Below are 144,179 nucleotides of genomic sequence, written 5' to 3' on the forward strand. Positions count from 1 at the left end.
CTATCGCCACCTTCATCCCTTTACATTGTCTTTTTTGGCCTTTTCACTCTGTGTATACATTTGCCTATTTATGGTCATAGTTAGATATATACTGTTCTTTTAGTTATATTTTCTTTACTTTGTATTAGTTAATATTTCTTTCTATATTTCTTTATTCTTCATCCACTTGGTTTCTCTTCTGCATATACTTACATTGAAGCCTTTTGAGTAATATAGCTCTCCATTAGGGCAGCAAGGTGAAACAATGGATAGAGTGTTGGAACTGGAGTCAGAAAGACTAAGACACTTACTAGATATATTACTGTAGGCAAGTCACTTAACTCTATTTGCCTCAGTTTCCTCATCTGTAAAATAGGTTATAGTATCTTTGCCAAGAAAACCCCAAATTGGGTCATAAAGCATCAGATATGACTGAAAATAACTAAACACAAAGTTCCCAATTAGGAGGCTCTGAAGTATTCTAGGGCTTGATGTAATCATCATAATATATCCATAAATAAGACCATTCTGGAGAATCTCAACATCTACAGGGAATCCTTCTTCCACTTGTATTTTGATAGCCTTAATGATGGCAGCAACCTTTTTTGTTGAACATGTCTCTCTGTTTCATGTCTCATTTCATATGAATAAGAGAGCAAAGAACTAGAAACAAAATAGGTGTATATCAATTGGAAAATGGATGCACAAGTCATAGCATATGAATGTAATTCGATTTTAGTGATTTGAGAAATATGATGGATTAAAAGAAATATGGAACTAGAATATATTTAACATGTATAAGACTGCTTGCCGTCTAGGGGAGAGGGTGGAGGGAGAGAAGGGAAAAGTCAGAACAGAAGTGAGTGCAAGGGATAATGTTGTAAAAAATTACCCAGGCATATGTTCTGTCAATAAAAAGTTATGATAAAAAATAATAATAATAAAAGAAATATGGAAAAACTTGTAGGAACTGATGCAGAGTACAATGAGCAGAAAAAGAACAATTTATGTGATGAATATGATAAAAATATAAGGAGAGATAACTCTGAAAGACCTCTGACCTTTGAATACTGACCTCAGACAAAGATCTCAGAGCTCTGCCCCAAGCAACAGTTAACTATGACTTCATTAGCAGCTAACTATGATTTCAAAAGAATAATGATAAAACACTTTCCATTCCTTGGCAGGGAGGTGATAGACTTAGATTATAGAACCAGACTTTGATTCTCAGACATGGACAAAATTTGTTTTGCCTGACTATTCATATTTGTTATAAGGGAAAACTTCTTTTCAGATGATAAGGCGAGAATTTAGTTGGTAGGTAATAAAAAAAAAAATGATAGGAAAAGCGGGAGGTTATGATTCTTTATTCTTTGAAATTAATTTAGCTATAAATAATAAACAAGTTTAGTGGTTATACTAATATTCAGTGTTAAATTTGTAATAAAAATTTAAATAGTTAAAAATCAAATGTCATCAAAGTTATTTTTGTTATAACATCTTTTAAGGAATCTTATATGATATTGACATATGCATGGGAGACACCTGGTGTCCAGTCTATGATTTGCAGTTGTACAAATACTCAGAACTAGTCTATACATACATATATCTTAAACAGCACTTCTGATAAGACAATGAACTGTTTCAGAATTAAAAAGGAGGACCAAACGGGTCAGATTATTTTGGAAAACTATATAGTGCCTTTAATGACTCAACATCCTTTCTGACAAAAAAAAAAAAAAATATTCAAATCACATCGGTATTCTGGTAATTCTGTGTCTGTAACTCATGAATTAGCACAGTTTCAGAAAAATAAGAGCTAATAGCAAAAGAAACAATAGGAATGTTGCCTAGAGTCATTCTACTAATAAGTATCTAAGGAAGTATTTCAACTCTACTGTACTACCTACTTTGGAAATTCTAAGTAAATTGGGTGGTTTTTAAAAATTATTATATGAATCCAAGTTACTTTTAGTATCTAACTCCAAAAAGGAATAGCTTCCAAGGGGTGGTATCTAAGCCAAAAGTATATTAAACCAAAGTTACAAATAGGTTCTTGGGGAATAGCAGGAAAATCATCCTAGGGAAAACTTCCCCCACACCCCTGCTACAATAGAATTTTCTTGATGAGTTAACATAGGGGGAAAAAAATTATCATCTTATAGCCAACATGATAATGGGCCTCTTAGAACTTGTAAGATTGATTTTGCCACTAAACATACCATTCATTACTGAATTCATGCTAGAATAACCCAGCAGAACATACATTCTGGTGGCAAAATCTTTTTCAAAATGGTGAAATGATAAGGTGGCAGGATAAGATTTCCATGGAAGGGCCTGCAACATTGTTCTCTGAAAAAAATGCATACCATTTCTGATGAAACTGTGAATTACAGTGAATTTACTTTAACAATTAGTATCACCCTGCCCCTAAATATAGTTTAGGCAATGTTTAGTTTACTATGGCACAGAAGGTATCCTGGTTCTCAATTTCTCTGCCAATGAAATATAAGCTCTGTCTAGCTCTATCATTTTGAAAAGACTTCTGGTATAATCCAAGTGACAGACTGATACTTAAGGATCAACCTGAGAATGGAGAGCTTCATCAGCAGAATGCCAAAAAGATGATGAATTTTAAGCTTAGAAAAAGACATAAAAACAAAGGTCTTTGGGATACCAAAACAAAGCAAAAAATAGTGCCTGCCCTCAAGTTTACATTCTAGTTCTCCACTGGAGTACTAGCATGGTAGAAATTAGGCACAAGGTCTGCTACTCAATTGCAAATTTAAAATAAAGAATATAAAACTATTGTAGTTTGTTTTTCTTATTTTTTTCTCCTAAAAAAGTCCTGGACTATATTCATAGCTTCACTTTTATTTAATTTTTTAATGATATTTTCACCATATTGCAAGTCTTCCTATTTTTCCCCATACTAAAATTACATGTCATTGTATTCAACTCTTTGATTTTCATGATAGTTAAAGCATAAACATTCCTATTTACAGTTGCTCATCCATTGAGAAATTACATTGAAAAGTGTATAGAGTCTATAGAGGTATTAGATGAAATATCCCCTTTCAAATTCTTATGTGTGGGGCTCATTACTTTTTTATAATAGGGAGGGAGAAAATATCACCAAAAATAAAAATGTCAACTAACTTTATGGTTTGGAAGTTGGAAATGAAATGTATGAGTCAATAAAGGCAATATCCATTAACAAATAAAAGTTGATAACATTATTTGTCATCCATATCAATATGTTTTTAATATACATTTACTTACTTGTTTTAAATCGATATATCATTCAGTTCTTTAGGAAGAATATTGATTAGATGGAGAGTGTACAGAAGAGGGTGACAAGATTGGAGGACCTTGAAATCATATAAGTATTGAACTGAAATAGTGTAGGGTTATCATCAGAGAAATGTATGAATAACTGAAAAAACAGACAAGTCACTTATAAAGAACAAAGGATAGCCAATGAGCAGCCTGTCTTGTAATAGGAAGAGACTGGGAAGCGTATTGGGTAGCCCCCTGTGGAAAACTCAGGGCAGAGTATGGACTAAATTTAGACAGTATGGAAAGGCAAAGATGAGTTATGACTTGAACTCTTACAGAGAGTAATCTCATAAAGTCTCATGTTCATCAAAATATCTTCATTTGGAAGTATTGAAAAAGAGAATAATTACTAATCATTCCATATATATTGATATGTATTTTGGGGATATATGTTGATATATATATCAAGTTTAATTGGAAAGCCAAAATTAACATGTGAAACAATGGCAGACAACACAATATTGTATGATATTATGTGTGAACTTCTACCGTATATGGATAAATTCAATAAAGTCCAGAGGAGATGGAACTATTGAGGGCATAAATACCCAGGGACAGAACAATGAAAAAACATTGCAGTTGAGTCAGGAGCCTTGAGTTTGAATCCTGTTTTAGGATACTTACAACTATAATGATAGCAAGTTACTGAATTCTTCAGTTTCCTCATATTGATATACAAATAAGAATTATAGTTTTTGTTGTTATTGAAGTAGAGCTTGATCCATGCCTTAAAGGATTGGACAGGTAAAAGAAAAACATTCTAGAGCAGAAGAAATAAAGTGAATAAAGGCAAAGTGGTGAGAATGAATATTAGGATATTTATGGAACAATGAGAAGACTAGTCTGACTAAAACTATCAAGAAGTTTAAAATCTAGTTAAGGGAGAGAGAATGTATTCACCTGAAAAGAATAGCATGAGACAGTTAAGTTTGAAATAAATTGTAATTGCCACATGGGATAGGAAAGGAGAGGTCATTTATAGTGAGATTGTGGAGGTGGGGGTTCAGGAAAGACTAGTACCTTTGGTGTGAGGGCTTATGGAGCACTTTTCAGTGCTCATTCACTTTTGATGTCCAGCTGGCACTCAACTCTCACCTGTGGCTCCAGGAAGTTGCATGCAGGGGTCACACCTCTGTAAAACCACGTCAGCAGAAGGGCTAAACCAGCATGAGGGTAACAGACAGTCCTCAAAGTTGTCGGTGAGTTAGGGAATGTCTGTCCCAAGTATGTGAAGATTTCCCCACCAGGACAGGAGGATGTGAACAATTTGTTTCAACGTGTCATGGAGATGATGATGGAAGCAGTCATTGTGGAATGCCTAGAGTTTGGTTAGACATCAAAGACATACATAATCCACTGCATCCCAAGCTAGTGTCAGTCATTTTGACTGCCATTTTACCACTTAATGACTCTGGAAGAGATTTTGTGCAGCTGTACCTCACTTAAATTCAACTAACACACAATTCAAGACACATCCCAAGAAGTCATTGGTCCTCTGAAAACTAAGGACAAACAAATGATCGATAGTAGGAATGGAAGACGATTACTTTGAAGAAGAGGAGATTTATAGGGGAACACAATAACTGTCTTCTGTTTAGAGTTACAGGACAAAAGGAAGAGGAGTCAGGTTGCAAAGAGACAGATTCAGGTGAGATGTCAAAAAAAACTTCCTAACAATTAGTTGTACAAAACTGGAATGGATTACCTCATGAAGAGGTAGATTTCCTTTCATTGGAGATCTTCAAGCAAAAGCTGGATGCTGGGTGAGTATTCAAGGGGATTCTTTTTCAAGAATAGGTTGGACCACATTGCCCCTAAAGTCTGAAATTCTATGATTCTGCAAGGGCGGGCAAAGGACCTACCATAACTTAGATAAAAATAGTTATTTTCTGTCCTCCCACTTATTTCTGTCCCTGAGCCATATCCCCATTGGTGGGTAGGGAAATGATCACCATAATTTATTAAGCATATACCATGTGTAAGGCATTGCATTAGTTGCTAGAGATGAAGATTTTTTTTTAAGTCCCTAGCTTACATTCATGTTTACAGGTAGGTAAATGCAAAGTAATGATGATGAGAACAAAGGGAAGAACAAATAAAGTATTTTAGGAAAAAATGAAATCCAATAAAGCACTTTTTGCTCTGTGGATCAAGGAAGCCTGAGATATTCAGGAGGAATTTAAAACATGAGATTGAAATGTAATAATCATGTTAAAGAGAGAGATAATTGTTGAATATATGGATTAAGGAGTTATTAAACCCAAATGGAAAGATGGGATCTTTAAAGTAAAGAGTAGAAAAAGAAAAGAGGAAATAGCCCAGTAAAGTATAAGGAAAAAATAAGGGTAAAAGGGAAGAATGGATAAAATGCCCATTCCAAGAATGTATTAGCAACTCTAAGAATTGGTAGGATGGGTTCAGATCCTTAAACAAAATGGCATACCATATCCTTCTTTCTAATTCAAGCTTCATTTCTGTAAAGCCCTACACAGATACCCAGAATAAAGACCTTTAAAATTCTAGCTTTTATGATGTGTAAACTACAACAGACAATTCAAAAGTAAGTGGGACATAGGATTTAAAGCAGAAAGGACTAAAAAACAGTGGCCATATTACAAAAGAGGATATTGAGAGAGAGAGAGAGAGAGAGAGAGAGAGAGAGAGAGAGAGAGGGGTTAAATTTTGATTAACCCTGAATCACAATAGTGTGCGATTTGAATTGTCAGAATTTGAACCCAGGTTCTCTCACCCCAATCTAAGGCACTGTCTACAACATTTAGCTGACTCTAATATCATTCATCCCAACTCTTGTGGAAATAATTTACTGACCTCCCACCCTGTTTCATTGCCTATGACCTTGACCTTGACTTTGGCCCCTATTTTAGCTTAACTTCTAAATTTACTTTTCTTTCTTCCTAATAATTTGCTATTTCCTGACTAGATATCAGACTTCTAGACTGGCATTTATATTAAGTCCATCTGCCTAGTATCCTCCCTGATTCCCAGAAATTCCTTTCTTAATACATGTCACAGTGTGTTGGACTGGCAGATTTACCCTGACTCTCCTTCCTACACAATACTTACACTTATTCCAATTGGGAATAAGCCTAAATCCATTCCTTCATTTTGGTTTCTTCTACTCCAAGAGATAGTCCATGTTACATGGATTAGCTCTTCTACATCTGTTCTTCAGTCTCAGTTACCCTCAGCAGCCACCTGAAGCTTTGCTTATAATCTGCTTTTTAACCCTTTGTATACTGGCAGCAGCTGTCCAGAGGTGACTATAGCTCTAACTATTCCTTACCATATAAACTGCCATTTAAATGCTTTTACTTAGTGGAAATGCTAAGTTCATTTTAAGGATGATATCTTTTTTTTTTTTCTTTTTTACCTAATGTTTTTATCTTTCCTTCTAATTTCAGGCACCTTAAAAAGGAGTAATATCTGACCTCCTACCCCCCCCATAATAAATGACAAATAAATTAAATAAACAAATTAATAGATAGCTAGATAAAGAAGTTGACAGATGAATGAATCAATAGATAGATAATGAAATACTATAAATTAATCACTCAGGCTAAATTCTTTACTCAGTTCATTTGGTTCTGGTAAGGGAATTCATTTATAATTGTGAGTTTTTTGATAATTGAAGCTATCTCTGAGTTAAAGGCACTTCAATGAGACTAAACAAAAAGAATAAATGTGAACTAGATCCACTTTGAGGGTGACTTGAAGATACTTCAATGAGACAAAACAAAATGAACAAATGTGAACCAGATCCACTTTGGGGGTGAGTTGAAGAAACAGAGTTGAGACTATAAGGTTTAGTTTCACCAGCCACTTACACCTAGGGAAAAGAGTGGCCCTTTGCCTATACTTAATCCATGGTTAAAGGATGATATTGGTGTCTGAAAGATATGAGGTTAGATGAAGGCTCATAGAATAGCAGATCTAGATATGAAAGAGGCTTTAGAAGTCAAGTGCAACCTTAAAAGGGGGAAAAGATTAAGTGACTTGCCTACAGGCACAGAGATAAAGTGTCTGAGGAAGGATTCTAGTGCAAAGTTCTATGCACTGTCCCAGGGGTGTCAAATTCACTGCCTAATGGGGCTGCAAAACTCCCAAGTAGCACAAGAACTAGATTAGAACATATCTGAGAAATGTTTAACAAAATGAATAACAATACAATGCAACATGGATAATGTTAATTTGTGGTTTTCTAAGTCAGTTTAGGCCTTCAGGTCTATTTGAATCACCTTTGAACACCATTAACTGCACAGTCTCTAAAGTTTACTTTCCTAATCTGCAAATTAGAGACAAAGATAATTGCAGTAAGAACCATGCAGGGTGATTGTGAACTTAAATGTGTTTATGTATTTAAATGTTTTGCAAATTTTAAAGCACTACATAATGTCAGTTGTCAGAAATATAAAAAATAAGCAGTTTCCAAAGCTGACACTGGTATGGTACAAAGGCTAATTAGGCAGCACGAGGCTGAGATCAAAGGAGCTCCTTTTAAAGCTTTTAAAAAATGAAAAATGTAGGAATATTTAAAAATAAGTAGGTGGATAGGTAGATAGATGATAGATAGATGATAGATAAATGATAGATAGATAGATTGATTGATTGATTGCTGGTCTGGGAAACCATGTCCATTTAAACAGTAGATATATGTCAAGTATGTCTGATGTGCACTCAGTGAGTAGTGTTCTCTTTTGGCAAGTTTTAGCAAAATGGTTATGGACCACTCGGTGGATTAATCTGTTCATAATGGGGCACTTTATTAAAGAAGTCATTAAAATTTGAAATATCATTCCATTTTCTGAAACTCCATTTAAAAATCTTCAAACTAAATGTATCAAGCCAACCAAATGTGCAAGCAGCATATGTTTTTAAGGATCTAACAGCTGTCTCCTAGAAACTATAGAGAACTCTAGTTCTGCCAACATACTTCTTGCCTCCAAAGGAAGGGGCTGAACAGACCTGTTTGACCCTTATCTCTGCTCTTAAAATTCAAGAACAAAGAACATACTTTCCTTTGCATTTAGAGAGCACTTTTTGTGGGCAAAGGACTTCCTAATCATTTCTGTTCATCACTGGCCCCAACAGACTTGTAAATTTCCCCTTTGAACAATTGAGAAAATGAAGGAACCCAGAAACAAAGAAACTACTAAAGATCTCATATCAGGCTGAGGGCCAATGAGTTCCAAGATGACAAGATATAGGGAAGTTTAAGATGTGTACAGAGAGTTGTTAATCACCTTTTTCCTGCCTGAAGTGAATTTATCTTCACTGAGCTGTTATAGTATGATCTTTTTTACCATTAGGAATATGGATGGAATAGAGCTGGGCTTATTCACCTTTTTTCCTAAAGTACTTAAGGAGTTTTTCAGGTAATAACTCAAGAATTACCCTAACATCCCTATGAAATATGAATGCAGAGGGTACCATTATCCTCATCTAAGAGATGAGGAAGAAATTGAAGTACCACGTTATCCAGCTATAGGTGACATCTCCGATTTTCACTAGGCAGATACTCTCAAAGGGAATTCACATATATATTATCTAGGCAGACATGTTGATCTAGGCTCAAGTGTAAATTATAAGGTGCTAGAAGTGTTTTAAGTAAGGGACTAACAACATTAGAGATGTTTGTTGAAAGATATATAAACTGGAGGAAATTAACAGCCCCATGTAGTGTTCCTGAAGTGGCAGCTTCATTCAGAATAGCCAGTCCCTGAACTCTGGGATAATGATGGTTGTGATCAGCATACTTCTTTATAGGCTGGATACCCTCCACAAGCTGAGTACAGTCCCTCTTAAAGAAGAAGTTTTTATACTCCAAAGAATGACTTACATAGAAAAATATTGGCATCTGCTGGGTGAGCAGGGAGATGATAGAAACTTGTTACATAAGGAAAATGACATTTCTAGGAGAAGTATGTATGAACTGAGACAAAGCAATGGCAAAAATTAATATATATAGCAATGTACTAGGCAATGTACTAGTCTACATACACACACACACACACACACACACACACACACACATTCTTTTTTAATGGAAAAAAGTTTGAATCAGAGTCAATAAAAGCAGGACTACAAATTTGTTCGAAAACACAGTAAATTAAAAACAGTAAGTATTTGATACTATATACAATAATGTCAAACGAGTCAATGTATATTGAATTCTTTTAAATTTTTTTAAATTTTTAACAAACATTTATTTTCTTTCCCTCCCACCCACCTCATAAAAAAGAAAAAACGTAACAAATATGGATAGTCAAATAAAATAAAACCTCATATTGCCCATATCTAAAGATGTATGTACCATTCTACATTTTGAATCTATCATTTCTCTGTAAGAGGCAGTATGCTTCATCCTCTGGAATCATGGCAGGTTATTGCATTGATAAGAGTTCTTTAAATCTTTCAAAATCGTATCTTTATAATGTTATTATCGTATAATTTGTTTTCTATGTTCTGCTGACTTCACCTGGCATAAATTCATATAAATCTTTCCATGTTTATCTGAAACCATCCACTTCATCATTTTTTACAGTATAACAATCCATTACATTAATATACCATGATTTGTTTAGCCATTCTCCTATGAATGAGTTTTTTGCCATTATAAAAAAAGATATTATAAATATTTCTGTACACATGAATTTTTCCCCCTTATTATGATCTCTTTGTAGGCATAAACAAGCAGTTGTATTACTGTGCAAAAGGAATACACACAGTTTAATAATTTTGAAGGCATAATTCCAAGTTGCTTTCTAGAATGACTGGACCAGTCCATATTCTCACCACCAATCCACTTAATGTATCTGTTTCCCAATAACCCTACGATTATCATTTTCCACTTTTGTCAATTTTGTCAATTTGATAGGTGTGAGACAGCAGCAAGAATTGCTTTATTTAACATTTCTCTAATTATTAATGATTTGGAACACTTTTTTATATATAGCTATTTGTAGTTTAAATTTCTTCCTCTGAAAACTGACTACTCATATACTTTGACCATTTGTCAAATGAGGAATAGCTCTTATTCTTACACTGAATCTGTTCCTTACATAAGAAATGAGATCTTTTATCAGGAAAATATGCTGTTAAATGTTCCTAGCTAAATGCTTCCCTTCTAATTTTGTATGCATTTATTTGTACAAAATTTTTTAAATTTTATATAATCAAAACTGTCCATTTTATTTTTTGTTTCCTGCTAACCTTTGTTTAATAAAGAAGTCTTTCTATATCCATAGATTTGCAAACAAATAATGTTTTCCCTGTTCTTCTGATATTTTTAAGACTGCCTTTTTATATCTAAGTCATACAACTCTTTGAAGCTTATCTTGCCATACATTATAAGATATTGTTCTATACCTAGTTTCTAACAGATTGTTTTCCAGTTTACTTAACAGTTTTTGTTGAATTTTGAGTTCATACCTCAGAAATTGAGATCTTTAGGTTTATCAAAAACTAGGTGACTATGCTCATTTGCTTCTGTATTTTATGCATAAAGTTTTTCCACATGTTATAAGAACAATTAATTTGATTTTTTAAAGTCCATTAGTCCATAAAAGGCCCTTTGCAAAATTAGTGCAACAATAATCTGGGGGGTAGAGCATAATGCTCTATTGAGCTTTATTTATTAAGGGAAAAAAATGTTTGGTTTTCTCATACCAAACACAACAATGTCGGGGTAGAGCATAACACTCTATTGAACTCTATTTATTGAGAGGAAAAAACTGTTTGGTTTTCTCAGTTTCCAAAGGACTTTGAAAATTATTCAAGTTAAAAAGAAAAAAATTTTCAGTGAATACCCAAATCGTCAGCAATAATAAAAAAGATGAAATAAATTCATTTTATAACAGAAATTTCTCCTAGAATTTATAATCAAAAAATTCTTCTTAAAACTCTTCCTATGAATTTTTCTTATGATAGCATTATGATATTATATCATAGCCATATATGAATAAAGAGTTTCATGCCTTATGAAAGAAATAGATACAAATTTTACTCCCATTTGCAACAGCCTATTTGTGTGAAATGAGGTTTTCTTCTATAGCTATTATAAAAGGAAAAATTGATCTCAATTAGAGGTTGAAAAAGTTGTGAGAAACAATATTTTCAATGACCCACATTTTGAGAAGCAGGCCAAAAATTAAACTCATGCATTATATTAACATATTGTTCCTGTGGTTATTATTTTCTGTTATAAAGGTAAAAACTGTAGAGGATTTAATCAAATATCTGTATATTATTTTGTGATCTCAAATTGTGTTTTTCAAAAATTAAAACAAATTTTTAATTTCATTTGAAAAAATACTAGCTAAGAAAATTAATTACAAAGATTGTTTTTTACAAAGTACCTAGGGACACAAAATTTTTTTGTAAAAAAAGTTTGACATTACATAAAGCCACTGCCCCAAAATTGCTATTGTGACTGTGATTATTGTTTCTTACATTTTTAAAAGCCAGAGAGAAAAGCTCTCTTCTAATAATAAACAGGGGGGGAAATCTAACTAAATAAATTCATTGGTATCAGAGTATTTATTAAGATGATAAATCAGATATTTGTCTGCATCAGAGATAGTTTAATATCTAAATTTAAATAGCCTCCAAAATTAATTTGATTTGTATATTATCTTAATTACACATTCCTTTCAGATTAATGGTTGACTTCCTATTTTCTCCATCTATTTTTCACTCTTTAATAATGCTATGCTTGAACAATTGTTTATCTGAATGCCAATAAATTCTGATAATACTACAACTCAATACAGAATCACACATGGAATCATGGTTAAAATTTTCACACTCAGTGTTAATTTATTAAATGTTTAGCAAGGCACTTTTAGCCTGCCAACTCTTAATATCTTTCATTTAATTGCATGCATATATCATAAGGACATATAAGCAGGGGGCTGAGCTTCATGGGGAGAATCTGAGCAGATACTTTTGACAGAATGAAAAAAATGTCTTGTTTTAGTCAAGAACAACTGTAATTCCTAGCCATTATTGCTAGAATGCTAGGAAACTCAGAAATATTTGCAATGTGCTATCTTTCCCTACTTTTTCAAGCTATTTATTTACTTAGGACATAGAATTTTAGAATTTAGAGATCACTTAGTTCAATCAGCTAATTTATAAATGAGGAAACTAAGGGCCCTAATGATTCTCATAGGAGTTCATAAAATTCAGAACAAAGAGGTACTTTCTAGTCCAAGGTCTTCAGTTGGAGAAACTAAGGCCCAGGGACGTTAAGTTCAAGAGTTACTAGGATTCAGAGTAATAGAAAATATTCTAGAACATTTAAACCAACAGTCCTCATTTTACAGATAAGAAAATACATGCCTTTCCTGTGACTTACACAGAGCATACAAGAGACTCAAAGTAAGGTCAGCCGAATGGAGAACAAGCACTTTTTTTACTACTGTACTCTGTGGGACACTATTTGTCCCATAGCCACATACCTGGTGAATGGGAGAGTTCTAAATAGAGTCAAAGTCTTCTCATTCTAAGATGAGAGGGTTTAAAGAATGGTACAGTTTTGTTCCACTAGGACTCATACTTTGCAAAATTTATCAGCTGAAATAAGAATAAATTCTACTCTTTCTTTCCTTCTTCTACTTGTACAATAAGGAAAGTGTATCAGATTTTTGGTGGGTTTTTTTGTTTGTTTTTACACAGATCTACTTATCAAAGACCCAGGGGCCCATTTGAAAATTTCAATTTTCCAGACTATTTGGCCAAAAATCAAGAGATGATTCAATTCAATAATCATGTATTTAAGCAACTACTAAGGCCATAGTACTGTAGTTGATGTATGGACAGAAAAAGATTAAATAAGATATAGTCCCATTCTTACAATCCAGTAAAGGAATGTGATAAATACATAAATGATGACAATTGAGAAGTATGTAGAAATACCAGATGAGCTTCAAAATAGCTGCATCATAAGAAAGGCAATTCTTATTGCAATTAAGATGAAGTTGAAAAGAGTTTCTGAGGTTGACCTTAAGTACACAGGTTAACCTAGATAAATGACTCAAGCCTGATGGTCACTTAGGGTACTGGAGGAGGATTTCCTCCCAGTTATGGAGGAATATGTCTGTAATTCTCTGTCTGCTATTAGGGAGACTGAAACTGGTATATCTGTTGAGTTCTGACTTGTATTGGGCTATGCCATTCAGGTACCCAAATTTAATGTGGTACCAACATGGTAAGCTCCTAGTAAAGGGGCTACACATTGTATAAGGAAAGGTGAGAAATGAAGCCAGTCGGAATTCCAATCTCAATGATGAGTATAGTCTTTGGGAAAAATGCAGGCATTCCTGCACAGATTGATTAAGGAGTTGGAGTGTTCAATGGAGTGATCCACTCCAAATCTAAAGCTCTGCAATTCTAACCTTTCAGTTCAGTGCTGTGACCAGACAATTTAGGGGAAACAGTGGGTTGACTGATGTTATTCTGGCCTCATTTTAGGCTGCTGTGACAGGATCATTCAGTTGTAGGTCCACTGAGTGGTCACCAAGTTCAGATTCATTCAACTTGAAATCTTCAAAACAGCCTCTTCACTTCCACTCTATACATTATCTTATTCCCATGGGGAGGAGCTCCATTCTTCTTCCAGGAATCTAAATAGTACACAGACAAGAATTATACAATGGAATCCAGATAAGGAATAAAAAATTATGAAGAGCAAAAAATACAGACATATACCAAATTTAAAAACATCCCAGCAGATGTTCTTCTCAATATGAGACAATATAATCTACTGCTCCTAGGCCTTCTCTGATATGATTCAAATCAGTCCCAGTTAGGCTAAAGATCCAACTACCACTGTATTCATTTTCAAATCCCATTTTTTCCAGAAACAAGATGTTTTTCAAACTCAACTAGTGTTGTAGTAATACTTTTTCTTTGCCAGAGAAAAATCAGCATTGTTCTGCATTACAATTGCTGTCACTCAAAATTAATTAAGTACTTGATTGCATATAAAATATTATGTAAGAACTTGTTTTAAAAAGAAGATTCTGTCCCCAAGGAAATTATGGAAACATATATGAGGATTCCTGATGAATGAAATGTTAAAGCAAAAATCTGATAGGTTGGGTTAACAAATGAAAAAATTTAGAAACAGAGGAAACAGACAACAATTTCCAATAATCTAAGTCAATTTCAAGTTAATATTTTTGAGTACCAATACCTAATATTTCTGTACCAGTTCATAGTTCATAAAATGCTTTATATATGTTATCACATTGAATAATTTTGAAATTCCTGTGCTTTCTTGATGTTAGTAAGCTGAGGAAGAAATTCCCTTGCAGTTAGAGGTTTAACATTCAGAGTTTTAGTAATATAAAACTCAGAGATTCAGGTCTGGAGTTTATGGAAGAAGGGGTAATAGCTATGCTACATTAGTAAATTATATGCTACATAAGCTAAGACTTAGTCTTAGTCCATCAAGAACAGAAGCTTTTGGAATACTATTGTTTTATAAGAAATGAGTAGGGAGGTAGAGCCAAGATGGTGGAGAGGAGACACATCTTTATCTGAGTTCTCCCTGATGTCCCTCAAATCAACACAAGATCAAGCCTCTGAACTGGTTTGTGGAGTAACAGACCCCACAATATTTGGAGTGTAACAAATTTCCAGAAGAAGATATTTTGGAAGAACTTCAGAAAAAGTTATATTGCAATTGGGCATGGAGGGAGGGGCTGAGCACAGGCCAGAGCAGGAATCCAGGGTGGGTGTGGGTCCCTGTGCACAGGGGAATATAAGAAGAGCAATCTAAAGTAGTGTTGGCTACTCTGTCCCTCTTACAAGCCAGCAGTTCAGCAGATTAGCTATAAGACATCCAACACAAATACAAAAGCAAATATTGAGCCCCTAAACCCCCAGAATTTCAGGACCTGGTCACACCCACCCAGCACGGGAAGTCATTCATCACCAACCCAGTGCAGCCACTGTCCCTTGTAGCATAATCTTGGACAATCTCCCCTTTGCACTAAAAACAAAACTCAACCTTTAAAAGAAAATAAGCAAAAAAGCAAAAAGAACTCTGACCATAGATAGTTTTTATAAAGAAAGAGAACAGATTTCAAATCCTGAGGACACTAAAAGCAGATCCTCTCCAGATGAAGCCCCAAAGGGTAATATGAATTGGTCCCCATCACACAAGGCTCTTTTAGAAGAATTCAAAAAGGATCTTAAAAGAGAGTTAGAAGAAAAATGGAGAAAAGAAATGAGAACTTTGCAAAAGGATTTGGAAAAGGAAACACAGAAATTATCTGAAGAAAACTCCTTAAAAATAGATTTAGCAAATAACTCCTTACAAAATAGACTTGACGAAATGGGAAAAGCATATAACTCCTTACAAAATAGATTTGACAAAATGGAAAAAGAAAACAACCCTTTGAAAAACAAAATTTGTGAAATGGGAAAAAAATCTATTGAATAAAACAACTCATTTAAAACTTCAATTGGCCAAATACAAAAGGAGCTAAAAAAGGTAACTGAAGAAATTAATTCACTAAAAAGTAGAAATGAACAAATGGAAATGAATGACTCAACAAGACATCAAGAATCAGTCAAAAAACAAAAGAAAAAAATAGAAGAAAATGTAAAATACCTCACTGGAAAAATAATTGACCCCAAAATGAAAACTCCAAGGAATATTGTGGCTAAATTTCAGAATTATTGGACAAAGGAAAAAATATTGCAAACAGTCAGAAAGAAACAATTCAAATATTGAGGAGCCACATCAGGATTACCCAGGACCTAGCAGCTTCCACTTTAAAGGATCAAAAGGCCTGCAATCTGATATTCCAAAAGAAATGATGAATAGGTTGATTTTAGAATAACCTGGAAAGACTGACATGAACTGATATTGAGTGAAGGGAGTAGAACAAAGAGAACATTGTACACAGTAACAGCAACATTGTAAGGATGATTAACTTTGATAAACTTTGCTCAGCAATACAATGATCTAAGACAATTCTAAAAAACTCATGGTGGGAAAAATACTATCCACATCCAGAAAAAGAACTATGGATTTTGAATATACATCAAAGCATACTATATCCACTTTTTAATTGTTATTTTCTTTTTCATGATTTTTTCCTGTTGTTCTGATGCTTCTTTCACAACATGATTAATGTAGAAATACGTTTGTGATCGTGCATGCAATAAATAAATAAATAAATGTCAAACAGGAAAAAAAAAATATCCAGAAGCTCTTTTCTTTCATCACCAAGGAAGGAAATGTGAATAAGAATGTTAAAATTAGTTACAGTCAAGACCAACCATTTCCATATATTGCTTGTATAATTAAGGAGCAAAGTATTTAGCATTGTAAAGTGGAAACCTTTACTATGGAGATGCTACTACTCAATATAAAGCCATATCATTATAATCCTTCCCATTAAGAAACATAATTTCTCCTTCCAGCATATCCTGATGGATAGAAAGCTGGCCTTAAAAACAGGAATATTTGGATTCAGTTCTGCCTCTGATTAGTACTGGCTGTGAGATACTGGACAAGTTATTTAACCTTCAATTTGCTCAAGGCAGCTCTCTAAAACAATATTTTGTGGGAAAGATGCTGCCCTGAACTGGCTAAGAGTTTCAACATCTGGGAGTATCTTGTAAAAATAAAATCACAGATCTTATTCTTATTCTTCTCTATTCTTTATCAATTTGTCATGAATCAGATTTCAGTCATCAACATATACATGAATATTTTGGATTTTTTTTTCATTTTTAAAAAAAAAAGTATCTCACAGAGTATATTGTTTTGCCTTCATTCTGAGTATTTTAGACCTTGTATGGATAATATCTCTGGGAGGTAATAAATACATGGTATATACCAAATATCTCAAAAGTATTCATTTCACCATTGTGTTGGCTGCATTAGCACCTGGATACCTTAGAATGAGCCGGAGTCAGGATAAGCAAAAATCCTTGGGCTTTATTCTTGGTCTTTAGAGGTAGAAGTAAATTGGATGGACACAAAATCTCCATGATGTCCTTCTTCCTTGTCTATTGCCAAAGTGATCCTGGCTAGTCTTACTCCATCCCCTCGTCCATCCTACAATTCTCTGTATACACCAATTATTGAGCCAGCACAGGATAGTGGGAAGGGCTATTTTCCAAGCATATGCTTATAGAGTATTGTCCAATCAGTAATTAGCCTTAAGTGCTCGATTGTCTGACCTCAGTGCATCAACTCAAGAGTTTCAGCCCTTTACATACCATGGTTGCCCATCTCACTTCCCTACCTTACCTCTATGATTGATGACGTTGGGTTAAGATTAAAACAAACTTCAGAGATACCTAAATGGTTGTAGAGTCAGAAATCTAACCAAAATAATAAAAATTCTACTTTAAAAACATTAGGGAGAGGTAGAATTGCATCTCTCCTGACTTGGGCTGAAAGGACAACTTAAAGTATTATAGCAATAACATATCTTTATACTACAACTACCATTAGTAGTATGTGACCTGAAGACAGGAAGATTTCATCTTCATGAGTTCAAACCTAGTTTCCCATACTTAGTAGCTGTGTTATCTTGGGCAAGGCACTTAATCCAGTTCAGTTTCCTCATTGGTAAAATGAGGAAATGGCAAACCACTCTGGGGTCTCTGTCAAGAACATTCCAAATGGGTTCATGAAGAGACAGGCAATATTGAACAAGTTTCAAGATACTTGCTATATACCTTTAGCAGAGCTCCTTAAGGATGAGGGCTTTCAGTTTTAATTTCTATATCCCCAGTGCCTTATTCCCATTAAGTGCTTAAGAAATATTTTTTTTAAAAAAAGATATTTATTGAAATAAATTGAATTGAATTGAACTGATCTGAATTGAAAACAAAACTGAATGCCTCCCTCAAGTTGAATAAATGTAAATCCTTACCCTAAATTTTGGAATTCTGGAATAAGGAGATATAGAAATTGCAGCAAGTTTGTATATGCAGAAAGTTCATCTTTCTTTATTCCATAAAACCTTGCATATAAGTGTGGCAATACAGTGTGACAGAAAGAGTACCTAATTTTGATGCCCAAGTTTGGCCTTGCAGAAGAGATGAAAAACGCCCCTACTTTCCTTGAAGAGGTAGGGAACTCCAACTTTCTAGAGACATGAATAGATGTTCTTTTAGTCTGATATTGAGGATTGTAATTGTAAGAAGGGGACAGACCACTACAAATTATGAGAGCACAGTAAAATTTGTGGGATGCCTCAAATGATTTATTTTTTTAAACTATCCTAAACATACTCATAAAGTTCAGTATAAATCATGACTCTCTTGTCCCCAAGCAAGAGGCATTAGTCACTGACATGATAAAGAGATAACACAATCTCATCTATTTTGTCTTTGCATCCCCTGGGTCTAGTATACAGTAAGTTGTTCTCTGTGTGTGTGTGTCTCTGTCTCTGTCTTTCTCTCTCTCTCTGTGTCTCTCTTCTTTTTCTCTTCTTTCTCTTCTATTTCTCTCTCCTCTTTCTCTCTCTCTTTCACTCTTTCTCTCCTTTCTCTTCTCTTTCTCTATCTCCTTTCTCTCTCTTTCTCTCTATCTCTCTCTGTCGCTGGTTCTATGTGTGTGTGTATTTTCCTGTCTCTCTCTGTCTGTGTCTTTGTCTCTGTCTCTTTCTGTTGTGTATGTGTGTCTGTGTCTGTGTGTGTGTGCCTCTTTCTCCTCTTTCTCTCTTTCCCTCTCTCTCTCTCTCTCTCTCTCGCTCTCGCTCTCGCTCTCTTGCTCTCGCTCTCTCTCGCTCTTTCTGGCTCTGTGTGTGTGTGTATTTATTTCCCTGCCTCTCTGTCTCTGTCTCTATCTTTCTATCTGTGTGTGTCTATCTGTCTCTCTGGGTTACTCTGTCTCTGTGTCTGTTTCTCTCTTCTGTTCCTCTCTGTCTCTGTCTCTCTGTTTCTGTTTCTGTCTCTGTCTCTCTCGTCCCTGTCTCTTGTCTGTCTGTGTCTTTTGCATTCTCTTTTCTCCTCCTCTCTCTCAAATGCCTTCCAAAGAAACTTGCCTTTAATGTTAGATGATTGTGGCCTACTTATCTCTACAAATTAGCACCAAAAAAAATCACAGAAAGTTATAGCTGACAGGTTGTGCATTTTTCATTCCTGAGTTCTGCTATCTAAAAACCTTATAATCTGTGTTTCCATGCACATATTGGAAAAATCTTCATGAACCAAGAAGAGCTTCTAGCTCTCTGAAATTACAGGTAATAATGAAACTTGAAAGTCCAATTTCTCTCCCAGGCTGGTTTCTGGGGAATGCATTTCAGCAAAGATTAAGCCTCACTGTGTGAAGCAGACATAAACTGGGAGGCAATGAATGAAGCCCAGACAACAAAGTAGTACTGGGTCGAGGAGACAGGGACTGAGCTTTTTATAAAGTGAAAGGCTATCATCAGAGCAGGACTACTTATGTCAGGAGGAGCTGAGAGAGAGAAAGCTCTGAGAGAGAGATGAAGACAGAGCATAAGCCTTCATTTCCAAAACTGACAGTGTGGATCCCCCCTTAGTGAGAAAATGGCCAAGGGGTCATGGTTCACCTGCTGTCTGATCTCCAGAAAGCACACAGCGACTGTGTCCTTTGCTTAGCCACTGTCGTTGAATGTAGTGTCCAACCTCCTGATGGCCGTCCTTGCACAACCCACATACTGATTCCTCAATATGAGCCTGCCCATTCTCAACAACCCTAAATACACATGCTGTTGCACCAACCACTTCCCAGAATCTCAATGGTTCTGCTGCATTTTATCATGGATTTGGGACAATGTTTAAAGTGAAAAACCACATTACTAATATTTATATAGCAGTTACTGTGATGCCAGGGATTTGCTAAGAACCTTATAATTATTCCTCATTTGATCATCACAACAGCCCTGGAAGGGAAGTGCTATTATAATCCCCATTTTACAGATGAGGAAACTGAGGCAGACATTTAATGTGCCCAAGGTCACACAGCTACTTAAGTATTAGGGTCAGATTTGAAATCAGGTCTTCCTGACTCCAGGTCCTCCAGGTCCTATCTAGTAGATAGGCATATCTACTATATCACTTAGGTAGCAAAAAAAAATAAATAAAGGGAAGGGGGGGATTCCATGATTCAGTAAATAAGTATGCATTGGGCACTTAGTCTATCCAAAGCACTGTACTTCAAGTTGAGGGGAGGGGAGAAGCAAAAGGAAAAATAGTCTTTGCCCTCAAGGATCTTCTACTTTATTGGGGGATACATTTTATGCTTTGTGTTTGAGGTCCTTCTTTCTCTTCTATCCTGTGTTCTTGTCTCAGTTTCCCAGTAATACAGCACAAAGAATATTCTCAATTATACAAATGTTATTCTTGGACATCTTTGAAAATGATCTGATGATCAAAGCTTGACCCCAGTGATGAGGTGATTAAATGCATCTCCCCTCCCTTTCCTTTCATGGATGGTCTGGGGCTGACCATAGGTGCCTAGTGTTATTTTATTAGATGTAATCAATATCTTGCTGGTTTTTGCTAAACTTTCATTTTTGCTTTCATTGTCATTGCACAAACATTGGGATGTTAAAAAAAAAAAAAAGTTTGTAGACATCATTTGACCAGAGTTTCACAGGAATTTTGCCACCCTGATTCTTCTAGCTGTTCCAGAGTCAACAGTAGAAAGAGGGGGCCTTCTATATTCCCTTCATTCCTCTTACCAAAAGTTCTACTTACTAGTCTTGTAACATCTGAGATGAAGATGCAGAAAGATGTCCATCATCTTTTTTAGCCCTAGGTTATACAATATTATTTCAACTCTGTTCTATACAATTATAGGACATAATTCTGTCTTTCACAATGTAATATTTATTTATTTGTTTGTTTGTTTCCTGAGACAATTGGGGTTAAATGACTTGCCCAGGTTCACACAGCTAGGAAGTGTTAAGTGTCTGAAGCTAGATTTGAACTCAGGTCCTCCTGACTTCAGGGCTGGTGCTCTATCCACTGCACTAACTAGCTGCCCCCACCATGTAATACTGATCCTTTCTTCTCCATGTCATGATGATTTGGCAAATGCAATGAGCTCTTGGGGAAGGGGAGGAAAGAATAAGTATCTGTTAGATGATTACTATGTGTCAGGCCCTGGACTAAGTACTTTACAAATATTTTCTCACTTAATCCTCACAACAACCCTGGGAGGTAAGTGCCTAATCACATGCCCAAGGTCACCCACCAGAGAGACAACCTGGGCAGTCTTTGTACTAATGACTACAAAGCATACAGAGACATTCTGTAACTGGTTCTGGTGAACTAACCCTGTGTGGAAGAGAGGCTCTTTGATTAGCTTGAGACCAGGCCAGCTGGGAGAGTTTCAAAAGGAAGAGAGAGTGATCCTCAGGAACCTGGGAGTCAGAGCCAGGTTTCATGACCAATGCTGTTTCAATGTCCTAAAGAACAAGGAGAAATCTTTGGGGATGACCTTTAGGTCTCTGGCCCAGTGGCTCACCCAGCAGTTGTGCCACATCTAGACACAGACTTATTGGGACCAGTGCTATGTAGGAACTTGGCTAAATTTTGAACCTTCTCTCCCATAAACTGAAGTGGGTGTTATTGGGGAGAGTAAACTCCCGAAGTGTTGGGGTGGTAGAAAAGTTTGAATGTTTGTTCTAATTAAATCTTGGCTATAAATATTCCTTTGTTAAAACTAATCAATGTTAAGAGGTTAGATGGAACTAGATAAGTTCCTAACAATTGGGGGACCCCAGCTGTGGAAGTTCAAGCCCATGGCAACAGAAATTAGATTACCCCTAAAGCTCTGAGGAAAGATGTACAGATATGGCCAGCATGGTTCTGGAAAAGAGTCAGAATAAACTTTGTGCTACAACCATGTTTCAGTAACTGATACTCCTAGGCTTTCTATGCTTTATCTTTGTACCTCTGTCTCCAATGTAGGCTAAGACTTTCAACTTTGTAATCGACTTAATTCTTTGATTACTTTCCTGAACCAATAGGAAGGTTTAGAGAGCTGCTATATTGTCATCTCGGAGGATCTTGAGGATTTCTTCTGATGTCTTCACCTTCCTTGGGAGATTTTGACTCAGTTTCTCTTTTTTGTTTGTATTTTTGTCTTTTGAACTTGTTCTCTTCTTCAAATTTTGATCCATTTCTTCTCAGTCAGCCTTTGCCTGTCTTTATCAATCACTATGCTGATTTTTCCATTGGTATACTTCTTGAAAGATCCTTTCCCTTCTGAGGAACTGCTCTATTGTGCCTGTCCCCCAGTCCTCTGCTATCTAAGACCACCAGGTTATTGAGGAGATCTATCTACTTTTTTCAGAGACTGAAGGTGACCATTTGGGACACTGCTATCAGGAAACACTAGTCAAAGTAGTCGGACCTTTTCTCTGCCTTTAGCATTCTGTTCTGGATTTCTACTACTATACTACTAGGTACCTAAGATGGGAAGAATAATGAGCCTAAAGTCAGAAAGACCTGAGTTGAAATATGACCTTACTTACTTAGTAACTATGTGACCTTGAGCAAATAACTTAATCTAATTTCAGTCTGCCTCAGTTTCCCCAGTGTAAAATGGGGCTCATAAAAGCAGGTTGTTGTGAAGATAAAATAAAATATGAATTGTAAATCACTCAGCATAATTTCTGACATAATAAGTACTATATAAATGTTTATTATTATTTTATTATCTGTAAAGTGCTTAGCACAGTATCTGGCATATAATATGCAATATATAAATACAAGCTATTATTATTATCTCAATCCCATCCCTAGCCATCCCACCCCCCACCTTTCATTCTGCCCTTCTCAGAATTGCTTTCCATAAATTTATTTCATGAGTGACTTTATTCAGTTCCCTAGGTTAGTCCCTAGGGACTGATCTTGAAAGAATGCGGGAAGGTGTTCCATTATTCTGCTAGGAGACAGCACTCCTTGAAACCCTAGAAATTAGTTCTGTTCTTTTTCTTCTCCACTTTTCTCTTTTTTATAGCTGCTGATTGCCTCTTCACCTCATTTGAACGTCATTCCTAGTGCTTGGGCCTAGGAAGGCCAGAAGGGCTTCCACTTGCCCAGATAGTGACACTAATCCTAGGACACTAAAAAGGGCTGAATAGCAAGGTCCTTGTTGCAGCTTCAGGGGTGTTTCAGGATTCCCCACAGCTATCTGAGCAGTGGTCTGGGAGAGGTTTGGGGCCAAAGGCAGGAATGCTGGCAGATGAATCTTTGGCTATTAAGTGATTGGGTAATTAAGAATTACCGTGTAGGGACTTCCTTCCCTTTTCATCAATCAGTCATCATTGAGTTTGGGTTACGCAACTTGGTGCTATTTGATGTGAGGGTGGGATGAACATAGCAGAGCTGAATCCCAGTCACCTCTGACTCTTCTCTCCTCCCAGATTTCCTTTCCACAAGTTTGTCTCAAGAAGCATTTCTAAATTCTTGTAGTGGACTGAGAATTGGTCCCACAAATGCCATCTAGCCAAATGTCTAAAAATTGGGGAAATGCAGGCATCAATTCATTAATATTCCCTATTTAAATCTTACTGAAAAGTGACCTCAGACTTTCAAATAAAGTGATTTCTCCCTCTAGTGGTTGTTACAGAAAGGAAGAGTCAATGATAGTCAGTCACTTCCTCAAATGCTTAGAGAACAGAAAAGCAAGCAGGGACGACAATTAGGAGACAGAGCTGGGGAGGTATAAAAATAGCATGAATTAGAGTTGTGACAGTAAGCATGGTAAAAAAAAAAAAAGGGTACAGATGAAAAAATGGAAGTACTGATAAGATATGACAATTTCTTAGCTATGGGAAGGAGTTATGAATGGATGGCTAGTTCCCCAACTGATAAGTAGTCAAAGGTTATGAATAGGTTGTTTTCTAAGGAACAAAGCCAAGCTATTGATCACCATATAAGTCACTCCAAATCACGAATAATAAGAGAAATGTAAAACAACTTCTCTGTTCTATCTCACCCATCAAATTGGCAAAGTTGACAAAAAAGGAAAATGACACATTAGAAGAGCTGCAAGGAAACACATTTATTAACGCCTTATTGGTAGAGCTATGAATTAGTCCAGCAGCAATTTAGAAATATACTCCAATATTTCCTAAAGTGTACATATTCTTTGATTAGTAATACTATTATTAGGCCTAGAAAAGAGAATAAGAGAGAGACAGAGGAACACAGATAGAGACAGAGAGAGATACAGAGACAAAGAGAGACAGAGAGAGAAAGAGAGAGAGAGAGAGAGAGAGAGAAAGAGAGAGAGAGAGAGAGAGGAGAAAGAGAATGACAGAGACAGAGAGACAGAAAGAGAGAAGAGGAAGGGAAGGAGGGAGAAAGAGAGAGAGAGAAAGAGAGCCTATAAACACACACACACACACACACATACACTTATAATAGTTCCTTTTGTGGAAACCAATTGGGAATTGGATCAATAAATTATAGGAGATGTAATGGAATATATTAATTGCACTAATAAGAAATGGTGAAAAGGGTGGTTTTGGAGAAACCCAGGATGACTTATATAAACTACTACAAAGAAAAATGAGCAGAACCAGGAGTTTGTTTTGCTTTAGGAATTTGCTTTGCTTGACTATCTATATTTGGTTTTTTGCTTTTGTTTCCTGAAAAAATAAAGTAAAATTTACTTTGAAAACTTTAAACAACTAAAAGGTTGACTGGGCAAATGAAAATTCCATTAATAGAAATAAAGAAAAAGAGAGAAAAATTGAATTATGGGTGGACATGTAGAGTTTGAGGAGGGATAAAATCATGGGACAACTACTGATGGAGGTGCTCTATTTGAATTCATGCATTAAGAGATTTAGAGAAAAGTCCTAAGCATGCTAGTGGATCCTCTGTAAGAACTTTATACTAAAGAACTTTAGAAGATAGAAAAGATAGAAAAACATGATTGGATAGAAATGAACACTGATAGAAAAGTACCTCCATTTAAAAGATTACAGACTTATCAAAGTCCTGAAGAGTTTGAACAGAACAACCAGATGGAAATGTCTAACAAGAAATTATAATTAGACTGGAACTTGGGAGAAAGGTTGAGATGAGAGAGTTATATACATAAAAATCATACCCATGGAATCAACAATCATTGCTATGTAGAGATAATTGGATTTGTTTATTAGATTTATGTTTCTGAGAATGAAAAAAAAAAAAGCAAAGGACCAAGATATTGAGATTTCATTATCGGGAATTAATGAACCCGTGGCTATTTGCCTATACTGATGTTGACTGATTTTAATACTAAGAGAAAGAGTCAAAAGCTCAAGGCTGGAACCAAGTTATTAGTAAAGATACTAACGTTATCTCAGATGACTCCAATGATCTGTTCACCCCTTTGTTGGACTGTTCTTTACTTCTTAATAATAGCCCCTTTTCTCCTTTCTTGGAATGAATTGATTTTTCAGTTCAAGTCTTGTCCTTTCAAAAAAGAACATGAAAATTCTTGTCACCAGAAGATGAAAGATCTTGAAGAGAATGTGGAATGTATTACAGATCCATTTTTAAATGTGGTATCTTTTCTAAAAAATCAACAGGGCTAAAGAAATAAAAGTTCCTGGAAATATATCCAGCAATTGTAAATTAACAGAAAAAAATTTAAGATATATTTATTAAAATGGAAAACAAACTGCTAACAGTGAAAGCCTTTTCTACTTAGAATGAATCACCAACTCTAACATTTTACTTTACAGAGAAATATATTGGGGCCCAGAGAAGTGGGATAACTTTCTCATGATCACACAGCAAATTAGCAAGTTGAGGTTGGAGTCCAAGTCTCCTGATTCCCTAATTCTTTCCATTATTCCACACTGAGACACCAGCTCAGATATGTCCTATTTTCCAACAATCCTTTAAGAAAGAAATTCCTTGAGGTGTAAAACAAAAGGTTTACTCCATAGAGAACATCTTTTCCATATTTCTCTGCATTGTATAAATAATTGAGGTAAGCAGTTACCTGCCCATCATTTCTACCAGAATTTTAGAATGCCAAAGAATAAAAACGCTGTTGCTATATGAGTGCTTGTTAGGGGTGCGCATCTAAGTCATGTCACAACATGTACCAGTCAAAGGAGAACAGCTGTGAAGACAGATAAAGTATTGCCTCTCTGAATTTAATCAACTATTTCTTTCATCTGAGGAGAATAGAGATAATAGCCTTATGTGTATACCACAAGGTACTATAACAAAGACACTGCCCCTGCCCTCCAGGAGCTTATAGTCCAAGGTACTTTAAGGGAAGATTTGACATTAATGAATAACTGTGAATAACATGAATAACTAATAATACATATACATGAATAACTATGAAATAAATTAGAATAGAATCAATATCCCAATATTTATTGACTACCTATTATGTTGTGTTACATTTTATGGCAGATACTAACAGGAAGAAGACCCAACCCCTACTTTCATATTATATCCACAGGCACAATATAAGTCTCAAGGACAGGGATGGTTTCATTTTTGTCTTTGTTTTCCCATTGCCTAGCAAAGTACTGATCACTTAATGTTATTGTTTGTTCTTTATTTTTGAAGACAACCAATGACATCATCAGGAGATGTCTTGTCGTGTGAGTGGATTGGATTTAAGTGAGGCAGAGTTGCACAAAGTCATCAACCTCACTCTCTCTTCCAGAGTCATCAAAATCTGGTGGCCAAAAAAAATAAATCAAGACAACCTAGACAACCAGGCAGCAGTCCAGGATTTGGTGGGTGACCTTGGCTGTCTTCCGTGCCTGACCAATCTAAGTACTCCACATTGCCTGCTTCAGCCACCTTTATGGCCATTGGAATACAACGTCTTCAATCACCTACTGCAATGGGAAAGTCTTCACAGGCTTGGGATAGACATCCCCTTAACTCACCAACAAGTCTATTATTTTCAACCTAGTCTGCCATCTGCCCAGACATTTCCTGGAGTTTGGCTGGCGCACATGCTACAGAGCTTCTTGGAGCCACAGGTGAGAGCTGGGTGAAGGTGGAGAACCCGGAACAGGGTCTGACAAGCTCACATACTGGGGTCTTACTCTTCTCAGAAAAAAAAAAAAACAGAAAAAACCTGCATACTTGACACTTAGTAGGTCCTTAATAAATGCTTGTTTGAATAACTGATAGAGAAGATGAGGTACATACATACACAAATAACCACAGGGTAAGGAAAGTCAAAATGTCTGATAAGACACCTACAAAGTCTATGACAGTTCAGAATAGGTAGATAATTAAGCTAGAAACTTCCACATCTCTTTTCTACTCCCCCAAATTTTTTCTCCAATGAAATACCTAATTTCTTTTGCTTTAGCTCTAAACAAACATCAGTTGACAAACCAGCTAATAAGTGTAAAGGTCCATTAGAGAGGTCTGGCAGGCACAATTGGGATGTAAGTAGGCCAATGGTCTTGAGGTCCCCGGATGTGATTGGAGTTGAGTACATAGGGACTTCCTTCATGGGTGGGACCTCCAGCCTTGGCGGGAATCCTAAACACTCTGAAATCGTGTCAGGATCAGGATGTAATCTCCATCATCAATTGGCTTGTGCCTATGACCTCATAGACCCTATATAAGCTCAGAGGAGGAGGGACTTGATCTCTTTTCCACCTTTTTCCTTTTCACCTTCTTCACCTGGAGCTCAGCCTTGGGGAGAGATACTAAGAGATACAGGAGGTCATTGAGTGAAGTGTAAACCATGTGAATAAAGTCTAAGCTTGTCTGTGGAAACTCTAGAGTGCTCTGTTGTGCTCAAACTCTGTCTATGTGAAATAGCGGCCAGAGGATTCTGGAGACCTCAAAGCAAAGGTAAGATTTTTAATATTTGACAGAGTTTCTCTGATTAGACCTAGGAATCAGGATAGATTAGTGGTAGCTGAGTGCGAAAATAGCACTTAACAAATAGGAAGCTTTCACACCATTCAATACATCAATAAAAATTTATTATGCTATTACTATATGCCAGGCACTGTATGTCAAGCACTAGGGGTACAAAAAAGGTCAAAAACAGTTCCTGACTTCAAGGAGCTTACATTCTAATGGAGGACACAACCTGTAAATAAAGAGGTACATAATAGATATGTGCATAGTATGTATAGAAGGTAATCTGAGAGAAGGCACTAGCAGCTCAAGGGATTAGGAAAGGCTTTCTGCAAAAGGATTTTAAGAGGTGGAGGGGAGGAGGGAGAACAGAAGCTGGAATCTCAGAAGAACAAATAAACCAATGTTTTGAGCCCCTGCATAGACTGTACCTAGAATTTCTACAGTTTCATGTTTCACTTTTATTAACTATACTCCCAAGAACCCTGGAAGGTAGATGAGGTTCATGACTTCCATTTTGAAGATAATGAAGAAATTGACACTGAGAGATAAAATATTGAGTTTGTGGCCAAATACCATTAAATGTCAGATCATTGTCCCAATCTTTGGTTTATCCTGTTAAACCACACAGCTCTCAATTTTTATTCCATTCCTATTCTGTATATTCATTTCTATTGGATTATTCAACCAAAATAAAGTGAGTCTCTATGGTAGTTTTACAGAACTGTTTCATCTCAAAAGCTAATCATTTATCCTCATCAACTTTCTTTATCATCTTTTCAATTTCTATGAGAATCCTGAGTGATTGAAAAATAAATTCTAAAAGAAAGTTTAGCATTAAAAAAAGATGAAGAAAAAATTTTATTTGTCTGAAACATTAGCTTCTTCCAGAAGATCAGTGTTTCGGAATGGCTTTTTTTTAATGTGTGTATACCTAATTCTGCGGTTGGTTTCCTTGACTGTACATGTACGAAGAAATGGTGACATAGGTAATAATTGGAAATATTCATATTCAAAAGGATGATTATCTAATTACTTTTATACTTTTCCTGAGCAATTAATCAGCAGAAGTAATTTCTGATAAATTTAATATGTTATCATGTTTAAAATTAAAAATTTTAAATATACACCCAAAACTATTATTATAAATTATGAATTTGAATATCCTTGATTGATAAGGACTTAAAGTATTCCTTTGATTGTTAGCCCTTTATGAACCACCAAATACTTGTGCCACATAAAGAGTTCCCATTGATCTAATAGGCAATAGACAAATTGGACCCATTAAATCTAACTTGCTAAGCACAATTACAAGCAACAATAAACAATAGGAAGTAGCCAGTAACTCACTTTACAAGGACAATGAAAAATGTGATTTCTTTTTGGCACTTTTTACCTCCCCTTTTGGGCTTTCTGTATACCATTTTCAATTATTTTAATTCTAAAGACAATAAGTAAGGCAATAGTGATATAATATGGCATGGCATAGTGGACAGATATCTAGCTGGAAGTCAAGAAAACCTGGATTTGAATATTATCTTTAACACACACTAGTGTTATGACCATAGCTAAGTGACAACTTCCCAGGCAGTTTTCTCTGAGAGAAGTTCCTTCCTAATCATGAATAATGTGGAAAGATTTCAGTGGATTTATGAACATGGATTGGAGAGGGGGGAAAAAACGATAGTTATTTTCACTAACTTCTAGTTAAAATTTAATATTTCCTTCAGTTATTTAAAAACATTATCCTAAGAAGGTGTCCAATTCATCACCAGACTGTCAAAGGGGTCAATATCAAAAAAAAAAAGAGGTTTTTAAAAATTTTGCTCTGAAACAATAACAGAGGAAGGGCTTCCTCAGCAGAAGTTTCCTATGTCAATGAAATCACAGATCTGAAGGGAGGGGCAAATAAAGCTTATTTCAAACAATTTTAAAAGACATTTTTTCATTATTTATAGGACCTTAGTTTCTTGCAAAGACTTTTAAAAAAACTGTTAATGTTCACATGGCCTGAGGATAGGGTATTTTGTTTTAATTCTATTTCCAAAGTATAAAAGCTCTAAGGGGACAAGGCTTTTTAAGGTATCTTTCACAGACCCTTAGACAGAGTTGTTTCTTCATAAATGAATAAATCAATAACTGAATAAGTTGTCTAGGTATTTATTCCACCCTTTACAAAAGCAATAAATTTGTTTTCTTTACTTTTTAATTTGATCCAAACAACTGCCTTTCCTTTAAATCCATCTGCTCCTCATTCAAATTTGTAAAATAAATGTCCTCCAGTTAACTCACAAAAAAAGGAAGATTTCTCTTTTTCAGTAGATTATTGTATTATAAATCAGAGCATCACTTCAATGTCACCTTTTTAATTTTTATTTTATGTACAAAGGTAAGGATGAGCCCATTATAGTTGTCTTTTATTTACTTGAACTTTTCCTTTGACTCTACTAATCATTTCTATTTAAGAGAAGAAATTTTTCAGATTGCTGAACTTTCAGAAATCCTGATTGGGTTTATTAGCTTTGACAATAAAATGTGGAGCATAGGTGAAATTCGTGGAATAAAAGAGAAATTGTGGCAAATATTCTAGACAACAAAGGCTTTATATGGCCTTGCCTGTAGCATTATCCCATTATAATTTTCTCATTCGTGGTGGAATGCTAGATTCTCCTCCTGAAGTTAGCCATTTGAAAAATTCTTATTTAATATGTAATGTGGGCACTATTATTCTTTCCTTTCCGTGGAAATGTTTTACAATGATAATTAAATACATTTGCTTTCTGCTACAATTTGAAAGAATGTAAGGGCATTAAAACTATAGAGTGCAACAATAGTTTAAAGAATTTCAATTCATTCTCTTGCTCTGCCATTAACAAACTCAAAAATGTTAGCTCCTATTAATATTTATGGAGCTTAGTTCAAGGAAAATGTATAAAGGTCACAATAAAATTAAAGTATTATAACACATGGGAAGAATGCCAAAACTGTTATAAAACTGGTGGAAAAAAAAGTCGTTCCAACATGGATTCCATTAGTATTTTTAGCCAAAGTGTCCTCATAGCTGTCAAATCCATTTTACTTCACAATGAATGAAAATACAAGAATGAATAATCATAGCAATTTTGTTTAATAGAGAATAAATTAATCAATCAATTGCATCAACCTGTGTGTCTCATTTTCTGTGACAGTATTAGATGAAACAATAGTTTGGAAGGGGCAGCTAGATGGTACAATGGATAGTACCAAGCCTGAAGTCAGGAAGACTCATCTTCCTGAGTTTGAATATAATCTCAGACTAGCTGTGTGACACTGGCAAGTCACTTAATTGTTTGCCTCCAATTCTTCATCTGTAAAATTATATGGAAAAAGAAATGGCAAATCACTCCAGTATCTTTGCCAAGAAAATCCCAAATAAAGTTAAAAAGGGTTGGACATAACTAAAATGACTAAACAACAACAAATATTTATTGACTGATAGTTCTGACTGCCAGACTGATACTGATGTTTTCTGCAAAATATCTGGCATCACCTCGATCATTTACCTTCTTTCATTTTATGCATAAGTACACCATCTCTAAACTCCAAATAATTTCACTGAATGTTCCTTGTGCATGGAACAGTATCCCTCCTGGCTTTCCCTCAAAGCTTAGCAAAGTAACCTTTCCCAGTCCCCCATAATTCTAATAGCATTCCTCTATTGATTATCTTCAGTTCATCTTATATATGTCTGGTTTGTCCATAGTTGTTTGCATATTGTCTTTCCCAGTAGACAATAAGCATCTTAAGAATAGAGACTTTTATTTTTCTTTGTATCCCAGAGCTTATTTAGGTAGGTGCTTAATAAATGTTTACTGACTTACTGACTAATCTGGAGACCTTTAACCTTAGCTCCAGGGCTTTTCTATACCATCCTAGAGCTACAGCTCCTAGCTAGATACTCAGAACATATATACATATATATATATTAAAATTTATTTTATTTATATTTATATATTAAATAAAAAATATTAAAAAATTTTTTTCAAAATTTTGAGTTCAGAATTCTCTAGCTCTCTCCTTTCCCTATCCCTTCTTTGAGAAGACAAATAATTTTATATAAGCTGTGTTTGTACAATCATGCAAAACATTTCCATATTAGCCATGTTGCAAAAGAAAACAGATATCTCCCTCCCCCCCAAAAAACAAAAAAAATAAAGAAAAAAGTATTATTTGATCTGCATTCAGATTTTATCAGTTATTTCTATGGAGATAGATGGCATTTTTCATCATAAATTGTCCAGAATTGTCTTGGATCATTGTATTGCTGAGAAGAGCTCAGTCATTCACAATTAATCATACAAAATTGCTGTAACTATGTACAATATTCTCCTCGTTCTGCTCACTTCACTTGGTATCAGCCCATATGAGCATTACTAGGTTTTTCTGAAATCATCTTGCACATCATTTTTTATAACGGAATAGTATTCCATCACAATCATATGCCACAACTTGTTCAGTCATTTCCCAATTGGTGAGCACACCCTCAATTTCCAATTCTTTCTCATCACAAAAAAGAGCTAATATAATTACATATGTATGTGTGTGTACATGTGTCTGTCCTTTTCCTTTTTTTTTTTTTTTTTTTTTTTTTTTTACTCTTTGGGATATGGACATAGTAGTAGAACTATAGGGTCAAAGTGTATGCACAGTGTTGTAGTCCTTTAGGCATAATTCCAAATTGCTTTTCAGAAGGTTACACTAGTTCACAAATCCAACAGTGTCTCAATTTTTCCACATCCCCTCAAACATTTGTCATTTTCCTTTTCTGTCATATTAGCCAATCTGATAAGTGTGAGGGAATACCTCAGAGTTACTTTCACTTCCATTTCTCTAATCAGTAATGCTTTATAACATTTTTTCACATAATTATAGCTTTGATTTCTTCTGAAAGCTGCCTACTCAAATTTTTTGATCATTTATCAATTGGGGAATAACTAATATTCTTATTTGATTCAGTTCTCTATTTGAAAAATTAGGCTTTTAACAGAGAAACCTGGTGTAAAAATATTTTCCCAGTTTTCTGCTTTCCTTATAATCTTGACTGCATTGATTTTGTTTGTGCAAAAACTTAAAATTCAATGCAATCAATATTATTATGGATGACTTTGGGCTAACATCATCCAGCTCTGAAACATGGCAAACTCTCCTAAAACAGGACCTATAATTACTCAAAAGAGTTAGGCTTAATTATTCACACAGGAAAAAAGAAATGAATAAACATTGCCTCTTGTCTAGATCATGTTATATAGTTAGATAAGCAATCCATTAAGCTGATTCTTCAGTACATATATCTTGACAGATGCTGACGGTGAGCAATGAACTAGTCCCAGAATTGAACAGAATGATAAGAGTAGACTTGGCTGAATCAGGAAAATTGCTTTTAATGAATCTAAGCTTCTCCCTAAAATAAAGACCAATCTTTTCAACAATAATATTCAAAAAGAAAAAACAAAACAATATTCAATCAGCAAACTTTATATGCTTCTAGTTGTGATATCTGCCTGCAAATCATTTAGTTTACAAAGTATTAAAAGTTTCAGGTTATCAAAAGAGCAATACATGGGCACATGATAGGCGAGAATCTATTAAAAGAAGGAAAAGTGACATGATGGATATCACCAGAGATATGTGACTAGAAAAGGAGGTATACCATTCAGGTGCTAAAAAAAAAGAAATAAAGTGATCATGAACAGAGAACAACCTGATTGCTGCATTGTGTGGATATCATACAGTGTAAAGAGATTGATGTCTGAGGAAGTATGCCATAAAACACTGGACTTGAAGTCAGAAAGACCCAAGTTACATTTTATCTCATCTACTTCCTTACTTCATGACCAGTGGCAAATGGCTTAACCTTTCTTGGTCTGTTTCCTTATCTGTAAAATGGAAATAACTATCATCTAACACCGGGATTGTTTTAAGGATTAAATGAGAGAATTTTTATAAAGCACTTAGTACACAGTAAGCATATATAAATGTTAGCTCTTCTTAATATAATTATTACTAATGAGACAATGTAAATTTTTAAGTACTGTATAAATGTTCGCTATTATCATCTCATGGGAGGGTCTCAGCATTTTGGGTGAATCCTTGTGAAGAATCTATAGGTGAATCCCAAAAAGATCAAAGAAACAAGAAAAAAAAAACCCATGTATACAAAAATATTTATAGCAGTTATTTTTGTAGTACCAAAAAAAACTGGAAACTCGGGAATTTTCCTTCTATTAGAGATAGCTAAACAAATTGTAGCATATTCATGTAACAATGAAATATAATTGTGTCCCAGAAATGGTGAAATGGACAGTTTTAGAGGAAAGATTTGTGTGAACTGGTCTACAGTAAAGATCTGAATGAGAACATTGTATACAATAATAACATTATAAAAAAACAAGTTTGAAAGACTTGAGAATCTTAGCAATATAATGAAAAACCATGATTACAGAGGATTTTGGATGAAGCATGCTATATACTTCCTGACAGAGAGACAATGGGCTCAAGATGCAAAATGAGATTTTTTGACATGGTCAGTGTGAGGAAAATTGCTTTATTTAACTATTCATATTTATTACAAAGATTTTTTTTTCTCAAGTGGGAGAGAACTCTGGGTAAGAGAGAAAATAAGTGCTTTTTAATTTTAAAATTACAATTATTTTTAATTGTAATTCTCTATAGGAAAATGTGAACAATAGTCACACAGTATAAGAAGGCATATATTGCTGTCTGCATGAGGAAAAGAATAGATATATCAATGAGATCACTGAGCCATCATAGTATAAAAATAATACACCAAAGTAAGATCATTAAAAGCCTACATAGCCTAACTGAGAAATGTTTAGCTTGTTTTTAAAGAAGGCTTTCTTGACAGAGAGACCAGATTTATTAGTTTCAGATGAGGGATGATAGGGAAACTGAGGCAAACAGGGTCAAATGCCTTGTTCAGGATCCCACTGCTGGTAAGAGTCTAAAACTAGATTTGAATTCATGAAGATGAGTCATCCTTACTCCAGAGCTGGCACTCCATTCTCCATTACCTAGCCGCCCTATCCCAAAGCACAGGTAAGGCTCAGCAGAAGGAAGCATGACTTCACTCCTTTATCTTTAATTGTTCACCCTTCATCTTTAAAGAGAACTAAGATGTCCCAAGTAATCCCAAATGCTCTTCCTTTCTGTAGAAAGGGAGAAAATGCCTCAATAACCAAAGTATTACAAATCTGGAACCAAATTATAAGTCTCTGGAAAGATGGGGCTTTCTTATGGGAGAGAAATTAACATTCTATTGACCCAAACTGATTTCCCCTTAAGGAGAAGGGAGGCTTAACTCCACAGCAGTTCTGAGGAAGGGAAGTAAAGCTTTTTGGCTATTAAAGAGCTAAATTTATGAGTCTTTTGTTCTTTGAATTTACTGTCAGATGAAATAAAGCCTGTCCTATAATTAATATATCATTAGTATGAGTACTTTCATGAAAGCTGGAAGTCCTTTGTAGAGACCAAGATATGAGCCAAATTCTGATATTCCCAGGGAAGACCTTGGGTAGATATATGCATTTAAAAGACACATTTTACTGAGAAGCTTCCCAAATGAATCTGAAGAGTTGGAGCTACACAAATGAAAAAATAGTTCACAATTCACATGGGGCTTGTGCAAGCCAACTTTTATTGAAGTTTAAGAAACAAGATATGCCAAATGTCTCTACACACAGAAAAACTACATAGTTATTTAGTATATTGTGGTGTCCCCATTCTCCCTTTAATCCCGTTCAAATAGGAAAAAAATGTATTACGGTTCTAACAAGATTTTTTTTCAGCTACTGATGTTGAAGCAGGTTATGGTCCCTTTAAGAAATTATGTCCTTTTGATCTGTGATCCCTTTCAGATTCTCAGCCCCTCCTGGGGAATATATCCTCCCCAGGTTTTTCCAGGATGCCAGGGCCTTTGATTCAATTAGAAATCCTGGTCAAAAAGCACCCCCTTTGAAGTGTTAATTCCAATCGGAGATCCTGGCTGATAAGAATCTAAGCCTGGGAACCTCAGCTGTCCCACCCCCACCAAAACGCCCAATATAATAGCTTTCCTCAACCAAAGTCTTTGCAGACGGACCTAGGTAGCTCACTAAGCTGCCAGGATCTTCTGTCCACTGAGAAAGCATTCTCTCAGTGCAAAACTCCATTTTCCAATAGATCTGCCACTATAGAAGTCAGTCTCTTGGTAAACTGATTTCTAACAATAAACTTTCACTTTGCAACTAATCATTCAGGAATGAGTGAATTCTTTCACTCTAAACCTGTGGCCAATTTAAAGGGGATTCCTAACAACTCTCTTATTGCCACTAACCTCTAGACTACCAGGGATTGAGACCACTCAAACTGCATCAACTGCATCAACGTGACTTTAGCTCTTAGAATTACAACCAAGAATTCCTACATCAGTATATAGTCATTGATTAATGAATATTCTGAATCTTTTTTCAAATAAAACATACCATTAAGAGTCCACATACATGGACAGTACTGAATCTAGGCTTTCTGGCAGGAAGAATGAGGCTATTGGCTCTGGAATTCAAATATCACCTCTGATGCTTACCTACCTGTATGAACTTGGCCAAATCATTTAACTTCCCCGAATTTTCTCATATTCATTTTAAAGTTGACAAGGTTGGATGGCCCTCCAAGTCCTTTTCATATCAAGATCTATGATCATATGATCTACTTAAATGATAACTATGAAAGGTCCCTATAAATATGAGAACCATAATTTTATCCAGAATTTTACTGTGAATAACAATGATTTTGGTGATACCATGAATGTTTTTTTAATCCATTTAAATTTTCCAAGCTATGTTATAGTAAGTTTTTTTGAGGTCTGAAGTTATGTCTTACACATAGTAGGTGCTCAAGAAAGAAAGAAATTTTGCTAAAATAGAATTCGAAAACAGAGTGAAGAATAATGCCATCTTTTGGAGAATTTAATATTATTGATCAGCATTTGGGCAATACAGAATTATAAAAGCAATATTCAACTTTTCTTTCCTATGTATCTTGGGATGTAGCATTGGTCTGGTGTATGTACGTATATCAGCATATATATGTATGTGTGTTTGTATGTATGTACATACATGTGTTTGCATACACACATGCATGTACTGTATGGTGCATGTACATATATATATTAAAATTAGACAAGCCTGCAATCTAATTTGGACTGTAAATTCTAAAATTAAAACTTTCACTTCACAGCACCCTTTTAAAAAATAACAATAGTAACAACAAATCAGTCAACACCCTACTTATTAAAAAAAAATCCATTGATCAAAATTAACAGTGCATTTACATATATGACTAATATATTTTATACATATGACTATCATAGCAAAAATTATGATATTAACTCTAAAAGCAAATTCACAAATGATAACAAAACATTTCCAGGAAATATGAATGAGAGATCAATTATATCACTAAAATAAGAGGAAAAAAAAAAAAAAGAAAGAAATTCCAGAAAAGAAAGCAAACATGGTTGTAGGATACTTCTAATCTTTGCTGGCTCAAAAGGCAGGTAGCTAAGTAGTTGATTTGATCAGTTAATGGTAGTCCATTGTCAGAAAGTAAGTGATTAATTTCTCCTGGAAAGCCCACATCATGTGTTATTTTCTTGCTTAAGTGAGAAATAAATTACCCTCCAAGTTAGGGTAGCAATTGTTGCTAGTTTTAAAAATATATTTAAGTTGCTTTTTAATTGAATATATTTTAATGCTTTTAATAAAATATTTAACAAAAAATTGGCTGATTATCATGTTTCATAACATGCTTCCAATGGAAAAAATAATGAAAAGTCTATATTATGAAGTGATACAGTTGATGGACTAGAGACTTAAAATGAATATTAATGACATCATTCTGATACATACTCACAGACATGCGCACACACACACACACAGAGAAAGAGAGTTGTCAGCATTTTAAAGGCAATGTGGCTTACTGAGGACAGCATTGTACTAAGCAAGAAGACACTTGGGTTCTACTTATAGCTCTGTTACTATGGAACCTCAGACAAATAACTTTTTTATTTCTCTGGATTTCAATTTCCTTACCGTAAAATGAAGAGATTTGAGTAGATCATCTCTTAAGTTTTCCCAGGCTCTTTGTTGTATTTCCCAACTACAGAAGCCATGCTTGAAGATTTTAATGCTTTCAAAGTCCCAGGCTGAAACATCCAGAGCATCCCAAGGACCACAACAAGATTTCTTCCATGAAAAGTTAGGCAAATGAAAGAATGCATAGAAAATGCCAAGTGGCAAAATAAAATAAGAATGAACCTAAATTTCAAAATTTAACAGGATCTTTATGTTATTACCAACTATCAAATGAATTTGCATTCATATGTATTCAAATTGATCCTATTAGCCCCCATTCCCTCTAAATTTCTTTCCCCAGAGCAGTCAGTAAATGTATATATTATAGTTGATAATAAAATTTTAAAAAATGTTTGGAGGGGATGTGATTTATTTAATATAGAAACTTTAAAATAAAATTAGGAAAATACACTAGCATCAAACCCTACCAATACTCATGTACTGTTATGGGCCAGAACTCTGTAACTTGAAACAAGGATTCTTACAAGATGTTAAATCAGTGGAATTAAAATGGTTATCTAGTTTAGCATAGTGACTAATAGTTCTCTAGTTCAGTACATGTACTTAGTATTGAATATAGTTCCACAAGATTCACACCTATGATAAATCTAATTCTAATAAAGTATGTATCAGCCAGCAAGGACTGGATGAGATTCATTACATCTGGTGAGAAGGACAGGGTGGGGAAACAAGACCCAAAACCTCATGCAATAAGGGCTTCCACTGGGCCTCAGAAGGCAGATTGAAGGGAAATGGGAGGTGGGGCCCAGCTCCAAGACCTCAAACAAAAAACAGGTGGGGCATGATGGCAGCCAAGTTTACACCCAGAGAGTCTTTAGAAGTTCAATACTCTGATGTGATCCATCAGCCAAAAAGCAATCATATAGCAGAAAGGTATTACATGATCAGTGAGCCAAAAAGCAATCAGATGGTAGAAAGAGATGATAATTAGGGAGAATACAGGCTTTTTAACCCGACAGAAGGGCAGTGTCCGGTGGGAGCAGGTCCAATGTAATTGCCAGGTGATGTGGAAAAATCCAGAAAGTGGTGAATGGAAGGGACTGGATAGGCTAACTACTTGGGAGAAAGGGTTTGCCTGTCTCTCTACAGATGAAGAAGGAATCAGATGGGTGCCAACAAGTACCTTGAGAAAGAAAAAGAAAGGAACTTTGAAACAAAGAAGAAGAAACATCTGACACTGAAAGAGCCTGGCTGATAATGAGACTGATGCAGGACTTTAAAACAAGCAGGAATCATTGGATTCCCTAAGATGAAAAATTGTTTATAAGATTGTTGCAGAACTTCAAAACCAGGAGAAATCATTGCATTCTCTGAGACATGATAAGACTAATACAGGATTTCAAAATCTGCATGAATCAGGGGATTCCCTGCATGAGACTTTCCCAAGATGAGACTATTACAGGACTTCAAAACTTGCAGGAATTATTGGATTCTCTGACACAGGAAGTAATGGGCAATGGATTATTTCTAGGACTTATGGACATGTATAATTCCTCATTTTGATTCATGTTGTTTGTTATGTAATACCTCCCATAATGATGGATTTATGTATATCTGTTTCAAGTGAGACCCTTTGGAAACCCACTAATCTGGTTTGATCCCCCATTTTCCTTTGGTTTTCATCTCCCTTCCTGAGACATCAGGGAGGGCATCACACCTCCCTTTTGGAGTTCTCACCTCCCTGACAAGTCAGGGAGGGCATGACAACCTATATTCTAAAACAAAAGAAAGTGGGAGATGTTATGGACCTGAACTCTGAAACAAGGATTCTTACAAGGTATTAAGTCAGTGGAATTACAATGATTATCTAGTTTAGCATGATGACTAATAGTTCTCTAGTTCAGTACATGTACTTAGTACCTAATATAGTACTACCAGATTCATAGCCAAACAAACTGGGACAAACTCAGCCAAAGTCAGAGCCAGAGAAGACAAGCACACCGGAGGCAGAATCAAACTCTAGAAGCCAAAGAGAGATAGATTCATTCCATCACCCACCTTTGTGGTAACTGGAGGCTGAAGCACTAGCCTGGGGACTCAGAGCCAGATTCATTCATCCCATCTCACACCACCATGGTGGCTGGCCTGTCCTCTTGCATTTTCTTCACTGAAACCAAGTCCCCTCTGAAGGCCACAAGAAAGCTAGCTGAGCACCAGGTGAAGGAGACAATGAAGACTTTTGGACTTTAACACCTGGCTATTCTTGTAATTAGATGGCTGAAACGAAGGCTGCTCCAAGACCTCCAGAAAATCAAACAAGAACATTACAATTTACCCTAATAAATTTCCCCACCCCCTTCCAGATAGATTTAAGTCTATTTCTCCTGCTGCCTCTTTGCATTGTGGTCCAGGAAGTTAAACTAGGAACAAATAATCATCTTTTTTTCTCCAGCATGGCATAAAAGGTAGCAATAATTCAGCCACTCATGGAAAATGATGAAAAATTTTGTATCTGCTCATGACATATATTGATTTGTTAGAATTGACATTTCCCTGACACAACTTCTTTCCTCCCATCCACAACAAGGGAGGATTTGCCTGGAAGTCACCAGAGCCTGGCTGGTTCCATCTTTCCTAATAAGGTTTTCTGGTCTGGGAGCATAGTCTGCACCTCTCAGACTTGTGAGTACCTGAGACCAAGTAAGCTGCCAACCCTAATGACTTTCTAACCAGAGCCATTTCAAGATGAAGGCATCCAGAGAAAGTAAGAGCCACTGAATTCTTGTTTCATATTTTTAACTGGGCATGACTCAGGTCAGTCCCTTCATAGTTTGGGTCCAATATTAACAAAATGGAGAAAACAAATGTATACTCAGAGATTATTCAACAATTGACAAAAGGAGATTTACTTAGCTATTGCTTCAACAAAACAAGGCACTGAAGATACCTCAAGTTGATTCAGCTGCCTGAAGCTCCCTTGAATCAACCATGATCTATTGACTGAACATCAAAAAGAGATGGTCTAGAACTGTGTTGTTGTTTTGTGTACAGGGGATGAGGAAATGATGGCAGGAGCCTGACCCTTTAGTCCTCCAAGCAAACCAAGCTTAGAAGACACAATAGTTTTTAAGGAAAAAAATTGCCAACTTGCATGAAAGCAGGGGTTAGGATGCTGGTCCTAACCTTCTTGCCTACACTAAGATAAACTCAACCAAAGGAACCCTACTTCTGCTCATCCAGAGGATATTACACCACTTTCTGATATATGTTCCCCTTTTTAAGATGCAGAAAAATTCCTAAGAGCACAGATAACACATCTAATTGTCTTCAAACTCCAGGGAGGCTCCTTTTCCAAAAAACCTAGTTTTAGAATGTTCAGAACTGAACTTCACCTTACCTAGCCACCAAGAACTCAACAGCTCCATGCATACAGCCTTACCATTTCTATCCTGCCTAATCCCACTACCCGGACACATCTTTGACTTGTGTCCTTCTAGATTGTCTCCACTCATTCTGAATTCAATATCAACATGATTTGATCAAATAGAAAGCACATTTTCTTTTAATGTTATTGTTTTTTTTTCTTCTCTTCTTCTAAATTGTCCTTCAGTTCTGCATATTTGCATTCCCATTCAGTTGTTCTTTCTCTCTTTAGTTTCTTAGGTAAGACTGACATTGCAGATTCAAGTTTATTTGTTTGTTTGTTTTTTAATTCTGGCAATTATTTCTGCTGTGCAGGCCATAAATTCTGCTCTCACAATTCTCATATCTATTTTAAACTATTCAGGTACAGTGTTTTATTGTCTCATGTTCTCAGATTCCACAGGATCCTTCTGTCTCATCAAGAGCTGAGTCATCTTCTTTTGTAGCATTTATTCATAGATGCCTGAAATCTTTTATTAGATCTGGAGACTATATTATCAACTACTATTAATTATTTTCCCTGTTGATTTATCTACTTATGCTCACAGTTTTCAGGTTTTCTTCCTCCTGAAATTCAGTCTTTTTTCCTTCATTTTCCTTTTGCTCATTTTCTCACTCCTTCCTTATCCAATGGTGGCTTAAATGATCTCAAAGCTTCTCAGCTTGCTCCCATGCAGTGCAATTCTTATTTCCCTAACCTAGATATCTTTCCCAAATGACTTCTGGGAAAACTGATCCCAGCTTGATAATCAACTTCTTCCTTTAGGCCTTTTCTACTATTCTCCGTACATGTCCCATTCTCTCTGTTCCTTAGTTCTCTGACCTGGGTGCTATGTCAGTGCTGTTGCAACCTCAGATGATTTCTGTCATTTGGAGTTTGAAACACTGAGGCTCTGAAAACAGGAGAGGAGGAATGTCATGGTATGAAGTTGTGCCCTATAACAAGCTTATACACATGTTCTTACTCCTACTTTGTTTCTCTGCTCTCCCGCAGAGATCTTTTGAACTATAAAATGTTGCTATGGCACAGGCTATTAAGGTCTGAGCCTTAATTCCTATAGTGTGGGGTTTATATCTCCACAGCACTGAAAAAAGGAGAATAGGATGTGAGAGCGCATTTTGGACTTGCAAGTCCATGGATCAGGTCAGCTAGTCTAGTCTTGCTGTCAGGAGTGGGATAGGCAGTGGAGACAGGAGTGCTGACTTGAGTTCAAGTTAGGAATAATTTCATGAAGATTTTTATCAGCTTTTGAGTTCTTAGAATTTCAAATTTAAATGGTACCACTAATCCATACATAAAGATCTCTGTGGGCTGCATTCAGGAGCATTGTGTCATTGCATGTGGCCTATAGACCATATTATATGACATTCTGTCCTAAACCATGGAAACAGCTGAAGTTGTTTTATCTTTGGTGCAAAATTTCTGTTTTAGAGGTACTTGAGTAGTTGTGAGGACAAAAAAAAAAAAATGAGTCCTCCATCTTATTGATCTTGTGACCTAGAAGTCATAGGATTTACTACATCTCTTAGAACTCCTGTCTTCTAAATTGAGACAACATGACTGCATAACATGCTACTGATTACTCTAACCCCTGTCTGGTTGGCTCCTTAACAAGGAGCACTATCTCATCTGACCAGACTGCTAAAGCCCCAGTTGATTTAAGGAGCCTTCATATCAGCCCTTATTACTAATCTTGACTATGTAGTAGCTATAAAGTGAAAGATGTATTCTGCATTACTAGGGGATGATAGAACAATCTGGCAATAGCAGAGGATTCATGTAGGGGGAAAATAGATGACAAGATTAAAAAAGTTAGAGTTGGGGGTGTCCTGATTTTTTGGAGGATTTTTACCCTTTTGGACATTAGAGAAGTAGAGTGAAGCTAGAACTTTACTATTAACCTAACAGTGGTTGTAAGTGTGGATTAGGGAAGACAATAGCAAAGGAGAGATGTAGGGCAGCAGCAGGCACATCATAAAGGAAGAATTAGCCAGATTTAATTACTTGGTATAAGAAAGTCAAATGAGGCAAACGTGGCTGAATTTTTGAACCTGAGTAATTGAGAAATTTTATGGCATCACTGACAGAAACAGGGGAGTCAAGAAAGAAATGATTTGAAAGGTAAAAAGGGGTAAACTTAATCTTGGATGTGTTGAGTTTGAAGTGATTGTGGATCCCAGGAACGTACAATAAACTGTTAGAAATAATCTATATGAAGATAAAAAGAAAAGTCAGGATTAGAGATAGGGATTTGTGTATCATGAATAGAAGTGGTGGTAAAGAATTTGTGGAGTTAAAAATAAACTTGATGACTCTAATAGAAGAGAAAAAATAAATTGAAAAAGGATATGCAAATTTTAATCTGTAAAATAGGGTCCATGAAAGAAATTTTTTTTTATTCAAGAAGCAATTGCCCAATTTTAGTTAGAAGAGTTATTACAAGCTCACCAAATGAAGTAACAACTTCTTGGCTTGGTAGTCAAGGCCTGGTACAATTTAGATCCCATTTCCTTTTTACCTATCTCACTCTACTCCTCATAACACACTCTGGATTCCAGACAAAGTAGACTTTTCTCCATTCTCTGATTCTTTTCCTGACCTTTCTTGTCCCTTAAACTTTATTCACACCATGCCCACTGACTGAAATGGATTTCCTTATAAGTCATTACCTGTTGAAATTCCTTCTGTCTTTCAAGGCTTATCTCAGATGCTATCTCCCTCCAAAAAGCTATCTTTCTCCTAGCATTCTTCACAAGAACTCTTTCCATTTTGGAATTTCTCAGAACACTTTTAGGGCTAGTTTTTACACATAACATATTTCAATTTGTATTGTATTTTTTGCATATATTTTTTATTTTCCTCTACTAGATTGTTAGGTTCTTGGAGTCCTAATCATTTTTTATAATTCCAGCACTTTTAATTCTTTGTCTTGTAGTTTTAAAATGTTGAATGAAACTGAGTGGCAGTGGGAGTGTATATACACAGTAGATATCAACAGTGTTTAATAGGGCAGAAAAAAATGGTACTTGTAAGCATTCAGACATTATAAAATGAAGCAAAAACTTAACATATGGAAAACTCCTAGATATATATGATGTTTTACAAATCTGTTCCAGTATTTTTTCACAAGTCCCTGGTGCTATTTCCTATCACAACTCAACCTTCTCAAACCAAAAAAAAAGTAAGTTTTTATAGCGAGAGCACAATCAGGAAATCAGAAGATGTAAACTGTTCTAGTCTGGATGTTCCATTCATTACTTCTGTGAACTGAGCCAAATTAATGAATTCTTAGGGCTCTAAGAACAGCTATCTGCCACATAAAAATAAAAATTTTCATCCCTTTGCTATCCACTTGGGATATTAAAAAATTGAAGTAATTACATATATACATATGTATATATAATAAGGATACATATTTGTATATGTATACCATTTAAGATCTTTGGGAGAAATAAGCGATATAACTTCAAGGTGTTCATTACCACATGGTTAGAAAATGCAGTATCAGGGAAGTGATATGCAATAATAATATACAATAATAAATCCTATAAAATTCCAAAAAAAGAGAATTTATCTACAAACATTTGTTCATTGGAAAATGAAAAATATTACTGGTTGAAAAAAGGCTATTAAGCAAGAGAAATTTTATTTGGAAAAGCAAGTTTATTGAAAAAATATCTTAATCCTGCAGAGCCAAAATACATTTATTCTTCCTCTCAATAAGCTGCTGAAGGATGTAGCAGAGTTAGGGGTTAGAAGGAGGATCATTCTATGAGGAAGGTAGTTTCCTTTTTTTAAAAAAAATTCACTGTTTAAGACAAATTTCTTCAAGAGGTAGATTTGAAATATGTACTAGTTATTAATCTCTCAAAATAATTCCATTCTGTACTAGAATAGCTATGACTTGTGTTGGTCAATGTGGATATTATGTTTTTATGGCTATAACTATTAATGGCTAATTTAAAGTTGAATACTTGATCAGGAAAATAAAACATTCTCAAAGCGTTAAAACTGAAAACTTTAGTTATTTTTCATTGTGATGGAGACCATAGGGAATAACAAAAAGTTGCTTTATTATATAGTAATAGTATTCTAGTTCGGGTCTGTCAGCATTTCTATTATAGACTTTGGTTTTCAGGGTTTCATAACTCATCCATAAAATTCACTCTGCTGAAACTTGGCATACAAAATCTCCCAGGGAATTATTCCCTTTAAAGACAAATTTTAAAAATTAATTGGAAGTTGGACAGCTCAAATGGCACACAGGGCCTATGTTCCTTATAGGAAATCACTGGTTCCAATCTTGAGCCAGATTGCTCATTTTCTTAAAAGTCATTTCACTTTCAGGAGTATCCAATGCCCCAGGTAACATAAATGCATCACCTCAGTTCAATTTCTGGTAGATAGCTGTCCATACTGGAAAAATAACTGACTAAAACTACAGTGATTATACCAATAGCAAGGTCAAGAAAAGTTTCTTTGCTAGCTACCCCCTCCAGAATAGAGATGGAGAAAGCCATTGATGACCACAAAGGCATGAATAGCAGAAAAGGAAGGACCAAGAATGTATTCACTGCTAATCAAAAAATACAAAGCTTCTTTAGGATCCAATAGTTAGATGCTTAAAGGCTGGATGACAACTTATCAGAAATGTTATTGTGAATATTAATTTTCCCGTATAAGTTAGACTAGTCTTCTGAGATCATATTCTAATTTTAAAATTCTGCATTTCTATGATTCTATGAAAACATATTTCATACACCTTGTTAGCCATTAATATCATCTTATTAAACATATTCAAATAATTTAATAAACAGAAAAGCAATCCTGTAACTTATATTAGGTTCTACCCAGATGCCTTTCCTTACTTATGTCTTCTAGATTTTCAAATACAAATGCGTATATGTATGTATGCATGCATACATGCATGTATTTATGTATACACATAAATATGCCCATATGTGTATACACACACACACACACACACACACACACACATATATAGAAGCTAACATTTCTATAATGTTTCCTACATGCCAGGCACTATATAGAAGTAGTCACTATTATTACCATCTCCATTTTATGGTGAAAAAAAAAACTGAGGCAAATAAATATTAAATGATTTACTTAGGGTCAACTGCTAGAAAATGTCTAATGCCAGATCTTCCTGATTCCAAATCTGGCACCCTAGCCAAACCTCTCATGTTTGTAGATACACACACATTACACTATGGAATGTTGTTTGTTCCAACTAACAGCAATCTTGGGCCTTAACTCTATTAGATTTGATGAATATATAATGCGCTGTGGTTTCCCCTGGCAAGATATCTCATAGACTGGCAAGTCCACAAGTATTTGATGGCACAATGGGGCCAGGCTGACAATTTCTTCTGTAGGTTCACTGCCTTTCTGTAGCTCTCTCTTAACAATAAGAAGATTTTTATGGAGAAAGTCAAAGTAAGAAGTCACTGTGAGCTGGAAAAATGCCAGCAGTTAGTCCAGGACACAAAATATAAAGACCAGGTCAGAAACTATATAACTAGGATAGCCAAGAAATTGAAAGGAAGATTCCAAGGGCAAAGTTTAGACAATCTCAGAGTTATTTTCCCATTTCTATTTAAAGACAATTGAGGATTTCCAGTTCACATGGCTAACAAGATGGAAGACAAGATATTTTTTTACTCCTAATAATCTCTCAAACCTCTTCAAAATAGAAATTGTGTTCAAAGATAAGGCAATTTCACTTCTCTCCACATAGACACTAAGAACCCTAACAAGGAAAAAAAAAAATCCAGCGAACTATGAGCAGAGGTTAATCCCTAACCCCTAAAGCCTGCATTTAGTAACCTCTCCCCTACTATTATTCATCACACTCTGGCATCGCTGCACAGACCACAATTTTACTACGCTCTCCAAGTGCTGAAAAAATAAAAGGCAGAAGAAAATTCTATCTGAAGCTGCATACAACCTGTGCTATAACAGTTCTCAGAGAGAGCTCTATGGAAGGACTCCAAAATGTGCATGGACCTAGGCCTGCTTAAAGTAAAGGAACTAGCTAGACCCAGTTCTGTTCCCTCCATCCCAAAAGTCACTTGGAGCATAAGTTGAGACTGGTGAAATGTAAACTGACCAGTATAGAAAGAGGCACAAATGGCTTGAAGATCTAGTCCGAAAAGAAACCAAAGTCAAAGAATAAGGAGTCAGAAAGTAAGCAATGAGGGAATATGAGAAGGATAAAACTTACTGAAAATCTCTGGAGAATTAAAATTCTTGAGCAAATAAATTAACAGGGAGGAGATTAATAATACAGTGAAATATAATCTCAAGATCAGCTAAGTGAGACCAAACATTTATGAATAAATATTCTAAAACAAAGGAAAATGAATCAACAATTGATGAGTTGGAGGGCACTGTGGATTTCCAAAAGAACACATTACCACAGCAGGATGTTCTTTAAGAGTTTAAAGAAGAAATAAGAATTATCAAAGCAGAATTTAGGCCTTCACAAAAGAAACAGAAAAACTTGAATTTATGTGAGGGAGGGAGGGAGGAATGTTACATTTTGGCAATTTCATATTTCAAGCTGTTTATTATTACATCTATTATGATGATCTATGATTGTGCTCTTTGATGTTACTATTGTAATTATTTCAGGATACTATAAATCACATCTATTTAAGACGGCCAATTTAATAAATGTTAAGTGTGCTGACTTTTCCACCAACTGACAGTTTCCCAAATCTTGCTATCTCCCCAGACCTCTCTATTCCTTGAGGCACAACAATATTAAAATTAGAACAATTAATAACTCCACAATGGATTCCATTGAAGTGAAAGGAAGAGTCAAACCATGAGGCAACCCCAACCTTCTGCAACCACCACCTTGATGAGCCAGCAATCAACACTAAAGCAAGACTCTTCACCAACAAAAGGATTATAACTCACTGAAGGCTCATATGTTTGCCTTTTATATTTTTTTTAGCAATAAACTATTTTTATTAATGTCTGTTTTTTAGATGTAATGCTATCGCACACTTAATAGACTATAATATAATGTAAACTTAACTTTTATATACATTGGAAAATCAAAAAATGTATGACCTGCTTTATTGCAATATTCATTTTTTTGTAATAATCTGAAACATAACCCAAAATATCTTCATGGTGTGCCTGTATATCCAAATGGAACAAATACTTAACAAGTGCTTCAAAGTAAGGTGTGAAGATGGTCTGACCTCCACAAAACACTACATGTCAATATAACAGGAGCACATCCAAAAAAGAGAATTCCATGTCCTTGGGACCCTGATTGATAGAGGTTCCTGAGACTTCAGTTACTATGTGACTAAATGCTTGAAATATGGAGTAATTATACCAGGACTGACAGATAAAAAGAGAAGGAAACAAAATGTACCACAGAGTGGAGACAGATGCAGTCCTGAGTCCTGCCGCCAACACAGAACATAACCCTGGATGGGCTAGAAGAACAAGCTGCCAGATGAACTACAATAAGCATGTGAACCAATATAGCTTCAGAAACTTTGGGGATCTTATGACATCATGTAGAAAGTTGCAATTAGCATCATAATGACAACCAGTAATGGTGGGTAAGCAAAAAATAGACAATTGTTTAGATTATCAATCATTAGAAATCAGCCTAGCCAACGTAACATTGCTACTGTGAATTAGTACAACCATTCTGGGAAAAAATAGGGAATTTGGCCAATAAAGCAGATTAAATGTCCAGATTGACTCCAAGACTACATTAGTAGGTATATCCCAGGAGGTAAAGTGACTACTTTGCAATTCATAATCTTAGAAAAATGCTTAGGCAGTTGCCAACTACCCAATCCTGAGTCACAGATCCAGAAAGGAATGAAGATCCCTATATCCAGTGGCCCCAAATGATAGCTTCTCCCAAGCAGGGAAGCCCTGGGTAGAATACCAAAAAAAAAAAAAAAAAAAAAAATATTCAGGATATTCAGAAGTCAGCAGTAGTGTGGCTTAAACCTCAAGATCTCACTTTCGGTACTTAGCTCGGCATGCAGAGAAATAAACAGGCAAGAAACCTAAACCAAAGGGGAACCTCCAATTTTATGATTCTGAACCAACAGAACTTTCCCATTGGTTAATAGGGACAGAGTCTTAATAGCAGTCTACTCTTGCACAGACTCAAACCTAGGTCAAGAATTTGCAGAGCTCAGACTAAATGGGAAGTGATCAGAATTTGTACTGAATCAGACTCCTGTGGAAGCCCTGCTCTCTAACTCCAGTCCCCCATTACCATTAGCCTTTTAGAAATCCCAAAGTAGATGCCCCATGAGCATCTCAAACTCAGTATGCCCAAAAGAGAGTTCATGTTTTCCTCTTAAACTTTCCCTAACTTCCCTATTACTGTTAAGGATATCACTATCTTCCCAGTCTTCAAGGCTCACAATCTTGGTGTCTTCCTCACTCATGCCAAATATATCATCTATTACTAAGTCTTGTTTATATCTTCCCAGTATCTCTAGCAGACCTATCCTTCTCTTCACTCCTACAGCCACAACACAACTTCAGGCTCTCATAAGACTATTGGAATAGCCTTCTAACTGGTCTCCCTGCCTCCTTGCCTCAAGTACCTCCCCACTCCAATCTATCTTCTACTTAGCTGCCAAAGTGGTTTTTCTAGTTGTTCTGAATGAACTCAATGAACTCATTGGTTATTACTTCTAGATATATCAAATATATATGGGCAGCTTGGTGATGCAGTATATAGAGTGCCAAGCCTAAAATCATAAAGATCTTATTAAGTTCAAATCTGGCCTTTAACCATGTGAACCTAGGCAAACCACTTAACCCTGTTTGCCTCAGTTTCCTCATCTGTAAGGAAATATCAAACCACTCCAGCATCCTTACCAAGACAACCCCAAATAGGACACAACTGATACAATTCAGAAACAATAACAAACACCAAAAACAAACCTCCCCACCACTATCATACCTTTGGCATTTCTTCACTGGTTTTTGTCCTTTGTTCTCAAAGAGGACCAAAATGACATCACTATGTTAGAATCAAGTTATAATAGTAAATCAAACTATGGCTGATCAAACCAATATGAGTTCAACATGTTCTACCACAGGTCAGGCACAAATAATCCATATGAACATTTGGGGTGGATTCTCCAATTTTGCACACCTCACAGTTCTTTCCAAGCTACTTCCATTCTGCTTTGCTCATAGAGCACAGATGATGCTATGCTGAGTGGTCTTGTGCCAGTGTCTCATATATAGTCAATTCTGAACTTTTAAAGAGAGACTTTGAGAGTATCTTTGTATCACTTTTTCAGACCTCCATGTGAGCATTTGCCTTGTGTGAGACCCAGTAAAATCGTCTTTTTGGCAAGTGTACATTTGGCATTCAAACAATGTGGCCAGCCCAAGGGAGTTGCACTCTCTGCAATAGAGTTGGAATACTTGACAGCTAAGTTTGAGAAAGGACCTGTGTACCTATTCCTGCCAAGTGATCTCCAGAATCTTCCTAAGGCAATTCAAAGGGAAGCAGTTGAGTTTCCTGCATGGTGCCGGTATACGTCCAGATTTCACAGGCACACAACAATGAGGTCAACAGAACATTTCCATAAGCCTTCAGTTTGGTAAGAGTCGAATATCTCTCCTCTCCCCTTCTTTCCTTTTGAACCTCTCAAACAGATCTGGCAATGCATGCATCAATCTCATTATCAAAATATACATCAAAGTATGGTTCAAGGTGAGTGAACTTATCCAAAGCATTCACAGCTTCTTCATTTGCTATAACTGATGTGATAACCACAAAAGGATGATTATGGTGCTGGCTAATGGAGCATCTGAGCTTTCTTGGTGTTAATTGTTAACAGCAAACAGCAGAGAATCAATCCCATACTTTGTTGCTTCCCAGTTTCAGAGGTTGCAAGGAGTGCACAATCATCTGCAAATAAAAACCGTGTACCAGCGCTCTCTCACTTCCAGTTTGGCTTGCAGTCTTTTCAAGTTGAAGATTTACCACAAGTGCAATAACTGATCTTGATGACATACATGTTCATCCTCATTGAAGGCATTTGACAATATGGCTGAAAACATTATGCCAAACAGCCTGGAAGCAGGCTTGTTTCACTCCACTGGTGCCTGAGAAAGCTCGATTGTACAGAATCCATTGAACAGAACCAAAGAAAGTATGCCATCATGAAACTGACATACAATACTGATTAAATTCCTCTGGACAATCAAATTTTGACTTAATTTTCCATAAGCCCTCATGACTGACAGTACTAAAGGTCTTGGTCAGATTTATAAATGTTTTCAGACTTCTGTTTTGCTCCTGGCATTTCTCCAGGAGCTGTTGGGCAGCAAACACCATTATCGACTATTCCTCAGCCCCTTCTATAATCATTGAAAGATTTTCATGACATGGCCTTCCCATATTTCCAGTTTTTTTACATTTTGTTTTCCTCTATGTACCCCATATTCTAGCTACACCAGCTTACTAGTATTTCCTAGAACATGACACTCTCAGTCCCTCTAATCTAAGGTCAGTGACTATTATTCTCATGCCTAGAAGGTTACACCCCCTCATCTGTCCCTCTTAGCTTTCCTGAATTCCTTCAAGACTTTGCTCAAAGTAAATCTACTCAGATCTTTTCAGGTCCCCCAAAGTTGCTAAAACCTCCATCTCTGATAGTGTCTTTGCTTATATTATGCATATATGATGTCAGCATATTTACATACATATATATTATATCACATATATCATATGTGCCAAAATATTTCTCTCTCCCACCATAAAATAAGCTCTTTGAAAACAGACTATATTTTTGCCCTTTGTATTTACAATGCTTTATCAGAATGCTTGTCAAATAATGATTAATACTTATTTTAATTTGCTTTTCCTCTTCCAATTCTTTATAATAAAACTATTCCTAGATTTATTGAGTATATCCTACCTAATTTTATTAACTCAATCCCATTTTTCAGATAATATGCAACCTTATATACACATCTTAAAATCCTAGTATTATATCTGTAGTTCTTCATAAATTTTGATTGTATCACCCATCTAGCCCATCTTATAATAGAATGTAACTTTTTTCTCCTCTTCCCTCATTTTTCATCTGTTCCTAATCAAAGTATTCACTGTCCTCTGCTTACCTTTTTATGCTTTTAAAGAAGTTAATATTTACATGCTTTTTACTTTTTATTTATCCCAACTCTCTCACTCATCTGAGGAACCAAGCCTCTTTGTATTAGTACTTCCTAATCAAAACTATACCATTGCTGTTATGTTCTTCTCCCTGTGAAGTTTATGATGATTACATTGATATGATTGCATCAATCATTTTAACACTCCTATTACCTTATTTTTCTCCCTTCTGCCTAAGGATAGGCGTACTTTAAGGTGATCACAACAATATTATTGTTGTTTTGCCAGTCTTGTCTAGCACTTAAGTAGGCAAAGCTTAATTTTAAAGTTCATTCTCTACCTTGATGAAGTTTTTCTCCAAGATTAGTTCATATATCAAAGGCCCTATTCAACCTTAGCTAGGAATCCTTTAGATTCTTGTGGGGTTTAAATAAGCATCCTTTGTTTTAGAAAAGCAAATTCATTCTAGCTAAGTTTTAAGATAAAGCCAAATTTTCTCCAATTTTCAGAATATATTTCACTATATCTTTTCTTATCTCAGTAAAAAAGCCTGTGATATTTGGATCAACTTTTTTTTGTAAGAGATGTATTTCTTCTTGGTCATCTGCAAAATCATCTTTCTGATCAGAGTTTAAGAATTTGACAACAATATGTTTAGGTAGGTTGATCTGGATTTGTCTCCACTGGCATCTGATATTGTCAATCTTTTAATTTATCCTTTGATTTCAATAATTCAGGAAAATTATTCTTGGTTCTTGGCTAAAATATGCTGGTAAGCATCTTCCTTCACATTTGGCAGGGGATGCATAATAATTCTCATTCTTTATCAAAAATATTTTTTAATGTTCCTTTTTTAAGAATTATGATCTAGTTCTAACTTTTACATAATGTTATCTTCTTCTTTTCCATATACATTGATTTTTTTAGTTTTAATGGTTGTTCCTAATGCTTCAGTAATTTTATCACCAAAAAAAATGTCCATTTCTTGGCAACTCTGTACTCTGTAAAACTATCTATGGACAATTTCAAGTAACTGAGTTCAATTATTATCTTGTTTCTTTTTGAATGATATTCTTTCCTTATTGATATCTGATCTCCCTTAGGTTCCTTTACTGAGCATATTTTCCACAATAAATTTTGTGATAGTTTTACCTTCATTTGTTATTGTCATTCTTTCTTCCTTCAAATGTCTTTTCTATTTTCTTTTAATCCATAGTATTTATTAATCTTGCTGAAAGTTTTTCTTTTTTCCCTACTTGCTCATTTCTGTGACCAAAGCTAGTCCCACATCCACCACACTAGCCATCTTTCTGCCAAACTACTGCTACTACTCTTCCCTTCCTCTAATCCAACTCCTTCCCAGGAGCTGCTCCTGATTGGGAAGAGATCACCCTATCTAGCCAGCTTCAGATATACACAGGCCATTTTCCAAAACACCCCACTTCTGATTCTTCTTTTCCACCTCCAGCTGAAAAGAGTAATCAAATAAAATTCCTAAAAATAACACTTCATTTGTTTTATGACTCCAATCAGCATCTCAATGACTTCCCAAACCAAAATACCTCTCCTCTTGATCATTCCCCTATATTTGTTGCTAACAGCTACAAAAATTTTAGCTCTTGAGAATAGGAACAGTCTTGCTTTTTATATCTGAATCCTTAGCACTTAACACATAAGTGATTAATAATATTTTTCATTCATTCATCCATTATTCCTTTACAGAGAGGCAATAATTGCTAAAGACTTTTTCATATTTCCATTGGTCCATGTGTTGCTGGGTAATTAGGGGAAATGTTGGGAAAATGATTTTTTTCAGTCTCTCACCATTTAACATGACTGCCAATTTAACAGATGGGGAAACTAACGTAAAGAAGAATTGACCTAAGGAATATAATTGGCCAGAAGAGAAGTGTGGATAAAAAGTTTGAGATACTAATTTATATCTATCCTGAGGACAAGGCACTGAACTAGATGAAATTTGAAAGTAACTCATAAAATACTTTTTCAAGTGACTGAAAATCATTATTAGAGGAATATAAAGGAAAAACTTATCTGAACTTTATACTAGAGGCAATACATTTTGTTATTTTAAGTAGAGTTGTCTTTACCGTTTCTTCTATTTTTGGCTCAACAGATGCAAGTTAATTTTAATTAAACCCCTTCAGTCTCTACTTGATCAATAATAAGCTATATCATAGTTTATCACACAATTAGTCCTACCAATAGAGGTGTTTTAAGTGCTTAAAACTTAATATAGGGCATGAAAGCCTATATTACTCAGGAAGTTATAAATGTACAGAAATGTATTCCACCTGGGCAGGACCTATTAGCCACCATATCAGGAGCATCCAAACACGACCCTCCAATAACAAAAGGACAGCTATCTTCTTGTTCTCTCAAGTTCAACTGCTATCACAATGGCAATGCCTATTTACTCTATCTTAAATCCCTACCTCCCTCTGATACAACTCCTAAAATAACTATGACCAAGTATCTCCATCCTCTATTTTCCATATAATGTTGGAGCATGAAAAAGTGGCTGGCCAGCAGAATAGTTAAGCTTTTTTATGTCTAATGCTAAGCATAATTTATCTAGTCAGTTCAATTCAATCAATAAACACATATTATCTGACTGAAAAAGGGCACTGAGGAAGGCACTGAGGAAGATAAAGATTTAATAAGACATGGTTCCTATCTCCATGGAACATAAAATCTGTAGAATATTATTGTGTGGTTTATGTATGAATCTTTGTGATCTCATTTAAGTTTTCTTTATATTTAAAAAACTGGGACAAATGAGGTTAAGTGATTTCCCCAGGATCAGAGTTAGTAAGAGTCTGAAGCCAAATTTGAACTTATGAAACTGAGTCTTCCTGGTTCCAAGTCAAGTGTTCTATTCACTGCATCCCCTACCTGCCCTTAATAGAACATATTGTTGTTCAGTATTGTCTATTTCATCATGATCTGATTTGGGGTTTCCTTTAGGCCTGTGAAGAGGACAGAAAAGGGAGGGAATACAATATGATCTTAAAAGGCTCTTCCAGCTCTCTAAAGATCTTGTTTGTGTGAAAAACTCCCAAGTATGGAAACTTCCTCCTCTGATTCCAAAAAGAAACTCATTACCTATATTTTCAAAAAGTCACTTGGATCAACTTGAGAAATTAAGCAACTTGAACATAATCACTCAGCTAATATATGTCAAAAGAGTAGAGCCAAAATTTTCCTGATTTCAAGGCCAGCCCTCTATTTCCTACAATATAAGACTTCACTGAGCATTGAAGTTTGCAAATTGCTTTCTTCACTATCCTATAAGGTAAATAATATAAGTATGACCTATTGCCATTTGCCTAATGAAAAAAGTGGAATATTGAAAGACTAAGGTCTCCTGATTCCAAATCCAGGTCCCCATTTACTGTCACTCTAACCTTCCATACCATGAGCAAAGCAGAGCTTGAGCTATATGATCACAGAATATATGTCTACTTCACATTGTTCACAACTCACCAAAACTTAGGTTTGCACTTCAAAAAAATTAATTTTTAAATGTATCTTGAAAATTAGTAATCATATACAATTAAATATTGTAATCATGTACATTTCTCCATTAGGATGATGCAAATAGGAAAACAATGTTGGCATGAAAATCCTCAGGGAAGGATTTTTGATATTGTAAAGCAAACCCTTCCACATACACAACTTGTTTTTCTCTATCATTGCAGCCCTGCCAGATGCCTTTTCCTTGAATTCCAAATAACTATAGCTGATGCTAGAATTAGATAGGAAAAATTACACTTGGACGCAATATATCACTACAGATGGCAAGCATGCTAGGGCATAAGGATGACAGCTTGAACTCTGAAAGCTCATCCTTTAATGAAAATATCTAGATGAAACACAAATTGTTTTTTATTGTTTCTAGAGTCCAAATATATTTTTTAAATAAACAAGAATAAATGGATTTACTCACCTCTTTTAAGAAAACCCAAACTATGAAAATGTGATTTTACAAATGGGAAAAATTAAAGAGCAACTATTTGCATGACCAAAAACTTTCTTACTTTACCAAAAGGCTCAAAGTGCTTTTTTCAATAATACCCTTGGAACATTTAAATATGATGTAATTTATCCACAATTTTTTACACACTTCATTAAAATATAAAGTGAGCTAACCCTGCTAAATCTGTATACTAACACAATCTTTTATGATCAATAATTGACATTTATAGCACACCTGTGGATTTGTTTTTTGTCTTTATACATTGTCTACTTGGTACAGTGTCTTGTACTTAGTAAGTACTTAATAAATATCTGCTAAATTAAATTGAATTCAGTAAAGAACTTAAAAGTCTGTCCTCTCCTATCTGATTCTTCATCTGAATAGAATACATGTCATTCCTAGGCTACCACAAGGAAAGCTTGTAACAATTAATAACCCCATTAATATTTTTAATTTTTAATTTATGAAATAACACAAGTATTTCCATAACACAGTAAAATTTTAAAAAAAAGATTGTGTATGAAATTGCAAATCTCTTATGTACAACTTGCTAAGTAACCAGATAACTTTTTTACTTTTTTCTTCTCTCTCCCTTCTTACCATAGAGATGACTACCATTACATATGTGTGTGTGTATGTGTGTATCTTTATCAGTTCTCTGAATGCAGACAGCATTTTCTTTCAGAGGCCCTTTGTAGTTAATTTAAGTGGATATGTTAGTCAAAATGACTTAATTGCTCTTAAAACAGTAATGTTCTTACTATATACCACCTTTTATTGGTTCTGCTCATTTTGCTTTCTTATTTCATATAAGTCTATCTGTGTTTTTCTAAGATCACTAAACTCCATCATTTCTTATAATACAGTAGTATTCCATCACAATCATATAATACAAGTTGTTCAGTCACTCTCCAATTGATGGCATTCCTGCAATTTCCAGTTCTTTGCCACCACATAGATACCTACTATAAATATTTTAGAACATATAGTTTCTTTTCCTTTAACCTTAATTATCTTTGGAAATATACTTAGTAGTGATATTTTTAGGTCAAAGTTTATAGAGAGTTTATTAACTCTTTTAGGCATAATGCCAGATTGCTCTCCAAAATGGTTGGACCAATTATGGTTCCATTAACAATTAAGTAGTATTCCAGTTTTTCCACATCCCATCCAACATTTTGTTGCTTTCCACTTCATTGCAGCCAAACTGATAAGTGTAAAATGATATTTTCAAAGTTGTTTTAATTTGCATTTCTCTAAACAATAATGACTTAAGAGCACTTTTCATATGACTACAAATTGTTTTGACTTCATTGGAAAACTGCCTGTTCATATCCTTTGACCATTTATTCACTGGGGAGATTTAACAAAGCTCTTGATACATGAGAACTTTATCTAAGAAACTTTTCCCTAATTTTCTGCTTTCCTTCTGATTTTCACATTTATTTGTACAAAATCTTTTTTAATTTAGTGTGATCAAAATTATTCATTTTACACCTCACACTGTATCCATCTCTTGCTTATTCATAAACGGTCCACCTATCAATAAGTCTAATAGATAACATGTTCCATGTCCTTCAAATTTTCTTGTAATATCTCTATATCTAGCTCATTTTGACCTTATCTTGGTAAATGATATAAGATACTATTCTATTTCCAATTTCTGCCAGACTGCTTTCCAGTTTTCCCAACAATGTTTACCAAACAATTTCTACTCCGAAAACTTCAGTCTTTACAAAAACAAGGTTATTATATTCATTTACTAATATAAATTCCTATTCCACTGATCTGTCTTTTATTTCTTAGCCAGTTCCAAATAGTTTTGGTAATTATTGCTTTATAATATAGTTTAAGATCTGCTACTGCTACATCCACCTTGCTTTACATTTTTTATTAGTTCCTTTGATATTCCTATTTGCTTTTCCAAATGAATTTTATTATTTTTTTCTAATTCAGTAAAATAATTGATAATTAATGGGATAAGCCATCTAAGAAGACAACAGCACAGCTGGAAATCACCAGACACAAATTTACAAACTAAAAATGATGAAAAGCAGAGAATTTTCCATCAATTTTATTAAATATTTTTACCACAAATGTGAACTTTAAATATGTAAATATATACACGAGGTGAAAAGAAATTAAAAATCTGCTAACAACTTTCCTAAATTATATAAAAGTTGTGGGAGTGGATCAATTTAGGCTTTATGGGAATTTCTGGCCCTCTCTATAACAGACACTCTTTTCAATTGAAAAAGAGGATACAACGTGTTATCTATGCTATGCAATTTAAATAAACATACCAAATTTGATTTTCTTATGAACAGAAGAAATGGGCTAAGAAAATGGGAGTTCCATCATGCAATTGATTCAAGCAGAGTTCTTGCATTTGTGATTAAGACAGATCTTGAACTACAACCTCCCTTTCAAGTGCCTATTCCAATGGCAGAACAAGGCTCTGGCAGAGATTTTGGTTGCCAAATCTAACATTTTTAATCTAACACTAAACTACAATATTATGGTTGATCATATTAGAATCAATGCTGCCAGGCCATTTCCTATCACCTCTGGAATGAAGTAGGCTGGTCCCAGAGATAGACACTTGAATCCTACTGCCTCCAATTCAGGAAAAGCTACCTCAAAATTAATTCCAAAAGAATTCATAGAAAAAATCAAAAAAGATTTTAAAAATCAAATGAGAAAGACTGACTAAAAACTGAAAAAATAAAACAGAGGAGAAGGAAGAGGAAAAGAAGGAGGAGGAGAAATACCCAAGGAAAAGAGGATTATGAAAAGAAAGTTAACCAATCGAAAAGAAGATGCAGTCTTAAGGAAGAAAATAACTTCAAAAACTAGAATTGGACAAGGGGAAGCTAGTGAAGCTATAATTGACCAATAAATAATAAAATATAAAGGATAAAAAAATAGAAGAAAATGTGAGACATTTTTCATAATAAAAACATATCTGAAGAATAGATCAAGAAAAAAACATAAGAATAATTGGACTACCTGAAAGCTACAAGCAAAAAAAAAAAAAAAAATCTTGCCACAATAACTCAAGAAATAATTCAAGAAAATTGTCCTTAAGTGTTAGAATAAGAGGGTAAAGTAGAAACAGAAAAATTCACCAATCACCAGCTGAAAGAGATCCTGTGAGAAAAACCTACAGAAACATCTTGCCAAATCATAAAACCCCAAATCAAGGAGAAAATTTTACAAGCAACAAGAAAAAAAAAAAACAATTCAAATACAGCAGAGTCACAATTAGAATCACACAAGACCTAGATGTAGCTATTCTACATTAAAAGACTTCAGGTCTTTAAACAGTATATATCAAAGAGCAAAAGAAATAGAGCTGTGCCCAAATTTATTATACTCAGCAAAGTTGAATATAATCTTAAATGGGAAAAAATGGACATTCAATGAATTGCCAAACTTCCAGGGTTTTGTTGCAGAAAGACCTGAACTTAAAAGAAAATTCAACATAAAAAGATCCAAGGGAAACATAAGGTAAACATCAAAATAATTTCAAGGGACTCACTAAGGACAAATTGTTTATGTTTTATATGTGGAAATAAAAACCATGTCTAAGATTGTCATTACTAATTGGATAGTTCAAAAGATTGAGGTAGAACTGAGTATATTACTCTAAAAAGCAAAACTCTAGGAAAAGATAAAAATGTTAATTGTGTCATATGACTGAGGTTTGAGAGCAAGAATTGACACAGAGTAATTCTAATTAGATGGGGAATTAAATGAGGAGAGGAGGCCTGGTAGTTCTGGAACCTTACTGTCAGGGAACTGGATAAAAAGGGAACAATATATATCTATCTGGGAGAATATAAACATCCTTTAAATTTATAAAGAAAAAAGAGGAGGAGGGAATAGCATAAACTGAGAAGTATAGAAGGATGTATAGATTAACAGGAATGGGATAAGGCATGTAGATTAAAGAGAATGAAATGAAGAATGAGGGAAAGCATTGGGGAAACAGGAGTAGAGAAGGATCCTTGGGGAGGGGAGTAGGTTAAGTAATAACAAGCCAAAGTAGTGGGTAGAAGTAAAGTACAGGAGTCAGTAGGGATAGGAAATAAATACACACAAAAATAACAATGATCAGGAGTAAAACTTATTAGAAAAAATGAAGCAGAGGGGCAGCTAGTTGGTGTAGTGGATAAAGCACCAGCCCTGAAGTCAGGAGGACTCGAGTGCAAATCTGGCCTGAGACACTTAACACTTCCTGACTGTGTGACCCTAGGCAAGTCACTTATCCCCAATTGCCTCAGCAAAAAAAAAGAAAAAGAAAAATGAAACAGGGTTTCTTCTCAAAGTTAAAGCTAAAATAGGTTTAATCAAAAAAGAAAAATAGGGAAACATTATAAGTCAGTCATATTAATCAATATTGTTTCAAACTATTTAAAATAGCTAAATAGTATAAGGTTGGAATATTGCTGTGACATAGAAAATGAGTTGAAGGATTTAGAAAAATATGGGAAAACTTGGATATTATCCACCTTCAAAGAAACAGAATAAAGAAGTGTATAACAGACTTAAACAGATGTATATAAATATACATTATATATGTGTATATGATTATAGATATATATGTGTGTGTACAATATGCACATTTACGTGCATGTGTATGCATATATAAAAACATCCTAGCTTAACCGTAGCCTTCTTGAAGGGGAGGAAAGGGGAAAAAATAAAGTTCAAAAAGTGCACAACAGAAAACAAAAGAAACCCTACAAGGAAGCAAAGACAGTTCTGAACATAATGTATAACATTTATTATATAGGCTTGAAAATGAAAATTTATTCTCACATTTTGAATCCTCTCTAACATTATTATACATGCAATGTTTCTTTTGTCTTTTCCTGTTGTGTTTGCTTTTTTATTTTGAGATTTTTAAGAAAATGTTTTAGAATGCAAATTATGTAATTCATTTTAGAAGATTTCCACACAAAATTATAACAGATGTTACTTTGGCACCAAGAAGGAAAAGCTTTAGTTTTCTGTAAACATTCACAGTGGTGCAAAATTTTTGTTAATGATTCCTAATAAATGAAAACGTTGCTCTTGTTGTTCAATCATTTCAGCTGTATTAACTCTTCATAATTCCATTCAGGATTTTCTTGGCTAAGATACTAGAGTGGTTTTACCATTTACTTCTCCAGCTCATTTTACAAATGAGGAAACTGAGGCAAACAATTAAGTGATTTGCCCAAGGTCACACAGCTAAGTGTCTGAGGTTTGATTTAAATTCAAGATGAGTCATTCAGATTTCAGGCCCAGAATCTAGAGCTTTACATTGCAACACTTAGCTGCCCCAAAATAAGGATCTATTGGATAATATAAGAGTACCGTAAGAAACATACAATCTAGCAGATGCATTTCCTTCAGTGCCCAGGGTTTCTCCATGGAGCCTTTCCCAAACACCCCAAGTCTAAATTTTTATATCACTACTATACTAGTATCACTCATTTGGCACTGAGGGTTGCTAAAGCCTATTATTTTTATCTTTTTCCTCTAGGGCAGGTCTTTTCAATTAGAATGCCAATATCCAGAAGGGAGAAATCATTCCTTTTACCTTTCTCCCAACTCAGTGCCTGTGTTTACACTACAGACATTTCTGCATTTATTGCACTTCACTTTAATATATTTTTTACAAATTAAAGGTTTGTGGCAACCCTGCAATGAGCAAGTCTATCTGTGCCATTCTCCAACAACATGCTCACAATGTCTCTGTGTCATCTTTTGTTAATTCTCTCAATATTTCTGTTTCATTATTATTAAATCTGTTATGATGATATGATTAATGACTTTTGATGTTATTATTGTAATTGTTTTGGGGTGACATGAACTACTCCCATACCATATAAGTTGGTGAACTCAATTGATAAATATGTTCTGCCTTCTCCATCAATAGGCCATCCCTGTCTTTCTCCCTCTCCTCCCTCCTATTCTCTGAAAGACAACAATATTGAAATTAGACCAAATTATTAACTCAACAATGTTTTCCAAGTGTTCAAGTAAAAGGAAGAGTCCATCTATGAGGCAAACTTCATTACTGCCTTATTTTAAGAACACAGTCACCCCAATCTTTGACAATTACCACCCTGATCAGTCAGCAAGCCATCAATATCCAGGCAAGACTCTCCACTAGAGAAAAGATTACCCACCTGCTAAAAGTTCAATAACGGTTGGCATTTTTTTTTTAGCAATAACCTATTTTAATTAAAATATGTACACTTGTTTTTTAAAGACATAATTCTATTTTGCACCTAATAGACTACAGTATACTATAAACATAATTATTATATGCACTGAGAAACAAAAAAATTCACTTTATTACAGTGTTTGCTTTAATGCAGTGGTCTGGAATCAAACCTGCAATATCTCCAAGGCAAGCCTGTACCTGCTTTTTCAGGAAAGTAGTAGTTTGCAAACTTTAAAATGCTATAAAAATATGAACTATTATTTCAAAATGATTGTGTCCCAAACATTTATATGTCTGTAAGTATACACATATACATTTATATTTCTTTCACTGGTTTTACTACTTACCCCATATCTCCTATTTTCAAAAACTGGGTGTAATCTTTGACTCTTTCTTGCCTTACTTCTCACATCCAAGTTATCACTATTTTCTATGAACTCCTCTTCCACCAAATCTCCCATCTATCCCTTCCTTTCTGCTCACAACACAACTGTTCTACTATTCATCAACACTTATCTGGACTAAAACCTTTCAATGGTTTATTTCTGTCTCTACTTTCTACCCACTCCAATCTATTCACTATTGCCACATTAATCTTTCTTATGCACAAAATAAGCATTATCATCACTCTTCTACTCAAAAGCTGTCAGTGGTTCCTTTTTGTCTATTAAAATGTTTTGCTTTGAATTATACTCTCCAAAATTTATTGACATTCTAGCTTTCTAACCATCTCAATTATTTTTCTCCACATGTCCTATATAAAACTATACTAACTCTATTTCTTAAATACACTTAATTCTCAGCTCACTCTCCCTTTGTTCATATCATTCTCTGTATCTGCTGCTAGTGATAATTTCCCACTCCATGCCAGGTCTCACATAGTACTTTGTTTAGTAATTCTATAAGGCACTTATGTGATATGATATATTATACAGTTATTTGCATTTGTGTTTTATTCCTCTACTTGTCTGTAAGTTCCATAAGGAGAGGGATCATGTCTGTCTTTTTTTTAATTTCCCCTACTACCTAATAGTGTTTTGAATACAATAGGAATTTGATATTTACTAAATAAATAATATATATTCAAATGCTTGTGGATTAAGAGGATTCTAACTTAAATTTAAGTAATATAAAGTACATAACCAAGTTTCAAATGAGAGAAAAATCACTAACACAAATGAGACCAAAAGGTCATTTTCCAATATGTAACTGATTAAAAGATTTGAATAAACAGTTCTGGAAAGAATGGCAAATTATTAATAACCACAAATATTCCAAGTCATTAATAATAAAAGATATTAATACACATTTCAAATACATTTTTTCACAAACCAACAATTCAACAAAGGAGACAAAAGATGAGATAGTTTAGAGAAGGAATGAAAAGACAAACATACTAAAGCACTTTTAAGAGAGCTGTGAAATGATTTAACAATTCTGGAAAGCAATTTGGAATTATACTATGAAAGTGACTAAAATATCCATAACCTTTGACCCAGAAATCTCATTGTTGGGTATATAACCCAAAAAACATAACAATGAAAAGGAAGGGTCCATGTATATCAAAAGATTTATAGCAATACTTTTTATAGAAGCAAAGAAAGCATGGGAAGATTCATATGACCTGATGCAAAGTGAACTTAAAAAAATCAAAAAACCAATATAAACAAGGACAACAATGTAAATTGAAACAACAAAAGAAAATGAATACTTTATCATTATAATGAACAAGTTTGAACACAAAAGAAAAAAATATGAGTGCTCCTCCCTCTCTTCTAGGCAAAGGCAGGGAACTATGAATGTAAACATATACGGCAGACTGTGTTGAAATGCTTGTTAATTCTGCTGAACAATTTTCCCCCATTCAAAATTTTTTGTTATAAGAGAAGGATTGGGGAGGAAGGTAGAGGTATACTAAAAAATATAAACAGCATTGACAAAAATAGACTTTGTTCTTAAAAGAGAATTCTGTATTAGGTAGAAGGCTGGGTTAGATATAGTCTCATAGTTTGTGGAAGGAACATAACGCAAAGATTGCTGCACTTGGAACTATGGAGCATGAGCACAACTACTAGTTTTGCCACTTGCTATCTGCTGAAACTTGAAGATTTACCCTTTCAGGACCTCAATCTTCTAATTTATAAAATGAAAGGAATGTACTAAATGTTCTCTGGTAATTGTGGTGTTTGCTGTATAAATAATATTAATGATTTTTTTAGGGTCAAGAAAATATTTTTGGCTACAAGGCAAAATGTAACTCTAGTTTGAACATTCTTTCACAAAGACAGTGGTTACTGTTATTGTATATTTAAGAGGGAATGGGATCTAAGGGGTTTAGAGTTTGTCATATGTGAGAAGTTAAGGGAGATTGACAGATTAAACTGTTCACTTTGGAAAGACGATTAACTGATGGTTAAAAAGAAATTGCCCAAGAATAGAGAAAGGACTAAATGAAATTCTTTCCTGTAAGACCTAATGATTTAATTGTCAAGGAGAAAAAAATATAATGAATCATTACAAAGAGATTTGTTGAAAACAATTTAAGGGGCATCTATCTAAGAGGAACTATTGAATTATGGTCTGTGATCTCTCCTTTCAATTTACTGAGATATTTAAATATTTTTGTATTTGTTTTTACACTGGGAATAAACTATATCTAGATAACACTATTCAAGTTTATAATTCAAGGGGAATTCATATTGAAAGAAATGAGCAAACGCATACAAAGGAGGTTTCGCTGATTTAATACTATATAAATAGTAATATTTAGTGATTAACATGTTGCACTTAAAGAGGAAATATCGCAGCAGGTTCATTGATAGCCTTAGAATCCAGGATAAGTATAAGGAAAATGAGCCAAGTAGCAGTTAATTAGAAGAAGGCAGATTCTAAAAATTGCTATCTGTCTAAAAGTAGTTCTGGGCAAATGATTCCATGATATTATAATTCTCTAAGTGGGGATCCATTGTCTTATAAATGCCATGCTCTAGACCATGATTAAAAATTCTAACCCATCTGGGTTCTCATCTCTCCTTTGCCACTTACTGGCCATGCAATACTATACAAGGAGTTTAACAACTCTACACCTGTATCTGAAAAGTGAAGAAAACATTTGATCTGCTTTTTTCACATGGTTGTGGTCAGGGTCAAGTAAGTGAATATATAGAGAAAAACTTTAGATCTATTAAGATCTATATGGAAATACACAAAAGTATAAAGTAGTATCATTATTACAGACCCAATGATTATCTACAGATCTGGGTCATGAAAGGAAAATATGGATGCTGAAATGGACAAGCAGGATTTAGATAAACAGAGAGAATGCATTTTGAACTATCTGTAGATGACTGTTTCAAATTAACATATTTATTAAGTAGCTATGTGAAAGATACTATGTACACAAAAACGAAAATTTATACTGCCCTCAAAGAGCTTACAGACTAATTGGAGGTGGATTGGGTGACATGTACTTAAATAAGTATGATACTAGATAAAATATAATAAAGACAAGGAAGACCAAACAAAATATAATTAAGAGTCCGCTTTCACTATAAAGGTGGAATGAGGCTCAAGGAAAGGCTTCATAGGCTAAATGGCATCTATGTTGCCTACTGAGAACAGATTTCATCAGAGAGATAAGGGTGAAAAGGTAGCCTATTCTTGTTATAGGCACAAAAACAGGAACAGACAAGAATAGGGTAATCTGGTAGTCCAGAAGACTTGGAAAGGGAACACATAACAGAAAAATACATAAATACTGAAAATATAAGTTATGGATGTCAAGGACATTCAGTAAGCCACTGGGAGCCACTAAAGTTGTTGGTATATTTAGTGAATAAGTGGCATGACCACAGTGGCAGATTAGGATTACTTGGGCACCAATGTGAAGAATAAATTGGACAGAAGATAGACTGGAGGATGATGACAGCTGGGAGTCTATTATAATAGTATAAATGAAAGCCTAATTAAAGGGGTTGCAGGGGGAATATAAAGTAGAAAACAGATGGAAATATTGTGAAGGTAGAAATAAGATGATGTAGCCATTTGTTTAAATGTGTAGCACAAAGGAAAGAGCATCATTAAAGATGATTTCAAGGTTACAAGGCGATTCCAAAATTAACAGACAGATAAGTTAGGGAGAAGGATAAATTCAAAGGAGAGAGTTCTGGTTGAGCTAAAATGTTTAAGGCACAAGCAAGCCATTAACAAACATTGATATTTTGCCAGGCATCATACTAAACATTAAAGACCAAAGTGAAGCAATCTCTACTTTTGAGAGACTTAAAAATCTAATGAAAGGAAAAAAATATATATATATATATTTAGGTTTGTAAAAATAGATACTGGATCATTTCAGGAGGAAGGCAATTATAGCTGAGGTAGATCAGAAAAGCCTTAAAGTAAAAGATAGCTAAAAGAACCTAAAAATTCCAAGAGGTGAAGCTGATGAAGTGATTTCCAGGCACGGAAGAGAGTGGGTACAAACAAGGAAAAAGAAAATAGAATGCCACAAGAGAACAATTTTAAAAGTCAAGTTTGGCTAAGCCAGAGTGTTTGTATAAAGGAGTAATTGGTTGTTAAGGCTGAAAAGGTTGAATGGAAATTGATATTGAAGGGATTCAAATAATAAGCATTTACAGAAGATTAACTTGGTCAGACTTGCTCAGAATTAGGAAATTCATTTTGGAATCCTCCATTGTGCAGAGAATTGAAGCAGAGAGACTCAAGTCAAAAAGACCAGATAGGAGGCAATTACAATAGCTCAGATAAGAAGTACAAAGGACTCATACTAAGATAGTGGCCATGTAAGTGGAAAGATGACAGAGAAGCTGTGGTAGCAACAGCAACAAGATTTGGCAGCTAATTGGTACCATAGCGTGAGAGTGAGGAGTCAAGGATGACAATAAGGTTGGGAACCTGGGTAACTGGAAAAGATGGTAGTGTTCCCAACAGAAATAGGGCCAGTCAAGAGAGGATTATTATTAGAAGAAAAGGAAACTAATTCTCTTCTGGATATGCTGAGTTTAAGACTCCCATTTTGAATTCAATTGGCAGTTAAGAAAGCATAACTAAAGTTCAGAAAAGAGACTGAGGCAAGCAAGGCACCCATTCAAGTAGAGATATTCAGCAGGCACTTAGAGATAATGTATGTAAAGTGCTTTCTAAGCCTTAAAAGTATTATATATTCACTATTGGCATTATTAAAAGGAAATTGAAGAGGGAAATTTAAGCAATATAAAAAAAGATATTGCTAAGAAGCTATTTTTTATAAAATAAAATTTCCCCCATTTTTTATTTTATTTTAAAGGGATGAGAGGAGACTGGAAAAAGTTGCAGATACTGCTTTTGGAATCATCTGAATAGAAGTATTAACTATCGTTAGAAATTGGTTTTAAAATCACCAAGAGTATAAGAAAAGGAAAGGGGGAAGGGGGATGGTAGGTGAAACCTAGAAAAAGGATATCCGTATTTGAGAAGTAGAAGCAGGATGAGTTGCAGCTAGATGATAAAGTGGATAAAGTCCGGAGTCTGGAGGCAGGAAGACCGGAGTTCAGATCCAGACTCAGACATTTAATAACTGTGTGACCTCAAGTAAGTCTCTCAACCTCTGTTTACCTCACTTTTCTCACTGATAAAATAATAATAATAGCAATAATAATAAAAATACCTACCAGAGTAGTTGTAAGAATCAAGTATTATTTGTAATCACTTAGCAGAGTGCCTAGTATAGTGATTAGTGTGTTTGTTAATGTTAAGTTGCTGTTGTTTTTAACTATCAAAGGAGATAAAAGAGTCATCATAGAAATTAAAATGGGAAATTGTCATGAAGGCAGGAAGGAAAAGTAGGCAAATGCTGCAGAGGTCAATAAAATGGAAACTGAAATAAAAGTCATTTGACTGATAGATAAGGTTCTAAATAACTTTGGAAAACAATACTGCAGTACAGAATTGAGTACCATATTCTTTAGGGAGATTGTAATGATGAAGAATGTTAAATATGAAATCAGGAGTGAGTTTGAATCCTGCTTTTTAGATACTTATTAACCATATAACCTCTCAAAAATCTGTTTTCTTTTCTGTAAAATGAGGATAATTACTGTACTGCCTATCTCAGATGATTGTTTTAAGTGCTTTGACAATGCTATAAAAATAAGTTATTATTGAAGCACATACAAAGCAACTGTGAATTATGTTGCAAGACAAACAAAATGGTAAGACTAAATTTGTAGGCTTGTACCCATAACCTAAAATTATCAAAATTCAAAGATAGAAACTACATGAATTCTAATCCTTAACACATTCTCCAATGATAGGCTGACTCATAAAGTAGTAGAGATCATACTTGAAGGCCAGTAAATCTTTATAGACTATCAAAGCATGGAATCAACCCCAGTATAAATGATTTTAATATTTCAATGGATCTGTGGTCTCATCTATAAGGATACTTTCTCCAACTATGCATAATGCAACTCATTCATGCATATCTATAACTCTTGTCCAAGTCTTTCTCCAAATCCTCCACAGGAGGGGTAGACCAAAAGTATTGGAGCCTTCCTAAAGAATTATTGACAATGGATGGATTCTAATGGAGCATAAAAGCTATATCCAGTCTCTTACTCTCACAATGCCTTAATCATCTTTTCCATTCACACAGTACTCTAAGACATCCTTTACATTCTTCCTGGCACAATTCTTTGGTAACATGATGGATTATACTCATGCTCTGGTAGTAGCCTTCCATTGCTCTTGAAGTGACCATGGGATTGTATTATTTCATGCTCACAGCCATGTAGCACTAAAAGTTAGAAAAGACAAACCTTTGGGTCAGGGATAGGCTTGGGATAAAGCACTACATCATTTCCCAAGACAATCCAGGTCACTCCTCCTCCTACTGAATTTTGGGCCCAATTTATTGTCCAAATGCAGTTTCTATATGAATGAATTAAAGATTATCCATCCAAATACATAATACCTAGACAATAGGCTTTATTTATTTGATACTTTCAATGTAATTAGGCCTAACTTTTGATAAAATATGATAAACATTATCTCCTATATGCCAAGCACTCTGCTAAGTACTAAGGATAATTAAAAAAAAAAAAGTTCAATCTTAAGGAGCTGATTAAGAAGTAGAAGGGGATGAAGGGAGATAAGAGAGAGGATGCCTTGTGCAAGGGCATTATAATAATGATGGATTCAAAACCAAGCAAAGAAGCTAATAGTGACAAGTGAAGAGATGGCTGGGATTATGAACCCTCCATGAAGGAAGACTGGGAAGTTTTGCTTCCTTCCAGCCCAACAATCAGAAGAGCATTAGAAAGTAAGGATATTAACAAAGTGTGAGTACCAAAGCTGAAACAATCTCCAAATAATAAAACCCCTACTAAACACAACTATAATATAGCCAAAGAAACAGACATCCATATTTCTCAAAGGCAATTTGATTTTAGAAAAATCCCAGAAATCAAGTGACTTCATCACAATTTTGGGCTTTAAACACATCAGTTATCTTTGATGCAAGTATCTGATTAGTAGCACTTATTAGAAGCCAACTTGCCCCTGTACTAATGACCAGAGCACCCACTTCAAAACTTACAAATTAGGAAACAAGCCCACTCAAACCTGAGTCAAGTGGTTTATGACATAGTATCAGAAACTGTGGCAAGTCCAAAAACCCAAAATTTAAAAAAACTCTGAACATCCCGGGGACTGAACCAAGATTTAATAAAATAAATTTTAGAAATGCTCCATGAATGTGCCTAAGCTCTCTCAATAGATCTTTGGCCACAACTGAATATGGTTAGCAAGATATTCCTGATGAGTATTATTTGTTTGGATTCACTTATGATACATTGACCAATGAAGAGTCTAATTTGATTAGAACTGCATTCCCTCCTCCCACCCACCCCCAAAAAATCCATGCATTTCACAATCTAGCAATTTCAACAAGTACTGCACTGCAGTAAGCCCTTTACTCTTAAGAACTGTTTATTAAATAGCCCAATAACTCAGTTATCATTTGTTCCATATCATCATTTTGCACATGACCCAAAACTGCAAAAGACTTATACCACTCTAAGGCAGACACTGAAATTTCTGTGCTTAAAATGGCCTTTTTAGAATAAATTTTATAATGCTTTTCACAAGATGAAGAAACACAGTATTCTTAAGTGACAATTATGATAGTTAATATTGTACCATACCGTGATATGGTCCCAAAATAAAATCTATCCAGTTGTTTTCATGCCAAAATGAAATGCAAAAATAGCCATTAAAATAATAAGTGAGATTTTTTCAAATTCATAAATTTTCATATATACAAATATATTCTAAGTGACATTTACAAAAGAACTTCACATTTAGAAATGATATGTATTATCCCAAGCCAGAATGCAAAAAATGAGATATTTACCACAAAATACCTGGTTTTAACATTTTTAAATTATAAATCATTATTTTGGACTCAGAATTCTTCTTTTCATAATTTTTCACTTTCCTTCATTGTTGTGGTACTTTTCACATCAAATGTAATTTATCAATATTTTCCATTTAAATATAGTGAAACAAAACCTCAAAATCACAAAGGTATTATTGTTTTTCAGATGGAAAAGGTTACTCCCTACTTTTCATCATCAAATATTCATTCAAGTGCCTGAGTATACATGGCATCATGTTTAGGCACTGTACAAAATTAATCTGAAGATATAGTCCCTACTTTCAAAACTATATGTAAAAGCAAGGCAATCCCACTACTTTGTGAACAGAAATAATATCCTCTCCATTTGGACATTTTTACCCAGATATTCCTATTTTCCGTTAGCCCTATAAATTATAAACATCCATAGCTACAGTAACTATATGTGTTAGTTCATTAAGATACTCAAAACTACAACCCTCCCAATAGAGTAAGCTGAAGGACTGGGGCATAAAACTAATGACAATGTTTCCCTTTCTTAGACATCTTTTTATTCCTTTTCCATTCCTCCCCCCATCCCCCCAAATCCTGTTTTTACATAAATTGGTCAAGATATTAGAGGAAACATAAAAGCTGGAAGGAAGAAGAGAGAAGCTAGACAGGTAGGATGAGAAGGAAAGGAAAGGAAAGGAAGCATTTTGAAAGGTCAAGACAGACATAGGAAATGTTTGAATGAGGAAAGTGTAGTTTATGTAACATCCTAATATATCCCTTGTTCACAATGAATGTGCTTAGATCACAGACATCATTAAACAGCTCTTTCTGGCATTACTTTTTTTCCCCATACTTAAGTTTTTTTTAGAAAAACTTTGAAGGAAAAGAGAGATACCAGAAAAGTCCCCAGAAGCAGGTGATTCTACTCTGTATGTGTATTTTAGTTGCTATCATCTGATTCACATTACAATCTTTACCGTTTCTATGACTTACAATTAAGGGTCTTAAATATATTAAGTAACACTTGTCATGTGCAGACACAGGAGCAAAGAAGTCTATTCAGCATTTTTAATAGTATTGCCATCAAATTTGATAGAACTCATCCATCATAATCAAGCTTCCTGAAAAAGATTCTCTACATCCCCAAATGTAGTGAGGAAGCCACCAGGTCTAAAGCTTATGGCTAGAATGACTACAAAGAAATGCCATATTCCATCCCCATAATCTTAAATTATGATGAAACTACAAGGATTCTTTACTTAATATCTCTCCAAGCTCCGTAAAATTCAGAAATCTGAGGAAAACACATATTCATTTTAGGATTAATATAGTAACATAAATAATAATTCTAAAGAATACAAATTTACTTAACAACAAAATCAAATTAATTCAAACAAAAACCAACTGTCCATAAAAAGGTAAGCTAAAAACTAAGTGTTGGTAATTTGTATTTTCCTCAAAGATTTTGTTCTTTATATAAAAGATAAAGCAATTTGAGTTGATAAAAACTGCTTGCTGTGTATTAAAAGATCCCATAACAAGTATCCTTCCATAAGGTAATTATTAACAATGGTTTCCTAGGTTTGTCTACATGTTAAATTGTGTAATAAATCTATTTTCCCAACTTCTCCTTTTTCATCTTATTTGGGAGTAGAAGATACATCAGATAAATGGAATCTTTCAGTTCAACCTTTATGTTTCTAAAGTAACCAAAAAGCTGAGCTATTATAATAGTCAAGCCTAAGTCTAAATTCAAGGGAAAAGTTTTCAATAATTTCCCGTTTGTAATAATTCTTTTCACCTATAATTAAAAAGTTTATAAAAAGTTACAATTTATATAAAAATGTTTCTGGCACAAATTTTGTAGGTCTCTCCTCAGATGTCTGAAACCTTATCTGAAGCCCCTGGGTCTAGAAAGAGTTAAAGAGACTCTTTCTCTTCTCCAAGAATCAGTATTGTTTAAGCCAGAAAGCAATGGGAAGATTAATAACTAATTATTTCTCGAGTTTCTTAACCTTTCTTTAATTGCAAAATTGCTGCAGCTTCCCCTACAACTCATTTTTGTTATGATGCACTGTTAGACCTTGCTTATATGCATATATATATATAGATAGATGTATCTATCTACATCTATATATATATGTATGTATGTATATATGTGTGCCTTTATGTGTGTGTGAACATGTGTATTCTGCCTTTTCTAACAATAAAGGCAAATCCTGCTCCAGTATTATTTTCTTACTTTCTACATGACCCAACTAAGAAAGGTTTGCACCTCTTTCCTGTCCTCCTTCTTGTGCCTGCTCTGCATCATTAGAATAACTCTGTAACAAATCACCAGAGAGAAGCCTAAATGGAAAAAGTTATTAGAAAAAGAAAATTCCAAAAATTGAGCGATCCCTGAAAATTAGATTTCTTTCCAAAGAATGGATAAGAGAAAGGCAAATTACAGCTGAGGGAAGAGCAGTATCAAGGAAATTCCTCAAAGTTCCAAGGAATCCTTATAAATTACTGCCACTGTTTCACTGACTAAAATTAGGAACTCATAAAGTGTTTTGTCAATATATAGTGAGTAGGAGTGTATGAAGTACCTTCAAAAACTAAACATAAACGTTCAATAATATTATAAATTAACTTAGAAATGTTAATACTACCTTTAAATTTGGGTCCCTAAAAAGATGTTCATTTGTTAATCATACCTACAAGTACGTTTTCCACATATAGATTTGTTTTTATATTAAAGAAAAATTATTACTTCATGGGTTTAAAAACAAAGCTAACAGAAGGACATAGTTTAAGTACAACTGCCCATAATAACTGAATAAAGTGAATAATAAGCATTTATGGTTCAACCAATGCACCTTTGTTGAAGCACATTTAGCTGAAGTGACTTCGAGTCTGGTTTATTTCCATCACATACAGTACATTTGTCCAAACAAAAGAATGTACATTCAATATAGAACATTTCCAGCAACAGTTACAGTCTTTCTAGTTTCCTTTCACAGTATATTTTAGTGCAAAGCACTAGGAAGGCTAAATTTTTTTTTTCTATCTATAGAAGCATTTTATTCTTATGACCTTGTGATCTTCAACATTTTTAGATTTTATACAAAAAGCAAATGGAAACAGGGTCCCTCCTAATTACAGGTATGAACCTATTATAAAAACATGGTATATTTTCTCTTGAACCTTTTGAAATTAGGATAATTTGACACAAATTTCTAAAAAACAAAATGGTTTTTCCTAAAAAGTACAAAAAGTTGGTACATAGAAACCTACCAAGAAATTTGTAATGATAGGTTTACCTTTTTTCCCTAAAATCTTGATTTATTATAAATTGGAAAAGAATTCATTGCAAAAGAATTCATTATTTTGCAAATTCTATAGCAAAAATCAAATGTTATCTAAAGTGGTTGCTTGAAATTTTCTTGAGAGAAAAAAGTTTTCTTAGTTTCTCTTTTCTTCCTCCCTATGTAGCAATATTTAAAGAAATAAAACTAACATTATAAGAAGTGGTTGTGCATGGATTGTCTGTAAATATAAAATATCAGTAAGATATTTACTACCTTCATATTAACATTAGTAAATGTGTTGCCCATTTAAAAAAATAGAAACTGAAAAATTAAGTTGCATCTATCATTAAAGTGCTTGTGTAAAAAATTTAAAGAAAAAATAGGGGAATGTTTGATTTTCATAAAAACCTCAAATGTTTACAAACTAAAGGTGTTACTATGAACCATGCATGAAAATGAACTGGAACTTTCTCTACACTATTTTTTTGTACAATGAAACTTTCATTACACTAGAAATCAGTTGGAGATGAACTGAAGTGAGGACAAGTATTAATATTCAGCAGACTTAAGTTCCTCTGTGTTTTAATAGTCTGTTCTTAGCATACATTCACTTGAGAAATTTTTGAAATCATGCACACAACCTGGATGAAAATCTTGCCAAATAACATGAAACTATGACAGAACTTCTTTGTCAAATACCACCACCAACAGAGATATTCCATCAAATTGTTGAATGTCTAAAGCTTCTGGTCTTTAAAGGAAAACAAATTTTAGAACTTTTTGTTTTTAAATACAGTAGGGTGAGTCTGTAGACCAAATGTACACAGTAAGACAAACTATGATGTAGGTAGAATAAGGTTAACTTCATAGCTATTTGAAAGTGTTGGAAGAGGCAATGGCCTTAGAAACATGTAGTCAGATGGTTATTAATTTAGTTAGAAAACAGCAGTAACAGTTGAATATTTATGAAAATATTTTTCTTTTTTTCTTTATAGTACCATTTGAAGACGTTAGTGGTTCTAACACCAATTTAAAGTCTTTCCACATAAATGAACTCCAAACCTTTCCGTACATCACTTGAAGTTATCTGAGGAGAAATGGGAATAAATTAACACCTTTGAGTTTGCCAAAAAAATATTAAAGTTATACAATAGTTAAAATGAATAATAAAATGATAATTTCATTTAAAGTTTTCCACATAAATAGAAGGAAAGGTTTGTGCCTTTAAGCTTGTACATACAGTTTAAGTTACTCCATAATCAAACTAATCTGCCTTAGAAGTTGAATCCAAAAATTAATTTATTATTCATCAGAGACCTCAATTCAAGGGTACTCAAGTATTAATGATAAAGTCTTTAAAATGCATATATTTGTTAAAACAAGTAGAAAATATTTCTACTTATTTATTTTGTATTTTATATTGCATTTTAAATTTTGTATTTCAAAACTTTGTTAAAGTAATTTTTAAAACTTCTCTTTTCCTCTCCATTAGGGATGTTAATCTACTTCCTGCTATACATATAAAAGCAAAGTAAAACAAAAACCAAAAAAAAAAAAAAAAAAAAAAAAAAAAAACCTTGAGGTAAAATTATTAATTAGGTTGAAATAATCACCAAAAAGTTTATTTGAACAAAAGGGGGAAAACTAAAACATTCTGGGACTAACTAAATTATCATTATTTCCATAAAACAAAACTGAAAAACAGTAACCAAAAAAACCTTAAAACAAAATTCAATTTTTGTTTACTAAGTTTTCCCCTTGCTTTGAAACACTATGTTAAAAGTAATTAATAAAGGTTTTATTACTGCTAAATATTCTAAATTAATTTAGAGATTTTTCTGTGTAGCACTTTATTTAGCCATCACAAATCAATTTTACAATAATTACAGTGCCTTAAAAGATTTTCCCTATAATTATAGCCTTCACAAATCTTCATTCTATTATCTCTGTAACTTTCCTGCATAAAGTTCATTAGTAGACTAAGTTGCTGAATCAAATCTGTGCAAAGTTAGTAAAACAGAGGTCTTCTACTATAAACATAAGCCAATATAAATGCACATATTTTACAATATTAAAAGAATAGCACTGGCTCCATGCTACCTCTAGCTATGTTGCATTGTCCTGTAGAAGATAAACTCTGAAGTTAACTTTTGTTCCCAAGTCAGTGGAATAAAGGTCACTGAAGTAAATGCCAATACGTACATTTCTCCTCAGTTTCCACTGCCATCAGATACGTGGCATGTTAGCTGTTAAAATGGAACCTGCTATAAATTATGGCCAAATGATATTTTTTTTAGTTTTGAAAGGGGGTGGGGGGAAGCAAAACTCTGTAACTGTTCCTCACCAGACAAGAGCCTTAGATCTTGTACTTCGGCCTTTGGTTTTATTTCCTTCAGGTGAATTAGAAGCATTTGCCTTATGAGTTTTCTTATGATGTTCAAGGTAAGTCTTTTTTGCAAATGCCTTTCCACACTTATTGCATCTGTGAAGAGAAAAGTTTTTTGTGACTTTTACTTCAATGCCAACATCAGCTACTTCATACTTTTTGTTGGGAGAATTAGAAGTTCCATCATGTTTTGAATCGTTTTGCTTCGCTTCATCCCGTGGAGGGCCTCTTTTTGCCACTTTATTTAGAACAAAATCAATGGGCTTTTTTATAGCTCTGATCTCTAAACTGGCTGTGATTTTCCCAAGATAACGTGATGATTTTTTGTGAACCACAGTTATGTGCCTTATCACATCACGTTTCCGACGCGTTTCATAAGTGCAAAGTGGACACTTATAAAATTTAACATAAATGTTATTTCCATCTGTGTGCAACTCAATGTGTTTAGTCAAGTTCTGTTTGGAAGTAAATTGGCGTTTACAAAGTTTACAGTAAAGCTGCTTGAAGTCAAAGCCAGCTGAAAGTTTTGGTTTCCTGGTTTTTTGCTGGCCACCTGCAGCAGAAGGACTCGTTGATTTAGGGCTGTCTGAGTCTTGCTTAACTTTATTTTTCTGTGCTGCCGGTGTGTTCTTTTTCTCATTTGAATGATTTGTTCCCTTTAATTCATTCTGCGGAGAATGGGTAATAGAAGGGGGTGAAGATTCTACAGAGTCTGATGGTTCGACTTTTACTTTTATTTCTGTGCTGTTGGCAGTATTATTAGGGCCTTTCTCTCTTTTAGAGTTTGTTCCAGAAAGAGTTATCTTGTGGACAATTTGCATATGTCTTTTAAGCATTATTTGTGAACTATATTTTCTCTTGCAAAGAAGGCATTTGCATGCAGTTAAATTGTATTCAGCCTTTGAAGAAGACTTTTGTTTCCTAGTCTTAAAAGATTTTTTAGGAGAAACAGTATCCAGGAACAAAGGCTGCCCAGGCTTTGTAGCTATATCAGGAGTAATTGAATCCCTCCTCAGTCCTCTATGAACTTCATCAAAATGCCTCCTTACATTTGCTTTTGTAGCAAATGATTTATAACATACTGGACAACTCCTACTCAATGTTACTAGAACATTCTTATTGCGCCCTTTAGTAGAGGACTGGTTTGGATTCTTTCGTGTTTCAATATACTTCTTTAGTTCTTCCATCTTTTTTTTGTGTACTTTTCTAATGTGTCGACGAACACCACGTCTGGAATTGAATTCTTTTCTACAAAGACAACAAATCAACTGGTGGCCAAAATCAGAATTATCAGAGGCTTCCAAATCAGTGTGTGATTCCTGAGGCTGTTCATCAGAAGTTGGTGTTGCTTCACTCACAACTGTTTCTGCAGGAGGGGGTTCTACAATTTCTACTTCAGTATCTGGAACTGGAGTTGTTTTGGACTGTTCAATGTTAGGTTCCTGCATCTGAACTTGAGTTTGATCAGGAGAATTACTTGTCTCAGTGACCTCAGCTGGATTATTAGTCCTTGAAATATACTGAAATACTGCATTCTGATTAGTTTCTATAGGTTCTAGCCTAATAATATATTCTCGCTTGTCCACGCTTGGATAAATGGCTTCTAGGAGATCGTTTATGGCTTGGCTTTGTTTATCATTTACATCAGGAAGGTCTGTTAAAACAAAAACACCATTTTAGGTTTGTTCTAGTTCATATTTTAAAAAACAATATGAACACCTGCAAAAATGTTTATTAAATCACATGGTCCTTTTTATTCTTTATAAGAATCCCCAATATCTTATAAAAGTATAACCAGTAAATTTAATTCACTTTACTTTAATATAAATTGCCAATTCAACACAACATGCAACTTTCTAGTTAGTAGCCAATGCAGCTTTATATAATACTTGTTTCCACGTTTGAGGGTATAATTATTCCACTAGAAGTTTAAATTATATTAATCTGTGGAAAGAGAGAAACATGAGATTAAGTGACTTGCCCAGGAAGACAGAGCTAGAAAGTGAAAGAGGCCACATTTGAACATAGACATTCCTGGCTTAGCACTATATGCACTACAACATATTGCTTCCATCAATTTAAATTACATAAGCCAAAAACAATTTTTCTGAACAGCATATGTCAAACTTTATGCTTTGTGAGCAATCAGCATTTTAAGTGCTTAATGAGTGCTAGGCACTATGTTATGGAATATTTAAACAGTATTTCAAAAAGAACAAAGAAAAGTTAACATAATATAGCATAGACAAACTACCATAGAGAATTTTAAAAGAAATGTTTAAAGTGTATAAACTAAAATGGAAAGAATATCCATTAAAATAACTTAAGATTTTAAAAAATCTATTTTAATTATGGCAAACCAAACAAATTATACAGCATATACCATGCAAAATAAAATTTAAAATTGAGAGGAAATTTGAGAATACATGAACATGTTATGAACTGTAGCCAAAATTTATTAGAAACAGTACTAACCATTTCTATTGAAGAAAGGACTAACATACGGCTACTGATGATTATTTAAAAAAAAAATATATATATACAGCTAGTTTTGTTTAGTTGGTGCATGAATTCCACCACAAGCAGGTGATAAAATATATTTGTAAAAAAATTGTCAAGTGGGCCATTAACAACAGGACATTGGTTTAGTAGATTTATAAATACCAGTTACCCCCAAGTCTAGTTGTGAATATTAAATCAACAATAAAAGGTAACTAACATAGCATTTACTATGTCAGCTACTATGCTAAACACTTTACAATTATTTTCTCATTTGATTCCCCTCAACAATCCTAGTAGGTCAGCACTATTATTATCCCCATTTTATAGATGAGGAAACGAAGGCAAATGAGTTAAGTGACTTGTCCAAGATCACATAGTTAATATATGAGGTTACATTTAAACTCAAGTCTTCAGGACTCCAGGCCCAATGCTCTATCCAATATGCGACCTAGCTATCCCAAAGTAAAGCTTAGAAATCCCAATTTTTATTCTTGTGGCTACCTACACCTGTATAATGGATAAGGTAGTTAATTGCAAATATGCTAATATTCCTTCTTTTGGAATGAGTACTGCAAAATAAAAGCATATATTTAACTGGGTAGATTCCTAATTAATTTTAATTTCTAGACAGATCCAAAGATATATTATCTTTCCATTAACAAAAATAACTTTAAAAAATCTAAATACCAACTCAGCACTGTGCTTTTTAATTAAAAAGAAATTAATTTACTTTGATCATAAAATAAGGAAATATAGCCCAAAAAATAGCAGAAGTTTTTCTAGTCTAAAAAATTCCCCTTCACATATTCTACTCTCCAGATGACCTAGGCTATTTAATATATCCCTAATTTATCTCATTCTATACTGCTTCCTCCCTTTGTTCCCAACCCCCGCCTCCTCACCCCATCTCAAAAGATTTCCATCTTTCCCAACTACTGAAATTCTGCCCAATCTGCAAATGTCCAATTCTTCCATGATAGTTTACCTAATCTTCCCAGCTAAAAGTAATATTTCCCTCTTAAGTTATATCATTAAACTTTATAGTCTTTATTATATTCTAACATATTTATTTGTCTCACATTCCTAAATAAACTGTAAATTCATTGATAATAGGGGAAAATAAATTTCATCTTTGGACCTTAAACTTAATGTTTACTGAACTTGTTTTTTCTCTATGTTCTATAGTACACTTTACGTGGCAGTGAAATGAATCAATCAACTAAAATTTATTAAGCTCTTTTACATTTAAGTCACTATGCTAAAAACTAAGAAAGGCAAAATAGTCCCTACCATCAATTAACATTCTAACAGAGGAGACAGAATGTAAATATATCATACAGTGGAACCCCATTACAGAGGAACCAATCTACTGGAGAAGACAAGAAAAGTATAGGATCAAGAATACATGTGGAAGTATTAGTCCTGACAAGAATGACCTCTTCATTAAAGGCTAAAAAAGACAGGGAGACTAATGCTGAGGAATGTTGAAAGAGGAGAAGAGAAAGGAAAGCTCTTGACAAATAATCTCACTTTTTTCAGTGAAATATGAAATAAAGTCCTCACATAGGATAGGGGAGGGAGAAATATCATGGAATGCTTGAGAAGAGACAAGAAGATTGGAAACACTGTGGAAACTAGGACAGAGAACCATTTAAAGAAGAATACTGTCTTGCTGCAATGAATGCTCAGATGAAATTAGTTAACATAACTTACAATGAACAAATCAATATTTCCTTCAGCTTTTAAGCAGTATATGAATAGAAAAAAGGAGAAATGGTGGATTTGGGCAACTTATGTTTAGTGACAAGACAAACAATCAAGTGATTCAAGAAAAGAATTTAGTATGAGTTACCTTGGTTTATCAAAGGATGAATATTGGGAAAGGAGGAAGGTACATAGCCAGTGCAAAAAAATGGACTGAGAAACTATTATGGAAGTTCCAATAAATATAAAGAAAGACATACAGAAAGACCAATAAAATATTATGATCAGATAAACTAATTTTGGAGTTCATGACCATGGAAGTGGAATATTTTAAGTGATGACAAGATCCAGAGTATGACTGTGTAGACAAGGCAGAACAGAGTAGTAAAAGTCACAGAAAATGAATAGCATAAGGAACTGGAAAGTAAAGAATATCTGAGGGAACATTAATATGTAGGTAAATTTTGTTTGTTTGTTTCACTCACAAAATACAAAATTTTAAAAAATAATTCAGTCAACTGCTAATGTAACCTTTATATCAAAAAAAAAAAAACCTTCTCTAAGTTCAATACACTAAATATCCATAAAGTAATAAATCCCAGAATATTAAATAATGAAAATTATCTTCCTTAACCATTACCTTAATAAAACATTACATAGAACTTATATTAATTCTTTAAAGCACAAACTAATACTACTGAGATGTTAACTCAACCTGAGAAATTCCTAGATTTTAGCAATTAAAAAGCTAATTATTTAAAACTGATTATTCTTATAAACTTCTATACTTTTAAATTAATCCACAGTGATTTAAGTATTGCAATTACATTACCTATCATTTGGCAAATGCAACGACAAGCAAAAATAGTGAATTTTATAAACAGACCAAAATCTTTAAACAGATTCATAAAAAATTAGTTGCTCCAAAATCAAAATACATATCTCTTAAAAGAAAACAAAAATAAAACAAACACAAGAGGAAGCAAAGCAAAGCTAAAGAAAGAATACATTTTAAGTGGATGCTAATTCCTTTTTCCTTTCCTTGACTCAATTGCTATTAATTCATTATGTAGCTCCTATTATTTTTACCTTTCTCTGCTAAAGGGATTCTAGGCAAATCATCCTATATAGAGGAAAATATGTGAAAAAAGAAGAACAATTTTTAAAAGTCATATTTAAGGTAGTATTAAAATAAGAAAAACAAATCCTGAATCTAGAGTTTATTTAGGCATCATTCATAAATATACATACATATGTGTACACATATACCACACACACACATAAACTCTCTTTTCTCTCTCTCTCTTTTCTCACTCCCCGCTCTCATATTTAAAATTTTAATGCAAATATATTGGAAGGCAATCACGTACAAGATTCAATGTAGTATTTTTTTAAAAAGCCAAAATTAAAATCTAGAAGACCTGTGTAAGAGTCCTGCCTCTGACATATAGAGGCTACACCAAGATAAGCAAATCATTTAACCCTCTGAGTGCCTCAGGCAACTCTGAAAAGACTAAATTACAGATGAGCTGATTTGCACCAGTGGAAAAAGTTCACCACAATATTATTTAAATCAAGTAGATTCTACTAATCAAAAAAAGCTAACCTGATAATTGGGGGAAACCAAATTGAGATAGCAATGTATTTTATTATTCATGATTATTGAAATCATTTGTAATTTCAAGCTAATAATATTTTAATACACAAAACTACTAGGGTATGAACAACTCTAAAATGCATAAAGGAAGATTTTAGTGAAAGAAACTTACTGTCATCCATCTGGAGACTTGGAGGGCAGTAGAATTTTTTATGAGTAATTAAATTGGGTAATCCTCTGAAGAGACTGCGACATAATTTACACTCAAAAATTGTGTCCACATCTCTTAATAAAATGTGTTTTAGTTGTTTAGTTCCTGGGGGAAGAAAGAAAAATGAAATTTAAATGCACACCTCAAAACTTGGTAAGAAATTATGATAAAAAATGAAATATTACATGAAATCAAAAATAAATACAGGCACAATATTATGAGGGTCATATTATTTAAATCCTAAGCAAAACTATACTCTTCGATTAGTTATATCGATGGCTTCTAAAAGGCTTCTATCCTGGTTATGATTTACTTGCCAGGATGCACCAAGAAGCTCTGGAGATATTAGAGAATCCATCATTCAAATACTTTATCAAAAGGATAAAACTAAATAGGTTATACATCTTGGGGGCTTTTGGTTTTTATTTAAAATAAGAATAAATGAGGATAGCAAAAGTGAGTCCTCCCCTCATCCCCCTGACACTATGGTTCTTGAAACAGACAAGTTGGTAGATAATTTGGATTTGAAACTCTGAAATTTATGAACTCAGCTCCCTCAATATAAAAATGCAAATTATACTAACCTACTTTATACAGATGCTAAAAGGGAAAACTACAATCATCCTAACATATTACATCTAGGTCTTAAGTCTTAAAATATTTCAGATTCTAGGCAAGTATTTCTATAGTATATACAAGCATTTTCAAACATATCAATGAAATATACCTTTGCTATAATTCTCATCAAACATATTTCTCATAAAACAAAATACTGGGGCTATAAATGCTTGTGATTACATTAAAAGCACCTCAATACTGACATTATCAAAATACTTTAAAATCACTAGCTATTCGTAAATTATTAGCTGCATCTCTACTATTAGTAGCACTAATATTAAAAGACCCAGTATAGTCAAATTAGTATGTCTGAACTGGAAAGATGTCCATTAACAATTATCTAATCTAAGGATTTTTAACTATTTGTTTGGGTTTTTTTGGAATCATGGACCATTCTGACAGTCAGATGAAGATCATAGACCCCTTCTCTGAATAATGTTCTTAATGAATAAAATACATTGGAATACAAAGGAAATCAATCCTACTGAAATTTTCATCAAAAAATTTTTTTCTCAAATTAAGACCTCTTGCTTTAATCCTAATTCCTCTTTATTCATATGAAGAAAGTGAGGCCCAGAAAAAATTAACATCAAACAACTAGAGAGTGACATAATATTCAGATCTCTGATTCCTAGTATAGTTTGTTTCGAAGAAAGCAGAGATCTATGTTTACTTCCAAATTTCAGCATATATAAGGGGAAAGACCTAAGAAATTATGGGATCACTTTGCATTATATTTATCTATAAATAAGGAAAACAAAAATACATGAAATGTGTTTTGAGTTCTCTAGATAAAGAAATTATATAAATATAGAATTTAGGGCTCAAGAAAGATAAGATGGAATAAAACTAAAAAGATCTCTCTGACTAGAAATTCCTTGCTTGCTCCCTTGTTAGACTACCTCTCTATGAATTCTGAAGCATAAATTAAGAAAGAGGATTCCATATTCCTAATCTGTATCCAAACCAAACTACATGTCTTCATTACCATGGTATATAACTGCCCAACAACTCATGATAAAGGCACAATACTGGAAACCATAAATATCATTCTTATATGTTCCTGTGTGAATGCCTTTGGTTTCCCTCTCTGACTGGCTCACCCTAATAGTCAAAAAGGCTCTCTCAGATTATGCAGCTGAAAACCAGAAGGATTCTCCCAGTGAAAGGGGAATCATATCACATTCCAACTCAAAACTGAAATAAGACTAGATTTCTAGAATAAATCATACTTTAGTTTGATCTTTTTTTAAGTAGAATATAAACCAAAATTAGGTTTAAAGAATGGCACATCAGAAATTGGAAAACAAAAATTTTAGCATATGTACAAATAATATAGATACTAAGGGAATAGTAATTTTTGTAAAAAAAAATGACTATCTCTAGGTGTAAAATTTGACCTTTCTCTCATTTTCCCAAATGATAATCTTAAACCTAGCAAAAAAGAATTATAATTCAAGTTTTTATTTGACTCAACTGTAAAGCTGATCATTGAAAAGCACCGATGTAATTCATACCCAAAAACAAAAATCTGTATTTTCCAATGATTTTATTATACTCATTATTAAATAGAGAGTTGGCCAAACAGTATGTTCCCTACTTTTATTACTTGTTACTTTAATTGGCCAACTGCAGTTTTGAAGATCACCTTTAGAAATGATCTAAATTGAATTTTACATTGTGGTGGTGCTTAATTTTAAATATTTGTAAACCTGAAGTACTATAAAAACATTATTTTTCAAGTAAAGAAGCAATTGCTATTATCTACTTCATCATAAAAATTGAAAACAAGTACATATATACGCACAAAGGAAATGACTATAAATATAAAAATAAATTTAGGTACATATTTATAAATGTATATTCATATATATGCCATATGTAATCATCATATATGTGTATATGTATATACATATTTATTAATTTCGAGTCATTCTCTTACTTGGTGGCAATCATTTGAGTTCATTATCTTTTAGGATATAATACTCTGTATGAACTGAGCTAATGCTTTCTGACTGCTATTAAGAATCAATATTTTCATATAAACCAGTTCAGCCACGGATAGGGCTCCCAGAACCTCATCCGTGGTTACTCTGTATCAATACATGACAGCAACAATAGGTAGTAGGTGACAACAACCAAAAGATGTTTCACAAAAAATTTCAGGGACCAGTCTTATATTATCAGGCTCATAATCTGATACAACTTTAACACCAACTGTTTTCTGCTAGATGAGCTAGCTTTATTTCTTTATACCTCATAGCTGATACGTTGTTGTTGAGACATACAGAATTCATTTGACAGCTTTCAGTTATTATAGCTTCGACAATAACAATTTTTTAATTGGCATGTTAGTTTGTTATATATATGACTTATACATGACCTCCATCTTCTTTAAGAAGGCTTATTAAGCCACAAAATGACATAATGACATTGCTAAGGAATGTATAATCCTTTTCCCATGCCCTTGTGAGCTTCTGCTTTCACAGAACAGTATAAAAGATATTCTTAAAGTAATCATCCTTAGAATTTAAGGAAATATTCCAAGAGGTGCAGAGTAGAATAAAAGCATAGTAAATGATTAAAAATGTATCCTATATCCAGTATATAGATGTATTTTTCAAAGATCATATTGTACAAACTCTCTTTTATACAATAAACTTTTATATAAAAATAACCGCCCTATTAAGAGATCATCCTCAAATGTAATACATTCTAAGGTCACTTTTTAAAAACAAAAAGATTTCTCCTACATAAATGTATTACCAGTGTATTAATTAAAGTAGTCATTTCAGGAAAGTAGGGGCCCAGTCATGCTATGCAAAGTGAAAGACCAAAAGCAGCAAGATGGACACATTTTGTTCCAAAGGCAATAAAAGCTTACTATACATAATGACAAATGTCTGAATCCATTGGAAAATGTTTGAAAGTTTAAAAAACAAAACATAAAGTGTAACAAAGACCAACAAACTAGAAAGCCAGCAAGTCCTAATTCTGTGCTTACCTTTAGAAACTTACTTTACCTCTCAGAGCCCATTTCCTCTTCTATAAAATAGGAATAATACCTGGCTTAACTACTTCAGTATTATTGGGAGAATCAAAAAAAAAAAAAAAACAAAAAAAAAAAACAGCACATAGTAGGTACTTAATAAATGTTTGAATGAAAATAAATAAATGTTTGTCCAAGTGGTATTAAGGCACTATGCAAATCATTGTAATAAACATGAAGTCATCAAAATATCTTATAAACTTGCATTCTGAACAATTTTTATAGATACCTCATTGCATAAGGAAACAAGGATTCACTGGACCCATTACAGCAGTGACATCCTCCTCCCCTTCACAGAAAACAAAGAATGATTCTGATAAGATGACATGAAACAATTCTACTCAATTAGATTGAGAGTTTCTTGAGGCCAAGGACTTTTTTGCCTTTCTATTTCTAGCACCACAGTGCCTAGCACATAGCAGGTATTTAATGCTTGTTGACTACTAGCAGAATTGAATATTTTGATGTGAAATCTTAATTAAAATTTTTGTTTGAAACACTGGTAAAGGTTATCCTAAATGGCTTCTTCCTGTGGTGATATTAGCTCTTTTATAAATCAGTCCTACAGAGCTCCAACAAAAACAGTCAACAGTCAAATTTGACAAAATTTTGTTATTTTATAGTTATGGAGCATTGTACTAAGCACTGGAAGAGATACAGAATTTAATTGGTCTCTGCCTCATGCCTGTTACAAGTGAATAGAAACACACAGAGATAGATAAAACTAACTATAAAATAATATAACAAGAAACATAAATATTATAGAAAAATATGCAAGAGAAATACAATGAAAGGATGAAAATATTTTGTTATAAACAGGTAGGGAAAAATCTGTACAAAGAGGAGCTTATGAAAGATTTCATGGATTCAGTGGAAGCAAATACTAAATGAGATACCATTGTTTCTAAATTTCAATACCTACCTACCTAGTCAGCAATTAAATTCCCTCATATTTCAAATCAGGAATAAAAAAAGTTTCCATCTCTACAGAGAAGAAAACTAGTCCCTCCTTACTAAAGAAAAGATAGGTGTATCTTCCTTTAGAGTTTTTTGCATGCTTATCTGGAAGAGGGGGTGTTATAATAAAAAGACAGAAGTGAAAATGGCAAGAAAAATTAAACCATTTTTCTGATTAAATGAACAGTAGGAAAAGTCAGAGAAGACTATTCATTAGCAGAGATTTCTAATCTTTTTTTTTTCATGGATCTTTTTGGCAGTCAGGTAAACCTGTGAACCCTTTTTGATATGTAAAAAATAAAATACATAGTAATACAAAGGAAACCAACTATACTTAAATAAAGATAATTCTTTTTTAATCAATTGCTCCCTGAACCCCAGCTTAAGAACCTGGAAGGTATATTAGAATGATAGCAGATGAAGACTGATAAATGAAAACTAGCAAATTGACGTGAATTTGATTAAATGAATTACCAATATTATTGTAACCTAAGCCCTCTGAATTAAGATTTAAAATGAAAGATTATAGTAAAGCCTTTCTTTTCTTTAAAAGTTGATTTCAAAGGTATAATCCTTTAATTGGGGTTCTTGTGAATTTTTGTACTTTATAAATTATAAATATATATAGTTATACCTTTGAAAGGTGAAATATTTTAAAAAGGAAAGGAAAAAAGACAATATATATATTATATACATATATACACACACACACATACACACGTATAGAGGCATATATATTAATATACATATTAGCAGGGTTTTGTATATGTACATACATGCATATTAAAAACTATTTCAATATAATTGGTTTGTATGTAATTTTGTGTATTTTATTGTAAACACTTAACAACATTATTCCATAAAAGGGTCATCAGACTACCAAATGGGTCCTTGACACAAAAAAGATCAAGAATCCGTACTTTACATATAAATTTAATGTCCAAGTTTTTGTTCTGATGTTTTAAAATGCTATTTTTGTCTTTAGATAAAGAAAAAGCAGTTTTAGCAATATCTCAATTAAAGTACACACCTACAGCATAAATCTTACTGCTTCAGACCACATGGTCATAACTTTCTTATGCCTGCTTATTCTAACAGCAGGTTCTATTCTTTAAAGTGATGAAAACCTCTTGAAAGTTGAATCTGCAAACCCCAACTTAAAGTAATGACAATGGCAAACATCAGTTTATAAATCTATACCCTACAGTTTAGAAATCTTCTAACCCAAAACCCAGAGAGGCTGTGACTTGCCCAAGGATATTTAAATCAGCAGCAGTCAGGAATAAACCCATGTCTTTTGAATCCAAATTCAGTGCTCTTTTCTCTATATCATACTGCCCCTACAAGAGTCTAAGGTAAAACAGGTTTCCACTGCCTCTTAGTAACCAGAATTCATTTAACCTTTTCAACTTGTTAAGACATATTAAGAGTCTTTGAGAATCCAAGATTACCTCTAAATCACAATGAGGCAATGAAATAGGACTTTATAAGTGGGAAATTTATGTAATTTTTTTAAAATTAAAAATGTTATCAATTTTATATGACATTTAATTATTGAGCACTTCAGGAACTGGGGATAAAACAATATGGTTCAGCAGAAAGAATAGGGAGAAGACGTGAAATGTTGGTTATCTCAAGTTTTGTTTTTTTTAATTGGTTAATAGACTACAAAACAGTTAATAAGCGTAACATCCAACTCCAGAGATCTTAATATATCAAAAAACTTCTTTCCTAGACCTGGGGAAACCCTTCTAGTTAAATCAAGAGGCTTCACAGGACACTAAACAAAGTTCTTTCTGAATTTGGATACTATATGCCTACTTTCCAGGAAGGTTCCTTTTAGATAGTTCAACTTTTAGAAATCTAGAGTTCTATGATGAAATCTAGATGATTTTAAGTGCGATAATCATCTATATGTCATGCCTATACAAAAAGCTGATTACATAAACACAAGAGAAGTCAAAGGATTCCTTAATTAAATATCTAAATGAGTTTATAGCAACACTTCAACCCTAAAGATTTTATTTAAAACTGAACATAGGGCAAACTAGAGACAACTTTTTATTCCAAAACTCAATTAAATTCAACCAACATATGATAAGCACCTACCATAGGGTACTGTGATAACTACAGTACAGACCTTTTTTGAAAATGCCAAATAACCTAATAAGGGAAAGACATGCATGAATAAACACCAAAGGACAAATATCAGAACAAAATACAAATCTACATATATGATCTAGAATATCTATCATAAATGTTTCAAACTCAAAATGCTTAAAACAGAACTCATTATCTTTCTCCCTAACTCATCATTTTTCTGAAATTCCCAATTTCTGTAAGAAACACTAACATCCTTTCAGTCTACCAAGTTCACAACTTCTGAGTTATCCCTGCTCTCTCATTCTCCCTCATTCCACATTATCTATGCAGTTGACAAACTTTGTGACTTCTAACTCCTCAATGTCTGACTTTCAAGTCAGACATTCTCCATTCACATAGCCACAACTTAGATTATGCCTCATTACTTCCCATTTGGACTATTACAACAGGCTCTTATGTACAATGTACATAAAAAAGATTTGATACAAGAATGCCTGAATTTCAATCAACCAATATTTATTAAAGGTCTATTATGTCCCAGGCACTGTGTTAAACACTGAGAATTTTTTTAAAAGGCAAAGGGCAACTTCTACCATCAAAGAGCTTAAAATATAATGAGAAAGCCAATATGTAAACTAAAACAAGAAATATACAGAATAAATAATGAGGGAAGGCACTGATTTTATGAGGGGTTGCAGAAGGCTTCCTCTAGAAAATGAGATTTTAGGTGGAATTCAAAGTATCAATATTTAGAGCAGAAGAGCTAAAACATTTTACATATGAGGAACAGGCCAACAAAATGCTTCGAATCAAGAGAAGTAATGTCTTGTTTGTAAACCACTCAAGACGTTGGTGTCAATATACTGAAAAGGCTGTAGCAGAGAAATAAAAAGACTGAAAATGTAGGAGGAGACTGGGTTATGGAGGATTTTGAATGTGAAACAGAACAATTTGTATTTGCCCCTTGACACAACAAGAAGCCATTGAAATTTGCTGTGTGTATGTAGGAGGGGAAGGGTGAGGGAGAAGGATGATCAGACCTGTGCTTTAGTGAAGGGAAAATGGTTTGAAGTGGGGAAAGACTTGAGGCAAGCAAATCCATAAGATCCAAATGTGTGGTTTTCCACACTGTGGACAAATAAGGCTGTGACAAATAAGACAGACTTAAGGCAATAAAAGCCTGCACCAGAATGGTGGCAGTGTCAGAGGAGAGAAGGAGGCATGCTGCAAAGGTGAAATCAACAGACCTTGGCAATAGACTGAACATGGTGAGACACAGTGATAAGAATCCAGGATGACTCCTAGATTGCAAGTCTGAGGGACTGGTAAGACAGTCTAACACTCTAAAGTAAACATGGAATGTAGGAAAGGGAGAAAATTTAAGGGATAAGATAATGAGATCTGTTTCGACATATTGGGTTTAAAATATCTACTGGACATCAGGTAAGATGTCTGAAAAACATGTAGAGACACAAGATTGGAGTTCAGCAAAGAGACTGGGGAAAGATAAGTAGATTTGAAAATCATCAGCATAAAGACAGTAATTAAATCGATGGAAGCTGATGAAATCCCTAAGTAAGTGGTATAGAAGAAGAGAAAAGGGCCTAGAAAAGAATGCGGAGAGACAACTATAATTAGAGGATATGATCCAGAGAGGGACCCAGTATAGGAACAGAATGATCATAGAGGTAGGAGGAGAATAGGGAGAGAATGGTGTCCTAAAAATCTAGAAAGAAGAAAATATCAAAGAGGAATAATAAACAGTGTTAACAGAAATCCAAAAGAATAAGGATTGAATAAAGGTCATTAAATGGTAATTAAGAGATCATTAGTAATTTTGGAGAGAGCAATTTCAGTGGAATGAAAAGGTCAGAAGTTGGATTATAAGGCATTCAGAGTAAGAAGAGAGAAAGAGGAGGCACCTATTGTTGACAGTCTTTTGAAAGAGCTTAGCTATAAAGGACAAAAGGGATGTAAAATAATTGTGAGGGTAGAAGGGACAAGTGGGAGTTTTTTCAGGATAGGAAAGACATGAGCAGGTATACAGAAAGCAGGAAATGATTAGACAGGAAGAGATTGGAAGTAAGTAAAATAGTGGGGATGAGATGATAGGACAATGTTAAAGGAGATGGGATGGAATAGATCAATTGAACAAAGAAAAGATTTAACTTTGATTAAAAAAAAAAAAAAAGACCATATCACCATATGAGACAGGGGTGATAGAGGAGAGTATCAGAAGACATGTGAATAGGATAGGAGTAGAAGGAGTTCATAACAAATAGCCTCAATTTTTTCTGTAAAATAAGAGATAAGATTCTCAGCTGAGAGAGTGAGAGAAGAGGGAATAATGGAAGGCTTAAGGAAGGGATAATAAGATTGAAAGAACCTGTGTAAAGAGAATGAGTTAAGAGAGATATTACATAGGTTTACCTAGTAGCAGTGAGGGCCAAGTTGGCATTTATGTAACACAAATTTGTAGCAGACCAAGTCAGAATGGTGATTTTCTCCATCTCTGTTCAACATCACTTGTGGAAAAGTACAAATGTTGGGAGAGGTTCAAGGCTAAAATAGGGATATGATAAGGGAGCAAAGGATTTAAGAGAGAGGACAATGTAAAGATAAATGGAGTTATCAAGTAGTCAAGATGGGGAGAAAAGGAGAAAGTGATTAGTGCAGAAGAAATTACCTGGGAGAGAACTGATCAAGGGACTGATAATTATTTCTCACATAATCTTGGACAAATCACTTAACTTACTAATGTCTCAGCTTCTTTATCTGTATAATAAAGATAGTAATACTTCTATCACTTATTTCACAAGGTTGTCAAAAGGAAAGTACTTTGTAAACAACAAAGTCTCACCGACTAAAAGGGGAGGTTCAGTCCAACCCAATTCTGATTAAACCTCCAAAAACTTTGGTATGAGATTTGGGGGGGGGGGGGGGGGGAGGAAATGTTATGCTTAAAAATTTATAAAACATATTTTAAATAAAGTTTAAAGTGGAAAAAAATATTGCTTAAAAGGAAATTATATCTAAATATCCAATAGCAATGTGATGGCTAAATAATTTGTGGAATGTCATCATGGAATACCATGACAATTAATATTAACAAATATGAAGAATACATAGAAATCGAGAAATACATTAATGAAATAATAATGCAAAGCAAAAAAGCAGACCCAGATAAATATTATTAGCATTAACTATAGCTAAGCTTTAATGGAAGAGAATAAAAATACAAATATGATGAGAAATTAAAAGTCACTGAAAAACAGGTATAATATTTGATGAACTTATCTAAAATGTAAATAGTTACTACACAAGCTGGTTTTTTGATGTTCAAAAGTTAATTTTATAATTTAAAAAATACTTTTAAAGGCAGTTATGGGAATAGGCATGAGATCATGCTAAGGCTATGGAATTTCACAGATACAAACTTGGAAAACCAGCCCAGAAAAGCAAAATTTGCCATGAAACAAAGCATAGAAATAAGTAAAAGGAACATCCCTTACTCAAAAAATTCATAGAGAATCGGATGAAATAGTGAACCAGTTATCAGACACCAATATTCAAACATCAGCGAGTAGGCAAGAACCAACATTCAAGAGAGAACAGTGAGTCAAAAGCCAGTGAGACAATAACAAAGTACCTAAATAATGGAGGTCCAAAAATTAGTGAAATATTAAAAGCTAGCGATAGCAGTCAAAAAGCTGAGTAAAACTGTAGGTCAATCAAAAACAATCAATAAGTTAAAACAGCAAAAACAGAATTCAAGAGTGGGAAATCCTGAAATTAAATCAATTTCATCTCAAATAAGAGGAGGTACCAATGCCAAAATACTCCTAGATTAGCAAGCATGTATGAGTGCAAAGAAATGAGATTCAAGATAAAAGATGTTAACCTGACTAGAATAGTAAGTATGCTATCCAAGGTTAAGGTTCTAATAATAGCTGCTGTGTACAAGAAGACGCAAAATAAGAGGTATAAAAGGGTTGGGAAGACAGGAATTCCAGGACCCTGACTAGTCAGCACAAGAATTTTTAATCTAGCAAATTCCTTTTTAATATTTTGATAAATGTTTCAATATAACTGCTTCCTTTTGTAATCCTATGCATTTTATTTTATTCATTTAAAAACATTATTTTGGAGGGAGGAGATGGTGTCAGCAAACCTTCACCAAACTACCAAAGGAATTGATGACACACAAAAAAAGTTAAGAATCCCTGGGCTAGAACATGTTCCACTGGAATAGCCATCTTTCACTCTGTTCAAGAAACATGACACCACTAGGTCATTCCTTTAAAAAAGGTTGGGATCGTCCAAATGTAGAGGACAAAGTCCAATAAGAGAAAGGCATACGAAGCAGGCACCTAGGTTTGGGAAGAGATGAAAGAAAGAAGGTGAAAAATAAGACTTCAATAATAACTATTAGACTATTAAAGACAAGGGGTAGGGTTAAAGAGAACCCAAACCAAATTAACATAGAGGAAGCAAAGTCCTCCAAGGCCCCCCCCAAAAAAAAAAAAAGTGGTAACATCTGGAAAAAGGTACTAAAGATTATTTTAAAAAAGGAGGTCATGCTGCCAGTTTTGGAGATCAAAAGGAATGTTCAGTGATTTTCACTTTGGATTCCCTAATTTCTAGCTATACCCTTGTAAATATTCATAAATTTAAACTGCATTTGCTCTCCTGTGCTCCCATACAAACATAGATATATAGCTATAAAAAACATGTAAAACATCAGGAAGCATAGTCTCTCAAAAATCAAGAAATACAGAAGACCTTTTTAAATTTTTCTATTTCACAGAAATATTGACAAAAAATGTTTACACTAAAATGCATGCAAATTAAACTGCATTTAAAGGATAAACTTCCAAGAAAACCAAAAGGAAAAAAAAGTTTAATGACATATTATGCCTTACAGCTCTAGAAAGCTTCAGTCCTCAGTTCAATTACCTTTCTGAAAGAATATGACATAGCATTAAAAAAAAGGTATTAATCTGGAGTTGAGAAACTTGGATTTAAAATCACCTCAGACATTTATAAACAGTGTGACCATAGGCAAAGCACTTAACTTTTCAGTGTCAATATGTCATCTATAAAATGGAGATCACAATTCTTGCACTACCTCACAGAATTATGGCAAAAAAAATGCACTCTGCAAACATTAAAATACTATACAAGTGTAAGCAATTATTCTTATTTGTGAATTAATCTATTAATATAACTAATAGGTTCTTTCTAACCCAAATTCAATTTTCTTACCACATAGCCTAACTCTGAAACACCTAATGGTAAATGATATGTGCTAAAGAATGCAAGTAACAGTATTCAGCATTTTAAATACTGGCCTAATCAAAACTAAATTAACAATAAGAGAAATAATAACTCAGAAGTTTAAACTACAGGTTGGAGGTAGGGGGAAGTCAACTCATGAATAAGAAACTTATTATAAATTATTTGCTCCTTAGTCTGTCATCTTTAGATAGTCCCTGGCTGACCGCATGCATAAAAAAAAAAAATGGGTGTGTATATAAATATAGAGATATACACACATATAGAGTATACCAAGATGACAATAATTTTCTCATGTTGAAATTGTTTCAAGAGAGAAAAAGGAATGGTACTTCTAAAGCTTCTTAGTAAAGGTATCTATAACAGGATTTCAAGTATGAGTTAATTTTAAAAATCTATTTTATACCCTTTGAACAAATGACACAAAGAATACAATCAGTATAAAATGACCTTACTTGCTCATTTAGAATTGAGAAGAAAATAATTAAGAAAATTATAGATGAAGACAATGGTTAAGAAAATTATAGATGAAGAAGTCTCATTATCCCCTGCATTATTTCCACGGCACAGCTAACAAGTTAAAGACTAGATTGCATGTTTCATATTTCAGGTAGTTAAAAGAAAATCCTATTATGAAATCTGGACACCTTATGTACAAGAAGTTTCTTATGTTTCAATCATCCTAAATAAATGGACCAGTGTTCAAATACTTAATATTTAAAGATTCATTTTAACATTATGTGTTTAACCAGGTTTGATCCACAAATCATTAACATAGAGCATAATCCCTGTAAGGTACAGAATGTAATACAAGTTAGATTTGTAAGATGAGAGTAAGCTAGTAGATACTAAATACTTGACTATATTTGACTCCTAAAAGCTAGGGTTTACTGTCAAACTTCCTATGAAAGCTTAAGGTTTTTCCAGATCCACCCCAGCTGCTCATGCCTGCCCCCAAAAGATTATCTGTTATTTCTTTTATATATACTTATATTTATGCAAGTTATCTCCCACTATAGAAATGTAAAATACTTGACTGTTTCAATTTCATCTTTATATCCTCAAGGCTTGGTGATAATGGGCACTTAATAAATACTTGCTAAATAAATGATCTAGAGACTCAAGATAAAGATTCTAAGGAATAAAATCCATAAATGAGCACGCACAAAGAGCATCACCAATGCAAAATGAACAGCCTCAAGTAAACTCCTTTTTCTTTGTAACTTTTATAAAAATTATAAAAATGAAGAACTGAAAATTCTTTTCAATAATTACAAGATTTTTCAATTATGTAATCCCAAAGAATACTAAGTATCAGCCCAGTCTTTCAGGCATATATACATTCATATTTGTCAGTAACATTACCTATAATGAAAAGCTAAACTGTATTAAGATACCAAACAAACATCTTCTACTGGAAAACATAAGACTATACTGTTCTAAATAAAAGCAGAACAGAAGAAAAGCTAATTTCTAGTGAACAAATCCCCTTAAATTTTGACTTTTAAGAAAGTTATGTTTCTAAGTTTTTACAGATTTTTTTTTTCTGCCTCCTACACAAATGTCAAAAAACAAAACCTGAAACAAAGCAAATATTCATACCTGATCGAAAGCATTCAATAATTTGTTGAATGCCAGATTTGGAAGTCTGCAGTGGTTGCTGTAACAAAGGAGGATCTCCAGGTTCCAGAATATACACTGTATAAAAGATATTAATACCCACCCCATCCCCATAAAAAAATTAATATTATTTACATATTGCAACTGAAATATAACAATGTTTTAGATTCTCAACAAATATATGTAATTATAATACAAAATATTTTAATGCATATTACACCATGATCTTTCTAAGACAAAAACCAACATAGCATGACTAAGTACTCTTCTTAACAAAAATGATACTTAGAATAGGAATTAAATTCAAAAACAAAAATCTACTTTCTACTTATATTTCTCTAGAAAATGAAATGCTATTAGTAATTCTGTTTAATTTAAATCGTACCATACTAAATAAGTCTTAAATCACTGACTCTCAAGGTTATCTGGTATACTTTTCATAACACTTATGTAAAACACAATTGTAAAGCTCCAGGTTGGATATATAGATGTTACTTGTACTTCTAAAACTATTTACCAAAGCACATAGTGGAAAATGAACTGTATCTGACAAAAAACTTATTATGAGCATCAATCTCATTTTCTACTTCCCATCATGTCCCAAACTCCAACTGCCACCCACAAGATACCACCAATAAGTTTGCAAAGCTAACCAGGGTAGGACAACTTCAGAAAGGAGATGAACCCACTATCACAGAATCTGAGTTTACAAAGTTTTAAGTATCCCAACTAACAGAACTGATTCCATTTCTGACTGCCTAATAAACTACAAGTTCTGAAATTAATATAAACCAAAAGTATCCTCAGTAATCAAAGGAAAGATAAACCAGATACAAGAACCTACAATCAATTCAATTCTTCTAAAAAAGTAAAAATTTCCCAACTTAAACATTTCAAAGATAAAATAATAATAGAGAAATAATACAAGTTCTCCAAGCTCCTGACATAAACACATCTTTGCTACTATATGTTGACAAGTACCAAAGATCGAAATACTCTCTTTTATATTGGAAAGGGACACTAAAGATCAAGCATATAAAACAAAGCTAAAAATAAAAACAATAAAGTTTTTCAAAGATTGAAGTTGTATCTTTTTGCCATATTCACAAGCAGCAATTATTGAAATAAGTATAAAAAAGAAAAGAAAAATTCCATATAATTCTAAAGAATTGGGCATGTTCCAAGGATATATCTATAAGTGGAAAAGGTTCTAGAAAAGAATCTAAGGAAATAGAAACAATTTTAGTAAAGAACAAAAGGGAAAGAAAAGGGAGATTTCGACTCCTTGGTACTTCATCCCTAGGACACAAAACTCCATTAAGGAGTCATATTCCTAAAATCTTTAGTAATTCCTTAGAAATAATAAATTCTCCTCCCACAGGACAGCAAAAGATCCAAACCCAAAAACATGTTCATACTCACTATTACAATCCTAAAATTGTTCCTCTCATCTCACAATCACACCAAAACATAATATGGCCAAAGACTCTTGAGTTATTCTGCATACATAGATACTATCCATGAATGTCTATGGGATCCTCACTAGAGAAGAAAAAAGTTTCTCCCTCAGTTGAAAAACTCCCTCGGTTTTGTGAAAATGTCTACTGCCACTCACAAACCTTTCTCATGCACCATTGCATTGTATCTCTTCCATGAAAAGCAAAAGATATACTCAAATATTATCTCTTCATCTAGATCAATGCCAGCCACTTTATCCCACAAAAAAATCCACTTTCATAATGGTATTATCTTCATTCATAAGACGTGAGTTTCATCCTTCCAGGTATAGAAGCATATAAGAACAAGTTTCAACTGCAGGGCTATTTTATTCCTTATCCTTATCAAGGATCCTAAGATCCTTGTCCTTCGCAACATAATCATACTTTACTTAAATACTTCAAAAGAGGCATAATTTAATCTATTTGGATACTCTAAACACTAAGAAAGATTGCAACCTTTTTGCACACAAAAGATAGTTTCATGAATTGTGTGGCCAGTAAAAGTAATCATAAGATGACCAACCTGCTAATGACCTCTGTTTAAAATAAAGCCTTTTGAGATTAGTAAAACCTGTCAGACAAAGCTTTCTGGTGGAACAGTCTTCAGAAATCAGAGGCACCCCATGTCACAATGAAGTTCTATCTATCTTAAGAAGTCTAAAAGAACCTCTTTACTCTTAAGACATTTATTCCCACCTTTACCCTAGCCCACACCCCTGTCTAAGAATATACAGTCCTAATCCATAGCTTCACTGATGACTTATAAATTAAACTAGGGTGTTTGTTAACCTCTAGAGAACAACATTTTGGGAGAATTCAATCAAAATGTTTCAGCCATTAATTATTCCAAGACCTCTTCTGAACACTACCACTATAATACACTAAAGAATGTATCAGCTTTGGGAAATTTGGAGATCATTTTCATAGAAAACACCTTCTCCTAAAATAACTACTAATGGATTACAATTAATCCTACCTAGTCTTCTGCTTAACTGATATAAAATTTCCTCACATTAAAAAAAAAAAAAAAAAAAAGCTCAGAATTTTAGCAAAAACAAAGCAACAGAAACAATGTCTAACCTGAAAAGCAATGAAAGGTAATATCAAAGCTTCTATGAGGTTGTTTTTTCAATTTCCTGAAATTTCTCGAATTTTCAAAGATAATCAAAGGTTCTGGTTCATACTAAAATATTTAAAGTTAATTTTGTATATTGTCATAAAAATCCTCAAATTCATGAAAAATTTTAATTATTAAAACATGAAAGGTAATCTGGAAAAATAATATATTTTCAATTTTTAAAACAGCTTCAATTTAGAGAAGGGCCTTGAACTATCTTCAAACACAAACTGAAACACGGGCTCAGCATGACTTAAATATGTTGGTATTGTCTACTTCAAAAATTAAAAAGCTTTATTCTGATATTTTTTATAATTTTTTCTTCCCCAGGGAACTAAAAGATCTAGCAAGTGTGATTTCTGTAATACTGAAAGATCATGGAAGATAAGAAAAGAGTCCACAGGATGAGGTAAGAGAAAATGTTATCCTAACTTTCAAAATAAGAAAAAGAATGGAGTCCACAAACTAAAGGCCAGTGTCCTTAACTTGGAGTTGTAGGAAAATTCCAATCTATATTACTAAAGAGATGATAAGTTAACATCAACAAAAAGAAGTAGTGATCACAAAAAGCTTTCCCAAGAAAAGGTCATACCAAACTAACAATATTTCATTTCTATGCTAGAGTTTAATAGATGATAGATCAGAAGAATGCTGTAGATTCAGTTTATGTGAATTTTAGCAAAGCATCTGAAAGTCTCGCATGCTATTTTATGATTAGATAAAGAGATGTGGACTGGTGCAATTACATGAGTTCTAAGTTGGTTAACTGTCTGGACTCACTGATGTCAACTTGGTAGCATGTCTCCACTAGAAGATTCCAGGAATCTGTGCTAGATCTTCTGTTATTTAATATTTTTATCAATGATTGAACTAAAGGCAAAGCTTTTCAAAATCTTTACTGAAACAAAGTTGAGGATAGCTAACACATTGTATCACCGTCAAACTCAGAAATATTTTGACAAGCTAGAACAATGGGCCAAATCTAATAAAATTTAAAAGCAATTAAATGTAAAATATTACAATATGATTCAAAAAAATCAATTTTATAGGTTGTGGAAGGTTAAAGTTAGTGGACTTAACCTCCATATGAGTTGGTTGCAATATAAGATACAACATCCAGGGCCTACTACACACACATAATAGACTGTCGAAGTCTAGGCATCACATTCTAGAAAGAATACTGATAAACTTAAAAGAATGGTAAAAGACCTCAAGATCACATAGTAGGAAGATGGTTGAAAGAACTGGGGATGTTTATCCTTGAGAAAAGAAGACTTAGATGGGCCTTAAGAACTATTTTCAACTATTTAAAACTATTATCATCAGCAATAGGGACTAGTCTTGTACTGCTTGGTCCCAATGAACAGAACTAGAAGCAATGTATACAAGTTGCAGAAGAGATCAATTTATGAGGTATATTTTGGTGTAAGGAAAGACATTCCTGAAGATCAGAGCTATGCAAAAGTGGAATGGCCTGCTTTGGGACAAGGTGGCTTCTCTTTCCCTAGAGGTATTCCAGCAAAGGTTAGGTGACCATTTGTTAGTATGCTGGAGAGAAAACTCTTGTTCTGGTACAGAATGAACTAGATAGACTACAAAGCCCCAACTCTAAAATTCTATCATTTCTAATTCATACAATATATAATATGAATGGAACTTGAGGATGTGTTAGGTGCTGGGATATGGATTACAATGTTTATAACCTTAGAAGACACTTAAAGCTCAGTTAAATCATGAATACAGAAAACTAATTTCCCAATCTCAAATTAGTTGTTTTATGGCTAAAGACTAAGTGGTGGTAGTAGTAAAGTGACAAACAAAAAAGAAACCTAGTTCTCATTCTCATGAGCAGAAATTGACAACAGGGCTCCCCAAAACAGTAAAATCTTTCCCATTACTAAGTATAAAAAAAAAAAGAAAAATACCATTCCATTTAAGTGAATAGCATTGTAATGACACTTGGTGCCATTAAGGTAGCTAAAATATTACCCTCACCCCCAAAATGCTCCAAATCTAAAGATCTCAATTGGTCCAGCAAACTCTTCAGAAAGTACTGTGTATACTTAATTACTGAACAAATGAATGAATCTGACTACGTTTTTTCCTAAAAACTTTTAAGAGAAAAATATTTATAGTCCAAGAGTATGTACATTTCTGCACATTCATGTACAACTACCCATACGAAGAAAAGTCTTTATTTTGAAAAAGTTAAAATGTTTATTCAGGGGTATTTTAAGCTGTATACATAAACCTCTACAAATAAATGAAACTTCACATCTAAGAACTGTGTCAAACAACTTTGGATATCAACTTTTTAAAAGTGAAAATGAAGCTAAAAGGCATCAGTAGATTGTTAAAAGTACTGATTCTCTTAGTTCATAAGTTGAATCAAAAAGCCAACTTCTGTCAGATGAACATAGACTAAGAATACTTAGGCGTCTTAAATGGATACAAAAAATGGATTTTTTAAAATTTAGATAAAGAAGAGGATTTCTTAAACAAAATAATTGTATTTAACAGAACCTGGGATTTAGCCTAGTCCAGAGCATTTTATTAAAAGCATAGCTTATAGGAAACTAGGACTATATCTTATTCTCCTTTCACATAAACTTATCACATTTATTTGATTTTTAAGAAGTCTAAAAGCAACAATCTGCAAAAAGACAAATGCAGTTTCTTCTTTTTCTTTCGGTTTAACATTCACAAGGGCATGTGGAATTACTCAAAGCTGTCTTTGAAAGAAAAGGAAAAGGGACTCAGTGACTGATCTTGTGGAAATGATTTAATGTGGCACTTGGGATATTTTTTTTAAGGAAACAAGTAGGGGAAATCTCTGACTTCTGCACAAGTCTTAGGACTCCACAGCTATTTCGCACAGCAGCAAATTATTACTATTTAAAGCAAACTTCTAGGATGGAAGGGGAGGAGAGAGGAGGCAAGATATGGACCGAGAAGGTGCACTAAAAGGGTCAAGGAAGCCTTAGGAGAAGAAAGCATGGCCTATACCTGGTTCACAGCATCCATGATGATGGTGGTCAGTCTGACAGCACTTGTCCCTTAGAGGCATTTTCAGTGGGTGCGACCTACTTTCCTTCTACAGTTCGAAGCTCCTCATTGCGGCTCTTCTGCTGAAAAAAGCACAAGCCCAGTCACTCACCCTTAGCCTCCCGGGGAGCTGCAGCTGCGTTTTCCAGACGGGTCCACTTCCCGGTGCCTCCAGCTCCCGCTCCCCCCCCCCAGCCCCCACAGACGGGCTCCATCCATCCTCACAAAGATAAGGAGCCCCCTCCCTCCCCGGCGCCGCGGGGCAGCGCGCAAGGGCCTCCCCCGCCTGCCGGGGAGCGAGGGAGGAAGGGAGGGACGGAAGCCCGGGCCGGGCGAGCGGGCGTGGAGCCTCGGCAAAGACAAGAAGGTGTCTCCGCTCCGCCCGCAACCCCCGCTTCAGGCGCATGGCTCCGGGGACTGGGAGGGGGGGGAGTCGGCGACGGGCGACAAGTCACGTTAAAAATACAATTGCTAATTTTAAAACCCAACTCAACTAGCTCCAACTTACTCAACTCCCGGGAGTGGCGGGCAGAAAGCAGGCGGGCAGGCCGGGCGGGTGGCCGCTGGGCCAGCCTGGCGTGGGAGGCGACGACCGGCACCTGGCGCAGCCCCTGGCCGACCCCGGCGGCGGGAGGCGGGCGGGGGCCGGGGCCTCGCTCCCTAGCCCGCCCGCCCGCCCGCTCGGGCCGCGCCGCGAAGCGCTGCGCTCCCAAAGAATCCCCGCCGCCGACGCGGAAGCGGCCGGCGCAGCTTACCCCGTCTCTCGGCGGGCCGGGGCCGTGGCGGCAGCAGAGGCGGCGGCGGCGGCGGCGGCGGCAGCTCACGACGTCCCTCCGCGCAGTGGGGCCGGCCGGCGGGCGGGGGCGCGGGCGCCGGCAGTTGACAGGGGAACCGCCCAGACCGACGCCCCTCCGGAGGCCCGGCCTGGAGTCGGCGGGAGCCGGGGAGCCCCCCGGCGACAGCAGCGGCGGGAGCCAAGAGCCCCTTCACCTGCAGGGCTCGCCTTTCCTCTGGGAAAGGGGAGGGGCCGGGCCGGGGACGGGGAATTTCTCCTCTCCCTTTGGGCCTTCTCTTTTTTCCCTTTTTCTTTTTTTGAGGGGGCTGTTTGAGGGAACTTTATTGAGTCAGCCTGTCGCTGTCCCTCGAGCGCTCTCTCCCTTCACGAAGACACGAGCGGCAGCCGCGGTCGCGGTGCAGATAGCCTAGGGGGGATGTGGGGGAGGGGGAAAGCCGAGGCTCAGGAGCCGACGACAGGGAGCTCGGAGGCAGACGGCTGACCCCGGACGGAGATGGGAAGAGGGCAGGAAGTGACAAGCGCACGAAGGAGGGAGTAGGAGGGTGGCCGGCACTCCCGGGGCAGTGCGGCGTAGGGCGCATGCGTGGAACCCACGTTTCGTTGGGCTTCAGGCAGGCAGGCAGGCGGGCGGCGGGCGTGAGCTGGGCTGGCGACGAGGGAGGGAGGGAGCCAGCAGCAGGAGGAGGAGCAGGGCTAGCTTGGCGTTAGTTGGGCTGCCGCAGTAGTTGGAGCACTCCAGGGCGAGACTGGACCGTGAAGAGGAGGGAGGGAGTGATGCAGCCTCCCAGCGTCCCACTGATGCTGTCTAGACTGTTTCTCCACCTGTTTCTCCCTCCCCCCCATCCATAGTACAATTGAGTTGACAGAAAGGACGAGGAAGACGTATTTGTTAAATGAATGAGTCTGGGCGGCTCCTTGCCAAAGAAGAAAAATGCAGGAAGGGGCTGAGATAGAAAACAGAACGAGCGCATAAACGAGCGCATGAGCTGAAATTAACCATAATTTCAGCATGACCGTTGATGAATTTTTCTCATGAAGATCTTGCCAACTTATACATGTTTAAAGTTTTGCATCAGTATTAAAGCCTACTATTATGAACTAGAAATCTTTAGGATGTGAGGGGAAAGGACACTTTCTCCCTTGACTACTATGACGTTGTCACTCAAACATTTTATTTAAGTACCTACTTCCCTTACACGAGTTCTGGAAACCAACCAAACAAAAAACCCACAAATTAATAATCGCTAGCTTCCTTATTCTGCAATCTGTTAAAGGACTCTCCTTCCACTCCCTATCAACTCTCTACAGATGACTCAAATCAATATCCAACACCAACGTCTTTCTAGAGTTCCAGTTCCATATTAATTTCCAACTGACTGGTAGATAGCTATCTGAATATTCTGCCAACACTTCCTTCAAACTCAAAAAGTTTTGTTAACTGAATTTAGGTTCTCTCCAAACTTGCCCTTCCCTGTGACTTTTCACTTTTTTAAGGGTGCCACCATCCTCTTATCTCAAGCTTAAGTTTCAGTCATCCCTTTTCTAAACTCAGCACATACATCCAATCAGTTTTCTGTTTCCTGGTGAAAGGCAGAATAACTTGCTAAATTTACAGTAAGACCTGAGTTCAAATTCCACATCAGATACTCAATAGCTGTGTGATCCTGGGACTCTCAATCTGCCCCTGTTTACAAATCTGTAAAATGAAGATCAAATGAGGTAATTATTTTAAGTATTATATAAATATAATATTCAGAGCTTCTTCAATGGAGGTACTCACCTCTACTCCCCCTACAAAAAAATATATATTTAGACTCCACTTCCCACCTAGGTAATAATAGTCTCTCCTATATCTCCTTTTCAAACTGTTTTAGACATCGTTGCCCAAGTTTGATCTTCTAACCATGCCTCTATGATAGTGTCATTCTTTTCCTTAATAACCTTTCCTGATTACCCATTCTATTGAATAATTTATAAACTTCTCATCTTGACATTCAAGGCTCTCCACAATTTGGTTCCACCCTAATCAGGTTTATTCATAATATCTTAATTGTATTTTTCAACCAAACTGGTTCACTTTCTGTTGGCATTCTTGTCCCTGATCTTTTTCATCTCTGTGCTTTTATTCCTGCATTCTGCCCTCCCTTGTCTGAAATGATCTTCCTCCTCTACAGTATCCTACCAACATTTCCACCCAATGATGAACTACTTTACAAACCTTCCCTGACCACCTCCTAGGTGAAAGTGATCTCCATTCTTTCTTTTATCATAGTACATTATCTGTATCAAGAATGTATTTTTAAAACATGACATGAAATAGCTATTATCGAAAAAAAACACCTGTCTCCTTCAGAGAAAAGTTCACAACCTTCCTTAATACACATTATCTAACAACCTTTAAAATTCTTTCAAATGCTTCTTGATACTCTTGGTGGTACTTCCACTGATGCAGACAGAAATTACTATATGACTTAATAGATGGTTTCCAGGAATTGCTATGACGAAAAAATTCATTGCTTTGAGACTAACCTAGTCATGAGCCTTTCTCAATTTATCATGGATTATCTTTGGATAACTATAATTCATTACCAGGCCTTAATCAAACTTTTCCAATTTAATGAGGGCTTTAGAGATTAACTTCTCAAAGTAAGCCACCAAACTAAGAATACCACAATGAGTTATCAAAGAAGAACTTCAGTGAAGATATTTAAATAACCTTTTGATACTTTGAGGCATTTTCTGATATTCTGCCCTCAATGGAAACAATATAATTATCACCATTCAAATATTATAGACCTTCATAAGCCGTACTGGAAGATTTTAAAACTGTTTATATAACAAAGAAGTAATTGTGTTAGTTAAATAACTAGCTAAAGCATAAAAGCATTAGTTAAGTGAAATGATCAAATTGTCAGTGTGGTAGCCTTGTATGGGCTTAAGGGACCTTTAATATTTTCTTCTCAAATCTTTTTTCCCCTTAAATCTATAATCATTTTGTTACCTTCCTATAGAAATTGTCCAGCATCTCAGACCTGGTTTTAGTTACAAGAGTTTAAAAACTGGTGATAACACCAATATGGGCCTGAAAAAAAAAATGCCCAATATACTGAACATACAATAAATACAACCTTACAATTCTTATTTGGCAGTCTATCCCCAATGTGCCTAAGACACATTATCTTAGCCTTTTGAATTCCTCAACTCAGGTATCACCTCAGAATTTCTTATAGCATTCTCTTCCCCACATTAGATTGTAACCTTTTTGAAAGCAAGAACTATGTTTTTCATTTTCGTATCTTGAGTGTTTAACATAGTGTCTTGGTTTCAAAATAAGTACTAAATAGATATGTTGAATTTATTTGAACCATAACCAGATTAAGTACTATTATTTGGGGCTATCCACTAGGACACAGATATTAGTTTCATTGTAAAGTGGTCTTCTTTGCAATGGTCTATTTTCTCTCTAAATTCAATTATCTATTCAGGAGATTTTCAGGTATTTATATCCACTCCTGTGTCTTCTGAGCTCCAGTCACACATCAACAACTATCAAACATTTCAAACTGGATGTCCCATAGGCTTCTCAAACTGAAGATTTGGTGCTCAGTATTCCTCATCCCCTACTCTATCTCTCTTTTAACCTTTCCTATTACTCTCTAAAGCATTATCATCCTTCTAATCAAGTTTGAAACATTGGGGTTATCCTTAACCCCTTACTCTCATTTACCCCACATATCCAAATAATTGCTTCTCCATAGCCTACTATACACAAACTCCCTTCTCTAAACTCACACTAATCACCTCTTTATCACTTCATTAGAGGCCTACAGTAACCTTTTTGGTCTCCCTGCCTCAAGCTTTTCCCCATTGCTGCTACAATGATTTTCCTAAAATACAATTCATCACCCATTTCCTCAATCAACAATATTCCAGAGTTCCTTAAATTTCAAAACTGCTCTGTTTGATATGTTAAAAGCTCTCTACAACCAATTTTTCTAATCTTATCACAATCCCTCTTCACATTATGCATTCCAACTACAACCTACTGGCTGTCCCACCCACAAGACACTCCCTGTGCTTGCTCTACCTCTTAATATTCACTGTCCCAAACCCTCAACTGCATTCCCTTCTAACCTTGATCTCTTAGACTCTCTTTCAATACTCAGTATTTCTTGGTCCCTTCTCATCCCAATCCCAAATTGCTATGAGTGTAAACCCTTTGAAAACTACCTTATGACATCACCAACAAAATCCAACAGCAGGAGATACAAAGAGAAATTCCATTCATAATAACTGTCAACAGCATAAAATATTTGGGAATCTATCTACCAAAGGAAAGTCAGGAATCATATGAGCAAAATTACAAAAAACTTTCCACCCAAATAAAGTCAAACTTAAATAATTGGAAAAATATTAAGTGCTCCTGGATAAGCCGAGCGAATATAATAAAGATGACAATACTCCCTAAACTACTCTATTTATTTAGTGCTATACCAATCAGACTTCCAAGAAAATATTTTAATGATCTAGAAACAATAACAAAATTCATATGGAATAATAAAAGGTCGAGAATCTCAAGGGAATTAATGAAAAAAAAAAATCAAATGAAGGTGGCCTAGCTGTACCTGATCTAAAACTATATTATAAAGCAGCAGTCACCAAAACCATTTGGTATTGGCTAAGAAATAGATTAGTTGATCAGTGGAACAGGTTAGGTTCACAAGACAGAATAGTCAACTATAGAAATCTAATGTTTGACAAACCCAAGGATCCTAACTTTTGGGATAAGAATTCATTATTTGACAAAAACTGCTGGGATAACTGGAAATTAGTATGGCAGAAATTAGGCATGGATCCACACTTAACACTGTATACCAAAATTAGATCAAAATGGGTACATGATTTAGGCATAAAGAACGAGATTATAAATAAATTAGAGGAACATAGGATAGTTTATCTCTCAGACCTGTGGAGGAGGAAGAAATTTGTGACCAAAGATGAACTAGAGACCATTATTGATCACAAAATAGAAAATTTTGATTACATCAAATTAAAAAGCTTTTGTACATATAAAATTAATGCAAACAAGATTAGAAGGGAAGCAACAAACTGGGAAAACATCTTCACAGCTAAAGGTTCTGATAAAGGCCTCATTTCCAAAATATATAGAGAACTGACTCTAATTTATAAGAAACCAAACCATTCTCCAACTGATAAATGGTCAAAGGATATGAACAATTTTCAGATGATGAAATTGAAACTATTACCACTCATATGAAAGTGTTCCAAATCCGTATTGATCAGAGAAATGCAAATTAAGACAACTCTGAGATACCACTACACACCTGTCAGATTAGCTAAAATGACAGGAAAAAATAATGACAAATGTTGGAGGGGATGTGGGAAAACTGGGACACTGATGCATTGTTGGTGGAGTTGTGAACAAATCTAAGCATTCTGGAAAGCAATCTGGAATTATGCCCCAAAAGTTATCAAACTGTGCATACCTTTTGACCCAGCAGTGTTATTACTGGGCTTATACCCCAAGGAAATAATAAAGAAGGGAAAGGGACCTATATGTGCCAAAATGTTTGTGGTAGTTCTATTTGTAGTGGCTAGAAACTGGAAAATGCCCATCAATTGGAGAATGGTTGGGTAAATTGTGGTATATGAATGTTATGGAATATTATTGTTCTGTAAGAAATGACCAACAGGATGAATACAGAGAGGCTTGGAGAGACTTACATGAACTGATGCTCAGTGAAATGAACAGGACCAGGAGATCATTATATACTTCAACAATGATACTGTATGAAGATGTATTCTGATGAAAGTGGATTTTTTTGACAAAGAGACCTAATTCAGTTTCAATTGATCAGTGATGGACAGAAGCAGCTACACCCAAAGAAAGAACACTGGGAAATGAATGTAAACTGTTTGCATTTTTGTTTTTCTTCCCGGGTTATTTTTACCTTCTGAATCCAATTCTCCCTGTGCAAGAAGAAAACTGTTTGGTTCTGCACACATATATTGTATCTAGGATATACTGCGACATATTCAACATATATAGGACTGTTTGCCATCTAGGGGAGGGGGTGGGGGGAGAGAGGGGAAAAATTGGAACAGAAGTGAATGCAAGGGATAATGTTGTAAAAAATTATCCTGGCATGGGTTCTGTCAATAAAAAGTTATTATAATAAAAAGAAAAGAAAATATCTTATGTTCACTTATTTATATTCTGTGCATATTACTAGGTATATAGTACACATTTTCTCCTACATTAGAATTTTAGCTCCTTGAAGACAAGGACTATTTCACTTTGCCTTTGTATACTTAGTATTTAATATAATGCCTCAAACATAGTAAGCAATTAATATCTGGTGATGTGATCTTGTCAAATTTATCTTGTTTTTGAGAATGAACATAGAATCAAAGAATCCAAAATCAGAAAAAGATCTTTAAAAATCATTTAAGTTAACTCATCCTAAATGTTAAGTAACAAATAATAGTTTTGAAAATTATGTGAAAAGACACCTTTTACAGTCTCCTCTACAACATTCTCCACAATCCAGCCTCTGCATCAGTTTTTCCAGCTTTACTTGGTATGACAATATATTCCATTTTCAGATAGCTCCAATTGCTAGGGTCTGCTTCCCTACAACTTCTTCTACAACCTCTGTCCTTAGTCCAAAGGGATGACTTCCAATTCCTTAATTTCATATAGATACTGAAGCTATGTCCCATTTGAATTTTCTCAATATCAGAACAAAAAAAGGCAGGTAGATGAACTAGCTTTTTGGTTTCTAGACTATGTCATTGAATTAGGAAATTTAACCGTAATCAGCTTTTCCTCATTAATTAGACAACATAATAATCTCTCCTTCTTCCTTTCCTAGCTTCTTCCCCATTAGATTATATATATATAAACTGCTTGAGAGAAGGGATTATCTTTTTCTTCTTTTTCTTTTTTTTAAGAATCTCCAACATTTAGCACAGTTCCTAGCACACAGTAGGCTCTTAGTAAATATTTGTTTTCATTATTAAATTGAATGTCATTTTTGGCCATAAAATACTTATAAAGACAAAAATGCATAACTGATTTAAAAATTGTTAGACAAAAAAAGGAACTACATACCACAAACTTTAAGGAAATCATTAGTCTTTTTAGTTTCAACTGAACTTTTGAGGAATGGAAAATTCCAAGTATCTTCAGATTTATATTCTAATTTAAGAGGTAACTTTTATTTGAAGGAAGAGGGAAAATGTATCTAATGGGTTTACTGTGGATTATTTATTATCTTTAATCAGACTAGTTTAAATCATATATTGTGATGCTTTAAGCAATTGTTTTGCAAGGCTGGCCATGAGGGAAATAATAAGCTGTCTTTTCTATATGAATGCTATATCATCAAAAAAATGCTAAACCATTAATTTATTTTTTCCAGTAGTGATTCTGAGTTTCTACTTATTTATCCATATTCTCACCTTGTCTGTTTGATGTTAGGATATACTATGCAGCTGCAGAAAAAACTGAAACTGATTGTCCTGGAAAAACCTAAACTTTAGGGGCATCAAAGTCATTAGAAGGCTCATCTATAAACTACTTAGCTATGAATATTCCCTGATAAAGCTTTGGATTTTCTATAAACATTTTATTTATACATATAGATGTATATGTATATATACATCATCATATATGGAGACAAGATATGATTTATATATCTACATACATTATATATACATATTGATGTTATGTATGTGTTTATTTCATTTCCAGGAAGATCACATGAAATACACATGAAAAAGAATTCATGTCATTGTTGAAGTTATACATACTATTTGTCCCATAAACTAAATGTCTCAAAGGCATCTCAGAGTATGTTGTAGTTAATAGATGAATTGATGGAGTGCTTAGGAGGACTAGCATTTCTGGTGTGAGGGTTTGCAGAACCCTTTTCAGGGCTGCTCATCCACCTTTAGTGTGTCCCCCTTTCACCCAACTTTCACCTGTGGCTCCAAAAAGCTGTAGCATATGTGGCAGCCATACCCTGCTAAGACTGTCTTGGCACAAGGGCTAACCCAGATTGAGGGTAACTGATAGACCTCAAACACAGTGAGTTAGCATATAAAGGCTTCTCTCATCAAAAATGGACAGATGAGAACCATTTGTTCCAACGGCCATGAAGGTAACTGAACCAAGCACTGTGAAAGTAACTTAACCAGGCACTTAAGACTTGGTCAGATATGGAAGATGCCAAGGACGTCCTCTTCATCCTGCGCTATCACTGGTCATCCTGACCCTTTGTCATGGTATTGTCTTGTCTTGGCATTGGACTTTGATGATTCAGAGAGGCCAAGGATTTTGTGCAACTCTGCCTTAAATTCAATTCACTTGCTAATCAAGACCTCACTCCGTGACATCATTGGTCCCCACAGTATGTGCTGGAGCCAAAAATTTATGTTTAAATCCCACCTATGACATGTATCAGCTGTGTGATCCAGCTAAATTCACTTGAACTCTCAATTCTAAAGTGTCAGAGAAGGTATTAAAACTTGTTTTGATAGTTACCTTATCTAGGTGTTTCTCTTATCAGTGAAATCATGCATCCCTATGCTTATCACTTTAGATATATGTATTTGTCTAACTCCACAATAGAAAACACCCCAATATTTAATAATCCCAGTACACTAATAATATTAATCTAATGTGTTATTTGGAAATATGAGAGTTATTCTGAGAAAGTTAGAATTCTATCAGCGTTCTGATTAAAATTCTCCCAGAAAAATTTTGATTGTAAATCTTCTAACTTAACAAAAGGATCATTAACCTTTTGAAGAGCAAAGATGTAAAATTAGTACAAATAAGTAACATTCTTTTCTTTTTTTTGGAGGGGTTGTTTTTTTATTTTTAATAGCTTTTTATTTATAAGTTATATGCAAGAGTAATTTTTACAGCATTGCTAAACCTTTTGTTCCAGTTTTTCCCCTCCTTCCCCCCCCAACCCCTCCCCTAGATGGCAGGATGACCAATACATGCTAAATATGTTAAAGTATAAATTAAAAACAAAATAAGTATACATGTCCAAACTGTTATTTTGCTGTACAAAAAGAATCGGACTCCGAAATATTGTACAATTAGCCTGTGAAGGAAATAAAAAATGCAAGCGGGCAAAAATATAAGGATTGGGAATTCTATGTAATGATTCTTAGTCATCTCCCAGAGTTCTTTTGCTGGGCGTAGCTGGTTCAGTTCATTACTGCTCCACTAGAACTGATTTGGTTCATCTCATTGCTGAAAATGGCCAGGTCCATCAGAATTGATAATCATATAATATTGTTGTTGAAGTATATAATGATCTCCTGGTCTTGCTCATTTCACTCAGGATCAGTTAATGTAAGTCTCTCCAGGCCTTTCTGAAATCATCTTGAGTAACATTCTTTTCAAAAAGACAAACATTTATTTATTAAGCCCCTACAATGTGTTATCAGAACAGAGAGAGTGCCAGGCCTGGAGTCAGAGTACCTGGATTCAAATAAGGCTTCACACTCCCAGGAAACTCATTTAACCCTGTTTGATTCAGTTTCCTCATCTATAAGATGAGCTAGAGAAGGAAGTGGCAATCCCTTCCAATATCTTTGACAGAAAATTTCCAACAGGGTCACAAAGAGTTGAGCAACTGAACAAAACCAAATAAACAAAAATGTGTCAGGCACTGTACTAAGATCTGGGAACATTGAAAATAAAAACAAAAAAAAAAAAGACAGTCCCTACTCTCAAAGAGTCTACAGTCTAAAGGGGGGAGAGAAAACATTTAACAACTATGTAGAAATAAGCTATATATAGGATAAATTTAAGATAGTCGACAGATGGAAGGCACTAGAATTAAGAGAAATCAGGAACGACTTCTAACAGAAGGTGAGATGTTAGATGGGATTTAAAAGACTCCAAAAAACAATTTCCAACGTACTCTCTTTAAAAAAGTATATGCCTTAAAAGGAAGAGGAGGATAGAGATATGTCTAAATAACTACAGAGCAGATTGGTTAAAAAGTTTTTTGTTTTTTGTTTTTTTTTTTCAGACAGGAAAAAACATCTTTGCAAAATTTCTAAATTCCAAAAGTAGAATAATTGCCTGAGTGAGAACATGAACACCCACAAAAGTGTAGAATGTTTTAAGTGAACTAGACATTAAGAGAACCAGTCTTTTTGAGAAGCATTTTTAAGAAGAAGCATTCTAAAACTTAGAAAAAGTCCATCTAGAATAAGACGAAAACTGGCTAGAGAATGAGGAATGATAGGAGTCAAGGACTAGAGGTGGCAGAGTGACACGGAAAAAGAAGGAATAAGATGTCCAAAAACAGTAAAGTCATTTGCCTGAATCTTAGCTGAGGATGATGATATGGAGATTCCCACTTCCATAATCACTGAATTCAGTATGTTGAAGGGACAACGAGGTTAAATATTAGAACTTTAGGATGTTCTAAGCCAAATTTCTAGATAAATGGAGAAAAATTTACCAGTAATAGATGATATCCAATTCAAAGTTTTGAAGGAATCCAAAGATGAAATTAGGGATCTGTTGGCCAAAATGTGTAACATGTCACAAATAGCAACTGTGAGTTTAAACCGGTAGTTTTGAAAAGGAGACCCTTGTTTCAAAAGAAAGGCTTCTAAAAGGATTTACAGACTAAAGACTTACATTTTTATAACAAACTTTTGAAGTTTAAGACAAAGGATAAAATAAGAAAACAAAATTAAAAGAGTCTGTTAGGAGAAAGGTAATATACTCTACACAGGAAAATCCTTCCCAGTATTCTTTGGAATTATTTGAGAAGGTAAGTGAGGTAAACACTACATAGCGGATAGAGTGGTGTGAGCTTGTAATCAGAAAGTTTAAATCTCACCTCTGACACAAACTGTATGACACTAGCAAAATCACTACATTTACTGGGGTGGGGAGGGATTGATGAAATTGTTTTGTCATAAGTAGGAATGGGTTTGGCTTAGGGAACTAGGGATAGGGATAAATTAGCCTCTCCTTCTATGATTGAAGGAATGTTGGAATAGGTATTACATAACACCTATTGTGTGCCAGGAAATGGCCTAAATGCTTTAGGAATGTTGTTTCCTTTGATTGTCATAATAACCCTGGGAAATGTTATTATTATCCCCATTCTGTAGTTAAGGAAATTGAGGCAAATAGAGATTGATTAGCCCAAGATTTCACAACTGTCAAGTATCTGAAGTTAAATTTGAACTCGGGTCTTTCTGACTCCAGGTCCAGCATTCACCCATTAGGTTAACAGCTGCCACACAGAATTTTGTAAATGGAAATCATGTAATTTGACCACCTCAGTGGAAAAGTTATGAGATTTAGGGTAGTTAAGTGATTTGCACAAGGTCACAGATCTAGGTAGTAATTGAGTATGGACTCAAATTCAGGTTTCCTGATTAATTTGTGGTGGTCTTACCACAAAGAGCTTTGGGAATTGTTACAACCCAGCTTCTTAAAATGTGAATCATGACCTCATATGAGACCCCATAACTGAATGTGGAGGCCACAAAATTATGATTTATTATCAATAAATGTTTGATTTATATCCCTATTTCATATTCCTATATACCTAGCGTCATGTAAAACTTTCTTGGGAAAAATGGGTCATGAGTGGAAAAAGTTTAAGAAACCGTGATCTAGAAGATGGTGTATTTAGTGAAATTAACTAAGTTTGTGGGTTTCATGTGACAGGAATGACAATAAGGATGGACTGAAGGAAAATCATAATCTGGGCAAGTGGGCCAAAAACAAGTGATATTTAATTTGAACACATACAAGGTTATACACTTGGTTATAAAATCTCAACTATCAGGTAAAAGCCAGAAGAGGAAAGGTATTTTTATTGTCGAAAGCTCCTGAGGCTATGATTCCAATATACAATGTAGCCAAAAAGGTCAACAAAATATTGGGCATCATCAAACATGGATATCCCAACCTTTATCATATCTGGAATATGTTGTACAGTTTTGGTTAGCACAACTCAAGATAGGCATAAGGAAACTTGAAAAGAATTCACAAAGTAAAATGATCTAAGTAATATAAAAGAACTATTGTTGTATGAGACAAACTAAAAAAGAATATATCTTTGGTCTATAAAAGAAGATCTGAGCTGGTCAACATTCTTGAAATTATGTGACTGACATGGATAGAGTGAACACAGTCATGTGTGTCAGATCCTAACATTAGGATTGGGAATAGACCACATGATGGGAATTGGGAAAGTTAAAACTTGAGCAAGACATGTTTACAGAATCATTGAATCTAAAAATTGGGAGATACCCCAGAGACCATTTAATCTAAACAGGATCTAAATCCTCTACAGCACATTGTTAAGATTTATCCCTCATCTATAAGATGAGCTGGAGAAGATGGCAAACCACTGCAGTATCTTTGTCACAAAAACCCCAAATGGGGTTATGAAGAGCCTGAAAAATTAAAAAATGTCTGAACATACATACTTCATATAGTGAATGAAATTTGTTGGGTGGTCTTAAGAGCTCAAAGTATATGAGCCCTTTGATCTCAGAGGTGAGATGAACAATGTGGGAGACTCAGAGTGTGAAAAGAGCTCCAGTTTATTATGCAGCACAGCCTTGTTGATATACATTTTTGGAAGCATGATCCGCATGTGAACAATAGGCAATCCCCAATCACCATTCAGAGAAGCAGCTCATGGGCTTTGCATCCGCATATCTGCTAATGGGCTAATTCAGCAATCTAGCAACTTGCTCACAGGTGAGAGGCTCTGCCCAGGCATCCCCCATTAAGAGCAACTACATTGTTGACACTCAGACAAAACCCATTCCCATGGTTACAAATCACTACTCCTTTCTCAACAAGGGTGAAAACTTACTGTGCACCAAAGGTTGCCGTGGCCTCTGTACTCCCTCTCAGCAGAGTCCCATACCCTAGCAGAAATTCATATGATGAAATTTATAAAACTCCTTGCTATCAAAAAGTAGTACTGAGTAATATCTATAAATTTCCATACTTAAGAGAATCTGTGATACTTCATCCAACCTTGTAGATTCCAATCAGAGGCATGTTTGTAAAAATTTAACAGCTCTCCAAAGGGGAAAAAAAGTATTCACAACACAATATGAGTTTAATCTGCCTTAAGATTTTCTCCATAACTTTTAAAAGTCTAAGTAATTAACAAAACAATAAAACAATAATTTAATATGTAAATGCTCACTTTGAAAATTTAATAATCAACTCTTACCAGCTGGTACAAGCTGGTTCCATCATACCCTTGACTTCAACCTATCTATTTCTTCTGTTGGGTAATCTTTATCCATGTCCTCCTTAAATTTCTCAAAAGAGGTCCAGCAAATGTGCTAGAAATTTTCTTTTACATGCTATTTCCTCATTTGAATATAAACTCCTTTAAAACAAGGACCTTCTCGTATCCCTGGTGCCTTTGCACACACTTCACTCACAGTAAGTGAGAAATAATTATTGACTTACTGGCTTTAGATCTCTTGGCATTGAAGGGATACTATTTGTGCATCCAGACTTTCTATAGGATAGATAAGCTATATCCCTCTCTCTCACTGCATGACTACATGACCATTTTTCCCAATCACACAGACTTCTTTTCCTTTTTGCCACTTCTCTCGGACAATTCTCCATCGGTAATATGTTTTGGTCTAGTGATACCCACCATGTACCACCACACTGTCTTTTGGACATACTGCAGCTTTAATTCTTTTAAAAAAAAATAGTAATTCATGACTTGGAGATATACAGTATCATCCAACAAATATTTACAAGGAAGAGGCTTTGTTTCAGAAAGAACCTTGATGTCCCTAAAAGCACAATACAATTTCCCAAAGGCAATCCAGTTCACTTTCCTCCTATTCAATTCTGGGTCCAGATCATATCAGACAAGAGATATATGCTGATGAACCAGTAATATGAATTGTCTAATTGCATATACTTTTTTTGGTAATAAGCATTCTTTTTTTTTTCTTTTAAACATAAACTTTACATTTTGAACCATTATGGATCTCATTTTGAAGATTCTCTTGAGTTCCAGAGCTGAATGCAATCAGCATAATATTATCTGCAAACCTTGCCATCTATAGGAAATTCCCTAATGCTCCCATCTGAGCTCTGTCTTGAATAACCTCTCCCTGGGTTAGATTCATTGAACAAAGTTATCTCTGCTATATGATTTTAATGTATATAAGACATATTATCTAGAAGTTTTCTTTGCATGTTCTGTGCCTTATGAAAGGGAACTGTTAAGGTAACATTATGCTCTGCCAAATTAAATACTTTTTTTATAGTCAACAAATGGTAAGTACAACAGGATTCCATATTTGCCACCATTTAATCAATTGTGTTTTGCCTGCTAGGCAGGTACCATAAGTGAAAGTCTGACTTTTCTCTTATACCTTTTTCAAGGATATCCTTGATAGGTGAGCAGATTGTATTTGTTTCAATATATTCAATATATTTGTTCAAAGAAAAAAATTATTTCAAAAATAGGTTTGGACAAATGAATAACTGACAAAGACATAATTACTCTGTAAATCTGGAACATACTTAGCCTTACTTAAGAATGACCCTACTTTAAAAAAAAAGTCATACCCTTCTATCTCAACTTTCTACCATTGGGAGAAAAAATAGTAGTCTAAATCAGGGTTTCTTAAACATATACCACTCATGACCTCCTTTTGCCCAAGAAATTTTTATACAGTCCCAGGTATGTACATATATAAAAGAAGCAGCTAGGTAGTGCAGTGGATAAAGCACCAGCCCTGAAGTCAGGAGGACCTAAGTTCAAATCTAGTCTCAGACCCTTAACACATCCTAGCTGTGTGACCCTGGGCAAGTCACTTAACCCCAATTGCCTCAGCAAAAAAAAAAAAAAAAAAGGCATACAAATCAAACATTTACTGTAAATAAATTGTAATTTCACAACCCCCACATTCAGTTATGTGACCCCAATTGGGGGTCATAACCTACAGTTTAAGAACCTGTGTTCTGAATGTCATTAGTTTAGTAAACATTGATCCTATATTCTACTTCCCTTTTTTGGGAGGGTGGGTTTGGGGGGGAATAGAGGATCTCAAGTAGTACCCAGGAAGATTTTAGCAGATGAAATTATATCAGGATTTATCTGAAATTACAAATGAAGTTAAAACTTTTTATTTAGATAACTAGAATCTGAGTTTATGATACTGTATTGAGATTTCTCAGTCTCAAACATCTCTTATATTGGTCAACTGGTTGGCCAAATCTCCAATTTCATTAGGTTAATTTCTATTACACTCGTTATCAATGAACTCAGAGAATCTTAAAAATAGGAATCTTGAAAATAGGGAAATGTTATACACAAAACCATAAGATTTGCATACTTTTTAAAGCCAGAGCATTTTGACAAGATCAGAGATATCAAAGAGGCTACCTGACACACTCCCTAATGTAGCTCAAATCAGATTAAAAATGTAGTTGGGAAATATTTAATTAAATGAGAAAAAATAAAACATAGGAAAATATATTTTCCAAATCAATATGTGTCTTGTAGAAATCCTTATATACAATTTGATGGCTCTTTTTCTATTTGAATTTGACACCACTGCTATAACCCATTCAAAAAACCAACAAAGCAATTTCTGTGTTCTTACCTATATGAAACTCCATGGATTATAGAGTAAGGAAGGAGTTAATGTAATTAGAATTTTGAAAAAGAACATCAGGGAATTACTCTTTCCACTCAGGCAGAGTAGCTTCTAGTTAGGAGAAAGCCCCACAGGATCCATGGTTTCAATTCCTAGTGAGCCTTGAGTTGCTAGGCAATATTAAATCATGCATTGACACCTGGATGCTGGAGTTAATAGCATTGCTTTCAGAGACAGAGAAATCTAACATAGTATTCATATCTTTGGTTCCATAGGGGAAAAAAAAAAGTTCAATCTAGTATCATTTCTAGGTCTGAAACAATGTAATTTGATTTTTTTAAAAGAGTCAGCATGTCGTATATATCTATTTATATTAGGACTAGGGAAGATATTACAATGACCATACTATCAGAAGTATCATTTTCACTAGTGGGCTTCTCCAAAAATCTAACAGAACCAGCTTTGTCAAAAGGAAGAAGAATTTATATTCTTTTAAAAGTAAGAGAAAACATTGGTTTGTAACACTCAAACTTTACATGCATGTTTAGTTCTCACTTTTTGATCTTCTTGTATAACATTTAGAAAGTTCTTGTGAGAGTTTCTGGTAGGAATCTCACTATTTGGTTTAAATGAGAATCCATAATAGAACAAGAAGAGAAAGACATGTAACCTTAATTTTTTATTCTTTCTTTAAAAATTAATTATGCACAATGAATCCCTGGATTGTTAGACATAAAAACAACTAGATTATACAAGCTTTTTTTTTTTAAATTAAGATTTGTAGTTTAGCTAAACTGTCCCTCAGGATTTCATTTAAAGAAACAGGAAGATCATCACATTAATTAACAATACACAAAAGATACTTTCAGCTTTTTTTTCACTGCATAGTATATTTGACTGAAAGGGAAAGAAGAAAAAAATTTGAGGAGTAGAAAAAGGAGACAGGAAAGCAAAAATCTTAAACTGCTGAAAAAATCCATTGATTTGTTCAGTTTCCCCCTCCATATATTTTCTGATTAGAATCATCCTCCACTTATACTCACACATTTTCAAATGGAGTTTATTAAATTATCCAGAAGAAGCTATCACTGCCCTCAAGTTAACCTCTGACATTAAAGTGTCAGCTCTGATACTTAGATGCTGCTCAAAGGGTGACTCAACATCAAAATGTAGCAGATTAACAGGGAATGTTACTATATTCCCAAGAGAGTATCTTTATCTCCTTCTGGTCATTTTCATACCCAACCTTCAGGATCGCAGCAACAAATTAAAACAGACTTTCCCCTCCTTGCCTGCCCTCAGAGACCTGCGAGGAGGAAAGGAACATGGATTTTGAGAGTTAGAAAAGACTTAAGAGATTACTTAATCTAAAAGTTTTTAACTTTTTTTGTGCCAGGGATCCCTTTGACAATATGGTGAAGACCACACACTCCTCCTCAGAATCATGTTTTTCAATGCATAAGAATTACAAAGAAAATCAATTATACAATAGAGCTAATAAAAATATTTTTTAAAGCAAGTTCTCAGACTCTTGATTAAGAACCAATGATCTAGTCCAGCTGACTAGATCATTTTACAGCTGAAGAAACTGAAGCCCAGAGTGGATGAGTAATTTGTTCAAGGTCACACAGCAAGAGATAAAATCCAAGTTTTTGAGTACCCTTCTAATGTTGCTTCTGCTATTCTAAAAACCAGGCCTTTTTGACTCGGAACTATCTTGGTCATTGTGTTAAAGACAGTCATTCTCACATCTGTGTAATTAGATTTTTTTTTTTCTTATTTGCACCATCTGACATGATGTTAGAATTTGGCCTAAAATCAACCATTCCCTGATTAAACCCAGTAATTAAAACAAGCCTTCAACAGTCAGAAATTTGACCTATGACCACTGCACTGGAACTAAGCACATCAGTTTGAACTCTCCATCAAGCAGGTACTTAGAGTCTACCCTTTACTCACCAACTAGTAAATTGTGTACATATTAGAATTTAATCTTCTGTTGATTCTCATACATCTGTCTCATTAGTTTACGATTCTGGCATTTAAAAAAAAATAACTCTTTTAAAAAATGGAAAGTTTTTTCTTCTATTAAACACTTAGCAGAAGAATCATGATTAATGAATTACAAATGTTCACTTTAATTTGATTCTAAGTTCATATTTCTACATAAACATTTCTTTTTCACAAATAAAATTATTACAAATATATAAAAAGTATTATGATTAAGTTATGCCAATAAGACTTATTTTCATAATTTTAGATCCACTCAGAAAAAGTATAAAAATTATTTGGATAATATTAACAGTTCTTGGTTAAAATTAAATGTAACAGTCATATATATATATATATATATATATATACACATTACATATATGTCTAATTTTTCATAAGTTTCAGCTGGGTAATACAATGTATAACAAAATTTGATACAATCTGAATTACAGAGAACTCTTCCCTGATCTGCTTCAGTGATTTGATTTAATGGGACCCTGAACTTGCAGTTTAATTGAAATTTCAGGATAGAGTTAGGACCATGAAAGAAGCCCAAGAAGAACTGGCTGTCCCCATTCTAACAAGTCCCAACTGGGTGCTAGTCAAGTGGGATAGAGACTGTTCTTATAATTTTTTGGCATAGGGAAGCCCCTCCATTGATGCTATTGAAAAGATTAACATTAATACAGCTTACAAATTTACAACTATGGATTTCTTAAGTACTGGATGTATGTAGTTTGGTGGGGAAATTTTCTTAATTTCAAACCTTATTAATGTCAAGAGAAAAACTGCTCCATTATATCTAAGGCCTCTGTGACTAACTAAATCAAACTTTCTAAGTTGGTATTAGGAACTTTTAGTATGAACTAGAGAACATCAGTTTCCATGTGCACAAGTGGACCTTCAGTGCCATCTCCAAAAAGAGTTGAATGATACCAATTCACAAAAATCTACTCTTCAACTTGGTTAGAAGTAGATCCTGTTTAAGTTTAGTTCAACTGTTAAGTTACTGGAATACCATTTAACAAATTCATTCTTCTACAATCACTATCCACATCCATTGGAATGATAGAAACATAATTACATTATAAACTATTAAAAGTTATATTATAGATCTAATCCTCAGAAGACAATTATTTTAGTCAATGAGCAAAGAGAATAAAGTATTTAGCACTTTTAGAGAATGTATAGAACAGAATTAAGATGGAAAAATAAGAGCCAGACAAATCATGAAATCTTCATTGGGGATATTCTTTCCTTTGTTTGTTCAAAAAACATTTTTTGAAAGCATACTCTGAACAGTGGATCAAGCCAGACACAGAGGAGGTATAAATTTTTGGTAACATATAATCCCTTGCCCTCATGGAACTTACAGAGTCTAGTAAAGAAGACACAAATATAGATAACTATAACAGACAATGTCATATGGTAAATTCATTAGTGTGGTGCAAAACAATATACTATGTAAAGAATTAGAAGAATATGGAGCAGCTAAGTGACGCAGTAGATAGAGTACTGGCCCTGAAGTCAGGAGGACATGAGTTCAAATACAGCCTCAAACACTTGACACTTAGTAAATGTGTGACCCTGGGCAAGGCCTCCCCACTTAGCCCTTGTCCTTACTGAATAAGACTACTAGGAAAGGTATTATGGAAGATGTGACATTTGAATTCTCTTTTAAAGGATGATTAATAACTCAACAGGTAAAAGAAGAGAAAAGAAGGTATTTCAGGAATTCGAAATGGTGGGAACAAATCAAAGATGTGTTCGAGGGGCAGATTTTGCTCATTTTCTTCAGAATGGAGTAATATGAAATAAGGGAGGAAAGTTAGTGATCCCAAATCGTAAATGGTCTGTAATAGCAAACAAAGCATAGAACTTTACTCAAGACATATTAAGGAGCCACTGAAGATTTTTATGCAATCAGACGAATAAATAAACATATATTTGATACTTTTAAAACAGGAATACATACTGGATAACCTCTTTTGCCACTTCCACTTTGCGAATTTATGATTCAGGAATAATCACAGATAAAATAGAAGAGAGGCTCTGTACAAGTTTTTGTTTGCTTAATCTAAAATCCAAAATTAATCTGGGGCATATGATGACACATGCTTTATTTTTATCTTTTTCCTCATTTGTTTGTTCTATCATTTTCAATTGTATCTAACTCTTGGTGACTTCATTTGGGGTTTTCTTTGCAAAGATACTGGAGTAGTTTGCTATTTCTTTCTCAGATCATTTTATAGATGAGGAAAGTGAGATAAACAGGGTAGAGTGATTTGTCCAAGATCACAGTTAGGAAGTGTCTGAAGCCAAATTTGAGCTCATGAAAATGAGTTTTCCTGACTTCAGGCCCAATACTCTATCCACTATACTCCTAAGTTTTCCTTACTTAAATAAATAATTTCTTAAGAAACTGAGGACAATTCTTCATATAAAGTATGACTTTATGTATTATTATTGATTCCTCAATTCATTCTACTTATCTTTTTACTTAAAATGAAAAATCTTTGCTTACAAAATTATATCCCCAAAAGAAGAAATATTCCAGTTTCACTAGTGGTCTAGCACTCAAGATTCCTAAGTTTTCATTTCTACTGATTTTTCTGATGTTTTTTAATTAGGAGAACCATAGTTATACTCTCTTTACTCATCTAAAAGATGAGATAAAAACCCATTTCAGTAGTATCTGAGGTGTTCCAATGAAAAGACCATATTGCCAGTGTGGTCTAGTCAACTCCTTAATATGGGCCCTGAAAATTATAGCCAGGTTTGTGACATTCTTTGGGAAATATATTTAAAACCACAGCTCATAAGCACCTGTCTGATACTTCTATTTTACCAGACCAAATAAGAGGACACATCAAAGTAAAAGTATTAAACAAAATAGTAAAGTACTCTACACACAGGGTCACACTCTGTTTCCAACACCCCTAGTGATGAAAGGAATATGCATAATAGTTCGAACAATTCAGAACTTTTTGCCTTCCTGCTAGTCATCAGTGTCCTCATGAGCAAATTGCATGAGCTAGAAAGTTGGGGGCCCAATCTGTCTTTGCCACGGTACCCCATCTTGAGGCCCTCAATGTACAACCATTGGGATATTGTTCTATTAGATGATGTGTGCTTCCAAAGAAATAGAAATGCAATCATTCCATTTTATTATTACAACCACAATGATACTTAAATCATTAGATATTTATATTAGTTTGCTATTGAAAAGGGGGAATCATATCCTTGTCAGTACAAAAAGCAAAAGCAAAATCAATTTCACTCTAACAGGAGACTGACAGAATACTACTGAATAGCTAATTGTGCTCTGAGATAGTTGGCCAGAGACGTACTTGCCCTACATCAGCAAAATAGGTAGGACTTCATCATTTCAGCTATGTGTAGAAATTACTCTTACTTTGTTTCACAATGCTATTGCTTCACTGAAAAATAATTCACGTTTTAGCTATTCATCCTTTATTTAAATAATTAACATTATGCTTTTGAATTTTTCTTATTTTGATCCTAAATATGAGAAGAATGTTTTCTTTTTAAGTCTGGAATTTCAATTTTTATAAACACTTCTCATCTTTCTTTTAAGTAATTCTTGTAGCTTTGTATGTTCTTTCTTTTGCCATATGAGTTTTCTGAAGTCAGTGGAGCATGATACTTTTCAGGGTTGACTTGTACCAAATAAGTTAGCTAGATAAATATGTTCTTCTGATCTTCTCAAGCATAGAGCATATCCTGAGGATAGCAAGTATGCTGGGTGATATGTGAATAGAGAATAGGGGATGATGGAGAGAGAGGAGTTGAATAAGTGGAAAGATATTGAATCTCATCCACATTGCCATCCCCAAGGATCCCTGAACCTGCCACATATAGTCTTACCTTTGTTCCTAGTTATAAAAAAAAATTGTTAAAGTAAAAAGTTACCACCATTGAGTGAACTACTTCAACTATCTCACACAGAGATTCCCCCGCAGCAACTTTGTGACAGGGAGTTTCAGTCTCTCTCTACCAATGCAGAGGGATCTTGTCACCTCCAAATAAGAATGTTGTTCAGGTGTCTTTTACCATCTAGAGGCACCTAGATGCCATAGTAGATAGAGAGCTAATGGACCTGAATTCAAAAAGAGTTCAAGTTCAGCCTTATCAGTTTACTTTCTAGTTGTATGACAATGGGCAAGTCATCTTAATTAATTAATTAATTAATCTTAATTAATCTCTTTCGCCTTAGGTTTTTTCAACTAAAATAATAATAATAGTATTAACCTCCTTGGATTGTTGTGAGGGTCAAATGAGACTAAATCTGTAAAGTGCTTGGCACATAGTAAAATCTATATAAATTATTCCTTTCCTTGTTGAGTGTTCTATAGCAAATATTAGTGTAGAAATACATTATACTTGGACCCTTAAAGATACTTTCAGATGTATTGGGGTGGGGGGGGGGGTAGGATATCAGGGAATTGAATCCAAGTAGATTAGGAATTGTCATTTGAGTTCCTAAAAGAAGATGATAAGAGTTTCACACCAATAATGTGAGCCTAAAACAGGTGTGAAAATACCATTAGTGCAAAAGCAGGATAGCATATGGTTTGATGGTCAGACCAATCCAGTTTCTTTGTTGTTGCAATTGAATGAAGCACTTACTCACTTTGAGGACATTCCATTTCTCCTTGATTCATTGTTTTCATCAGTTCAATCCTTCCTGGTACTAAGACTTTATTTCACTAACTACAATTATTGATTGTCCACTAAAAATAATACAAAGTCTGGCTGGATTGTGTTTTTAAGTTTGGTTACATTTTTAGACTGCAGTCAAAGTCATGGGATGAGAACTAGACTAGAAATCAGAATCGGCTAAGTCTTAACTCTGAGCCTTGAATTCTTCATATTAAATGAAGGTAAAAATATCTAACTAGATCTATCCATAAAGGATAAACCACCAAAAAGGTGGTTGTATATGTAAAAATGAAATGTTGCGAAAGTATTTTATAAATCATGTTATTCACTTGTTTTCAGTCATGTTTGACTCATGATCCCATTTGGGGCTTTCTTGGCAAATATACTGGAATATTTATCTTTTCCTCTCCAGCTCATTTTATAGATGAGGAAACTGAGGCAAACATGATCAAGTGACTTGCCCAGAGTCATACAGATACTGTCTGAGGCCAGATTTGAGCACACAAAGATGAGTTTTCCTGACTTCAGACCCAGAATTCTGTTTATTGTGCCACCTACTTGCCCTTTTATAGGTCATAAAACACTATAAGCAAAAGCAGTGATAGTGAATTATTATTGTCATTATCACAAATTTGTTTAATAGAGAAGTATGGATTATGATAGGTCTCTGATAACTGCTGAAAAGATAACTTAAATAAAAGTATAACAATAAAACATCAAAATTTATTTTACATTTTCAACATTGTCTTCTTATGTATATGAAAAAATGATTAGATTGATTGTTCAATTTAAATATCATTATCATAATTTCTTTGCTTACCCACTTAATTTGTTCAGATATGTTTTAAATGTTCAGATGTTATCTATAGTAATAAAACCATACATAGTTTTAAGACCTTTAGAATGCATTGTTATTTTACTACTTTCAAATTTAGTCAATCTAGCTTGCCCATTTTCTGAATATCTATTATATCTGAGGCCCGATGCTAACTCTGAAATGAGTTCTCTGAATGGAGCAATTGTTTTTAATAAGTATGAACTTTCTTAGTCCAAGTAAATAAACATTTACTAAGCATGTATGGGCACTCTATTAAGCTCTGGTCATTCAAAGAAAGGCAAAAGACAAAACATGTCTCAAAGAGCTCTTGGAGGGTGGGGAACAAAATGCAAACAACAATGTATAAGCAAGATATGTGGAGGCTTAACTGGAGATAATCAACAGAGAAAAGGCCCTACCCACGGGAGGGTTGGGAACAGCTTCTTGTAGAAAGTGGCACTTTAGCTCGTACTTGAAGGATGTCAGAGAATTCAGGAAGTAAAAATGAAAAGAGAGAGAATTCTAGGCATGAAAGGCAGTCAATGAAAATGTCCAAAGCTCAGAGGAGAAGTGTCTTGTACAAGGAACAGCAAGGAGCCCAAGGTCACCAGATGCAGAGTATGAGAAGAGGAATGTGTAAGAACAGTAGAAGGTCATAGGAGGGGGCAAAGCTATGAAGGCTCCTGAATTCCATAAAGAAGTTTCATATTTGATCCTGGAGATGAGAGGCAGCCAGGGGAGTTTATTGAAGAAGAAAGGAAGATCGATTTGACAGCCAGATAAAGGATAAATTGTAGTAGATATGAGGTATGGAAAAGCAAGGCCTTATCATAGTCTAAACATGAAATGATAAGGTGCTATATCAGGTTGGTGGTAGTCAGAAGAAAAGTAAGGTGTCTTTGAGAGATTCTATGCAAGTATTATTGACAGAACATGGCAATAGATTGGGATAGGATGAAACTTAGGTTGAAAGTCTGTGTGACTAGGAGGATGGTGGTACCCTCCATAGCAATAAAAGAGTTAGGGAGAAGGGACAATTTGAGGGGATAGAAACTGATTTCAGTTTTGATACTAATGAGTTTCAAATGTCCACAGAACATCCTTAAATTTCAGAATCAGAAACAGTTAAATAAGAAAATGCTTTCATATATATATATATATATATATATATATATATATATGTATAATTGCTTAAACTCAGTTTGACAGAAAGTATGCTTTTCTAGAGGTAAAAAGAGTTTTATTATCTCTTATATGATATTTCTTTTATATGGACTAGAATTTACCTCAAGTCTAATTATCTCCTTTAAACCTTAACTATATATAGTAATGACCTGATACAACAAAATTTATATCTGGTCTCAAGTCCTCCTGACTTAAGGGCTGGTGCTCTATCCACTGAGCCATCTAGCTGCCTCCCAGTGGGATTATTAAATAAGGGTTCATTGTAATAAGTTGTCAGTGAAATTATATAATTTTAAATATTTCTATATGAACTTGGTATATTATATTTATATAAATTTACATTAAAATAATATGTTTTAGTGTTTATCATTAGAATTCTTTTTCTATTTTCATAAGAGGGCCCAATGAATCATTAGATATGTTAGTATTAATTTTTAGGGGAGTCATTGCAGATCCAAATCTTCACAACATTGCTACATATAAGAATTGGACAATTATGATGATATTAATAACTATTATAATAATTTCCATAAAATAAAAGAACTGATTTCCAAATCCAGCTAAAATTTTGATGATTAAAATATGACATAATTTTAAATCCTAATAGTCCTGATACTTCCTTTAAAGCCCCTGTGGCTTTATTTCTCCATCTATCAGCAAGACATAATAATATCTGCTTACTTTAAAATAATACTATGAGGATTAATGGAAGAGATATGGGAGAGATGCCACAAAATTCTTGGACGTTATGTAATTTTATTGTATTTGAAAGAGTTCCTTCCCTTATAAACTGTCTACCAAGATGTGTGTGTGTGTATGTGTGTGTGTGTATATGTTTGTTTGTGTGTGTGTGTGTGTGTGTTTTTATGGATATATAGGACTACATTTTTTAAATATGTCCTTTAACCTAATACAAAGATAGATAAGAGAGACAGGTCAGCACACAAAATAATCTCTAGAATCTTAAATAATATCTTAGTGACCCTGACTGTTGGTCAGTTTTATAATTATATAGTTACTCCTGTAATAAAATTACTAGGAAGAAGATTCAAGACTAATGATGCATGAACTGTGTGACTTCCTATTTCTCCTCAAAAGTTAGTCAGGATCTTCAGTAATCTTGGTTACTGAGAATTCCCAGATGTTTCTGTCTTTGCTGTTTTTCAGGGGACTGATTAAAGTAGGAGGAAAAAAAAACATCTTTTGGAAAGTGAGGGCTTTTCTATCACCATGCCTAGAAGATTGAAAGCTCAAATTCCTTTTTTGTATATAGAGGAGAAAACTATTTTGTTATCTCAATAATCTCTAGAGAGAATTACTATTTTGGACATGTTAGATGTTACATATCCTATACCATTTCAAATGGTGCATATTTCTTTCGATATTGGCATAAATCAGTGATGCACCTGAGAATGATTCTTTTTTGCCAAGACCCTCTTGATGTACGCATTTTCATAAGTGAAATCTGGCCAGGGGAAAAACATTTTCCTAGAGGGTATTCTTTTTCCATTTGCAATTTAATTCATTTTGATTTGGAAGATTACTTATATTCTTAAGGTATAATTGTTTTGAATTGTACTTCACATCTATTCTGTGTAAGCAATTATTCTCTTCCACTGTCCTTTTAAGAAAAAAGCATTTTCTGGATTTGGATTTTGCTATACTTTGAATATTTAAACTTAGAATCATGAATTGTCTTTCAAACAAAAACTGACAAGTGGACAGAATCATTTTTCTCTACCAAGAGAAACCTATATTGTTGTGTATCTATAAAAACTGTAAACTCTAAAATGAATGATGACTGGTTATTGTTAGGTTATTCTTTCATTCTTGTTTTACAAATGGAAGAAAGTTTCATTCCCTCTTATCTTTATCAAAATCTAAATGTAGTTGTTCAGCAAGTATGAATAGCCCAAGTCTAAGAGAGTATTTTGGAGTCTTTAGAGGATGGCATTGAATCCTTTGGGTTTCATTTCTACCTATATCTCTATTTTCACTAAATTCAAATAAATGTCTTTAATTACAAAGGAAGAAATATTTACAAAGCATTATGAAAAAATATATGATAAAATTACATAACCTCCAAAAATTTTGTAGTGTACTATAGGCATCTCTCCATATACATATACATAGATGCATAGATATGTATATATACTTATGCCTATATATCTACATCTATATGTAAGTATAGATACAGATATATATTTTATATAATATACATTATCTCTGGATATATCTATATTATCTATAGATCTATATCTACATCTATATTTTATATATTTATATATAGATGTAAGATAGAGATTACAATAGCAATATGTAGCATAATACAAACATATACATGGTTTTTACTTTAAGCTTGACCTTATTTAATATCCTTACTAATGATCTCAAAAAAGAAAGTGCTATATTGAAGATATTTTCAGATATCACTTTGACAATGATAAGGGAAGGGGGAAAAAATAAAGGAAAATATATGTATGTCCACACAAGACACATGCATGCATATTCATAGAATATATATATATATCATATGTATTATTAATTAGAAATAGGAATGTAAAACAATAAAGCTTGAAAACATGTCATTTATGGATGTCCATCAGTTGGAGAATGGCTGAATAAATTGTGGTATATGAATATTATGGAATATTACTGTTCTGTAAGAAATGACCAACAGGATGATTTCAGAAAGGCCTGGAGAGACTTACACGAACTGATGCTGAGTGAAATGAGCAGGACCAGGAGATCATTATATACTTCAACAACAATACTAGATGATGACCAGTTCTGATGGATCAGGCCATCCTCAGCAACGAGATCAACCAAATCATTTCTAATGGAGCAGTAATGAACTGAACTAGCTATGCCCAGAAAAAGAACTCTGGGAGATGACTAAAAACCATTACATTGAATTCCCAATCCCTATATTTATGCCCACCTGCATTTTTGATTTCCTTCACAAGCTAATTGTACAATATTTCAGAGTCTGATTCTTTTTGTACAGCAAAATAACGGTTTTGGTCATGTATACTTATTGTGTATCTAATTTATATTTTAATGTATTTAACATCTACTGGTCATCCTGCCATCTGGGGGAGGGGGGTTAAGAAATGAAAAATTGGAACAAGAGGTTTGGCAATTGTTAATGCTGTAAAGTTACCCATGCATATAACCTGTAAAAAAAGGCTTTTAAATAACAAAAAAAAAAAAAAAAAATGTCATTTAATACCTGTTGGGAAATTTTTCTCACACTAGGGTTCATTACATAAAAAAATCTAGGAAGTAGGTATGATGAGAGCTGGGATGGAGTGGAGGAAGCAGAAGGGATGGATATTGGAATGATAGGAGAGAAAAATTAGAGATGAGTTTCCAGTGTGATGTTGGTGCCGTTTTAAACGAAATATCAAGGCAGATAGTCTTTTCTTGTTGTTACCTTGAGGCCATTCTGTATTATGCAATAATGACCTACAAATACTAGATATCACAAAGAATGAATCTAGAAAATGCATAAAAATGAAGGACTTTTTCATTTAAAAGGGAATAAAATTAAATATGCAAAGTCTACATATTTAACAGTCTGCCAAAAGATGAGTAACTAAAAACACAAGTTACAAAAATATTTTTAGTCTTAATGCCAATAATTGAAATTAAAACAGAGCAAAGAAGAAGGAGATTAAATTAAGTTGAAAAGCTGCAAAGAAAATATTTTCCTTATGGTTAAAAAATAAAACAAAAGTACTAGTTATCTTTTCCCAATTCTCTTAAGCCACTTCACATTACTAATGAGCTAAAAATGTTACTAAGTCCTCCTTAAGGGTGTGGTTTATTATGGAGAATACTACTCATTAAATCCGAAAGGAACCTGTAACGAATGAGGGCATTTAAACAGTTCTGGGGCAGACCAATACCAAAAAAATCAATCAAATCATTGAACAAGTATTTTAAGTTAAGAGTCAACCCTGCAAGTGTCAAGATACTTGAAATCAACCACTGGGGATAAAGATTTGGGTGACAGAATGAGTCCTGGGATTGGTAGAGATATAGGAGAAAATGCAGAAGAGTTTTGGGCCAAAGGGCAAATGGGGAAGTGATATAACTGAAAGGAGTAATCTTGCCCTGGATGAGGAATGAACTGGATGTATTTTTCTACCCATTTTCTATGGATATCAATCAAGATCCCATATTCTATTACCCCTTGAAACTAAGAGCAGAACTTTATCCCTACTCAGTGTTAGTTTTTTGTTTTTTGTTTTTTTTTTTTTTAATATTACCAAGTCCATTGTGAATTTTTATGAGTTTTCCCATGGGTCATGTGAAACAATCTTTGTGTAAAGAAAGGGGAATAATTGGAAAAAATTTTAACGAAGCTGTTGGCTTTTGGAAGTTTCTGCCAATGGCAGGCAAGCAGGAGAAAGGTCTTCCAGGTTGAAAAAAATTCAAGGATCATCCTAGTGACAGACACACATCTGTAGCCCATGTAATATCTAGGGCCCTTCATTTCAGCACCTACTATCACAGATGACTTGGATTCCCCAGCAAGACTGGATATTGACTACTCTCCCTCAGAATTCTAGGGGTATTTGTGGGAGCTGGGAGTGATTTTTTTAATGCTAAAGTCCCAACCACAATACTCCACCCACCCAAGGTTATCTATTGAGAATCAATTTAATCAGTTTTAAGTAGCTTTTAAAAGGGTATTTACTAAGTTGATGCTATTAGAACAGTTGGTAGGAAATATCCGATAAGAGTAAAATCTGCTCCTCATGTACAATAAAGAGGGCAGGAGAAAATGAGCTGGCTCAAACTTAGAGATCACATGTAGAAAAGGAAGCAAAGAGCTCCTCATTTCTGGAAATCCCATTCTGGGGAGTGTTCAAGTAGTTCCCTTTAGGACTGATGTACAGACAATCCTCACTGTATATTAAATGGACCTTCAATAGACTTCTGTGCAAAATGCCCTTGGAAGTGGAGAAGGAAGCCTTGTGCCCATGGAGGGAGACTAGGAACAGAGAAGAGCACAAGGAAGGACATTCAAGACTGGGGCCAGCCATACAGAAGTCTGGCCAGAACTGAGAGGAAGAATATGTAGGGAAAGATGGGCAGACACATGGTACCCCAGCATAGACATATGCTAGACCCCATAGACAAGCATAGACCCCAGAAGACAGACATAAGAAGGTCAGACTTTTCTCTCTGTGCCAGAAGTCTCAAGCCAAGTCCCCAATATGGGTGGAGAGAGCAGTGTCTTCTCATGTCTATTTTTCTGATTCCATTTTGAAGAATTTTTTATTGTCCTTTTTTTTTTGGTAGGGGGTGGAGGGGTATGGTCATGGGTAGAATGCCAAACGAAGGGGCAGGAACAAAAAAAAGGCACAGTACTATACAGTAAAATTAACATAGATTTTTGGAATGCAGATTTCTTTCAGAATTCTCTATATAAAGTCAAATTTGCATAATGTGAATTTACATAAAGCAAGAATTATAGTTTCTTTGCTAGATTTCTTATGGGAACCATAAATCCTATCGGTCCTTGATTCCTGATGCATTCTCTGTCACCAGCTGATCACGTAGTGAGAATAGGAACCCAAAGGAAAGAAGGAAGATCTAACATTCTCCAGACTTTTTGAAGCTTGAAAGGTTCTACTTTAATCACAGTCAGTAGAAGATCTTGGGGGTGGGGGGTGGGGAGGAGGGAATCTGGCCAAGGCAAAAGCTAAAAATATCTTCTCCCCACTCCCCTTACCAACAGTTCCTCTTTAGGAATATGGGGGAAAGCTACACTTCCTCCAGTTTCTGAAATTGAATCCCTTCTCAACTTGCTTGATAATTTATAGTCAATCTCCAGAGCATGGGAAAGTTTCTTTGTACAATATTATTCCAGTTATCAGTTATAAGGCCTTTTAGCATTTAGTCTAAGGCCTATGAGTAGCAGATTGAGACATGTTCTCACCTAATTACATATCAAATCTAAAATATATATGTGCATATATATAAATAAAATATATGTGTATATATATATATATATATATATATATATATATATATATATTAAAAGAACTAAACTAGCTACACTTGGAGAGTGTATCACTAGGTTGCCCTCAAAATGATAGAGCTCTTGAAGATCAACTACTAACTTAAATGAACAAGGATTTAATCAGCATCAATGAAGGGTATATGGAATGATAAACCTTTGAAATATTAGACTATGATACATCTCTAATAAAATTATTGTAACTCATCTCCATTATATTCCTCTAGGGTTTTCTTTCTCATTCTACTACCATCCCCATTCCATACCCCTTGACCAGCTAAATGACTGCTTTCAAGACTTCAGTATACAACCAAACACCAGTGATATCAAGGAATTTCTCCATAGATGTTATTAGATGACAGTTTCTCAAGTTTTTAAGCCACATGGAGTATCACACAAGACCATGGCACATTGCCAGCTAAGAACTGTCTGTGAGAATCAATATATATCATCAGAAATTTTGACCAAAAGATGAAATGGATTGATTAAATAAAAAGAATGATGCATATTCAATGAATAATCTGTATAATCCAGGGACTTTAAACAATGCTGACATATCCTGGGGGAAGTTCCCAGAACACCGGAGTGAGAATTTGTAGAAGAATATGGACAAGAGTTATATAGGAGGAAGCTATAAATAGGTTAAAATTTATACCACTTGGAAGTAGTATCCACATTGATAAGATCACAGGATCCATTGAAATACAAAAGTATTATTCATATCAGTGTTTCTAATTTCTTTTTCCTGTCCAGATCTGTGATTTAATCAGTATAAGGAATGGCTAATGCAGAAACACCTTCCACCAATTGCCAATTAGTAACTCAAATGTAATTTATATCATTGAAAAGTTGTGTGGAAAACTGAAAAGTTAAACAACTTGCCCATGGTCACACACAGCCAATGTGTATCAGAGTCAGGGCTTAAAATCAAGCCTTCCTGATTCTCTCAACTAATTATATCCACAGAAATTCTCTAGCTTTCTGTAGCTTTTCTCTAGTCACTTTCAAGGTACCTTACATATAACAAGGTGCCTTAATATGTTTATTGACTTGAACTTGATTGAGAAGGAGTTTTATACCTTATGAAGGCTATCTTTAGGAAAATAACGGACATATGATTGCCATAATTATTAGTTGAATTCAAGAAAGTGGTTTGATGACTATAATATTTAATTTGTACAGAATCTTGTCTTGAAATAATTTATAATGCTTATTGGACATTTCTAACCAAATGCTTCTGTTACTTAAATTTAACAAGTTCAAAACAGAATTTATCTTTTCTCCTTAACTCTCCATTCCACCATCCTTCCAGTAATCCAAACTCACAAATTCAGACTTATCCTTGACTCGAGTCTCTCTAATGCCCCTTCTTTGTATCTCTCTCACTCCCTCCTTCCCTTCTTCCCCCTTCCCCCCCCTCCCTCCTTCTCTCTCCTCTCTCTCTTTCTCTCTGCTCTCTCCACTGCCCCACCCTGCTCACTTGAATTCTCAAAATAACTTCATGAATTTTCTCCTTCCCTCAAGATTCTACATCCTCGACATGACTAGATATGTTTCAGTGGCTCCCTCTTGAATAAACTACAAGCTCCTCTTACCTCTTCAGGTTTATTGTACATATACTAACCTATATTCTAGATTCACTAGCCCACTTGTTATTTCCATACTCAGATTTTGTATTTCCCCAGTAACAGTGCCTGTCACATTATAGGTATTAAGACAGGTGCTTGCTGAATGAATCTGGTTAGGAGAGATTGAGAAATATTTAACTTTATGCAAGCATGGTTGCCTTTCATTAATTTCCAAAATTGTCAAGCACATACATCAAAACTAATAGTGATTAAGGACAATATGCTCTCTATAGTTAAAAAAAATCTCTAAGCAAATGACTACTATATGAGAAACAAACTATGAAGACCAAATATATCTGAAGAGGTTTTAAGTCAGGGTAAGGGAGGATCCTTTCAAGAATTTGAAGGACTATTATCACATAGATGAGGAAATTGACTTAATCTGCTTCACTCCAGAGAAGCAGAACTAGATTCAATGTAGGGAAGTTGTGGAAACACAAATTTCTGCATGATGTAGAGAGAGATTTTCTAAAAATTGAACCTATGCAAAAATAGAAGTATCTTAGAAAGTAATGGATTCCCTTCCTCTCACAAAAGGCTAGATGGCCATTTATTGAAGATGTTTTAGTTGGAATTCTTGGTTAGGTACAGATTGAATTAGATGATTTCTGAGGTCTGATTCAGAGATTCTGTAATTGGGTGAAAGTGGTATATTTGCAAATTGCCTCCCAGAGATTCTCAGCTCATACATGCAAATTTATGACTACACAAAAATCAGGACATAAGACCAGAGCACCAAGCAGTTAGCCTCAGTTCTTGGATTGTTGGACCCTTGTTTTGCCACTTGTACAGAATTATTTATCTGTGGTGAACCCCTGACTATAGTGTTAAACCTTGTCTAGGCTCCACTTCTATTCATTCCCTACCATTTTACAGGTGTCCTTGGGCATTTACCTTGGCATGTTTGCTTGGAATCCCATTCCCTATTTATCCCTTCCTTCTGAATCTTTGGATTCTTATTCTGGTCTCTTTATTTTGAATATGCTTCTAACAATTCCCTTTTGCTTGGTTGGTATACTTGAACTCTGATCTTATCTTGTGGTCTGAACTTACAGTACTCACACACCCCTTCCTTGAATACCTGACTTGCCATTCATGACCCTTTGCCAATTGAGTTCTTTCAGATATTCCAGTTTAACTCTACTTTTAGTCCTGGTCTCCCCCCACACACCCCCAGCCTTGCTTGCCTTATGACCCATTGTTGATAATGGCACCAGAATCCATTAGTCTCTCCCCTTCTCTTCATTTGAATGTTGGGTCACCTGACTTTATTTTCTCTTGAAATTCATCATTGTCATTATTTATCATCCCACAGGAATGATTTCTACCTTCACAGATGACTTAGAATTTGAATTGTATTTTCCCTCACCATTCAAACTTCTATTCTCAACCACAGATTTTTTTTTTTAACATTTACATCAATAATCCATTTGATTCCTTGACTTTATATCTTCTTCAACAGTCTTCATTTCTTTTATGTTTTATTCTTATTCCATGGCTGTTGCTATCTACTCTATCTGTATAGGACAATCCACCACACTTTGATGGATTATTTATTAGCTAAGAACATAAATTAATCAAGGACTTATTGTAAAATCTCTGAATGACTGAATGTTAAGGGACAGGTCAATTCTCTAAGAGCCTCCACAGCTGTGGATCATGACATGAATGGGGTTAAAACTCCCATTTTATTTATCAGCTAAGAACATATATCTCAATTAATCAAGGACTTATTCTAAAATCTCTGAATGATTGACTGAATGTTAAGGGAAAGGTCAATTCTCTGAGAGCCTCCACAGCTGTGGATCATGACATCTGAAGGATTGCAGAGCAGCCTTTGCTGACAGGTGTTGCGGATTGGGAATGAGATAAACTGGAAGAGGAGAGAGGTCAGACAATGCAACAGCCTCTCAATCAGAGAGGTCAGAGAACAGCAACAGCCTCTCAGTCAGAGAGATCAGAGAATAGCAACAGCCTCTCAGTCTCCTTGTATCATCCTCTCACAAGAGGAGATCCATTCTGGGTTGGATCTCCAGCAGTCACTGTCAGGTGGCTCCCATGTTTTCCAACAGCTCCAGGTAGCATGACAATTGAAGACTGTTTTCTACAGATAAATTTTTAGGACTTAATAATGTGAGATGATTTTGACCCCACCTTACATCTGTATTCTTAACCTCATCATCTTATTGACATTTGCTTACCTTCACATTTTAGAACCAAAACACTTTCTCTTCTTTTTAACCATAGCTTTGTTATCTGCTCTCTCTCTCTCTCTCTCTCTCTCTCTCTCTCTGTTCACATTCATTCCGTCTATTGCTCCTTATTGCTCCTTACCAATACCAGGGCTTATAATTATTCCACACCCACTTCTAATTAGTTGGAATAGTAGATAGAGTGATGCATTTGGAGTCAGGAAAACCTGAGTTCAAGTCGGGTCCTAAACATGTATTAGCTATGTGATCCTGGGGAAACCACATAACTTCTATCTGTCTCAATTTCTTCATCTTCAAAATAAAAGTGATAATAGAATCTACTTCCCAGAGTTGTTGTGAGCATCAAATAAAAAATGTTCTTTGTAAAGCTTTAAGTGCAAAAAAGCTATATAAATTTGACATTTGTATTTTTTTCTCCATGCTTTATGCAAGGCACACAATAAACATGTGTTGAATTAACTCAGTATACAAAATATTAGGAGCTGGAAGTGAACCTGAAGACCTTCTACTACAACTCCCTCACATTACAGAAAAAGAAATCCCAGAGAGATAAAATGACTTATCCAAGATCACACAGGTAGTCAATAGCACAGATGCAATGGAATCATACAACCTGACTCCAAATTTCTTGTTCTTTCCATTGTACCAACCTGCCCTAATTGAGATATTTATCATCAACTAGTCAGAAAGTTGGATATGGATTTCTCATAGTACAACTTCTAACTTCAAAACCAAATGAGTATTAAATACTTACAGAAGGCATCTTTTTTAGCCAAGACTCAATCCAAATTCTTTGAAATTGTTCCTCTTAATAAAAACAAATATTACTCTCAGTTAAGTACTTTTATTCTGACTGAGCTGAACTCACTCATTAAGGAATTATGGCAGAGACATAGCCGTCACTCCCAGCTCATCAACTTTGTCCATCCATTCTCATTCTAGACTGAAATTCCTTCCTTTGATTACATGGTCAGCTTCAGTATGGCTATTTTTACCAATCCACTAAACTCTTTTATTCTTTTATCCATTACTCATATCTGCTATGCCAGTTTCTAACTCTGCATCACTCCAGTGGTTTATTTTCTATGTCCCCCAAATAGCAGAAAAATATGAATGAAAGACAAAAAATTATGCATTCTTTTATTACAAATTCATGTTACCTAACTTCGGTAAGAGCTTCCTTTTTCATTACCTTTTTATCCATCATTGGGAAGAGAGATTCATCTGGGGAAAAACCTTCCAAAGTTCTGAACTGTGTGAATTCTTTGAAATGACTATGAACTCCCTTTGTGCTAGATCCTTATTTCCTTAGTCATAAGATGACAATGACATTGATGATGAAGTTTTAGCTGAGTTTTCTTCTATGTTGCTCTTGGTCAGATGCAAGAGAAGTCATCCCAAGGGTAGGACATAGAAGTGCTACACATAGTCATGGACTAAGTTCCCTGGACAGAGGCTCAAGCATTCTTGTGGCCCTTCAAGCAATCTAAGAAGTTAATCGCACAAAAAAAGAAACTTATCTCATATGTCGACATAAACATTTGTGGGAGAGGAAGCTACAGGCGAAGATCAATAAAGAAGGATCAATGTAGGTAGCATAGTCAGAAAATGGTGAAAACTGGATCTTTGTCTTCACTGATAATGACTGTGTCAACTACAGAGCTACCCCTTAAACATCCTAAGTTCTTTCCCATTCTGAGGTTCCTCTTCTAGTGTAGCATTATAAAACTTGACCTTGTGAAATGAAATTCACAAATACAACATACAAGAGGAGTAGCTAAATAACCATTTGTCTGAAAAAGATCTGGAGATATTAGTGGTCTGAAAGTGCAATATGAAACAACAGTGTTATCATGGCTACTGCCAAAAAGGCTACTTCAGGCTTAGGTTGCATTAAGAAGAATGTGGTGTCCAGAATTATCTTAGAATCTGAATTGGAAGGACTTTGGAGGCCTCCCAGTTCAATCCATACCTGAATGAAAATCCCCTCTTCCTTGAAGATCTCCAGTGAGCAGCAACCCACCATTTCCCAAGGTATTTCATTTCACTATAAAATACCTCTAACTACCACTATATGTTAAGGTCTTGATGCCACATTATAGAAATAATATTAATAGGCTGGAGATCATACAGAGCATAGTAAAGGGTCTCAATTTTGAAGCATGAATAGTTGAAGAAACTTGAGATGTTTAGCCTGGAAAAGAGAAGGCTCAGGACAGATGATAGTTGTTTTTAAATATTTGAAGGAATGTCAGGTGGAAAGCATTTATATTATATATATATATATATATATATATACCTCACAACTCTATGGCATAAGCCCTATTATTATCCTATTTTATAAATGAGAAAACTGAGGCTGAGAGCTGTAATGGGCTGAGGCTTGAGTTGATGCACTGAGGTCCCAAGTACGTGAGGCTAACTAGTAATTGGGCTATACTCTATTAATATACATGATTGGATAAAGAATGGTCCCTGCCCACTCTCCATGCAAGTCCTGATGTGTTGTATAGGAAATGACGATTTTGGTGGGTGGAGGCAGAGAGAGAGACAGGAAGAGAAGCTGGGAGAGATTGGGCCTGGGTTCGAGACTCCGAGCTGCTGGTTGTGTGGCTGCTGGTCGAGCTAGCTTCTTGACTCAGCTGCACACATTGCTATCTCCAATTCTCTTCCACCTCCGATCTTTCTTCACTGAGAATAAAGACTGACGATTTTCCCCTAACCTGAATTCCTGTCTCCTGCTGATTTAAAAATACACGATCTTTACAGAGAGCAATTAAGTGTTTTGCCCAGTATCAGACAGTTAATGTTCTCTAGATAGGTTCTGAAGGCTCTTACTATTCTGAAATTCTCTAAGAGGACCACATAAGTTCATAAAGAGACAGGGACCTAACACAGGGCAAGGCTACTTTGCTCTTTGTCCTGTGTTTGAGAAGATAATTACTGAAACTGAAGAAGTGATTGACTACTTAGGTAGCAAGGTGGCTCCATAGAATGAGTGTTGAACTTAAGAGTCAAGAAGAACTGAGTTAAAATCCTACTCAGACACTTTCCTACAAGGGAGGCACTAATTGTTCTTTTCCCATGTTGTAATAATCACACCTAATTCTCACACCTAATTGTTGTGAGGACCAAAGGAAATGACATATATAAAGCATTTTGTAAACCTTAAAGTGCTACCTACATAAATGTCAGATATCTTTCCTGCTGGAGGGCATGTATCAATGAATCTTTAGTGGGGTACCATTTAAAACTATAACATTTTTGCTTACATAAAGAAAAAACTCCACTTCTACATCACTTTGCAAGTTCTTACTTTTGGAAGTACTGCTGGCATGGCACACACAAACAATCTTTTGTGAACTCAGGATTATCTTGGAAAAACTCTGCCTTAGCCACATTCAACACCTTCAGTGCTGCCTTAGCATAGCTGTCAATTATCTTCATGGGGAGCCTTTAGTAGGTCATCTTTAATAATAAGCCTAAGAATCACAAATATTCAAAAACCTTGGGAGGTAACTATCATCCCAAAGTGGGGAGCCCAATACATAAAAGTGTTAATTATCTTGAAAATGAAAATGACCTAGAAAAAAGCTACCATGATCTTAGAGTATATGTGTTGAGGGGTAAAAAGGGGAGAGATGAAAATGGTAAAGAAGGAAGTCCAGTGGTATTTATTATGTAAGCTACAAAGGGAAAAAAAAATGAAGTATTAATAGGCCAAGTGATAATGATCTACACCAAAAAAAAAAAAAAACTGACTTTGGGGAAGGCCCAAGTACCTTCCAGCTCTAAATCCATGATCCCATTAAGTCTTAAATTAAAAACAAGAAAAATTTACTATACTTAATACAAATGTTTCATCTACTGAAGAAAATCCCAAAATGGATATTTCACTTCATCATAGAATAAATTATTTATAGATCCATATTTCTTGATGGATTTTAGCAGTTTTCATTAAACTATTAACTATAATCTTTTTTTAGGACAGTGAGGTAGCACACTGAATATACCACTGGACCTGGAGTCAGGAAGTGAGACAAATCTGGCTTCAGATTCAGACACTTAATAAGTGTATGACCCTGGACAAGTCAACAAACCTGTCTGCCTCAATTTTCTCATCTGTAAAATGATCCTCAGGGTTGTTGTGAAGCTCAAATGAGATAATTATTTGTAGTGCTTTGCAAATCTTCAATCACTACACAAAAGCCAATTATTATTGTTATGAATGCTAGCATTCATAAACGAAAGCTCTTTCAGCCACCAAACTTTTCCTATAGAAAAGGACATGACCTTATATTCCTCTCAAATTGATTTATTTCTTCTACTTTATGCAAATGTACTTTTTCTTTCAGCCATTAAATTGCTCCTTTCCTATATTTCCTTCATGAACTCAGTTCATTTCTTCTAGTAAGAAAATCTGCTTCTTATGAGTAGTTATTTTAACTTATTTTAAGCTAATTCTGCTGGTGGCAATTCTTCGTTCCAACACTGCCATATTAGCAGAGGAAGAAGAGTTAGAGATACTATTCTAGTGTTTTATTTGTCCATTTTATATTTATTTATTATTTAAAAGCTCTTAGCCAATGTCAGGCTTAGAGTAGGCATTTAATAGGCTTTTAATTGTTGAATCAAATTATTTAATGTATTTCAACAGAACCATACCTAGAGATTTTTTCACAGCAAGGAGAGTGGAGAGAAATGTTGAAGAATATTATTATTATGAATGCAATTGCATTGGATATTCTTGGCCAACCCAAAAAGCGTCTGACCATTGTCTTTACAGGAGCTGGAGAAAGAAAGATGAGAGCCCAAAGGAAATGGAAGTCAGTGGCAGATAGAGCATAGTTTTAGTAGTAATTATGAAATCAGAGGCATTCCCTCAATATTATTTAATAGGAGACCATTACTCATAAGTTACAGCATAGCCCAATGAATGATCTCTTTAGGGATATAGCCATCTTTCCCAGATGGTTATATAAAGTTCCCATAAGTGAAGGGCCATAAACTGTTTTATTTACATAAGAAAATTTGTGTGGTTCTACTAGCCCCATGAACCACTCTGTGAGAATCACTGTTGCAGTAACCATTTGATTACAGGAACATTATTTTCTTCCTGCAAGGCCATGCAAGGCTTTAGTATTTCCAAGAAAGGTAACCAGATCCTCTGAGATTTGGCCCAATCATTGGAGTGCAATGCTCTGAGTCTGCAATCTTCAGAAAATTTTCCTCTTCTCAAACCCTAAGGATACTATCATAGGAGCTGATATATATCATGGATTAATAAGTTTGAGTCAATAAGCCCTGGGGAATGGGGAAACCAATAACAGAAATCCATGGTTGGAGTCATAAAAACACAACAGACTAAATCTTATAAGCAAGGAAGTGTAGTCTGAGTTCAGGAGCAATATTAGGACTCATAGACCTAAGTTAGGAAAACAACATTCAGGGAAGAGAGCTGTGCATCAAACAGTGACAATTTGCTTCATATAAGAAGTAAGCCCAAGAGAGTATCATTTTATAGGCAATGCTTCTGGATGGATATATCTAATAAATATCATTTTCCTCCCTATATGAGTTCTCTCCCTCTATTAGAATGTAATTATCTTGAGGGCAAGAACTGTCTTGATTTTATATTTGTATTCTCAATACAGGGTGCCTGTCACATAGTAAGTCCTTAACAAATACTTTTTCTTTTAAAGGGGTTATCTATACTTTCCCAACAACAGGCTTTTTTCAAAACCAGGCAGATATGCATAACATACAAACAATCTACTTACAAATAACCTACTATCATAATCTATATATCCTCAATGAAAAGACGTGGTGAGAATTAAAGCAATGTCTATATGAAAGCCTAGAGAAAGGAGTCCATGTGCCCCTTTTTCTATTTTCTGGACACTTTTTTGTGCCAAAACAACAGGAATAAAGCTAAAAATATAACTCTTTACAATTAATGCTTCCTCTTGGTGCTCCATCTCATTTTCAATAGAGGTTAAGAAGCAAAAGTAAATACAAAGTCAAATCTATGTTATATATAAATTAATTTAGTTCTGCCCAAATGGAAGACAAAGCTTCATAGCTACTAACATTCTATTTGCTTACCTGAATGCATGTCATATATTCATGATTGAAGATAAGCTCCTTGAGAGCAATTAATAAATCACATAGAATTTTCAAAATGAAAAAAACATCCAAACTAACCTCTATTCAAAAGGAATTCCCACTATAAAATAAGATTTAACAAGTATGCTTGAATAGGTCCAGCGAGGGGAAACACATGAACTCTTAAAGCAGCCCAGCCCATTTTTGGACCATTGTTGGAAAAATTTTCCTCACATCAAGCCTAAATTTGTCTCTTTGCTGAAGTCTGAAACCTACACATTGTTTCTACTTCTCTCTTCTGGGAACAAACAGAATTAATCCCTTTTGCAACTGCACAATCATTTTTTTTTCCCCAGGAGATACCTCCCAATTTCCTTTAACTATCCTGCTTCCCATGTGAACCTGAGCTGCTTCACAATCATGGTAACATTTCTTGGGGTACTTCTCTGTGTTCTTCTTAATTGGGGGCACACAGAACTTAACACAATACTCCAGAAGTGGCCTGATTTTGGCAGAATATAAGACTGTGGCTTCTTTTATTGGAAGTCATTCCTTTAACAT

The 144,179-nt window shown here is 34.6% G+C and overlaps 1 protein-coding gene across 8 annotated transcripts; it reads right to left on the bottom strand.

The window, feature by feature from the left end:
* Positions 1 to 10,292: 10,292 nt before the first annotated feature.
* On the bottom strand, positions 10,293 to 103,768 carry ZNF800 (zinc finger protein 800). Of its 8 annotated transcripts, none has more exons than XM_031939001.1 (6): positions 103,237 to 103,768; positions 102,443 to 102,564; positions 96,803 to 96,898; positions 83,140 to 83,283; positions 77,123 to 78,818; positions 10,293 to 13,961 (listed from the first exon to the last, which is right to left on the bottom strand). In XM_031939001.1, coding segments are annotated over exons 2-6 (1,998 nt in total). In that variant the 5' UTR covers positions 102,504 to 102,564; positions 103,237 to 103,768; the 3' UTR covers positions 10,293 to 13,960. The 8 variants fall into 8 exon arrangements, with proteins under 8 accessions (XP_031794861.1, XP_031794860.1, XP_031794857.1 ...); XM_031939000.1 differs by lacking the exon at positions 10,293 to 13,961 and adding an exon at positions 74,358 to 75,865; XM_031938997.1 differs by lacking the exon at positions 10,293 to 13,961 and having other exon boundaries at positions 74,358 to 78,818; positions 102,443 to 102,561.
* Between the last annotated feature and the right edge of the window lie 40,411 nt (positions 103,769 to 144,179).

The sequence above is a fragment of the Sarcophilus harrisii genome, chromosome 5 (assembly GCF_902635505.1).
Source record: "Sarcophilus harrisii chromosome 5, mSarHar1.11, whole genome shotgun sequence".
Lineage (NCBI taxonomy): Eukaryota > Metazoa > Chordata > Mammalia > Dasyuromorphia > Dasyuridae > Sarcophilus > Sarcophilus harrisii.

Bases quoted from the DNA above. Each gene is read 5' to 3' on its own strand.
- ZNF800 (XM_031938997.1), bottom strand. From the start codon at position 102,503: ATGCCTCTAAGGGACAAGTGCTGTCAGACTGACCACCATCATCATGGA. The intron at 83,284-96,802 runs GTATGAATATTT...TTCTTCCCCCAG, and splicing joins TATTGAATGCTTTCGATCAG to GAACTAAACAACTAAAACAC. The intron at 78,819-83,139 runs GTAAGTTTCTTT...TTGTTTTAACAG, and splicing joins AAGTCTCCAGATGGATGACA to ACCTTCCTGATGTAAATGAT.